This window comes from Osmerus eperlanus, chromosome 17 (genome assembly GCF_963692335.1).
Source record: "Osmerus eperlanus chromosome 17, fOsmEpe2.1, whole genome shotgun sequence".
NCBI lineage: Eukaryota > Metazoa > Chordata > Actinopteri > Osmeriformes > Osmeridae > Osmerus > Osmerus eperlanus.
Window position 1 is genome coordinate 14,999,760 of NC_085034.1, and position 132,560 is coordinate 15,132,319.

The 132,560-nt window shown below is 41.3% G+C and overlaps 1 protein-coding gene across 1 annotated transcript; it reads left to right on the forward strand.

Annotated features, from left to right (window-relative positions):
* Nucleotides 1-44,476: 44,476 nt before the first annotated feature.
* Nucleotides 44,477-115,629, forward strand: arid2 (AT-rich interactive domain 2). The gene is made up of 21 exons (XM_062482835.1): nucleotides 44,477-44,990; nucleotides 45,112-45,205; nucleotides 46,088-46,185; nucleotides 52,733-52,866; nucleotides 56,195-56,413; nucleotides 56,698-56,765; nucleotides 57,920-57,989; nucleotides 58,290-58,540; nucleotides 59,913-60,009; nucleotides 60,363-60,572; nucleotides 78,019-78,186; nucleotides 85,465-85,537; nucleotides 95,856-95,990; nucleotides 96,241-96,431; nucleotides 104,157-106,489; nucleotides 106,650-106,813; nucleotides 106,979-107,117; nucleotides 107,432-107,514; nucleotides 109,228-109,351; nucleotides 109,988-110,079; nucleotides 114,775-115,629. Exons 1-21 carry the CDS (start codon nucleotides 44,899-44,901, stop codon nucleotides 114,884-114,886), a joined length of 4,947 nt encoding a protein of 1,648 aa, XP_062338819.1. The 5' UTR covers nucleotides 44,477-44,898; the 3' UTR covers nucleotides 114,887-115,629.
* The last annotated feature ends 16,931 nt before the right edge of the window (nucleotides 115,630-132,560 follow it).

Sequence of the window (132,560 nt, forward strand, 5' to 3'; positions counted from 1 at the left end):
ACTTTTGACTCTCTCCACAGCTGTGCCCTCGATGTGAATGGGTGCATGTTCTCCCTGCAGCCGCCTGTAGTCCACTATCAACTCCTTGGTTTTTGCTACATTGAGCAACAGGCTGTTATGCTGACACCAGGATGTCATTGTTGCCACCTCTGCTCTGTAGGCAGACTCATCACCATTCTTGATGCAGCCGATAATGGTGGTGTCATCAGCAAACTTAATGATGGTGTTGGAGCTGTTAGTGGCTGCACAATCATAGGTGAACAGAGAGTACAACAGTGGGCTTAACACAACAGTGGGCTTAGACTGGTTGAGGTGATGTTACCTAGCCGTACTGCCTGTGGCCTGTCTGTCAGGAAGTTCAATATCCAGCTGCACATGGAAGGACTGATGTTCAGGTCCTGTAGTTTCAAGATGAGCCTGGATGGTACTATGGGGTTGAAGGCGGAGCTGAAGTCGATGAAGAGCGTCCGCACGTATATGTTGTTCTGATCCAGGTGAAAGAGAGCAGTGTTCAAGGCCAAAGCTACAGCATCATCTGTAGACCTGTTTGGCCTATATGCAAACTGGAGTAGGTCTAATGCAGGTGACAGGCAGGATGTAATGTGGTCTTTGACTAACCTCTCAAAGCATTGACAACAGAAGTGAGTACAACAGGGCGGTAATCATTGAGACAGCTCACTGATGGTTTCTTAGGGACTGGGATGATGGTGGCCCCCTTGAAGCTATTGGGGACGACATACTGCGACAGGGAGAGGTTAAAGATGTCAGTGAACACCCCTGCCAGATCAGGAGCACAGGCCTTGAGAACACAGCCAGGGATGTTGTCAGGTCCTGGAGCTTTATGCACATTCACTGTAAGTGATAAGTTTAAGGTTGTTATAGAGGTTGTTAGCAATCTAAGGAAACCTCTATTCCCTTGTGTACACTACAGCATCCAGCAAACAAAGTATGTTGTTTTGTGTCTGTATTTTACTTTGGTGAACGTTATTTACATGCTGCACATGTCATTGTATGTTCATATTAAGCTAATGTGGTCTTTATTTTCTCATTACAGCGTGAGTTTAGTTTTAACGTTGGATTTGGAGAAGAAGCTTCAAATAAATCTGTAGCAAGTAAGACACTTGTGCCTGCCAGTGCTTCATGGGAATTATAGTACACTACACTTGTGAATTACTTGTGTAATAAATACTGTGTTTTAATTTAAACCAATTAAATAACCGTTTTCTGATTTTTGGGGGGAGGCGTTTAATCGAGGGTGCCATTTATTACATAATGTTCATTTTTGGTGCAGCGTTTATTCCAGGGCAACGTATAATCAAATAAAAACTGTAGTTTTCTTCCCAGCATTGCAAACACTAGCAGGCAAAAGCAGTGGTGCCCAGATATGTTTCATAGGACTGGCAAAAAAAGAGAAGCACAAAGGTACAACATCCTCCCACTACCATTATCTCAAATTCACTCTCCTGAGTTTCCTCTATGTATATCCGTAACTGCTATAGTATGGGCCTATATGAAAGTTTCAAAGAAAAAGTGTAATAATGCAGAATACAGGAAAGGAACAGTGTGCTGGTGTGGAAAGTCCCCACAAACTGCAGAATGGCCAGAAAATATTAGATTTTACATTAGATAGTATCAAGGCCCAATTGCAAAAGAGGTCCAAAGGATATTTACAATTGTAGTAGGCCATTAATATGTTCAGGGGTGTAATTTGTTGGATAAGAAGCCCCACCCCCAACTCCAGAGTTGATGTTATCTTTACATATAGATAGACATTAGCTCTACCGTGGTCCAGTTGCCCGCATGACTCTTGTCAGTTATCGAAGCCCATTACATGGTTTTTTAATTTTCAAAACCCTTTGCCCGGTACAGACAATCAAAATGTGCCGTTAAGCCAGCAAACAGGAAGTTGGGTCGTATCTCAGCAAATCTTTGATGGATTCACACCAAACTTGCTGCGTGTACTCGTTGCTCTCTTCTGAGGATGTCTAAAATGTTTTCTGGGTCATTTGACTGCTTGGCCACCTCATTGCTGCTTGCAGCTATATTTGGATTTGGTCAGATTTGGTATCCCATTGGTAAGTCTGCAGCATGGATTTTTCTATACAGTGACAATTTGTGAAGAATATACATTTTTCAATGGTTCGCAATGTTTTGGAGGAATCCGCTATTGCTGCTTGCAGCTATATTTAGGGTTCCTCCGGTAGGAGAACCCTATTGTTATTGGTGGTATTATTATTATGTTTTACCCATGGGAGTCAATGGCAGCCCCTAGACCAGTACCGTAAAAAGTTGTGAAATTTGGCATGTTGAAACTGCAGACCATTAGTAACTACCATACCAAACATGGGCCATGTGAGACAATAGGTGGCGCTACAGGCCACGCCCCAATATGTCAATTTTCAAATTGATGCCATTTGCAGGCCATAAGTCCCAAAATTCTGAAATTCATTACATATGCCTTATTTCTCATGAGGAATAAAAAAGCCTCAAGAAGCTATAACGGCCGCCATATTGAATTTGTCTGTACAATAAAGATTAAGGAAACGCGTTTTTTCCCTACTCCTCCTACATTTTTGGTCGAATTTTCTTCAAAATTGCCATAGATGATATCCAGACTGAGCCTCACAAAAGTTATCGTAGGGATTTCTGATTTTCAAAACCGTTTGTCCGGTAGAGCCAATCAAAATCTGCAACAAAGCAACCAAACAGGACGTTTGGTCAAATCTCAGCAAATCTTTGAGATATCAACACCAAACTTGGTATGTCACGTGGAAGACACTACAACATGTTACCATGTGCAAAGGCAACTTCATACCTCTAAAAATGATTGATATAAAGCAAATTGAATTTATTGCTAATGCTAAAATAATGCTTTACACATCCGCCGGCCAAAAAACTATACTCTGATTCAATCACTAGTTCATATGAAGACTCTTGAGAATGTTGAGTACACAAATCTGAGAAAAAGTTGACTGTAACATGAAAACTCGATTTTTAGTGAATATTTGAAACATGCATGCTTGGCTAATTTCTAGGGCTGTTTCCCCAAATCCTCTCTCCCTTTGCTCCTGTGCGCGCGTGCTCCACATTCTCTCACACACAAGGGGCCAGAGCCCCTTGACACACGCGCGAGCTTGGTACACGCACAAGAAGACGACCATTTTATTTTATCGTTGGAGAACTCCTGCAGCCCTCAGAGATTTTCATTGTTACATTTGACAGTGAGTAATAAGATCCTACAATGGCAGTACAAAACATGTATTTTAGCGTTTGTATAGGTATGATAACTTGAAGACTTTTATACTGTCGTAAACAGGATAGCAGCTAATCTATCTACTGTAGGCTAGCTGAGCTAAGAATATCTCTTTGTACAGACAGTATTACAGGCTAGCAAGTCGTAAAATCTTTAACATTATACTTGCTTCTGTGAGACGCGTTTGAAATTTGTATACTGTGCGTGACTATGCGGTTGGGTTGTTCTATTTTTACATGTCATTGTTGATGTAATTTAAATTAGTACGGTGAGTTCCAAATGTGTCTTTCGATTAAACACTGCAGCGTGTATTACACAATGATCATTTGTGGTGCGGCTTTTATTCGAAGGCAACGTTTAATTAGTAAGACAGATTCAGTGAATTGTAGTTGCAGTGCGGCCATACACAAACAAATAGACAAGGAGGTCAGATAAATGCCGAGCAAGCTATAACCCTTAAGGCTAGTTTTTGCTTTTGTGGACGGCGTTTCAAATTTATGTACTGTACCTACCTACGGTTGGGTTATTCTATCTTTAGCTACATGTCATTGTTGATGTAATTTTGTTTGTTCGTTCCAAGTTTTTCTGACGGTCTTCACATTGTAAGTTATTCTTTTTGAAACTGTAGCTAGGTAGCCTAGTTTGCTGCACAGTTAGAGCTACCTAGCATAAGCAAGTAGCAATGGTACCATGGTTGTTTTGCTTGCTAGCTTTGTTTGGGTTCATGGTTTGATCGTTTAGGAGTTCCATTGAAAGCCTATAGACCTACAATACGTTTGTAATCGGCATTTTGTACCATGCTGCACGATTTCCTATCTCTTGATAACATTTTATATTTGTATCAATTTTATACACTAAATTGCCAAAGTATTCGCTTGGTTGCCTTTACACGCTCATGAACGTGAGTGACATCTCATTCTTAAACCATAGGATATGATGTCGGACCACCCTTTGTAATAGTTTCAACTCGTCTAGGAAGGCTTTCCACAAGGTTTAAGAGGTTTATGGAAATGTTTTACCATTCTTCCAGAAGTGCATTTGTGAGGTCCAACATTGATGTGGAACAAGAAGGTTTGGCTCGCAGTCCCTGCTCTAATTCATCCCAAAGGTGTTGTATTGGGTTGAGGTCAGGACTGTGTGCAGGCCACTCAAGTTCGTCCACACCAATCTCGCTCATCCATGTGTTTATGGGCCTTGCTTTGTGCACTGTTGCACAGTCATGTTAGAACAGGAAGGGGCCATCTCCAAACTGTTCCCACAAAGTTTGGAGCATGAAATTGTCAAAATGTTGGTGAATTATTGCATTTCAGGAAATTAACTTATGGGTAGGAAATATTTAATGGATTGGGCTCGGCGGGGTATTTTGTCATCCATCCATTCCTACTCCATGCTCTTGATTATGTAATTGACCTACAGGTACATCTTCTAGGCTATGTTTATTTGTTTTAATTTTCTAATGTGAGTCAGTGGCTTGGCAGTATTTTAACAGTAAGGTTTGGTTATTTGTGTTAAACTGTGATGATTCTTTTGGTGAAACATGAATTTAAAGTAAAAACCATTTGCAAGATAAATTGTTCTCAATTGGTCTTAATTTGTATTTATAGTCGAGTCCGTTTCTCTGTTTACATTTTACAGACTTAAATTTGAATGTAGACAGTGTAAATTGAATAAAGGTAAATAATGGATGTCTAAATATTTTTTTTAAGTACAGAGATTGGTGTTTTGAGAATCCTAACCATTTCAATATTTTCTTAAAGGTCTGTATACTAGAACTGTTGAGTATGAAGTTATGATAATGTAAGACTATGAAATTGTTAAGCAGTAGTGTGGTATGTTACATTTCATAGTTTTTGATGGTTTTTCTATGTGTTTTTTAGATGCCATGTTCCAGCAAGAGATCCAGGGACCAAGGATCCACTGTTGAGGTTAGACTTCCTTGTGGGAAAAAATGCTAAACCAGTGTGTTTAAGTGATAAGATTAATTGAGAAAAATGAATGTGAATGAGCATTTTTAACAATGTCTTTGTTACGGACCCATGTTTAAAATGTCCTAATTCAGTCTGTATAGTTGTGGTTGTGTGTTTTTTCTTTTCTCCCTTCTTTCTTTCTATTCGCTGCATGCAGGTATGGTCTAGTCAGCGTTTGTTGGCGGTTGGCTATCAGTCTCCCTATCTCGTGATTGGCAATCAGCTGCGCACTTCCAATCAGCGGTTTAGTTGTCAACATAAAATTACCACACTGGTCAGAGATTGCTTTTTGCTTTGGAAAGTTGCTTGTTTAGAGAGTTGTCAAGTCAGAGAGACTTCTTGTTGAAATCATTGTAAATGTTGTTATTATTTTGTTAGAATGGTTTGCTTCATAGTGAACCCTTTTAATAGAGCAGTTAGTGGGGCAGCGTTTATTCGAGGGTGGCGTTCATTCAAGGGCAACGTTTAATTGGTAAGAGAGATTCAGTGAATTGTAGCTGCAGTGCAGCCATAGACAAATACAGAATAGACAAGGAAGTCAAACAAAAGCCCAGTGTAAAATGTATGCCGCGCGTGTCTCTACTTTGTGTACAAATCTGACGCAGCATGCCGTAACATTCTTACAGCTTTCAAACAGAAACCTGTGCAGAAAGCACTCACCACCAGCAACAGATCTATAGCACGCAAACTTGGTGTTGATGAAAAGCACATTCAGGAATGGTTAAGTCAGCTACCTCGCCATATTGTATACAATATGTATAACTATCTATAGGCCTGAATGCAATTTGTCGCAATTGCAATATAATAATGTATAATTTTTTTTCAAGCAATGTCTTAATTTAGAATTATATAATTGTATTCAGAATTATTACGTGACTTTATTTTGAAGGCCTTTTGGGACGCTCATGAGTGAGAGAGTCGACAACAGCAAGCGAAGCACAGACAATTTAAAGCTCTGATAAAAGTTTCAAGTTCAAGTTTATTATCATATACTCATAAACAGCATTTATAAGTAATGAAATTCTTTGTGCTCAATGTCCGTTCAACTTGCAGAATAAAAAAATTAAATACTAAAGAATGGAGAAAAAGGGTAGACAAAATAAGAAAAATTGTAGTGCAAAAAGATATTTCAAGGACAGTTCAGCATCCTGATGGCATGTGTGAGAAAACTATCCCTGTATCTGCTGGTACAGGACCTTATACTCTTGTATCGCCTTCCAGAAGGCAGGAGGGAGAAAAGACTGTGGCAGGGATGACTAGGGTCAGAAATGATCCACTTGGCCTTTCTCCTGCACCGCTGGCTGTAAAGGTCCTGAATGGATGGTAATGCAGTCCTTGTAATACGCTGTGCAGATTTGACCACTCTTTGTAGTGTCTTCCTGTCCTGGGCAGTGCTGTTGCCAAACCATGTTGTAATGCCACCAGTCAGTATGCTCTCAATGGTGCACCGGTAAAAATTGGTCAGTATAGTGCAGTCCATGCCAAATTTCCACAGTCGCCGCTGAAAAAAGAGCCTCTGTTTCGCTGTCCTTGTAACCACACCAATATGGTGTCCAGCTCAGATCCTCACTGATGTTGATACCAAAAAATCTGAAACTTTTGACTCTCCACAGCTGTGCCCGCGATGTGAATGGGTGCATGTTCTCCCTGCAGCCGCCAGTAGTCCACTATCAACTCCTTGGTTTTTGCTACATTAAGCAACAGGCTGTTATGCTGACACCAGGATGTCATTGTTGTCAACTCTGCTCTGTAGGCAGACTCATCACCATTCTTGATGCAGCCGATAATGGTGGTGTCATCAGCAAACATAATGATAGTGTTGGACCTTTTTGTGGCTGCACAACCATAGGTGAACAGAGAGTACAACAGTGGGCTTAACACACAACTCTGTGGGGCACCAGTGCTGAGTGTTAGACTGGTGGGGTGATGTTACCTAACCGTACTGCCTGTGTCCTGTCCAGCTGCACATGGAAGGACTGATGTTCGGTCCTGTAGTTTTATGATGAGCCTGGATGGTACTATGGTGTTGAAAACGGAGCTGAAGTCGATGAAGAGCATCCGCACGTATATGTTGTTCTGATCCAAGTGAAAGAGAGCAGTGTTCAAGGCCAAAGCTACAACATCATCTGTAGACCTGTTCGGCCTATATGCAAACTGGAGTGGGTCTAATGCAGGTGACAGGCAGGATGTAATGTGGTCTTTGACTAAAGTCTCAAAGCATTTCATCACAACAGGGCAACAGGGCGGTAATCATTGAGACAGCTCACTGATGGTTTCTTAGAGACTGGGATGATGGTGGCCCCCTTGAACCTATTGGGGACGACAGACTGCGACAGGGAGAGGTTAAAGATGTCAGTGAACACCTCTGCCAGTTCAGGAGCACAGGCCTTGAGAACACAGCCAGGGATGTTGTCAGGTCCTGGAGCTTTATGCACATTCACTGTAAGTGATAAGTTTAAGGTTGTTATAGAGGTTGTTAGCAATCTAAGGAAACCTCTATTCCCTTGTGTAGGCTACAGCATGCAGCCAACAAAGTATGTTGTTTTGTGTCTGTATTTGACTTTGGTGAATGTTATTTACATGCTGCGCATGTCATTGCATGTTCATATTAAGCTAATGTGGTCTTTATTTTCTCATTACAGCGTGAGTTTAGTTTTAACGGTGGATTTGGAGAAAAAGCTTCAAATAAATCTGTAGCAAGAAAGACACTTGTGCCTGCCAGTGTTTCATGGGATAATAGTATGCTACACTTGTAAATTACTTGTGTAATAAATACTGTGTTTTAATTTAACCAATTAAATAACCGTTTTCTGATTTTTTGGGGGAGGCGTTTAATCGAAGGTGCCATTTATTACACAATGTTCATTTTTGGTGCAGCGTTTATTCAAGGTCAACGTTTAATCAAAGAAAAACTGTAGTTTTCTTCCCAGCATGGGAAGGCCAAAGGATGTTTACAATTGTAGTAGGCCATTGATATGTTTTAAAAGTTCAGGGATGTAATTTGTTGGATAAGAAGCCCCCATCCCCCACTCCAGAGACAATTGATGACAGAGAGGTGCTGACATTAAGTTAAACATAGTCATGCGTTAAAGAGTAGAGTAAAAAATAGAGACAAAATGTGTACATGGATGTTGAAACTCAGTGCTCTGAGTTTGTGCATGTCAGTTTAGACAAACGTAGCCTTTTCAACCTCTAGGTTTAATTCTCTCTTATACATTTAAAGTTGGATTTGACATTTAACAGACATTTAATCATTTAGCAAGTTGTTTGACTCAAAAACCATAACGAAGTACATATGGTGTAAAAAATCTGCAGTCAAATTTGGCGAAATTGCTACCTTGGATGTTATCTTTACATATAGATGGGTTGGTGGTTACAAACAATGAGGATGCGCACGCAGCTTCAAGGCAGAACAATGCCTACCATTTCACCTCTAGTTTATATGTTCCCACCCCCCCCCCTTCTGAATAAAGTTAGATAGATCTGATTTGTTGATATCTGTTTTTATGAAAACCATTTTAGCCAAGCTAACTAACATTGTTTTTAGCTAGCTGACATTACCATTCAATCACTAACAAAACACGAATAGAAATACTTTGCTAACAGTCCTCACGTGTAATCAAAAGCTTGTAGTGAGATCACATGCATGACCCCCCGAGACAAGCTTTCATGTTTGCATCGCTAGCATCTCGTCATATTACACAGCCGGAAGACAGCTAGATAATAAATATTGTAGCGTCAGCGCCCTTGGGTACCCAGCATGCAGTGCACACCAAAAACGCAAATAGCTGTGGAAAATAGTTTGATTTCAGTTGTTGTGTTCGTTCACTTAAATGTGTGTAATGTTATTGTTTTTTACTTAAGATAATACTGTTGGTCACCCTGATTGTGCATTTTGTGTAGTTTAATGGGATCAGAGAGTCTGACCATGACAAAGTATTGTTAAGCTGCTGTACCATCACAAGGTACACTTGCTAACAGCTGGACATTAGCTATACCTTGGTCCAGTTCCCTACATGACTCTTGACAGTTGTTTGACTGAGACTCTAGAGAGAGCTCAATTCAGGTAGAGTTCTAATAGCCATGGTCTTGTAACCAGTTTCAGTTTTGAAAACAGTGTGACTGTGTATGGTATGTTTTTTGGGCTACTTCTAATACTCATACGGCTGCCGCATTTATGCCTTGGCATGACCTGCGCTGGGATAGAGGGAAACCGCATGGATGGGGAAAGTGTGTGGGCAGAGCAAGCAGTAGTAGTACATAACCTACACACTTCCTTTAGTGAAGTGTATCCTCACTTTCATAAAGTTATTGTTGTAATCAAAGCTTTTAAAGAATGGATCTCTGCATGATGGGCCTGACCAGAGCACAGGTGGCCTGACACAACACGCTTCAAAGTTGTCACTTTCAAAAGGGTGGCATTTTAACCCTGTCAGTCCAACATGTCTAAAAGTTGGTACGCATGCCTTATTGCCAATGGGGAACAAATAAGTCTCAAGAACCCATAATGTCGGCAGCATGGATATTTCTCTACAGTGACAATTTGTGAAGAATTTCAAAAAATGACTTCAAATCAGCCATTGATCCAATTGTCTTGAAATGTTGTGTACATGTATGAAATACATGTCTGTGTCATGTCAATTTTGTAATGGTTTGCAATGCTGAGGAGGAACCCGCCATTGCTGCCTGCAGCTATATTTATTATTATTATTATTATACTTCTTAAGACTGGGTGTCTATGGCAGGCCCTAGAAGCGCTTGGTCGAAAGTTGTGAAATTTGGCACACTCATTGGGGACAGTCCCCTGGTCCAATTCACAAAGTTTCATGTCCCATACTCGGGCACTCTAGCGCCACCAATGGGTCAAAGTTGGACTTGTGTTTACACACGCAACTTTTGAACCGTATGACCAATTTTAAAAAATGAGGTACCATTGGATTCCCTGGACCAAGACGAGTTCAACACACCCTATGGGGTCAATTTCCGGTTATATAGATTTTCCGCTATTTCCGGTTTTATCAAAAACCTTTAAAAGCCTACTCCTCCTACAATCTTTGTCAAATCTTCTTCAAAATTACCAGATATGCTCTTCAGACCAAGCCGCACAAAAGTTAGGGTAGAGCATTTTGATACCCACAACCGTTTGTCCGTGACAGCCAATCAAAATAAGCAGAAAAGCCGCCAAACAGGAAGTGAAGTCATATCTCAGCAGTTGTTTGAGGCAGTGAAACTAAATTTGGTACGCCGCCTCGGAACCTTATTCTGAGGATGTCCTCCAAAAAGTGTGTCATGTGACTAAAAGGGGGCGTGGCCGGAAGCATAAACGCGTTTTGGCTAATAACGGATGAAGTGTTTACCTTAATAAAGTAATTTCTTTGTCTGTTGATGTCTTGTGAGATATAAAGCCTGACTATTAATAACTTTTCATAAAATTCGAATGGACGTGGCCGCCATTTTGGATTTCATGGAAAAGTGTAAAAACCTTTTGCACGCCCCAATTTTTGTCCAATGTTTACCAAATTTGGCAAAGATGATCTTTAGACCCAGTTTCACAAAAGCAATCAGAAGAATTTTCAATTTTCAAAAACGTTTGTTCGGTAGAGACGATCAAAAGCGGTGGCGAAGCCGCCAAACGAGGCGCAAGAGCATATCTCAGCAACCATTTGCGCGATTGTCACCAAACTTGGGTTCCATCGTTCCCATGAGGAGCAGAGGAGGCCTGCAGTGTTATACCAGAAAAATAACTTTGAACTATCAGTACTCTTGAACGCAAACATATATTTCAACCAAACTTGGTGTGTTGCATGAGTGCAACAGGTTGTTTTGACTTAATTGTTGCACAAGTGCTATGGAGGCCATGTCCTGCTCTGGACTGCTTGGCCCCTCCATTGCTGCTTGCAGCTATATTTATTATTATTATACTTCTTAAGACTGGGTGTCTATGGCAGGCCCTAGAAGCGCTTGGTCGAAAGTTGTGAAATTTGGCACACTCATTAGGGACAGTCCCCTGGTCCAATTCACAACGTTTCATGTCCCATACTTGGGCACTCTAGCGCCACCAATGGGTCAAAGTTGCACTTGTGTTTACACACGCAACTTTTGAACCGAATGACCCATTTTCAAAAATGAGGTACCATTGGATTCCCTGGACCAAGACGAGGTCAACGCACCCTATGGGGTCAATTTCCGGTTATATAGATTTTCCGCTATTTCCGGTTTTATCAAAAACCTTTAAAAGCCTACTCCTCCTACAATCTTTGTCAAATCTTCTTCAAAATTACCAGATATGCTCTTCAGACCAAGCCGCACAAAAGTTAGGGTAGAGCATTTTGATACCCACAACCGTTTGTCCGTGACAGCCAATCAAAATAAGCAGAAAAGCCGCCAAACAGGAAGTGAAGTCATATCTCAGCAGTTGTTTGAGGCAGTGAAACTAAATTTGGTACGCCGCCTCGGAACCTTATTCTGAGGATGTCCTCCAAAAAGTGTGTCATGTGACTAAAAGGGGGCGTGGCCGGAAGCATAAACGCGTTTTGGCTAATAACGGATGAAGTGTTTACCTTAATAAAGTAATTTCTTTGTCTGTTGATGTCTTGTGAGATATAAAGCCTGACTATTAACTTTTCATAAAATTCGAATGGACGTGGCCGCCATTTTGGATTTCATGGAAAAGTGTAAAAACCTTTTGCACGCCCCAATTTTTGTCCAATGTTTACCAAATTTGGCAAAGATGATCTTTAGACCCAGTTTCACAAAAGCAATCAGAAGAATTTTCAATTTTCAAAAACGTTTGTTCGGTAGAGACGATCAAAAGCGGTGGCGAAGCCGCCAAACGAGGCGCAAGAGCATATCTCAGCAACCATTTGCGCGATTGTCACCAAACTTGGGTTCCATCGTTCCCATGAGGAGCAGAGGAGGCCTGCAGTGTTATACCAGAAAAATAACTTTGAACTATCAGTACTCTTGAACGCAAACATATATTTCAACCAAACTTGGTGTGTTGCATGAGTGCAACAGGTTGTTTTGACTTAATTGTTGCACAAGTGCTATGGAGGCCATGTCCTGCTCTGGACTGCTTGGCCCCTCCATTGCTGCTTGCAGCTATATTTATTATTATTATACTTCTTAAGACTGGGTGTCTATGGCAGGCCCTAGAAGCGCTTGGTCGAAAGTTGTGAAATTTGGCACACTCATTAGGGACAGTCCCCTGGTCCAATTCACAACGTTTCATGTCCCATACTTGGGCACTCTAGCGCCACCAATGGGTCAAAGTTGCACTTGTGTTTACACACGCAACTTTTGAACCGAATGACCCATTTTCAAAAATGAGGTACCATTGGATTCCCTGGACCAAGACGAGGTCAACGCACCCTATGGGGTCAATTTCCGGTTATATAGATTTTCCGCTATTTCCGGTTTTATCAAAAACCTTTGAAAGCCTACTCCTCCTACAATCTTTGTCAAATCTTCTTCAAAATTACCAGATATGCTCTTCAGACCAAGCCGCACAAAAGTTATGGTAGATCATTTTGATACCCACAACCGTTTGTCCGTGACAGCCAATCAAAATCAGCAGAAAAGCCGCCAAACAGGAAGTGAAGTCATATCTCAGCAGTTGTTTGAGGCAGTGAAACTAAATTTTGTACGCCGCCTCGGAACCTTATTCTGAGGATGTCCTCCAAAAATGGTGTCATGTGACTAAAAGGGGGCGTGGCCGGAAGCATAAACGTGTTTTGGCTAATAACGGTTGAAGTGTTTACCTTAATAAAGTAATTTCTTTGTCTGTTGATGTCTTGTGAGATATCAAGCCAGACTATTAATAACTTTTCATAAAATTCGAACGGACGTGGCCGCCATTTTGGATTTCATGGAAAAGTGTAAAAACCTTTTGCACGCCCCAATTTTTGTCCAATGTTTACCAAATTTGGCAAAGATGATCTTTAGACCCAGTTTCACAAAAGCAATCAGATGAATTTTCAATTTTCAAAAGCGTTTGTTCGGTAGAGACGATCAAAAGCTGTGGCGAAGCCGCCAAACGAGGCGCAAGAGCATATCTCAGCAACCATTTGCGCGATTGTCACCAAACTTGGGTTCCATCGTTCCCATGAGGAGCAGAGGAGGCCTGCAGTGTTATACCAGAAAAATAACTTTGAACTCTCAGTACTCCTGAACGCAAACATAGATTTCAACCAAACTTGGTGTGTTGCATGAGTGCAAAAGGTTGTTGTGACTTAATTGTTGCACAAGTGCTATGGAGGCCATGTCCTGCTCTGGACTGCTTGGCCCCTCCATTGCTGCTTGCAGCTATATTTATTATTGGGTGTGCTCAAGCCTTCGGCGAGAGCACAACCTTTGTTCTCTCACATATATATTATTATTATTTTTATTTTTATTTTTTTATTTCTTTTTGCCCCCCTAAAACTCAGTCAATATTTGGCCTACCTAGACAACCTAGGTGTCAAAAGTTTTGTCTTGGTAGCGATTGAGTTGCTTCTATTGGGATTTACGTTCCGTTGCATGGTTTAGGCTGAAGTTAAGTTTTTGTGGCGAAAAGTGAAGCTAACGGTGGATAATTTGCTAGCCACAGTCACTGACGTTACTAACGTCACTACGTCACTAACGTCACAAAAACACGAGTGACTACCTTTGGCAGAACATTCGTTTTGTATCTGTTAACTTGGGGGATAGCAAGGCTAACTATAGCTTTACTGCAAGGCAGCTAATTTGCTAGTCACAGTCACTGACGTTACTAACGTCACTACGTCACTAACGTCACGAAAACACGCGTGACTACCTTTGGCAGAACATTCGTTTCGCATCTGTTCAGGGATAGCTAGGCTAACTATAGCTTTACTGCAAGGCAGCTGCAGAAACGCCACAAGCAAAGAGGCCAGGGTGATAACTATTTACTCATTTTACTTTGTGATATGACACACAATTGTGATGTGTAATGTACAGTATAAGCTGATATTATTAAGGAAGTACATCTACTTTCGGAAACAGTAGTCTACTATTTCACTGAAGTATTACCATCATGACATTAGCCTGTGTTGCCCGGGCAACACATACTACAGTGGTCTATAATGTATCTGTTTTCAATCGTTAAAGTACACATTCCTCACATATACATTTTCGTTGTAGGATTTATTCTGACATTAGTAAACGATTTGTTGGTGAAATTACCATTACCTGTGGTTTCAAACCAGTGTAGCTAACTGCAACGCTGTAGCTTACGCGAGACACACTACAAAAACATCTACAGTACACAGCTGTTTAGGAAGTCAAACGGCGACAGAACATGTTCGGCACTCTCCTTACTTAAATCAAAAGTCTAACTACTAACCTGAACTTCATTGCCACAGCCTAAACGTTGTCAATCTGTTCATGAAAATAATTAATTTCAGCCTAAACCATACAACGGAACGTTAAATCCAATTCAACCAACGCAATCGCTACCAAGACGAACACAGCAGTAGTCTACTAGTACTGTACCGTAGTAGTACAATTTACCGGGGCAGCTTCTCCACACAGGGCTATATCGCATTTTGCGTTGTTACTGACAATGATCGCTACCAGTGAGCTTTTTATGAATGAGCGATTTTCCACTAAATAAATGTCAAGCTTATTTACGTTTTTGGGGGCATATTTTCATTTAGCAGATGGTACTGTTTGAATTGCGATTCCATCTTCTACTGCCGGTAACGTCGTAGAATAATCTTCAAAGGGGTTAATGAATGAATGCAATATGAGTAGCTAGGCTAAATGCCTGAAAATATCACGAGAAGGGAAAACTTAAAAGGACGTTTAAGTCATAGAGATTAGGTCAATTTTTACACTGGTCTGCCAAATGTATTCGTTTTGATTCAGCTATGAGGCTGCCTCTTGCAGGGAAAATGAGAAGATATCATATTTCATTCTACACTTCACTCGTATTTTGAGTTGTAGGCTAAATGAGCAGCAAAAAAAAGATGCTTTTAAATCTATGTCATCTTTATAAATAATAAGTAGGCCCTATGCATTTTTATATGAAATATACAGAAATATCAGTTGTAAAAATGTCATTAAAAAACGGACCCCTGTGCAACCGACGCAAGCAAGCACACCCTACAATTTCCCCAGAAATTGTACCCTCTCTAGTTACACTTCTTCTGCCATTGGAGTCTATGGCAGCCCCTAGAACCGTATGGTAAAAAGTTGTGAAATTTGGCACACTCATTAAGCACAGTCCCCTCTTTATATTCACCTAGTTTCATGTCTCCCATTGGAGCACTCTAGCGCCACCAACAGGTCAAAGTTGGACTTGTGTTTACACACGTAACTTTTGAACCGTATAACCGATTTTCAAAAATGAGGTACCATTGGATTCCCTGGGTCAAGACGAGTTCAATACACCCTATGTCGTCAATTTCCGGTTATATAGATTTTCCGCCATTTCCGGTTTTATCGAAAACCTTTGAAAGCCTACTCCTCCTACAATTCTTCTTTAATCTTCCCCAGAATTGGCACACATCATCGTCAGAGCAACCCTCACAGAAGTTATCCAAAGATTTTTGATTTTCGAAACCGTTTGTCCGGTACAGCCAATCAAAATCGGCAGCAAAGACACCAAACAGGAAGTTGGGTCATATCTCAGCCAATCCTTGAGAAATCAACACCAAACTTGGTATGATGACTCGGAACCCTCATCTGAGGATGTCCAAACAATTTGGTGTCATGTGATCACTGGGCGTGGCCGCAGGATGTTTTGGCCAATAACTGTTGATTCGTTTGCCTTTATTAAGTGATTCCTTTGTCTCATGATATCTTGGGACATCCCGTGTGTGACACATGATAACTTGTGATAACAGCCGAATTGATGCGGCCGCCATTTTGAATTACTGAAAAAACGTTTTTTCTGTACTCCTCCTACAAATGTTTTCCAATCTTCACCAAATTTGGCAGAGATCATCTTCAGACCAAGCCTCACAAAAGCCATCATATGTTTTTTGGATTTTCAAAACCGTTTGCCCGGTACGGCCAATCAAAATGTGCCGTTAAGCCAGAAAACAGGAAGTTGGGTCGTATCTCAGCAAATCTTTGATGGATTCACACCAAACTTGTTGCATGTACTCGTAACCCTCTTCTGAGGATGTACAGCATGTTTTATGGGTCATTCGACTGCTTGGCCACCTCATTGCTGCTTGCAGCTATATTTGTATTATTGTTATTGTGGATATGAATGCAGTATTTGAATATTAATTTACGATAAGCTACACAAATTTTAGGTGACATTTCGGGTGAAGCGCCACCTTGTGGTTCGGTTTTTCGTAACATAGTATACGAAATCGAGGGACACAGAAAGACATCCAGTGTCTGAGAAGTTGTCATGCGCTATGATTCACCGTAAAGAACAATCGCATGCCAGGGTCATGATGAGATACTAGATTAGCATTCATGAGGTGCTTTGCATTGACTATTTATGGTTAAAAATGGGTGTGTTCAGGGCGGGGTACAATGCTGATTCACGTACGCACACTTGTGGGTAATCTGTGATTTATAAAGGGAACATTGCGTACAGGTGTGCATACGCACGGTTTTATAAATCTGAATTTTTGTGTGCGTACGCCATTTTAGGCTTTTGGGCGTACGTACACTTTTAGTAAGAATCCTACGCACAGTTTTATAAATGAGACCCCAGAGCCCCTTGACACACGCGAGCTTGGTACGATGCACAAGAAGACCATTTTATTTTATTGTTGGAGAAGACTTGAAGACAACGACTGACGAGACTCCTGCAGCCCTCAGAGATTTTCATTGTTACATTTGACAGTGAGTAATACGAGCCTACAACGGCAGTACAAAACATGTATTTTAGCGTTTGCATTCGTATGATAACTTGAAGACTTTAATACTGTTGTAAACAGTATAGCAGCTAATCTAGCTAGGCTAGCTGAGCTAAGGATTTCTCTTTGTACAGACAGTACAGGCTAGCAAGCCGTAAAACCTTTAGCATTATACTTGCTTCTGTGAGACGCATTTAAAATTGGTATACTGTACGTAACTGTGCGGTTGGGTTGTTATATTTTTACATGTCATTGTTGATGTAATTGTTGGAATGCTGCTTCAGCATTCCAAGTATTGTTCTTTGAATCTTTATTCAAGCATCTTCTTCTTCTATATCTTCCAAGACACCTTTCAGCGCCTTCAAATCTTCAGCTATTAAAACCGTTCAGCTATCAAAAAATTCAGCAGTTTCAGGCCATGGGTGCTATGACTTTTCAGCTTTGTACCTCTTATGCTTGAATTAATATAAATCAATATTCATAATATTTTTAACATGGGTTTCCAATGGAGTTTTCTTTCAAATCCTCTCAAACTTCTTTAAACTTCTTCAACTTCCAAATCCTTCTTCCTCAATCTTTCAGCTAGAGCCACCATTTAAACTTTAAAATGTTGACAAAACCCTAAACTATTTTTTAATAATTCAGCTTTTTGATATCTATTCAACTTTTTTCAATATCACTGATTATGTTTCATGACTTTTTCAAGCCGTTTCTGAGATTTACATGGGTGTGTACGTGAAACCCTAGAGTGCAGACTGAAACGCTTAGAGTGGAGGGCAGCTTCGGATGTTGTTGAAAAAATATTTCTAGTTTGCCAGCATTGCCACAATTTTCGCTCTTCATGCTTCATTTTTGGATCAATAGATAGCTAATTTTGTGCTGGCCGTAGACAGTTGTCTGTTGAATCCAACAGACATACACATTTGTTCAGAGCCCCACGAAAGCGAGACAAAGTCCAACTCTCGCCCCATAGAGACCAATGCAAATCTGGTGACAAAATCGTCAGAGAAAGTAAAAAGAACAAGATTTTGAAACTCCAGGTAGAGTTGGATTTTTGACCTCACAGAAATATAAACGACATCTCTGAGTGGTGAAGAACAACCCTAAAACCCTGCCTTATATAAACTTAGAACAAATGGTTCTTCTGATGGTCAATCCATCAATCTGTCGGTCTCTGTGATTGGTCAGCACTGCTCAGTGACAGTTTGACTCCATACCAAGTGTCCCACAGTTCTTTGATGTCACAGCTCCCTCTTTAAATGAGGAGATGGTTAATGATACACGAACAGGACACAGGACACAATCTCCTTGGCCAAAAGGTTAGGTCAGCTCGCTCAACTGAGATAACAATCTCCCCCAACCCCCAGACCTAACTAAGCTCTAAGCCCTCTGGCTCTTAGTTAGGTATCATAAAACAACACCATAAATACCTAAAGACAATCTGAGTGTCCATTCTACAGAGTAAACCACACCACAGAGCCTCAATTTCTTACATTCGTCTGTCTATAACAAACGTATAGGAAAACAAAACAAAGGAACTTACTTTTTACCGCTTAAAGAAACATAAATATTGTAACTATGTCAAAAACTGCCATAACACTATACCTATAGGCCTTAATGTAATTGGGTGTGCAATCCTTCGGCAAGGGCACAACCTTTGTTCTCTCACATATATATTATTATTATTATTCTTTTTGCCCCCCTAAAACTCAGTCAATATTTGGCCTACACAGACAACCTCAACAAAGGCAACTTCATACCTCCAAAAATGATTGATATAAAGCAAATCGAATATATCGCTAACGCTAAAATAATGCTTTACACATCCGCCGGCCAAAAACTGATACTATGATTCAATCACAAGTTCATATGAAGACTCTTGCGAATGTTGAGTACACAAATCTGAGAAAAAGTTTACTGTAACATGAAAAGTCAATTTTTTGTGAATATTTTTTGTGAAACGTCTCCCCTGCTCCTCAGCGCGCACGCTCCACATTCTCACACACTCAGCCTTTCCCTTGACACACGCGCAAGCTTGGCGAGACGCATACACAAAATTGCAGGCAATTGTGGGCTGACCAAGCTCCCACTCATTCCTTGGCTTGAAGTGAAGGCCCTTGTGGATCTTGATGGTAATGCATTACCATGCAGTATAGGCCAGGAGTAACTACCACACCACAAATGACGCACCATTATCCATAGGTGGCGCTACGGCCACGCCCCAATGCCATTTGCATCCCATTTGTCCCAAAATTCTGAAATTCATTAGATATGCCTTATTTCTCATGAGGAACAAAAAAAGCCTCAAGAACCTATAACAGCCGCCATATTGGATTTTTTTGTACGATAAAGATTTAGGAAACACGTTTTTTCGCTACTTCTCCTACAATTTTTGTCCAATCTTCCCCAGAATTGGCAGGTATCATCGTCAGAGCAACCCTCACTGAATTATTCAACAGATTTTTGAATTTCAAAACCGTTTGTTCGGTACAGCCAATCAAAATCGTCAACAAAGCAACCAAACAGGAAGTTGGATCAAATCTCAGCAAATCTTTGAAATATCAACACCAAACTTGGTGTGTCACGTGGAAGACACTACATCATGTTCCCATGTGAGAAGGCAAATTAATATCTTAAAAAATGATTGAAATAAAGGAAATCTAATTTATTTCTAATGCTAAAATAATGCTTTACACATCCGCCAGTCAAAAACTGACACTCTGATTCAATCACAAGTTCATGAAGACTCTTGAGAATGTTTAGTACACAAATCTCAGAAAAAGTTGACTGTAACATGAAAAGTCGATTTTTTGTGAATATTTGAAACATGCATGCTTGGCTAATTGTTAAGGAAATTTCCAATGAAATGTCTCCCCTGCTCCTCAGCGCGCGCGCTCCACATTCTCACACACTAAGCCTTTCCCTTGACACATGCGCAAGCTTGGCGAGACGCATACACAACATGTCAGGCAATTGTGGGCTGACCAAGCCCCCACTCATTGCTTGGTCTTTAGCAAAGGCCCATGTGGATCTTGATGGTATTCCATTTCCGATTTTGTATGCAATGGTAAAAAGTTCTAAAAATCCTGAAACATTGATAGTATAGGCCAAGAGTAACTACCACACCACAAATGGCCCAATATCACCCATAATTGACGCTACAGGCCATGCCCTGATGCACAAAGATACACTGGAATACGCTCTCTGGAATGGGTAGGCTCACCATAGACCCCGAAGCCAACGCCAAGCGCCCCCAAGCAGTGCCATTTGAGTTTCAGCCAAAGCCAGCTAATATTTTGTAAGCCAAATTGAGCCACCATCTGATATTTTTGGGCTGAGCCAGCTGAAATTATTTGCATCAGACAATAATTATATCTATCACATAAACATACACACACGAAAAATAAATGATAAACTAAATCAATTTTGCACACCGGATTCTCCACAGTCTCGTGCTCGTTGCTATGATATACAGGACTCACAGTGAATTGATGACTAATTAAAATTGCGCGTTTTCCGATAGTGATGATCATAGACATAGACACTAAAAGAAGCAATGCATTTTTCTCTCACGCTGAAGGCCAATATATGCTTCTGCGTTTTTCGAAAAACAGACACATCTCCGTGGAACGCCCTCTACGAGCTCTCCGTCAGCCCTCGGACAGCCTCGGACACCTTGACGTGCACCTCCTGAATTTTCTAACTGTCCGTTGTAATTTCGGAGAGCTACGGAGAGCTACGGAGACCCCCTTGGCTGTGATTGGTCAGTATTAAGAACCGCTTGCGTCAGGGGCGGGGGAGGGGTTGCCGTGATAAACAGGACGAACAGAATCCTTTGACCACCATTGCTGTAAGTTTTTAGAATTCATATTTCAGCTAAACAGTACATGTAAATCAGCATCTGAATTAAAATGTGACGAGAAATGGGCAGTGTAGTTGCTGAAAATGTGCTTATTTTATTGATGAAACGGCTAATTTGTAAATTTGCTCTGACTTTTCGATAACCGAGCTAGCATCGCAGTGCAGCGCCACCTACTCTTCTGGCAGTGAATTGTTTTCAGCACCCACAGCCTTCGGAGTACTATAAATTCAACGAATCCGTCCGACTCCGTCCGTCTGTCTGTCCGTAACGGAGTCGGAGTAGTATAATTCGGCCTTTACAGTTCTCAAGGACGCACACATGCAATCTCAACTGCGGTGTGAAGCGTGTGTCCGTGCTATTCTCCGACATGCACTCTAACAATCACTGCTGATAGACGGCCAAAAAATTTGCACAGCCCTATTTCTGATACCGTGGCGGCAGAAATTTAGCAGTGGCGGGCCGCAAAAATCAACATAGAGGAAACACTTGAACCAATATAGTACATTTTGATCAACATAACATAAACAATTTATAACATAGGAAACAGTGGACAAATTAAGGCTACATAATCATTTGCATGTAGGCTGCCACAGCATTAGCAATTTAACTAGAATAGATGTGGAGGTCTCATTCTCATCTCATTCTATTATGACTGTAACTGTTAGCTGCTCCTGGCATTCTCTAATCCCTGCTCTCCTCTCTCTGTCCCCCCCCACACACATCCCTTGTGGTGTGGGGGGTTTGAGTTGTCAGCACCTGCCTGGTCGTCGGTCGGCCAACGCTGGACCTGGTCGCGAGTCTCCCGGTCCTGTCCTACATCTATAAAGTTGAACAATGGATTTTGGTGTTTCAAAACCCATCGACACTGTATGATTATGTTTAGCCTGTGTTCTGCTCCTCTCTCTCACCAACCGTCTCTGGAGGAGGGGATCCCTCTCTGAATTGTTCCTCCCAAGGTTTCTTCCATTTTTTCTCCTGTTGAGAGTTTTTCTGGGAGTTTTTCCTTGTCTTCCTTGAGGGTTTAGGTTGGTTGAGGGGCAGTTCTATGGGCGTATGTGAAGCCCTCTGTGACATGCTTGCGTGTAAAAAGGGCTATACAAATAAATTTGATTTCATTTGAACAAGTAGCCTAGGCATAGCCTACTTCAGAGATGACAGAATTTAAATTGTGATCTGAGATATATAGGCACCAAAACCACTGAGAACTGTCATCACCAGCACTGCACCATCTACATTTCAAATTTAGTAGACGCTCTTATCCAGAGCGACTTACAGTAAGTACAGGGACATTCCCCCGAGGTAAGTAGTGTGAAGTGCCTTGCCCAAGGACACAATGTTATTTTGCACGGCCGGGAATCGAACTGGCAACCTTCAGATTACTAGCCCGATTCCCTAACCGCTCAGCCACCTGACACCCATCTATCCATAATTCAGAAATCTGTGTGTGTCACCGACATCATTGCGGGCACTGTGCCCTGTCCATAGTTCAAGGAATCTGTATGTTTCACTGACATCTGAATCACTGACTGCATCACATAGATTATCTTCTACAACTTCCAACTGTCCTTTCATTTTAAATGTAGTTAACATGATTTGGCCAAAACTATCATAGGCCTATGCTATCAAAAACAAGCTACGTTTTAATAAGTTAAACATATGGCAACCTAAACGTTATTACGTTTTAAATTAACGTCAAAAAGTAACTTTGCCAAGCTGGTTGACTGGCCTACACAACGGGTAGTTCCGAACTCGAAATCAATGGTTTTGAGAGATTTTGAATGGATGTGCCGACAACCTATGGACTCGGCTCGCGACCGCTCTTTGAAACAAATTTGATTCAGTGATGTAGGCACACACAATTCCCTTTACATCATAGTGGTTGTAACTTGTGCAAACGCCGTCTAACTTCGCCCAAGCTCACTTTGCCCCTCCCCTGCTAGGCTGTGAGTTGTTGCCGGCGTGTACGTGCAGTAACATGACTCAGCGGCACACACTAACAGTATTTTTGACAAAACTCTTTGTCCTGTGTTTTATTATGACCATAATCACGAACAAGTAATTAAAGGAAAAATCATTAAATGATTTTAAATCATTTAATGATTTGAATTAAAATTTAAAATTTTAATTCAAATTTTCATATTGATGTTGCATTCACTTCATAAATTATGAGGCATTGCACCCTCGACACGAAGGTAGATAAACTGCTTTTCTAAGTAAAAAGTAATATTGCAAATCAGCAATATTGGTATTGGCAGGGGCGCCGTATGGCCCTGTATTTACTCCTTGGTATCGGATCAATACCACATTTTGCAGTATCGCACACACCTAGCAGCTGCAGAGTGAGGCGATAGAGGATCCCTCTAGATAGAAGAGAGCTTGATCAACTGGTTGAGCCTGCCTGGTGTGTAATACTGTTCATTCACCAATCAGAGGCTTAAACCCGCCCCCTGACTTGGTGACGTAGACGACGGATTTATTTTGCTGCAGCAAGTTACACCGTGGATAAATGTAAGGATAAATAAATAAATGTGAACACATTAAAACGTAAATATATATATATATATACACACAAATACATGTAACATTTATATATTTAGTGTCTCATTTAATTTGTAATTTATATATTTTGTATGTCAATTAGGCATTTCATTATATAATTAGTCATTTATTTAAGCTTTGTGTTATATAATTATTTATTTATCCAAGTATTTATTTATTTAGTTTTGGCCCCTATAATCCTCCATAGTCAACAAGATATTCCTAATGCAATCTTGCATAAGCAAGTTCAATTGGCTAAACCCACTACTCACTAAATACCGCCTACCTTGGCATAAGTGGTGTTTAAGAGGTGGTCAGATATGTTTGAGTCCGAGGACCACAAATTGAACCCCAGTGTAGGATGGAGACTGACGTGTGTGTGACAGTGGTGCCGTAGGCTAACCGATTTGGGCTCAGCTGGTCTGAGTTGGGACTTGGGAGTAAATTTAGGGTGTGAGTGCAAAATAATGAGTTATTTTAGATTGTATTCATTCAGCTTTTATCCGAAGCAATATACAAATAGTGCCAGAGAAATTACAGCAGAAAGTCAAGGACCAGAAGTGCATAGTTACCTCATTCACTTTTGCGTGACTTGGTTTAGTAAGACGTGAATGAAATTTGTTCACAAAATAATTAAAGGTTTTGTTTTTTTCATTTTTTTGTACTTTACTTACAGTTAAGTGCAGTGTAATTGTTTGCCGTGATAATTAAATACTAGAGTGATAATAAATGACCATTTCAAATCACACAACCTGTCATGATGCATTATTTTAATGCGGAATTTTTCTTTTAAAATAGTATCTGCCACACAAATGTGTAGTCTTGGCTGGTTTACATGCACTAACATATATATGAGAATATGATAAATGTTTGCAGTGGACGTATTCAGGCCTTGGAAGTCTAGTAACGGTCTGTGTGTACCAGGCACAAAGAAAAGTAAACTCAGCTACCAGTCTCAGGGAATGCTGCTGACTAACTGCTGTACAGCCATATAACTGGAGATATCATACTGCATACTGGTCAGCTTTAGCATACATCTGTCAAAACAAGCCTTTATTGAGAGTTTCGATGAGCAAAGGTAGTTCTTTTTTTCTCTGCATTTATGCTCTGTTGATAGTGACAATGTAGAGGGACATGAATTGTAGGGGGGAGAGAGAGGACATGCATGAAATGGTCTGGTCTGGAATCAAGCCTGTGTCCCTGTAGTACGTGGTACACATTGTATCCAGTAAACCACTGGAGCAGACCACAAAAGCAGTTCTTACCCTTGAAGTCTAACTTGACCCTCAACAGGCACTGACACACACCAACCAATAGATGGGGGGTACTTTTTTACAGTTGGAAATGACTTCCAGGTTATACAGAAAGTACAAGCACATGCTGATTAAGGAACACCATCACTTTGAAACAATAAAATATGTATCCTATAATTGACAGTGTAAACTGTAAACATTTCTCAGATAATTGAAACTTTAAACAACTAAATAATAGCGTGCAGAATTAATACAATTGTAACACAAGTGTGCCACCTACTGGTATAGATCAATAAGAAACTGAAACTGCTGAAACCAAGACATCAGGTGTTTCAGCTTTAGTATTCCTCAGTTGTTAACCTTGCGAAATCACAACAATGCAATAATCCATCTTATCCAGGTGGATATGTGTAATAAACCCTCTTGCGAGTCAGGTTACTCAGTTGCAACCAAACAGAAGAAAATAATTTACTTAACATTTCATGAAATAGCAAAAAATATATAGTTTGTAGCCAGTTAATTACCTTATGGTTTATTCGCCTTAACATAATCATCATCCACATACCCTTCTTTCCCCACATGTTGCTTTTTTGTGTATGTAGTGAGACATTGTTCTTAGGGAGGGCTCTTAGGAAAGTACCCCCATCTTACCCTATATACAAACCCTTTTCTCTTACAGACTGTCAAAGCAGTGATTTAGATGACTGGTTGTTTTAATTACCTATTTATTTTACCTAATTACCAAGTGCCTATGCAGGGCTCCACACAAACTTTTACCTCTAGAAGCACCAACCAAATGTAGAAGTGCGACACTAGCAACATTCGAGACATGGATATTTGTTTTCCATCTTTATGTTAATTGTGTTTAACAATAAATCATATCGTATGAAGTAAGTTTTTGCTAGATACTTTCTTACTCTTACTCAAGTAATTATTTAGATGATTACTTTTACTTCTACTTGAGTCATTATTATTTGAAAGTATCAATACTTTTACGCGACTACAGTTTTTGGCTACTCTACCCACCTCTGTTGATAGGTGAACCTGTCCTTCACTCTGAGGTCCTGAGCACTCTGAAGCAGGTTTTGATGAAGGATTTGTCTATACATTGTTAATCTTTTCCCTGAACCTGACTAGTCTCTGAGTTTCTGCAAATGAGAAATATTTCCACACCATAATGCTGCCATGCTTCACCTTAGGTCTGACATTGGCCAATAGATGAGCGGTGCCTGGTTTCTCAAAACATGACATTCACGCCGAAGAGTTCAATCTTTGTTTCAACAGACCAGAGAATCTTGTTTCTCAGAGCCTTTGAGGTGCCTCTTGGCATATGCCTTTTTTCTGAAGAATGACTTCCGCCTGGCATTCTACCATAGGTGTGATGGCTGCTCTGAAGCTTTGTAAGAGTGACCATTGGGTTCTTGGTCACCATTCTGATGAAAGTCCTTCTCCCCCAATATCTCAGTTTGCCAGATGGCCAGCTGTAGATGGTTACAACTTCCATTTAAGAAAGATGGAGACCACTGTGGACTTCGGAACCTTCAACCCGGCAGAATATTTTGGTACTCTTCCCAGTTTTGTACCTCTACACAATCCTGTCTCAGAGGTCAACTGACAATTAATTTTACATCCATACATTCATTGATTAATAGAAATAAAAGGCTTAAAATGAACAGAATTGGTAAACTGAGGGAACTGAAGTACTGTCTGGGTGAGTCTATGAGTAGTTCAAGTATATAATCTTTAAAAAGAGACAAAAGTTTAAATTTCAAAGACATTTTGGAGATATCATTTTTGATAAAAAGGAGAAAAGGGAGATAAAGCAGTGCATAACCATGCTTTGTGGTTTAGTCAAATTTAAAGCTAGGATTATGCATTATCTAGCTTCCGTTTGATTTGTTTAAAAGTTTTTATAATCCTAAACAATTGAGATTATTTGCTGGGTTTAGGCATAAGAAAAGAAAATCTAATTGTACTTGGAACACTTTTTATTCCTACATTATTTTGGGGATGAAAAATGAATTGTTAAAAAGAGATCTACACAATAGACTTGCTAGTGTTCAACTGCATTTGAAACTGGAGACTTTTCCATGTGTACTGGGCTTAGCATTTTATAGCGAAAGAGGACCTACCCCATATCCAATTAGTATCCCACTAAGCCCTTTTGTCTTTGTGTGTAAGGCGATCGTGGGCCATTGGCCTCAATTGTACCATATGCTGGAGCTGTCACATTTAATGAAGACCAAAAAGTCATACAATAACTAAACATGTAAATTATACTAAATAGAATGGAGCTGTAAACGATCATGCAAGACAAGTATATACAGTAGATGATCACAACAGTGTGAAGTGATCAGGCGCACAGGCAGATGTTTTAAGTAGGGGAGCCTAAAACCTTACAGATTTTACTAATAAACTGGAGATTGCTCTGTAGGTGATGTGTGCTGTGGGATAAATCAATACTTTCCTATGTTCTCAGACATCCCAAGTCTCCCGGAAGTTCCGGGAGTCTCCCGCATTCTAATAGCGGCTCCCTGACGCCCGCAAATGCTAGACAATCTCCCGGAAATCTGGGATTTTGTATTTAGAGCGAGCGAGAGACTGTGCAATGGTCATTTCGGATAGAGAAAGGTGCATATATATGGAGGATTATAGGGGCCAAAACTAAATAAATAAATTCATAAATAATTGAATGGTTAAATACTTGGATAAATACATAATTATATAACACAAAGCTTAAATAAATGACTAATTATATAATTTAATGCCTAATTGACACACAAAATATATAAATTACAAATTAAACTAGAGAGGGTACAATTTCTGGGGAAATTGTAGGGTGTGCTTGCTTGCGTCGGTTGCACAGGGGTCCGTTTTTGAATGACATTTTTACAAGTGATATTTCTGTATATTTTATATAAAAATGCACCACCAGTCGATCAAGCTCTCTTCGATCTGGAGGGATCCTCTATTGTCTCACTCAGCAGCTGCTAGGGGTGTGCGATACTGCAAAATGTGGTATCGATACGATACCAAGGAGTAAATACAGGGCCGGTATTGCCAATACCGATACTCTTTACTTAGAAAAGCAGTTTATCTACTTTCGTGTCGGGTAAAGCAATGCCTCATAATTTATGAAGTGAATGCATCATCATCAAAAAAAATTTTTTTTATTTTTTATTATCATTGAATGATTTTTCCTTTAATTAATTGTTCATGATTATAATCATAATAAAACACAGAACAAAGAGTTTTGTCAAAAATACTGTTAGTGTGTGCCGCTGAGTCGTGTTACTGCACGCCGGCAACAACTCACAGCCTAGCAGGGGAGGGGCAAAGTGAGTTTGAGGGAAGTTACATTTAGTCATTTAGCAGACGCTCTTATCCAGAGCGAGTTAGTGTTTACACAACCGCTATGATGTAAAGGGAGTTGTGTACTGAATGTAGAGAACAGAAATTGAAACCTAAGTATCGATCTTATCACGCCAGTATCAATCAGGCTACTGATACCAACGTTGGTATCGATACTATCGGTCTTGAGATCGATTCGCCCACCCCTATGCTGTACCATCTCGCCGAGGATAGTGAACACATTTTTCATTGACGTCTGTGTCAGTCAGGTATGATATCATTGCTATAATTTCAGCGAAGCTCTCAATATGATGTAAAAAAAAAAAGTGAATCGGCAGTTGCCTCCATCTCTTCAGCTACCGCCAAAATTTCAACCACTGTAGCATGCAATATTTCATTCATTGAATCCGCACCAGGTGCTGCCATCTTGGATTAGTCAAAAGCAGTCGATTCAAGTTGAACCACCAATCAGAGGCTTTAACCCACCCCCTGACTTGGTGACGGGGGACGACAGATTTATTTTGCTGCAGCAAGTTACACTGTGGATAAATGTAAGTATAAATAAATAATTGTAAGTATAAATAAATAATTTTAAGTATAAATAAATAAATCTTAAGTATAAATAAATAAATGTGAACACATGAAAACGTAAGTCTATATATATATACACACAAATAAATGTAACATTTATATATTTAGTGTCTCATTTAATTTGTAATTTATATATTTTGTATGTCAATTAGGCATTAAATTATATAATTAGGCAGTTACAATTACTGAAATTTAAATGGGCTTAAAGTCGTTACTTTTTTCTTGCATGAATTCCCCAATTTCCTGTTTTTAATCTAAATTAAACGAGTTTACGGCGACGCAATGTATGAATTAATCAATCCGCATTTTAGACTAGCTCACACAATGGCCGACAGTTCGGACCGTGCAAGCTTTTTGTCACGGAAATATAGACGTTATTTTTCCCTTGTCCAGATCAAGGATAAAAATATACTGGTTAGTTGTAGTTTGTGTGCAGGTGCGAGAACTTCATCCACTGCGAAGAATAGTAATTCTAATCTTCACAAGCACCTAGTAAAACAACACGCTTCTATAAAGTTAATCACGAAAGAACCCAGTGCTAGCTCCGCTGATCAAGCAGTCGGAGCCACTCCATCAAAACAGCCCAGGCTTGATTTTAAACAGAAGTATTCCCAGTCTCTAAGCCAGGCAGAACTTAACAGACTGATTGCCAGGTATGTTGTCAAAGACATGCGACCTGTCAACAGTTGAGTGCGTTGCCTTCAGGCAACTAATTAGCAACATACAATGATAAATAACATTTTACAGTTGTCTTGTCCCACACTGTGCCACTGAAACATTGCAACACTGCAATATTATAACTATCTGTGTGCGTTAATTTGATAATAGAAGCAGGAAATTAAAACTAACGCAAAGGTTACTTTCCCTTGTAACTAATTGCTTTTCTATGCAGTAACTAGTAAGGTAATGCAGTTACTTCTGAAATAAGTAACTGTAACTACAAATTTTCGGTAACGCTCCCAACACTGACTATTAGTGTAGTTCATTCTGTCTTATTATTTATTCCTATGTGTCCCTGTTGTAAACCTAGCCTACATTGTGTACTGATGACAGTCATGTCTGCGTGATTGTATAACAACCTCCTGTTGACTATGTTATCTTAGCTTTTTATTTTTATGATAAATTCTGTCCTCTGCTGCAGATGCTATACATCTGTCTAACATCCTCCATCCTAACTTATTTTGATAGGTTGGATTCTTTTGACTTTCAGCACAAGGTTAGACAAGGATATTCACACTAACCCTAACTAATCAACAGTGCCCTAGAGCCCCTAGCAATAGGAATAATGTTACGGGGGTGGTGGTGGACCCAAGTGCACAACACAGACTAACAAAACGATGAGGGATGGTCCAGAAAGGGTTTAATGCCGGGGTTATTGCAGAGTGGAATGGCAGTGACAAAACAGACGGGACAGGCAGGGTAGGCTGTGCAAGGGTTTGGCAGGGTGGCAAGGTTGGCTGGTGATCCTGGAGGCACAGGCAAAAAACAAAGTTAGCAAAACGAATGATGATATCACAAAAACACTTCTACTTGACTACATTCAGTTGGTAACCGAGAGCATGACTACCATGACTACAGTGTGTGTGGGTAATTGGGAACTGTAGACCATGGCCACACCCACCACCGGGAAACACAGAAACAAACAAAAAAACACCGCTAGGAGGCAGAGATAGAAGGCATGACAAATAAGGAGTAACCCCCATTTAACTGGTATCAAAATAATGTAATTTGAGCATAACTGCTGATGACATGTTGGTTTGTCGCTTTTTTTGGAAGCCTCTGTTCCCCTTCTTTTAGCTTCATTGAGTCATTTTGCAAGCTCACTGACTATACAATAATCTGTTGTAACAGCGATTTTCTGCCTTCAACAGAAACATCAACCGTACTTTCTAAGATTGCTACTATTTAAACAAGCAGATGATCACTTACATGACCTAGGACTTAGAATATAGAGAAACCCCACTTTTGTTCAAACTGAATTTTGTAGACAGGGTGGATATTAAATATTGATAAATGGATGACTTTTTCTTCATGATTTTTTCATGGTGGATCACATTAATGCCAAGATTTTTGTATCCCAGAAATCCCAGAAAACGGCTGACCTGGACAGGGCATATACAGTAGTTGGGTGGTGGAAAGAGCACAATTAGGAGCTCCTGAACCCGACCAACACGCCCTTGGTGGAGGAGGCAGAGTCTGAAGACTTGGGGGAAGCCTCACCCATAGCCCTGGCAGGGGTAGTTAAAAAGTTCGCCCTGAGATGCTAAAGGCTCTGGATACTGTTGGGCTGTCTTGGCTGACAAGCCTCTCCATTGTCACGTGGGGAACGGAGGGTATGCTCCAATTATCGGGGTATCACACACAATATTTTACTTTTTAATATTTTACTGTTGATTGTTTTTTCTACAGGTACACTCTTGCACTCTTGTGGGGAGTTTGATGTTGTTCAATTGTAACTTGTTTAACTGCATGCTCTTATGGTTCTTCCCTTTGGCACTTACTGGTTTTCCACAATGTAGTATGCTTCATGTTTTGGCTGCTCGCAATGTTTGGGGCTATCTCGTTGTTATGATCAGTGACCTATGCTCTTTTGTAAAGCTCTCTCTTGGAAGTCGCTTTGGATAAAAGCGTCTGCTAAATGCATAAATGTAAATGTAATCACATTGCTCAGCCTCCCCAGGAAAGTTAAGTCCAGGGTGCTGGAAAGGAGGCTCAAACCGAGAGTTGTGTCTGCATTCTTGGCACAAAGTCAAACATGTTTATGGTGGGGTTCACCAGGGTTGCCCGTTGTCTCCGACCCTGTTTGCGATATTCATGAATGGGATCTCGAGGCGCAGCCGAGTGAAGAGGTTGTCCAGTTTGGGAACCTCAGAATTGCATCTTTGCTTTTTGCAGAAGACACGGTTCTGTTGGCGTCATCCAACCATGACCTTCAGCACACACTGCAGCAGTTTGCAGTGTGAAACGTCTGGGATGAAAGTCAGCACCTCCAAGTCCGAGGCCATGGTTTTCTGACAGAAAATAGTGTATCGCCCCCTCCAGGTTGGGAGTGAGTTGCTGACCCAAGTGAAGGACTTCATGTATCTTCAGGATCTTGTTCACGAGTGACAGCAGAAAGGTGAGTGAGAATGACCGGTATGGACAGTGCAGTGTCAGCAGTGAAGCGGGCATTGTACCGGACCATTGTGGGGAAGAGGGAGCTGAGCTGGAAGGCAAAGCTTTCAATTTACCAGTCGATCTATGTTCCAACCCTCACCTAGGTTATGAGCTTTGGGTAGGGACCGAAAGAACGAGATTACGGATACAAATGGCCAAAACATGTTTCCTCCGTAGGTTGGCTGGGCTTGGCCTCAGAGATAGGGTGAGGAGCTCAGATTTCCAGAGCTCAGAGTAGAGCCTCTGCTCCTTCCAGTGAAAAGGAGCCAATTAAGGGGATTCGGGCATCTGACTAGGATGCCTCCTGGGCACCTCCTTTTGGAGGTTTTCCAGGCACGTCCAACTGGGAGGAGACCTTGGGGTAGACCCAGAACTTGCTGTAGGGATTTAATATTTTACAGTATTGTTTTGAATTCGAACTTTTTCAAGATTTAAAAATGTTCTATATGTATATACAAGATTCTTATATGTTTATCGTATGCATCTGCCTGCCATGGTAAATTCCTTGTTTGTGTACACCTACTTAATAAAACTGAATCTGATTCTGATATCTCATCTGGCCTGCGAACGCCTCAGGAACCCCCAGGTGGAGCTGGAAAATGTTGCTGGGGAAAGGACGTCTGCTTGGTCTGCTGCCACCGCGACCCGACCCCGGAGAAGCGGAAGATGATGGATAGATGAATAACCAGGCAACCAATGCTAAGCTAGCCTATTGGCAGTAGGGATTGATAGGAGAAACCAAATTGTTAATCATAGCTAAAAACTGAGAATTAAATTTAACAAAATGTAACTCCATTACTCTAAGATAGGGGTGTAACGATACACTCAGCTCATGATTCGATACATATCACGATACTGGGTACACGATAGGATATGTATTTAGATATGTTGAACCACCCAAAAAAATCTGAAATTTAACAACTTCAAGAATGTGCAATATTTATTTAAACTTCTGTATGTTAAGTAACTATGTTTGTGTGTTAATTTGTGTGTCACTGAACAACAAAACTGATGTTTTACATGAAATTAGAAGACAGAACTTCAACCTTTAGCTGTGTGAGTTCTAAATATTTCCAAAGGTTCCCACAGCGTAAGTTATTTTTCCGAAACTGTAGCTAGCTAGCTTTAGTTAGCTTCCGGGATATGCCTTCTCATTAGTACATTTTGAAGCCATACTAAAGCGTTTTTGTCGATCGGAAATTATTCAATTGGAATGTTCGAAATCACATATTTGTGATGTAACGCTGTGGGACCCACATTCGAACGATCACATATTTGTGACGCTACTCGGTTAAAGCAGTAAAATTGAAGAAAGAAAAAACTTCTGTTCAAGTAAGTCTGTTCAAGTAAGTTAAACTCAACATAAACGGCTTTCAAGCATTGGGTTTGTTTGTTTGAGTTACTTAGCCTACTGGTGGTAGTCACGTCCATTGTAAGACTTTGTCGTTGTGAACCGTTTAAAATGAGACAAAATGAGTTAGGCTGAAACTGAAATAGAAAATGCCCCGTCCACTTATAAGTCCGACGTCTCGGCAGCATTTCGATTTTCCAATCATTCAAACACGCAGTTCATGTTTTGTCTGTTTATTTTTTACAGTCCTCTAGTCAAGTGACTGGAAAACCAAAATGCTGCCAGACGTTCGACTTATAAGTGGACGGGGCTACTTCTATTTCAGTTTAAGCCAAACTCATTTTGCCCTGCTAGGCTACTGCCCATTTCAAGCTGTGAATGCTCAATGCTGTGCACACGTGACACAGATGCATGAGGTTGAAGTTGGTAGCTCAACCAATAGGATAAAATGGATGGCATATCTAAAAGAAGATCGCCATGATGCTACGATACATATTGTTACAATTTTGCACCGCAATGTATCGTACCACGATATATTGTTACACCCCTACTCTAAGACTAAACTAAGCTGAATCTATCCTACAACTTCTCCTCTGTGTGACAGATGTAAAACACTATTCAAATAATTTTTGCTCTGTTTGGTTGCTCAGAGAACACTTCAGGTCTCACGTGTGCAGAGCTAATGGCTATGTTGCTTGAAAGGGTTTCAGCCAAAAAGAGGCTGTTAGATTTAAGACACTACCAAATCATTTTTGGCTTTGTCCATCCTTTCTGACTTTCTGACATTTGATTGGATCATTAGAATCTACACAAAAAATAATATTACCATCAAACCTTTAGATATATTGGTTTGGTTGGACGTGAAGTTACTTTCGGCAAATATGACAAAAAGTGCTTCTCAGCAACATTGCCTACCCTGCCTTTAAATGGGCGATGGTGGATGAATGAATGTTCTTTGGTCTGTCATCTAAACATGCTGTAGAAATTCAAAGGAAGAGGGCAGTGAAGACACTATGCCAAGATATAATCTTGGAGGAAATACTACTCTTCTATCAGTCAGTCAACAATGAACTATTTGAAGTCAAAGATGAAAATTTATTTTAAAAATTTATTTTAAAGACCCTGTAAAGTGGAATTGAAAACGAGTTTTAAGTTCACCACATCACAGAAGAATGTGTTATTAAATATCCATCCAAATTCGAATGAAAAAAAACACAGACAAGTATGTTAAATTAGGATTTGAAATTGTGAGGAAATCAGCACTCTTCTCTTCTTGAGACTGGGGGGGCGTGTTGCCTGAAGGAGCTGAAGCTCCGCCCCTCGCTGCCTACCTACGACTCAGATAATGGACGCTACGTCAAGCCCAACAAAACAGTATAGAATTAGAATTTATTTGTTCAATGAGTGAAACATACAGATGCATATAAATGAATTGTTCCCCTGAGCTGTAACACAGGAGTAAAAATGGACACCAGAGACAGCAGACAGTGAGCTCTCCAACTACTTCTAGCACATTAGCTACCATTTCACCAAAATACTAGTATAATTATAACAAGCACACAGAACTGAGTGATGAACTGCTGGCGGCGGTGGATGGTCCAGGTGCGACCGGAGGAGGAACTGCCGGGAGGGCGATGCTCGGTACGGCTCTGCGCTGCAAGAGAAGCCGTGTGTCCCTGAATCCCGTCTGTCTCTGGTCCATGTTAAAATTATCCGCCGTGAAATGGTCACTGCAGAGGCGGCTGTTGGAGTTTATCCGAAGCTTTCCATCAGCGTGGCTCTTCACAAAATCAATCCACATATTTTTCCTTTCCTCATCAATAGGGAAATTAAATAGCGTTGCAGCGCAGCTGAAGTTCTTGCATCCAGGGAAGATGCAGTTGCGGGTGGAGGGAGACATCCTGAAGATAGCTAGCTAGCTGATGTAGGCTACAATAACAGTACAGCAGGAGGAGCCATTCAGTGATCTGACGTAGATGGGTCAAAATGACTTAGATAGGTAATTTTTTGGCTCCGCCCATTAAAACCTGATCTGAAAACGGAAGAGAAACTGTTCTACGGTCTAACTCCACATTTCAGTGCGACAAAGTTTTTGCGCTTTGCACATGCTTTCAGGAACTCATTCCACACGTGTATACTGTACTGAGAAGCAAATTATGGAATTTGCTTTACAGGATCTTTAACTTTCATCAGAGTGTAGATGCATATACAGGTGGGAGTAGGTAAAATGCCTTTTGATTTGTGGTGTTCCAAGTTTCGATTAACCTATGGCATAGGCTGTTGGTTTGAAGGCTGCTGCTTTAGAGGTCAAATATATTGTTATTAGTCTGTGCTTTGGAGTGATGTGCCTTCTTGATTGTTCCAAGAGCCTGTGGTGGATAATAGGACTCCTTAAAAAATCTAGGGAATGTATAAAGACACCTCGATGCTGGTAGGTTCTATAAGCATGCTTTGCAACATTTTCAGCTTTTGAACATAACATCCGACATGTGTAACAGGGTTGAAAAGTACATTCTTAGTCTTACTATAAATAATTATCAAATATCTCATTATATGCATTTATAGTTGTAGAGTCGCTTCACGTTTTAAATACCGTAATTTTCAATTTTTCCTTTTTTCCAATTTTTCGACCCTGCGGCTTATATAACGGTACGGCTAATCTATGGATTTTTACAGCTAACGGCCACTAAGATATCAGTAAATTTTCGCTTAAAAAAAATATAAACATTCAAAGATGTGCACACTTTTTCAAGGTTTTTCAAAAATAGCCAAAGTTAAGTGGTTAAATGATTGTGACGCTATTAACTAATTTTGCTGGGGAACCCCTAGCACTCCCTCAAGGGCCACTGGTTGAAAACCACTGCTGTAGATCACTGCCGGTATGTGCGCTGGGAGCGCACCGTTTAAGTTTGAAAGTTGAAAAGTTTGTGTGTCTGAAACGCTATGTGATACAGTACAGTTTACACAGCACAATATATGTTCTGTAGCTACTATTGCACTAAGGCCCCGTCCACACTAGCCCGGGTAAATACAAATACGCGTATTCGAATTGAAAACGATCTCCGTCCACACTAGCATTTTCATATTGTTTTCCAAATGTTTGCCGTCCACACTAACACGGGTATACATGACAATCGTTGTCATGGTTACACCACTCCTGCCCCTCCCGCTACGCTGCTCTGTTTACATACTCCTTGGGCAATACTATTTGGTGTTGTAAAATTGTCCCACCAGCTAGCTGCTCAGCCAGGTCTCACCCAGAATCGCCTCTCTATGTTGTGGTTTAAACCGTCTTCTCTGCCTTGTCCCCCTATCGTTCAGGCACACCGAGTACAACGCTCGCCTTCTGTGTAGGAGTAACGCGTATCTATTAAGTGATAATACTTGTACCTGAAGTACACTAGCTAAACTGGTAAATAAATTATAGAGATGGAGCAGCATATTTCTTTCACCTTCCATGTTCATCTTGACATTCTAGCTATAGAGGGCAAGCTACCCCCAATGCCATGGCAACTGAACGTCATTGTATCTGAAAAGCTCCGTGGACCCCGTCCACAGTACTACGCCAACCCGGCGTTTTCAAATGTCTCCGGCTAGGGGAGCGTATTCGAAAAGCTCAGTTTTCAGTGTCCGAATACGCCGTATTAGTGTGGACGGGGGGTGCAAACGCAGACATATGTATGCGTTTCTAAATTTACCTGGGCTAGCGTGGACGGGGCCTAAATGGTAACACTTGAATACGTTATGCAAATATGCAATGTTTGTTGAAATGTTAATAAATGGGAGCTTCCTCAAGCAGCCATCTCTTTCCCGACAATCCCCTCTGTGCACGAACTCTTACATATGGTACATTTATCACCCCAATAAAAGTACCCCCCCGGAATAAAAGTATCCCCTGGAAAATTGTCAAATCAGCACGCAAACTGTGTCATATGCTATCAAAATGTGTTCCTATCAGTGTAAGTGCGCATCTTTTACTGTCACTTGCAATCAGGAATAGAAATGGACAGCAAATATACCATTGCTAGGAAAAAACGTAAACACTTGTAGTTTGGAAATACATAATCATTGTTAGAAAATTTCAAAAAAGAGGCTGTCTGGTTACAAATATATGGTAGTACTTTTCCTCAAAAACTTACAGTCAACATGACTGCAACGTAACATGAAAACTACTGGAAATACATAGTTATTACAAAGTAAAAAAAAGAGGCTGTCTAGTTACAAACATACATGTACTATAACTTTTCCTAAAACAGCTTACAGTCAACATGACAACCACTACCAAATAAAGCATTGCTAGGAAAATACTTCAATGCTTGTAGCTTGGAAATACATAGTTACAAATCTGTCAAATAACAAACATGCCATGAATACTGGTAACCACGGAGTTGACACTGACACGACAGCAGAAGACTAAAGGTAAATGTATTTTTTACCTTACTTGAGTTCGCAAATTAAAAAAGTAAATACCCTGGGATTTTTATTTGACGATGAGAGGCTCGTTGTCTATAGGTTGTGACTGTCATGCTGGTGCGCTGAATGGGAACCGTTATGTGAGTGTACAGTAGCTAGAGCTAACATCAGAGCCATAATGAGGCTCTGGCTAACATTTACTAGCTTGCACTGACAACCTTCAGTTGGTAGCTAACGTCGTTAGCTAATGTAAGGTACTTGCCAGTAGATAGCTAGCTAAGGTAGCTAACGTTTTCACATCAAAGAGTTCAAATTTATCTTCCCTTCCGAAAAAAATGTGTGGAATTTTCTAAAATTGTCTTGATTTTCCCCCAAAAAATAAACGTTCCGTCCAAAATAAGAACGTACCGGGTGGATTTTTTTTGGGAGATAAGAGTTATTAAACATTAAAACACCTGCGGCTTATAGTCCAGTGCGGCTTATATATGTACACATCATTCAATTTAGCTGCTGCGGCTTACATTCAGGTGCGCCTTATAGTCCGAAAATTACGGTAAATGTAACTGCTTCTCTATATTCGAGGATATACAATTTCCAGCCAAATTTGTGCTGGAGATTCAGTTATCCTCACACAGTGTGGCGAGTCTCTTCAGGCAAAATAAGTAATGTCATTTAGTCTTCCATTGTTTCCTTTCAATTGGGTCTGAATAGAAAGTTATGTGTTTTTTTTGCCGGCACTACTACCCAGTGATTGTCAGGTGACACTGAAAATGAAAAGCCTGAATTTCACCAGGCCTTTGTTTTCTACGTTTTTTACGTCCACATCACAAAACATCAAGTGTGTCTGTTTACATTTACATTTGGTCATTTAGCAGACACTCTTTTTATTTTTATTTTTTTAACAATGTATTTATTGATTTTCAGTTTGCAAATCACATCCAATTGTACATAATTACATCCAATTATACACCTAATAGAGCAATACACAGCAAACATTTTCACCCTATTCTCCCCCTCCCATAATAATAAAGTAACTAAATAATAATTAAGTTCAAAACATAATAAAAAGAAACACAAAAGTATATTTTACAGACTGAATGAAGTGTTTTTTGTTGTGGTTTTTCCTACTAGTCAATGAACATAATCAGATAGGTGTCTTACTCCCCCAGAGCCTGTTTTTGCTGAAGCAAGTTACCAACATTAGTATTATGTCTTAAGAAGTACATAAAAGGTCCCCAGATATTATCGAAAACATTTTGTTTATATCTAAGAATATACGTTATCTTTTCCATTGACATGTTTGAGGCCATTTCTTTAACCCACATACCGATTCTTGGTCCATCAACTCTTTTCCAATTAAGAGCAATTATGAATCTGAACTCTTTACTTTGTAGAAGTGGTATGGTAGGATATAAACCAAGAATAAATAGCTTGGGATTCAGTGGTAATTTCTGTGACAGAATTTGATCAATCATATTAACAACCTCTTGCCAGAAGATTTTCACTTTCGCACATTCCCTTATACAGTGAAACAGTGTCCCCCTTGCCTCGCCACACAGGTATCAGGAATATTACCATTACATTTATGCAATTTCACAGGAGTTATATATGTACGCATCAGCCATTTATACTGTAGGAGTTTTAGGCTGCTGCTAACTGTCTGCCTCTGTGCCTGTTTACATACCTCACCCCATTATTTAAAAGATATTTCCTCTTCTATATCTTCCTTCCATAATCTCAGTTTTGATTCTGATGATTCAATAGATCCAGCCGTAAGCAAGTTATACAGAGTTGAAATTAAACCTCTATCATGACTAGGGATGCGTATTGATAAGATTCCTCCTTATCAATTCCTGCTTATCGATTCGATTCTTTATCGATTCTCTTATCGATTCTCCCCTCTACAGCCAACTAGGTCTGTGTGTCCTGCACCCCCCCACACACACACTCGTTCTAAACAAATTTCTCAAACTGGCTTTGACTGGCTCTGAAATGAGCTAATACCTACCACCTCTAGGCCTCTTCAGGCCTCTGTTTTCAAAACAAAATTTAGTCCGAGATAGAAACTTTCAGTTTCCTTGTGTTCAAGCTTCTATTACTCAACACCAGTAGGACTTACGGGATCTTAACAACAGGGGAAATAACTTCAGTGTCACCTTTCAAAAGAGACCATTTACATGCATGTACTCCAAATGGTTCAAAAACAGCTTTCAATGTACTTTGGGTATGTTGTTTAGGTGTTTTCAGGCACATTTAACAGGACTATTAAAAGGTTAAACAATTAAAATGCTAAGTTTAATAATGGATTAAAAATTGATATGCTCAGTTTAATAATGGGACACGCGAATGTTTGCTGATAACACACGCCGCCCCGATAACGTGAATGATCAATAAGATCAATACTAATGGGAGACGAATGCCGGAGCTAAAATGTATGCTTCAAACGACGGGACAGAAGATAACTAGATCGACTACACACAATAAAGGCAAATTGCTTCACACAGTAACAAGTGGTTGTGATCACTTTTGAGCAGTTTAGCTCTACCTTAGATAGTTAGAGATGAAGAGCGAACGTTAGCTGCGCTGCTGCATGCATCGAACACATGACGTTCCAGTAACTTCATTCCATGCTGTGTGTTCAAATGCTTCTTCATATTTGTAGTATTTCCTCCCTTCGACGAAATAGACTTTTTACACGAGTTTCAAGTGGCGTTGTTGTCATTTTGTTGTGTGAAATACAACCAAACTTTAGAACGCTTCTTCCTAGTTGCCATGTTTGCTGCAGTCTGTCTGAATAAACTATAAAAGTTCGCGCATGCGCAACGGCACAGAGAATCGTTAACAGAATCGTTAAGGAATTTTGCTAACGATTCCAAGGAATCGATTCACTGGGATACCCATCCCTAATCATGACAGTGTCTCGTGACTGCTACTTCTAATGCAGAAATGGTAGGTATATCCAATAAATGGTTTTGATATGAGGATATAAAACTCCCAAGTTGAAGATATCTGAAAAAGTTATTATTCGGAATGTCGTATTTGGTAGATACCTCCGCAAAGGACATAAATACTTCATCCTCCTCCCTGTACATGTGTTGTACTTTCCTTAATCCCTTTTCAGCCCATAACTTAAATCCTCTATCATTTAGCCCTGGTTCAAAATTGGCATTACCCCAAATAGGACTGTAGCGTGAACGAGACATATTTACATTCAAATACTTGCAGGTGTCGAACCAAATATCAATCATATTCAATATAATATGGTTGTCTGTATTTTTTTTCAGATATTTACGGAGCAGACACTCTTATCCAGAGCCTTACAGTAAGTACAGGGAGGGGTGAAGTGCCTTACCCAAGGACACAACGTCATTTTGCTTGGCTGGGAATCAAACCAGCAATCTTCTGATTAATAGCCCGATTCCCTAACCGATCAGCCATCTGACCCCACATTTATTGAACCAATGAAACAAGTTCAATGGTTTACATTGATATTTTTGTCAATCAGTCAAAAGAAGGACACATTTTCCTTTGAGTACTGATTGCGCTGGATAGAGTGGAACTGAGAAACCTAATTGTGGGCCAAAAGCCAGACACCTGGCCACCCTAGGTGGGAGCTGTTTAAGAAGAACCAACTTTGTGACCTGTTCCATAAATGCATTTCCACTTCCAACACATTCCACTGGTCCATCCCAGACAATGTGGTTGTGGTATATTTTATTGGGGAGTGAGTTTTGAACTGCATTGATAGCATAGGCCATGGCAAGGCCGTAGCCAAGGAGTCAACATTGGGGGTGAACAAAAGTTCTGGACGGTCTGGGGTTCCCCCCCAGAATTTATTTTGCATTTGAAAACAAATTTCTTTCTGAAATATTACAAAAATCACTAACACATGGGATGAACTTCAAGGAAAAAATAAGAAGTTATTGTTGTTATACATTTCTGATAATGGATAAGGACAGCAATATATGTGTTGTTATATAAAGACAAGTCCAGATATTGTGGCCAAGGTTTCTAACTATTGTCCAATCCCCCTCTCCTTCCCTTTCTCCTCCTCTCCTCTGGTCCCATCTTCTCAACACCATTGTTGGATAAATGTGTTGCTTTATTCACTTTCCAGGTATCCTAAATTAACGCAAAGCTAGGTGTGGAATATGCTCAGAGACTAGAGAGACTTAGAGATAACGTTCTGACAGGAATTAAGCAAATCACTGCGAGAAGATAACCTTCATAAACACACAATCAACAGTGATTTAGCCTACATAACACTCATTAAAATCTGTTTCATGCCAACTTCAACCCCTCATGATTGCCACCTTTCTGAAACATATTGTGAGATATGTAAGGTGTATCTACTGGCCTGAGACTATTTGCTTTAGCACTTCTAATGAATAGAGTCGGTTGCTGCTTCGGGTAAGATGTAAACCAGACTGCTCCTGCCATAAAGGTCTCATAATATGACACAGGATGTTTGCAATCATATTGGACAGATGATAAATGCATTTTCTGACAAGAAAAAAATCTCCTATAGTCCCTTCAATTAATGTTACATTATATCAATGATAAGTAGTTCTCTCCCTCCCATGAACTTCAATACAAAAACCCCCAATAACTCCTAATGTTGTCACGACCATGGTCATGTCCCAGTTTTCTTAATGTGTCCCTAGGGCAGCCTTTCTCAACCCTGGTCCTCAGGGTCCCCCTACCCTTGGTCCTCAGGGACCCCCTGCCCATCATCCTTCCAACAAGGATTACCACGGGTCTCTGTATCAGGAAAATGGCTAGGCTGGTGGATCACAAACGTCAAGAAGTCAATTCATGCAATAAAGGTCCGGCTTTATACAAAACATGACTACTTTGTAATCAGTGGTGTGAACATGCAATTGAGAAATGTCTATATCATAATACATTAAAAACATGTCATAAACAATTGTTTTCACTTTGTCAATTTAGGGTGTTGTGTGTAAGGTATGGAAACATTTTTTATTTAATGTAATTTTTATTAAGGTTATTTTGTTTGAAAAGGGGTGAATACTTTGACATGGCATTAAGTCAGTTTCATTTACACTATTTCATCTAAACAATCTAGAGCTCAAGACGCACTTGTTACGGGAGTACAACGGCACTTAGGAATGATTGGCTGGACCTGATGTTAGTTTCCTCCAGGATCACAGTGTCTCTTATTGAGAGACTTGTTGGTTTGTTGTAACTGTAATAAATAAAAAATGATTGTACTCGCCGTGAAATATATTATTGTTGCTTGCTTTTTTCCCCACAGGTACACTCTTGCACTTTTGAGGTTCTTTCTGTTTAATTGTAACTTGTCTAACTACATGCTCTTATTGTTCTTCCCTTTTGAACTTATTTGGTTTTCACAATGTATGCATCATGTTTGGCTACCCGCAATGTTTGGGGCTATCTCGTTGTTATGATCAATGACCTATGCACTTTAGTAAAACTCTCTCTTGGAAGTCGCTTTGGATAAAAGCATCTGCTAAATGCGTAAATGTAATGTAACGTAGAGCTAATAGGATTGCAGTGCTTTATTATAGGATATCTTAATCTCAACCAAAACTCCAACGTTTAGTTCAAATCTGAGGCCTGTTTAACTCAGTGGGCACCACGGGTAAACTGTCAGGGTCACCCCTTCTAACAAGCAATTAAATAGACCGGTGAACATACTGCCAGTCAACAGAGGCTGTGGTCGATTACGTTACTCTTGTGGGCCAACTCACTACATGTTTGCTTTAATGCTTTTGCTAGCTTTGTATTGTTACATTTGTCTTTTCAATCACAAAATACTGCCTCTAAACCGATATAGTCTAAACTGAGCTAGTTACAGTACCTTGTCATTTGCTTAAATGTATTAAGCCAGTACCCAGATATAATAAAGGACTGTTAGCTAGCTTCCCCAAGTTTCTCTAGCGTTGCTAGATCCTAGCGTTGGCCAGGACGGAGCATTAGTCTTGTAGTCTAGTAGTTAGCCAGTACTACTAGCAAGCTACTACTGTAGTAGCATACAGTAGGCTACGTACAACAAAATTCGAATCCCGATCAACCGTAGAGCTAATGGCTATAGCTGACTGGTTGATTTAACTGACGCGCGTTTTCACGACAGTTTGGCTAACACGTCTGTGTTTTTACATGTACCCATAACATTCTGTGCTCAGATATTATAACTTGACAATCCTCAGTCCTTATGTTTGGCTAGCTAGCACACGTTTGTCACCGCCATTTTGTGAAAGGCTGTTCTCAAAAGGAAGGGAACGTGTAATGGTCGAACGTAGTATAACACCATCATATAGCCATCCTCGATATCTACTCGACAGTTACAGAAGTAGGGATCATGGGTATCTTCCATCCGGCTCATTGAAATACAAGGCATTCCGTTAAAAAAATCTGCAAAACAAAATGGGTTACTACAGTTGTGTAAATAGTTGCCCCCCACATGCCAAGCGCATTCCAAGCGCATGCCATGTTAGTTATGATGAACTAAAGAGCTGGTCCTTAACATTTCTGTAGCAAACATGTTGCGAAGCACCCACTCTGTAGCCTACACTAATTATATTAATACCATTAGGAAAAAAAATACATTAAGGTCCTTATATAGCTATTGAGGTTTTATTACTATTCTACATTTGTAAAAAGGTATACCTCTGGCATACCTTACCCAATGAATTGACTTATTGTTAAGTTATCACAGACACATGTTGAACTTCTTAAGTTTTGTCGATGTGTGAAAATGTTTACATGGTGTATTTAATAGTCTGAAGTTATTGAAAAGTTCCCCTCCCCCCATGGACATACGAAATTGTGTTCTTTTTCAATGGGAGTTGTAAGTTATAGATGAGCCCTAAAAGAAACTATCTATTGTTCCAATAAAGAGCTCAGGACAGTGCAATGCCGCTGTGCCTAGTAGAGGGCGCTACATGTCAGTACGAGCTCGCGGCCTTTAGATCTTTTTGTCTGAGAACTGGATCCCGCTGCCGCTCTACAGTGTGTGCGATTGCTCGGAGCCGCGTCCGTAACACACTGTCAAACCACTCCAAACCAATACAATTGCTACCAAAATTATTCGCATTACATCCTTTACTATGGCGATTTTGGTTTCCCGTTAGAATCGGTCGTATTTCTCAATGATCGTTAGAACTTAGTGTGGGGGGAATTCGCTTGGATTCTGTGTGCATCGGTCTTTATTAGCGAGCTGGCGCTCTTGCCATTAGATATTTCTTTAACTTTTTAAACACTCAGCTTCGCGAATGACTGAGCGCCGGCGGAGTATGGGATCCTTGGTGTCTTAGGAAGCAACCGAGTGGGGTTTTAACCGTTTTACATGCAAAAACAATGGCAAATTCGACGGGAAAAAATCTACCAGATCAGCGGAGGAAAGGGCTGGCGTTCCTGGATGAGCTGCGGCAATTTCACCAAAGCAGAGGGTGAGAATGGGGCATCTTTATTCTTTTGAAAATGCTAAAAACATAATTTGCATTGGACTTGTAATGGGATATGGCTGTTACCGTAACATTGTTGCACATATTTTATGTTTTGTCTTTTCAGATCGCCGTTTAAAAAGGTACCTATCGTGGGTGGAAAAGAGCTGGACCTCAATGCTCTTTATATCAGAGTCGTTTCTTTAGGTGGATTTGCTAAGGTGAGTGGGGCTAAAAGTGGATTTTTCGCACTCGCGTTTTTTTCTGAATTGTGGAGTAGCCCACCACTTAACTGTCTTGGCACATCAGAGATTAGTCTTGGGGGTAAACGGTTGTAGAATATATAGGATTGGGTATGGCCTTGTGCTAGTTTGCTATCAATGCAATGTGGTGGCTTGTTGTGTATGATTTGAATTGAAAGTCCGTACGTTAGCTACAAGGTTTGAGTCAGCGGCGTTGGAGTAACTCAAAATTAGCGGGCACGTATACTATCGATTACTCGCAGAGTGCACAGGCGAGATAATGAACATACTCGCCGGGAAAAGCTTTGTGTGTACATTTGAACAATACATTGGTAGTTTGTCCGCTCATCGCTCTGGCCATCGTTGGGTTCATGGTTGGAGACAGAATGTAGGCCTCACGCGGGCCTTTACTAAATACTGTAAATGTACAGAATGACCCCAAAGAAGACAGGTCGCAAGCTAGCTCCCTTGGTAGTGCTAGCTGAGACTTCCTACCGGTTCTGTGGTTGCGAATATTGTTGCCTCAAGCGTAGCCCCACTTCAGCTTGTTTGCACGCTAGTCATACCAGAAAAGTAATGTTAGCTATCACTAGCTATATTGCTAATCGTAGCTAGCTACCTAGCTGCTTGCTAAGCCATCGTACAACCCACAGTTGTAGCTAGGTAGCTATTGTTTCTTGCCCTAAAGTAATCAAGCAGTACTGTACTTTTATTTCGATTGCTACTATATATATGACTTGAACGGAATGAGAGGGTTTATTATATATTTTTTAAAGTATCCACATTTTAAAGTCTGTTATTTTTGAAAATTGTAAAACACCAGCGTTAACACTAGGCTAGCTAACAAAGATTTTATTTCAGGTTTCTGACAAGAATCAGTGGTCTGAACTTGGAGAAGACTTCAACTTTCCAAGGAGTTGTTCCAATGCAGCATTTGCTTTAAAACAATACTACCTTCGGTAAGTAGCAGAGGAGCACACTGTCAGCATGTGGCAATGTTTACAACTCGTAAGCGCTAGCAGCACTGCACAGTCCAGTTTGAGTGATTGTTAAGAGCGTGTTACATTTCTGTAAAACTGAAGCCAAAGACAAGATTCATTACATACCCACGCTGAAGACTTATCTGCACTGAAGCCATGTATATAGACGTGTCTATAGATATTTACATTCATTCATGTATTTGTGCATTGTGTATTTTGTAACTTGAAATGTATAGGATTATAATTAGGAACTCACAGAAACTACAAATAAAATCAGTTGAGTTTTCAGTGCAGTTTCGGTAAAATAGGGTCTGCAGGTAGTCATTCTTTTTAGAATCTTACATTTGTTTATTTACTAAATGTTCTGCTTTGTCCCAGTTTTGAAACTGCAATGAACAGGCTTGGTTTAAAGGTTTTAGGCTGCCTTACCCCTTTTTTGTATTGTAGCTCCTAATGTTACTATTTACTTCGTGGGTAGTCACCAATCCATGTTTACTTTATATTAACTATCTTGCATGAATTGACTATACAGATACGGAGCATTAAGTCAACATTAGGGACAGCAGTGTCTTCCTCAGTCTTTGATTTTGTATGGAAGAGATGAACTACTCGTGTAATGTGGACAGAGTTTAGTAAGGCACTTTGATCGGTATTAAACATTGGATACATTAAGATGCACACACTACTGCAAAGAAACAGATTATTGCAATTGTGTGGATAAAATACTTTTTACTTAGCTAAAAGTGCAATTTATCCAAACTAATTGGGACATGCATTCATTTGGTAATCTTGACTATATAGGAGTGGTGCCAAAACGTCCTTCTTTTCTTGGGTTCTTGTGATGTCATATATCCTAACCTAGTTATAATACCAACAAGGATGTCTAACTTGTCAGAGGTAGGTTGTAGTTCACAGAGGTCATAAACAAGTTTGTTGGGACACCTTGAAAGCTGAATAATATGTAAAATGGTAATATGTCCTTATTGAGACGCATATAGCGTTTGACAGTATCTAACGTTGACAAAATGGCCAGAGATCTACCATAAATGCTGTTCCAGACCACCTAAAGGTGTTGGATGGAATTCTGACACATGGTCGGAGAAAACACATTGGATGCAGCATTAAGATGTAGAAATGCCCAAATGATTACATATTTTGACAATGGTAAGGCAGAAGGATTTTCATTGGTCTAATCTGTACTGATTACACTTTACGGACCAAGAACAGCAGAGTAAAGACATGACGAATGCAATGCTTTACCTCCTTGCATAATTGTTTTATATCCACTGTAGCAACTTTACATTATTGAAAGAAAATCAAAGCTTAATGCCTAAACTTAAGGTAAGACCATCATAATGAGACAAGCAATCATTTGATTTCTCCCACCATTTAGAGATCAGTTTTTCCTGTGGTACTTGATATACTTGCAACAATGGATGTTAATATTCAGTGAATGAAATAGAATTATCGTTCTTGCACTTTTATTTTCATTGAACTTATTAGTGGTCCCAGATGATAGTTCAGATGGAATTGTCCCTGTTGTGTCTGATATAAATTGTGAGAACAGATTTGGTACGTGAAAAACAAGGTGATGTAGGGCTTGAAATTATGCTCCCAAAATTGTCTGACCTCAAAATATATTTAAGAACATTTTTCCAAGTGCAAATAATTGTTATGGTGCGACCTGTTTTAATTTCTTTACAAAACGCTCGCTATTTAGCCTACTATACAGTATGTGCCTCCTGTGAGCTGATACAGAGAGCGGTCCACCGTTCTATCCAACGTTCCACAAAAAATTTAACTTCATCTTTACAGATTTAATGCAGAAGGTTAATATTAACCGTCAGTCACTGCGCTCCATTGTCACATGACTAGGAGCTAACTAGTGCGCAAAATAAATCCAGGGCTCGAGTGTCACGCATTCACTGTGTTTTTAGTTACAATTTTTGTTGCGGTGCGCCTTAATATTCAGTGGGTGCTCCTAAATTATTGCTTGTGCTCCTAACTTTTCAAAGTTGGGAGCACCAGTGCCACCAAGTAAAAAAGTTTATTTCAAGCCCTGTGATGCCATTGCTGGGTCCAGCCACCGAGTCCTGGAGAGTAGGACGTTTTGATAGTTTTTGTCACTTTTTGATGTTAAAGTTGAGTAATTCCAAAACTGTGACTCAGTTGAGGATTTACATGGATGATAGATTAGGGTAAATCAGTTTTTCTAAGAATAATACAGAAGACACTCTAAAATCATTGGAAGACATCTCCAAACTAAGTTAAATCACCCATAACAAAAGTCACATGAGTTAATTGAAGTGTAGCTCTTTTCCTAATATAATGATAATCAGCTGTTTGAACTTCACTGCTCTTTACATTGGCAACCTATATACCATGGCATTTTGATAAATATGCCATGTGCTGGCATATTTATTCCCATTCCCATGCAGCCAAACAAGGTGTGGATATTTGCTGTGGAGACACAGTAATAAATGCTATGTATATTGGGGGGGGGGAGTTTGTGCGAAAGACTAAAGCGTTCTGCAGAGAAGGGAGACTGGTGTTGGTCACGGTTTCAATGGAAGGGAGAAAACAGGACAGAGTAATACGGCGGATATCGCTATAAACTACGCTATTGGCGACGTAGTTAAGGCGGCAGGCGGCAGGCATGTGTTGCTTAGGCGGCCGCCTTAACTGAAAAGTGCTGCGGGAAACCCTGTACTTTTGACCATGTATGTATTTTAAAGTTTGTAGAATAACAAATGTAAGAATTTAGATTGTAAGCTTAAAAATAATCAACAATGCTATACCTTATTTGTATTTGGGAACAATTATAATTTTGTTTACAATTAAAATGTAGATTACAATAAAAAGGTGTATCCAGTAGGTGTTACCAAGCTTTTATTCATCTTATTCTTACCAGCCTAGTTACATAATGCAGTCTACACACCCAAATTCTGCTCTTTGTATGCCTCTCCTAATTCATACTTAACAGCTTTCATGACTTCGTCTTGAGAGACTGCTCATTCAACATTTCTTTTTCTTGTTTGTCCAGCAGAGGGCATCCAAACTTAACAAGTAAGCAGGCTGGCCAGTCAAGCGTGGCACTCTTGAACACTTGATCCAGCTGACCTAAAATGACATCAGTTAAATACATATCTTTTAAAAATTAAAGTAGACAATATGTTACATCTACACGGTAATACAATTTCTCACGCAATTGTCCCATAGAGTTAATAGGCCCATATTTGAATAATAATGATAAAAAGAGAATTGACTAAATGTCTGCCAAATGTAAAAGTGAAATAACAACCCAAAATCATTGCATTTGTGGTGCTTTCCTGGTGACCCTGGTTAACAATGATTAAGATGTGCAGAAAGGCTATACACAAGCAGCTGCTACCCCGACCCACTCCTTCCTCTCCGTGCTGCCCATGCCCAGACAGCATTTGATGACGGTGCATAGTGCCTGGCTGGTGCATCTCCAAATGGAGGCTCTGTGTATTTATAGTGCAGTGTGTCACAGTGCAAAATGGGGATTACCCTGGCCACGGTGAACCAATGGGCCTCCATTCAGAAATGGGCTCACTTGGTGACTCACTGCAGCAACTGTTTGGCAATGACTTTCAACACTACTACTGATCAGCTGTCTCTGATATAGCTACCTGTGTGTGTGTACGCTACATAGATCTGTTTTGAAATGTGAATTTCAGATGAAAATTTACATTTTTAGTTTCCTATACTCGACTTACCTGATTTAGGGACTCTTAAAGGCCATATTGCAGGTTGGGTTACCCTAACCCTAACACCACTGTTGATTAATCGGTACAGGAAGCACTGACGATATGTATATCATTAAAAAAAATCTCCAAATGGTGTCTCCAAATGGTGTTAAAGAACAGTTTTTGGTTTTATCATTAGCATATTAGCGCAATTCGGCGATGACGTCAGGTTGGGGAGTCGTGGAGGAGAGTAGCCTCAGCCTAGTACTAGAACTATGGCGACTGACTGGGATGAAGAACAGGTGGCAAAAACCACTAATGTATATGATGGCCCGCAGCCGTATAATTTTGAACCAAGTAGACATGAGAGGGTAAATGAGGAATTGCCGAGACCTGATGGCCGTCAAAGCCAATTAAATGGATGGTCCAAGGAGAATGAGGGGAGAGTTGAAGTGTCCTGGTGAGTTGCTATCATTTAGCAACGCAGCAACGAGCTCTGGAGTTAGTCAGGTGGCTGAGCGGTTAGAGAACTATCTAGTGACAGTGATCATTTAGGGCCTGACATTAACTTTTTGAGGCACTTGTATCTTGGACAAGTAGTCTATTTACGTTTCACTTTTCCATGCACAAAAGTCAGAACGAAGATGAGCTGTAATATTATACAAATGATAACAATTGAGGTGTTATAAATTGTATTTAATTTATTTGTTACATTAAACATGTACACAATTTCTGCAGAATGAAACACTTTCTGTTATGTACTGTATTGCAGCTTCGTCCCAATATCTCTACAGACCGTGCAGCTAATTTAACACTTGCTCAACACTTGAACGGGGGCTTATTACTTGAAAGAGGAATTATTTACTGCTTTTTTTCAGTTACACTATAAGGGCTTGGAAATACTGTGACTTGCTAAAGTAGGCAAACGGCTAGTAGAACATAACATTTCATAATTTCAGTCAATCAAACAGCTGCAAGACCCAGTAAAATGTTATATACAGCTAGCAAACTAACGTTAGCTAGCATCGCTAACGGCAAGTACATTTCTCTTCCACTTGCCCTAAACAAATAAATAAAGAATCATTGCAAAAAGTAGTTACTTTTTCGTATTATATTCCGTTTCGCGACACCCAACAAAATCAAATACAATGGATAACAGTTTAAATGTTTATTACCAACAAGCAAATAGCGCAAATTCGTTGGAAAAATAAACCTGCCATATGGCCTTTAAAGCCCCAGGACACCCAAATCCACAAAATCTTTCTAATTTAGGTTTTTGTGTACATAATTGTAAGCCTTTAAAAGTATTAGACTTTTTAGTTTCAATCCGAAGTCAAAATATTGTCGTTTAAAGTTGTGTAACATTCCTGACAGTGGGTTTGAATTGGGATATTTGGATAGTATAGGATATACTAGGATATCTATGAGTAAATAAATTCTGCGAACCAATCATGAAAAAATACATGTCAGTTGTCCCACCCCAACGGGCGCAACTGGAACAAAACCTCAGCTCAAACTCAAAGATTTATCATAAAATGGCACTAGCTAACCCTACAGAGCCGTAATTTAGCATTGTAGTCATAGTGCTACAGGGCTCTACAGTGCGAGTATTTCGCTCGCATTTGCGCCTAAAAATAGGTATGTGCAAACTTGAAAAATTATTTACGAGCACAGTGCGCGAGTGACGGGCTGTTGTCAATACACGGAACAACAGCGCGATGAAGTGAAGCATACCATTGATTTCATGGAAAGCAAGTGACGGGGTCACGACTGCACGATTTGAACATAGCATGATGCTATGCTTAACATTATGCAAATGAGAAATAAAAAGAGAGTTACGGCACTGTTTGATCTCACCGACACGTGATCACTTGGTTCAAGTAGCTCGCAAAATAAACATGGCTGGCAACCTGTTTGAATGGTTTTCGATGGGACAGACGGCAGCACCATCTCGATTTACTGACTGGCGTGCTTTAATATACATATTCTATAATGTCCCAGTATTTTAAGAAAATATAAACTATATACATGTTTCTTAAAGTATTTGTTCTAGTGCAATCAGAGTGAAAGTCGTTAGTTGTCTACCGGCATTAACTGTTAAGTTATGTTTAATAAACAAATACAATAAAAAAACACTGTGCTCCTAAATTTCTTTTTGTGCTCCTAGATTTTTTCATCTAGGAGCACATGTACTCCGTGGGGAAAACATTAGCGTAGAGCCCTGTGCTAGCTTTGAGAGGGGCATCTCAGCTAACGTTGCATGTGTAACGTTGTGCTATAATACCCGGGAATGTAGATAACTACGTAATCTAGATAGCAAAGCATTTTCTAGCTCAATATTCAGTGACCAATTGAATGGAATTATTTTCAGATGGCAGGGCTTTAGTTTCATCCTCTGATTCTGAATCAGAAGGCTCAAACATAATAATATAATATGACAGCGGAGCTGTCGAGATGTCAATCAAAAAGTGATCATCCACGCCTACACAGTCTTGAGAAATTGTCTAAACAGCTAAATTTGCAGTTTTTGGACTAGGGTTTTCTAATAGTTCGGAATGTTAATTTTCACTCATATTTTTGTGTATGGTTAATGAGAAGCTAAACTTGATAAACATTTTCACTATTTCCAACCAAATTTCCTGTTCCTTTTAATATTAAGTGGGTAATCTCCCTCAATTATTTTATCAATTGAACAACCTCCAATATTGGCAAAACGAGTGGAGTTGTTTGGCTCAGCTCTAATCTTTTGTGACTGACCCGCAGAATTTGCAGACCTCTCGTTTGTTCTCTCTGAGAATACATGTCCTTGTTTTCAGATATTTAGAGAAGTATGAAAAGGTCCATCACTTTGGTGAGGATGATGAAGAAGTGCAGCCAGGAAATCCTAAACCATCTCTTCCAATTGGTGCAATTCCTTGCTCCTACAACTACCAGCAACACACTGTATCGGGTAAGTTTCAATCGCTCTTTCCATTTGCTCTCTTCATATATAAGACTAAATGTTGAAACAATTATATTGGGAGTGTGTAAAACCTATTTAATTGACTTTTGACTGGAATTCATTGACCTTTGACAAGAAATCCGACTTCCCACACGGAAAATAATCTGGCACAAGGCTTAACCGAATTGACATTGTTATGGTAATGTTAAACTGGTATATGGAGGAATGGAATAATGACTTTCTAAATTGACCACAGTGATACTGTACATCTTATAGTCAAGTCATACAATGCAACTATATAAAGCTGTCAATGCATGGACAGTTGGGATGGTAAGATTCACAGATTCACATCGGTGCACCGGCATAAAAGTACACGTTTCTATTGCCCAATGGAAAAAGTATGCTCTGAATACAGTTTGGGATTAACTCGAGATGCATTATTTCTAATATCTTTTGCATTTGTAAAATCAAATGCTTTCATTGTTAATAGAGGACCTATGCTTTTAGTATTTAGAAATGTAACCAATAATTTGCAACACTCAATTTTATATGAAGATTGATTCCTCCTCTTTAAACAGTTTCTCAAGCACGCTCTCTCATTCCCACTGCTGTCAGTGGCTAATCCTCGTAAAATCTCTGGCGAGTTGGAGGCGTGTGTGGGCGAGTCACAGATTGTCATAGTGGTAGAGCCACACGTTCCATTGACTTGGCTATATATGGCTATAAATTAAATGTTTGCAGACACTTCAGATTTTTCAAGGGAGACGGACAATTTGACAAAAAATGCTGATCCGCTATAAAGTACACTGGGAGCACAACTAACATATTTACTCACCAGATTAATTTTTATTGTTCATTTAGAAACGCCACCACTGCTTACTGCTGAGCCTACCTGCTGAAAGTGTATACTACTTCTGCTGGCATTATTTACTGCACATTGCACAATGATTTACTGTTAATTGTGGGAATCCTTAAATTGTTTAACAGGGAAAGAAAGCATGTATTTTAAGGCAAGGTCATTCCTGGTTTTATTTTCTTTAGTCAGAGACTTTTTTTACACTACAAAGGACTTGTGAAACGGCCTGTTTGTTAAATAGTCGTGTTTTTTAGAAGTAAAAACAACATTTAAATGACATGCTTGAGTTGCAGTGCTAGAGAAACAAATGTGAAATAAAAAGCGTATTTAGACAATTTGAGTTGCTGTCTGCTTCAGAACCAAAGTAATATCAAAATATTGTTCTGTACCATATTGAATTGCATAGCATCGTTTTTTATGTATCCGATCATTAGCAATGCATTGCAACTTTTATTGCATTGGCCTCTGATGGAGATGCACATCTCTTAATGGACAGACAACGGCTTAGACACAAAGGTTGTTTTATTGACTAATTGGTCGTCCCATCCAATTTCTTTTTTGCATTTTCCAATTTGTCATTATTCAATTTCCACAAAGGAGTGGGAATTGGATAATGCCAAAAGTTACGACAGATCAACTTCCATATTGACTGTTCCCAAATAATAAAACATGCATTACAAAGTAAGAACGTACCAACAGGAAATAGTAGGATTTCAAAAAGACTACCAATACCTGACAACTGTGCGAATTGACTCATATATACTCAGGACAGCAAGAGCGCATCATATGGACACAATTACATTTACTCATTTAGCAGACGCTCTTATCCAGAGCGACTTACAGTAAGTACAGGGACATTCCGCCCGAGGCAAGTAGGGTCAAGTGCCTTGCCCAAGGACACAACGTCATTTAGCACGGCCTGAAATCGAACCGGCAACCTTCTGATTACCTAACCGCTCAGCCATCTGACCCCCAAATTACCCAATTGTGGTCTGTACTCTATAATTTGAGTTTGTTCAGTTGAATCCACACCCGATTCTAGTTGTACCCAGTTATGTCCAACTTAAGTTACAAACAGAAAATTTGGGATGTGGGTGATTTCAGTTATGCAATGGCCATTAAAGGTGCATGCAAGTACCGTATTTTCCGGACTATACGTCGCTCCGGAGTATAAGTCGCATCAGTCAAAAAATGCGTCATGAAGATAAAAAAAACATATACAAGTCGCACTGGACTATAAATCGCATTTATTTTGAAATGTATTTCACAAAATCCAACACCAAGATCAGACATTTAATCTGGAAAGGCAAGTTATTCAACTATACAATAGCACACAGAACAACAAGCTGAATAGGTGTCCGGTATGTTAACGTCAACACTAACAGTTATTCAGCTACACAGTAGCATAAAGAACATACCTGGGAATCTGAATAGGCCAAATTAACATAACAAGCTAGCGAGTCCAACAAGCAAGTTACCGGTAAGCTAGCTCCCGATCTCATTCCACATCACTGAATCCGTTGAACTCGTTGGGTCATGTCAGTCAGTATAAATTAACATTTAAAAACATGTTCAATAATATATATTTTAGTGCTGTCAGATAAACGCGTTATTAACGGCGTTAACGCAAACCCATTTTAACAGCGTCAATCTTTTTATCGCAAGATTAACGTTCTTTTTGGCCTAGCAAACTTTGTAGTTTTTTTTCACATGCTGTTGCAACAACTACTGACGTTAGAAAAACTACAACACCACACTGGATCTAGCTAGACCGGAAACAAAACAACAGGCACGCCGCACACACTTGTTTGGGCTTGCGAGCCGGCGAAAGAGTAGTAGGCTAACGTTACGTTTTGAGTGGATGGCGAACGCGAGATGCCAAAATGGATGCCAATAAGATTCTGAATGGAAAGTTAACTTTGAAAAAGTTGCCAAATGGTTCCATTGACAAGACCAAAGTGATCTGTGTGTTTTGTCGTTGTGAACTGATCTATCATCGCAGCACGTCCACTCTGAAATACCACTTGATGGACAAGCACACAGCTGATGCAAATTCTCCGCCCCCTAGTCAAAGCCAGGCGATTGCAATGTTGTTTTCAATAAAAAAAAAAAACATTTTCACTAAGCAATCCGATCCACTTTTCCATGTTGATAAGAGCATTAAAATGAGGAAAAATAATGGGACAAAAAAAAATCATTAATTGCGATTAATCACGAGTTAACTATGACATAATGCGATTAATCGCGATTAAATATTTTAATCGTTTGACAGCACTAATATATTTTGATATGTAAGTCGCACCTGACTATAAGTCGCAGGACCAGCCAAACTATGGGGAAAAAAAAGTGTGACTTATAGTCCGGAAAATACCGTAACATGATATTATAGCCCTATAATACCCCATTCTAGACATGTAAACGCTAATCATTGTTTAATGTTTTACATTCTGACAAACATTTGATGTTTTGTCTCGTCAACAGACTATCTCCGCCAAAGCTATGGACTGTCCACAGAGTTTGCACCAACATGTGACTACAACAAACTGGTGCTCTCTCTCCTGTCTGGACTTCCCAATGAAGTGGACTTTGCGGTCAATGTTTGCACTCTTCTCTCCAATGAGAGCAAGCATGCAATGCAACTGGAGAAAGATCCCAAACTCATCACATTGTTGCTGGCACATGCAGGGGTTTTTGATGATTGTAAGTATTCACTATGACCCTTTAATTGCATTATTCAGTTTACTCAAAAACGTTTTTCCTGTTGACAATGAACTTAAATGTTAGGTTCTAATCGTTAACAGGTTTAAAGCTATATTAACAAAATATATAACTGAAAAATATAGCTTCATCATTCTTGTCAAGTCCCATTCTTGTTAATAGTTTTAATGTGATCTAAGTATGGATAACTAAGTGTGTGTCACTGAATCTTTGTATGTATGGCAGGGAGAAATGCTTGCGTCAACGGTTTCTGTATGTCTTTTCAGCATTAGGGACTTTCTCAGCTGTATTTGGGATGGACTGGAAGGAGAAAACTACACGTAACTTTGTGAAGGTAAAGTTGACAATGGCCCTCCTGTGGGGTCCTAATAGTTCAAGCATGTGGCTTGTTTCAGACTGCAGCTTGGTTTGTGATTAAAGTTAGCAACTGGTAATCCGACTAGGGCATCTCCAATCTCCTAGCCTAGGGGTGTTACCAGCTAGAACATCTTGGGGGAGGCTACTTCAGACACAACCCCTCCCTAGGAAGAGTCAGTGTCTCAGAGGTAGATTTGAACCACTAGGGGCAAAAAGACCAGAATGGATGCGTGTGAGTATTTTGGTTTTTAAGAGGTTTTGGTGTTTAGTTACTAGAGGTGGAATGTTACTCTGAAGTCACGGTTCGTTTCTTACCGCGGTTCAGACATCACGGTTCGGGACGAGTTCGGTACAATGGAGGGAAAAGCAAAACAAACCAGGTTCCTCCACGAGTGAATACAGGCGCATTGAAGATGACATGTAAATTCCGATTGTTTCAGTAATTTTTTGGGCCCTATTTGTATGTGTATCTAAAGGCTGGTTAAGCACTGTAGGGAGGAGAAGTTGGACAGTTTTTTTTTTGTCTCGTTCCAGTGATTGTCACGCCTGGGTGATGGCGTCAGATATTTTTAGTCATTTAGCACACGCTCTTATCCAGATGCGTTATATGGGTTAGCATGTTAGATGTATTTCCACTCACATACCCCACAACTGCTGAACAACGCTGACACACAGTGCTTGTCTTATCCACCACTCTCTCGCCAGTACTACTGTAACTGACAGGGAAACCGAAGTTTTCTCAAACTTGCGATCTTAGAGGCCGGCGGGTCCTCTATCATTTGTGGGTCACCACCACTCGCCATACTCGTCCTTAGTGCAGCTAGCTATCTCTGACTCAAGGCGGTGCCAATCAGAGCTTCCGAGCTAAGGAGGGGCTACAGATTAGGTGTCCCTAAAGAACACGAGTATCAATAGAATTGTTGTCCTTGTTGCTAAATGAATAAATGTTGTCACAGGGTAAATATAATTACTAAATATACTTATGAAATATACAGCTTTATTTTACTCAGACTCAAAGAGAATAGGCAAAAATAAATTGCTGCTTTAAAAAAAAAAGAAGTGTGACCTTGTATTTTGATGGTACATTTTTTGTATTAAATTCTACACTAATCCAATACTATATTTCCACAGTTTTGGAAGGATGTTGTGGAGGATGCTGAAGTCAGGGACCTCATTTGGGACAAGGGCAGTCCTGCACAGGGTAAGTTGGTACTGAAAACATAAGTGTCCAAAAAACATGCTTTAATTGATGGTTCGACAGGATACATGTTGGTGATTGTATAACCGGTAAATGGACAACTTGGACCTGAAGATCAACAGCCCAAAAAATGCACGGATGAAACCAGTTAATACTTTTGGAGGAGAGCTTCCATCAAAGATCTGTCAAAAGTTTAAACAACTAGTGTTTCAGAAACTTGATGCTACATTTGTATAAAATATATATAAATTAATAAAAACATAACGACCCTGCTGTTCTTCTCATGCTATTATCTTGACACAGATGGCATGTTATGGGACGAACGTTGCAATGCTCTCTTCCATCCTCTTCGTGACCTTGGCATCAGTGACATGGAGGGGCAGCGCGTCTTGCAGGTGGCAGTCATCCTACGGAACCTCTCATTTGAGGAGGCAAATGTCAAATTGTTGGCAATTAACCGCACCTGCCTGCGCTTCCTCCTGCTATGTGCCCACTGCAACTTCATCTCCCTTCGACAGTTGGGATTGGATACTCTGGGTAACATGGCAGGAGAGGTGAGTGTAAACTCATTTAGACATTCGTAAAAATTATATGGGGGTGTCATCGAAGGGGTTCCTTGTTGGTTTTGTGAAAATGCCTTGCCGGCTGACACGGGACATAAAATTAGTCTTGTTTTATAACCTCTGTTTTGTAAATTATTTCAGTGTGAAATGCTTACCCAAATGATTATTTTGGGCAACTCTAGCCACTAGTGAACAGTAGAAGCTTGAGGCGGTTGGTCAGCCATTAATGTGGTTTGGTCTTTAATATAGCAGAAATAAATATGGCAATATACTGTCACGTTTTCTTTAATCATGAGGTAGGCCTTTACTACTTTGAAAAGGTCAGAAGTGCCAAAAAACTATATTCTTATGGAGTGTTGTGTCAATTTTAAACCTGTAACAGGGCTTGTGGAAGTGGAAGATAAATGTACTTGCCCCATTGGACAAGTTAAAACTCAAACAAAATAAAATGGCATGTTACTTCACGTTATGTGCCACTCATTACGTCTATTTTACCGATTTTATTTTACCAAATTGTGCATTAGCAATGGCTTTGTCCCAAGATCTCTACAGACCGTGCAGCTAATTTAATGCTCAACACTTGAACGGGGGCTTATTACTTGAAATAGGAATTATTTACTGTGTCGTCTCAGTTACACTATCAGGACTAGGAAATACTGTGACTTGCTAAAGTAGGCAAATGGCTAGTAGAACATAACATTTCATAATCATTTCAGTAAATGAAACGGCTGCCTGACCCAGTGAAATTTTAGATACAGCTTAGCATCCCTAACGACATTGGCTAACTCAACTTCGGTAGACTAGGGCTATCCTCAGTATTTGCAAGCTAGCTAAATTTATACTATATCTAAAATAATTCTGTAGACATAAAAATGGATTTTGCCACTAAATTTAAATGTTGGTGTAAACGTTTTATTTTTTCTACAATTTCACTTTCTACCCAGCAGAGGCTGATTTACCAAGGGATCCTTAAAAAGGTGTATACTTTATAGTTGAATATTAGCTCATATTTAACTTCGAACATTTAACTCATACAAATGCTGCTCATGCTTGCTAGGTACACAGCTGCTGACGCTAGCTAGCTAACGTCAACAACATTTGAAATAAAATGATACATCTTTACCCGGAAAAGTTACTTTTGTGCACGGACAAGTGAAATGTTAATGTACTTGTCCAAAGGACAAGTGCCCTAAAATCTTAGTGTTACACAGGGCTCGACATTAAGACAACAACACAAGTCAGATTTTATAGCCTTATTGACTGTATGCAATACCGTGTTAAGTACAAAAAAACGAATGTATTACAAAGAAGTTACAAAAGAGCTTTGAGTGTTTTGACTAATCAGTGTTTTTTCCCCTTACAGCTCCAATTAGATCCAGTTGATTTTCGGACTACCCACTTAATGTTTCACACCATCACCAAATGCTTGATGTCCAGGGACAGGTTCCTCAAAATGAGGGGTGAGTGCCATGTTTGCATGTCTTTCAATCGTTATTTCTACTTAAATGATAATCTAAGTTGCTTTACTCTAATTTACATGTTCAGTTCAGTTGGGCCAAACATGCTTGGTTAGTGGCGACTTGGTTAAACTTGCCAGTTACCAGATAATCATAGAACATGCCAAATGGGTTGATGCATACCACAAAAAAGTGGCTTAAGTGTTTTTCTTAGTCTTGTCTGTTTTAAATTGCTGTGAATATTTCTAGTAAACTGACACCGATTGCTTTCGTTATATCACAAAATAAATCATGCACAAGCCTCCAGTCTGGGTAATGTACCCTCATGACCTTTTGATATTGGTTCTCACCCTTAGCCATGGAGATCTTGGGCAACCTGAGCAAGGTTGAGGATAATGGCATGCTGATCTGCGAGTATGTGGACCATGACTCTTACAAGGAGGTGATTGGCCTGCTCTCCCTGCCAGACCTCATGCTCCTCATGGCTTCCCTTGAGGTACTCTACCTACTGGCGGAGCTGGGAGAAATCCCCTGCAGCAAGATTGCTTCAGTGGATAGGAGTGTAGGTAAGATACCACATGGTGGGCTGGTATGGATCAGCATGGTGGGTTAACTTTGTTTATGGCCTGAACTATCTTGGAGATATTTCCCTGTTATCCTCAATTTAAAATAATCTGCATTGAGATTGGTGACCACAATGACACACATATGATGAGAGTAGTAATAAATCTTATTGTTGGAATGCTGCTTCAGCATCTTCGAATCTTTATTCAACTTCTATTTCGTCCGTCGCACCTTTCAGCTCCTTCAAATTTTCAGCTATTAAAACCATTCGGCTATCAAATAATTCAGGGGTTTCCAGTTATGACTTTTCAGCTTTCTACCTCTTATTCTTGAATTAATATAAATCAATATTCATAATATTTTTAACATGGTTTTCCAATAGAGGTTTTTTTTCCAAATCCTCTTAAACTTCAACTTTCTAATCCTTCTTCCACAATCTTTCTGCTACAGCCACCATTTAAACTTTACAATGTTGACAAAATCCTAAACTATATAAAAAAAAGTCAGCTTTCAGCATTCCAACGCATTTTCTGCAGGAAATGCACTTTCTAGTTCAACTTCTTTATATTCTATTTCTTCCATTGCACCTTTCAGCTCCTTCAAATGTTCAGCTATGTTGACAAAACCTGTATTTTGTTGTTGTTGTTAAATTCAGGTTTTTGACATCTATCTTTTTTCAGTATCACTGATTGTTTCATTAGTTTTTCAGACCGTTTCTGAGATTTACATGGGTGTGTATGTGAGAGCCTAGAGTGCAGACTGAAATGCAAGAGTGGAGAGGAGCTTCAGAATATTGTTCAAAAAATATTTATAGTTTGCCAGCATTGCCACAATTTTTACTCTTCATGCTTCATTTTTGGATCAATAAATAGGAAATGTTGTGCTGGTCGTAGACAGTTGTCTGTGGAATCCAACAGACATACACATTCAGAGCCCCACGAGAGCGAGACAAAGTCTAACACTCGCCCCATAGAGACCAATGCAAATCTAATGAGAAAGCAGAAGGGTACACATTTTTTAAACTGCCGGTAGAAGTCGTATTTCTGACCGCACAGACATATAAAGGATATCAATGGTTCGGCAGAGTCTTGGGTCTCTTATTTTTTGGATTGGACGTATAGTTTTGCGTCTAGGTTAACTTGTTTGAGGTGTGGATTCTAGGTAAATTTCTGTTATTCTCTCTGCCCTTTTATCAGCTCGTTAACCATCACAGCTGTGCCATCACCGTGGCAACCACACACACACACCACTGTCTCTCACACAGGTGATTGGTATTAGCTGATAAGTGGAGTCACATGACGGAGCTATTCAGTCATGACCAGTCAGACCGACATCTTCCACACCCCTCGCTTGTCCCTCCCTCCTCGACACTGACCCCCCCTCCCTTCCTCCTCCACTCTTACTCCCAACCCCCTAATATCTCTAAATAAATTACGCTTTTTTGTCACTCAGGTATTTTAAGAGGGTGTTCTCCTCTAAAACCACAATTTTTAAGCTTTCTGCTTCTGCATACTTCCGACATACTGTCCCCACACACACACACCTACCGGTTTTCATGTCTGACGGGGACCACTTTTTCGAACATCACTTGTGGGGACCACCCTTTCTAAAGATAGTAGAGGTATGAGGAAAAATCTGGTAAACTAACCATAGCCTAGTAAGCCTATACACACGCGTTCAAATCTCTGAATTTTCAAGTAGGTGACTATCTTTGATCTGACCCTGGGTTTATGGGGATTTATATTTTGCATTATTCACACAAATACTCGTTACTAGTTATTAGTGGGGACCCATTACTAAAATGAAATGATACACATTTTAAGAACATGAGTGCAACTGTTGTGTACAGAAGAGAGGTGTGGAGAGAGACTGGTCTATCTTTCAGTATTTATTCTTGAGTTTGGATGAATATGATGAATAAATCACTGGCTTTGATGGATCATGTGTGGATAAATGTACTCCAGTATGAACTATTTGCTCTATCCCCACCATAAACCTTTGAATAACAGTGACGTTCAGTCAGTAGAGAGTTCAGAGCGGGTCATTTTTTATAATTCTTGTGATGTAGCCTGGCTCTGCCCTCCTACGTACTTCCGCTCAATTTTGATTTTGCTTCTGTACTAGGTCTGGGCATGAGGTACGTAAGTCAGATGTTTCTGGTTAATTTTCTACCTGTCCAATCAGCGAACCGAGGGAGTGGCTGAGAACGATGACGATGATGTTGTGCGCTAGTTTGTGTTGTAGTTCCGTAATGGCGGCGGAGAAAGATGCGAGCAAAGCCATTCGGTCCGTTGTGGCAACGCTGCCGAATATCCAGAAGTTAAAGCCGGAGCAAGAACAATCATTGATCCCCACAGGGTTCGTTTGATTTTCCAGCTAGCTCCGTTAGTCGTGAAGGAGTTGGCTAAGGCGAACGCTAGCGATTGGTTATGGCAGATCCAGAGTGTCTCTGGGCAGATCCAATAGTTTTAAACTTCAACAGAGTACCCGCCTTCAAGGAAGTTAACGCTTGTCAATGGACCCAGCCCAGACTCTCTGTACATATGAAATGTACGAGAGTCTGGTTAGGACCAGGCTAGTGATGAGGTGCATCATTTAAAGGGGTGATTGACTGGGTTTTTGGGGTATTTCACACAGTTCCTTAAGGTCTCCGAATAGGGTATGTAACATTGGTTGGGCTTAAAATGGCCCGGGTGCTGTTCTATGCCCCCTGATACATCCTCTGAAATTTTCCCGGGAAAAAACGCTAGGTTTTCTCCTGTTATGGTATGCTCATGAATATATAGATGAGCTGCGCGCTGATTGGTTGGTTTACAACGAGTGAAGCTGTGGAGCAAAGACGCAACACGGCCAACACTTACTGAAACAACGAAGGTGGAGACTTAAATTTTTTTTTTACAAATAAATCTATTGTGTCTACACAACACTGTTTTCAACAGATTGACTAGATATCATTTGAAATGATTACGTTAGTTGTTTCCACTTCTGTTGTCGAAGCAAACTGGATCGACTTAGGTGGGTAGAACGTTACAGCTTAGCAACCAAACTATATCGTGATTCAACTCAGCTTCAGTTAGCTAGATAAAAAATAACCTGCCAAAGATCTGGACAAACATGCAACCTGAATTGTAGATTTACATGTACAGGTTATTTATTCGAATGAAACAGTCAGGAACATGAAATAACGCGTTAGCCCCATTGCCAATAAACTAAATCATCACACAGTACCTATGCTCTTGCATTAGCAAGCTAAACTAGTTTTCATGCCTACTCTAGGTGTTTTCGCTATTTAGCTGTTCTTGCATTCCTTGCAAATCAGCGTTAATAAAAAGCAGATGAGCTACAGTCTAGCTAACATTGACTCGACGGCCAAGCAGATGTTTGTCTATAACGTAGCTCTAGCGTAGAAGATCCCTGTGCAAGCAAACAGGATCGACTTGGGTGGTTAACGTTAGCACTAGCTACAGCTTACCAAACAAACTATCGTGATTCAACTCTACCTATCTTGCTGAAAAATAGATCTGGACAAACATGCATCTTGAATTGGAGATGTCCACATGCCATGTCTCCACATGGCATGTGGAGACATGCCATGTGGAGACATGCCATGTGCCAGCCTGTCTCAAGTCCTCCACCATCATCCCGGTGCCCAAAAAGACAAGGCCAACAGGACTCAATGACTACAGACCCGTCGCCCTGACCTCTGTGGTAATGAAGTCTTTTGAGCGCCTTGTGCTGGCACACCTCAAAGCCATCACAGACCCTTTCCTGGACCCACTGCAGTTTGCCTACAGAGCCAACAGATCTGTGGATGATGCCGTTAACATGGCCCTCCACTTCACCCTACAGCACCTGGACTCCCCAGCATCCTATGCCAGGATCCTGTTTGTGGACTTCAGCTCTGCCTTCAACACCATCATCCCTGCCCTGCTTCAGGACAAGCTCTCCCAGCTGAACGTGCCTGACTCCACCTGCAGGTGGATCACAGACTTCCTGTCTGACAGGAAGCAGTGCGTTAAGCTGGGAACACAAGTCTCTGACTCCCGGTCCATCGGCACCGGATCACCTCAGGGCTGCGTCCTTTCCCCTCTGCTCTTCTCCCTGTACACCAACAGCTGCACCTCCAGTCATCCGTCTGTCAAACTTCTGAAGTTTGTGGACGACACCACCCTCATTGGGCTCATCTCTGACGGGGATGAGTCTGACTATAGGTGGGAAGCTGACAACCTGGTGTAGCCAGAACAACTTGGAGCTCAATGCTCTTAAGACAGTGGAGATGGTTGTGGACTTCAGGAAGAATACAGCCCCACTCACCCCCATCACCCTGTGCGACTCCCCAGTCAACACTGTGGAGTCCTTCCGCTTCCTGGGCACCATCCTCTCCCAGGACCTCAAGTGGGAACTGAACATCAGCTCCCTCACCAAAAAAGCACAACAGAGGATGTACTTCCTACGGCAGCTGAAGAAATGTAACCTGCCAAAGACGATGATGGTGCACTTCTACACAGCCATCATTGAGTCCATCCTCACCTCCTCTATCACCGTCTGGTACGCTGCTGCCACTGCCAAGGAAAAGAGCAGGCTGCAGCGTATCATCCGCACTGCTGAGAAGGTGATCGGCTGCAATCTGTCTACCCTCGAGGACCTGCACACCTCGAGGACCCTGAGGCGTGCGAGGAATATTGTGGCCGACCCCTCCCACCCTGGTCACTCCCTGTTCCAGCTACTCCCCTCTGGCAGAAGGCTGCGGTCCATCAGGACCAAAACCTCACGCCATAAGAACAGTTTCTTTCCATCTGCTACTGGCCTCTTCAACAAGGCCAAGGACTCCCATTGACATTCATTCACTTATTTAACTATTCAACTATTATAAGTCCATCTAATGGCAATTCAGTATGCATAAGCCACTTTCTCAGTATCCGATTGCACTATGTTGACCATTCACGCTGCTCATTCTATTCTTATTTTTATATATATTTTATTTTATATTTAAATTGTTGTATTCTTAGATTGTTTAGTTCTTAGAAATAGTAAAACTTTTGTACTTTTACTTAATTTAAGATTCGTATATGTTTAGTGTTTTGCACCTCCCTGCCACAGTAAATTCCGTGTTTGTATAACATACATGGCGAATAAACCGAATTCTGATCATACAGCTTGCGGTTGTGATTAACCTAAGGTCGGAACAGCACCTCTTTTCAGCAACAGCTTCATAGCAAATCCTGCTTTACATTGTCCCAGGTTTTCAAAACTCTCCTCGGTGACATGGTCCGAGCAAATTAATACTTTAGCGTCGTACTTAATAGGGAGGGCGGGTAAATGTAATTTTTGGGGCGTGTCAAAGTTGATGTTGTGACGTCACAACTTGCACTGTTTAAAAACTAGCGTTTGCAAGTTGCAGTTTCAAAAAGTGACATTTTGATAGGAAAGAGGTTTCAATGGACTTTGAGGTTCACTGTATGTCTATTTTACACACAACTGTCATTTTTCAACTATGACAAGGTAAAATCGGTTTTGCAATCAATCGCCCCTTTAATAACCTTTTAGTCTATATACCAAACATTCTGAATCTGTCTCCTCTCCCCCTAACCCAATCTTGTAATTTCAAGGGAGTATCACCTCCTATATTGGTTATTAGGGCCCTCGCATCCCTGCATTTGCTGAGCGGGGTCAGCGGAGGGGGGATGGATCAAAGCTTTTTTTTTTTTTTTTTTTTTTAGCTTTCAGCATTCCAACGCATTTTCTGCAGGAAATGCACTTTCTAGTTAGAAATGTTCTCAAACTAATTTATGTATAAAAACCGGGCATTGTATTTTGTAATCTCTCTATTAATTCCAGTAATCTGTGTGTGTACACAAATTAGAATGGGTTTAGTTTCCCACAATCAGATAAAGAACTGGGCACTCAGCAAAGTTAATATTTTGCAGGTGCCCTTTTTATAATCCAATGGAGTGCAGTAATGCGATTGAACTAATGCAATTAACAAAGGCATTCGCAATTAAATGAAACAAAGTGTAGTAATTTAGTAATATTTAGAACAGGGTATCTTAAAAAGTATTGAGAAGTCTTAATCCCGATTTTATGAGGTATTAAATGTTGTTCAAGCTTTGTCCAAAGAGTTTGACTCCAAAAAGTATGCATGAATATTTATATTTTCCTCCCCATGACTATTATAAACAACGACGTGCTCGTTCAGCGAGCCACGTATTTTGCGAAATGCACGGTTAGGTGATGTGTCGCCCTCCACGTGTTGAAACAGACTTCGAAATGGGGAAATGTAAATTTGCAGACTGGTTGGAGATGGATGAGTTTATACAATGGCTGAAGCCTGTCGCTGAAAACAACCGTGAGGCTTACCAGTTTTTCCCACAGATTGGAAAGCAATTTGTGGCGCGGGGGGGGGGAGGGTTTCGTTACACAGAACTTAAAAAAAAGTTAAATATATATGTATTATGTTGGATGCTATCCTCATACTCTTTCTTCAATACCTAACAAATCTATCTCTTTCTCTCCCTGACCCTGTCTTTCTGCTTGAGCAGCACTGGTTGAAGCCTGAAAATATTGTAAACAATTTCTGCATATATGCAGGTAGCAACGCTAGTGCTAAATAACTATTTAGCTGGTCAGTTCCATGACGCCGGGTAAGTAGGGCCATGACTGCTCACCAAAAGAATGATGGGGAACCCACTTGTCCAGCAGATTAAGACATGTTCTTAGGTACCTAGCGAAAAGTAACCTCAACTTTCCTAGACTTTTAGCTACGGTACTAATGCTGAAGGATCGCTGATATCGCATAGTGTCGTTGCTAACGTGTGCTGACGTTGTGACTGTGTGTATGTGAGACACGTGAGTGACAGAGTGACAGTCTGTTATGAACTAAATGTTTAGATGTTTGTGCTGGTAAAACAATTTAAAGTAAAAAGTAAAAAATAATATATATATGGAAATTTTGGGGTGATACCAATAACAAATAACTCTTTATATTTGGAAGCCAATAACCGATACGTGCCGATAACTACAAAGCCTGAGTCTTATTACAAAAACAAAAGGCAAACAAATACAGTGGACAACTGCTTTTATTAGAACCTTAACTGCTTAAAACATCTAGATCTTTCTTTTACCAAAATGATCAGATTTCTTAAATTCTACCAAAAAAGTGGATCAACGGGCGGAAAATAATTCATAATTTATCGGCTTTAATTTATCGACCAAAGTTTCTTATCGGACCGATAACAATAACACCAAAAATTCACATTTATCAGCCGATACCGATATGGCCGCCGATATATTGTGCATCCCGTAGTAAATTTTGATCAACATAAGCAATTTATAACGTAGGAAAGAGAAAACAAATGAAGGCTACATAATCATTTGCATTAATGTAGGCTACCACAGCATTGGCAATTTGACTAGAATAGATGTGGAGGTTGAACAAGTACTTAAGAGATGACAGAATTTAAATTGTGATCTGAGAAATGCAGGTACCAAAACCACTGGGAAGAAATTAAATTACCAGCTGTCTATAATTACAGGAATCTATCTGTGTGCCACCAATTTTATCACGGGCACTATGTACTATCTATACTTCAAGGAATCTGTATTTGTGTGTTTCACTGACATCTTAATCACCAACTGCATCATGGCCACTCTGCTCTAGTAAATTTAAATTCAGCATGTGTATTGCTCAGGACCCAAGGACGTTCAGTGTCAAGTTGTTTGTATAAGCAACAAATCAATATCAAGGTCATTCCTGCCCTGTTGATCTACACGAAGCAATGGAGCCATGGATTACTCAGTTATGGTATCTGTCCTTGTGGCATAATATGCTCTCAGACCTGATTTGACCAGATCACAAGTTGTTAAATTAAAACAGGCATTTTTTTTTAAAGCTGAAATATAGCTGCAAGCAGCAATGAGGGGGCCAAGCAGTTCAAATGACCCACTTTAGACATGTAGAAAGTTTGATGTGAATCCATCAAAGATTACATACAACCCAACTTCCTAATTGGCGGCTCTGCTTCCGATTTTAATTGGTTGTACCCCACAAACGGTTTTAAAAATAAAAAAAACATGTGATTAGCTCTGTGAGTCTTGGACTGAAGATCATCTGTGCCAGGAAGAGTAGCATAATCATTTTTTTCTTAAAACATCCCAACAAAAATGGTCTGGTTACATTCCCAAAGGTCCAAACTATCTAACCATGTCAAGTAGTTTGTCCAAAACAATGTATTACCTCCATAATGTATCCATTTCATATTGTCTTGCTGTTAGTTAGCAAGCCAGTATTTCATCCATTATTTCAAACCCTTTGGATAAACATATTGTGCAAACATCTGTCAGCACTGCTCATCTGGCCATATCTGCTTAATAGCGATAAAATAATTAGTTTCTGAGTTTGGCCAAAATGTTTGATGCCTTGCAAAGTGATCAAAATCAAATTCCTGTTATCTACATAGGCCTAAATCCTAAGGGGTTGTTTGTGTAACCTTCACCACAGCAATTGTAAGAGTAGAGAATCAGTTTTGACAATTTGATTCCAGGGGTAATGGAGTCCAGTGGCCTGTTTGCTTGAGGCAATCTTAAGCAGTGTCTGTTTGTCTTCAAGGAGTTTGTTTGCGAAAAATAACTACTCATATTCATGTTGAGCAGCCTTTTGGAGCTGAGACAAAGGAGGATATTTGGTGGGAAGTTTGTGAGGTCAATGGCTATGAAGTCAATGGCTTGGTGCAAAGCAGCCACCTTTTATAACATTTACATCGAGAATCGATACCCATCCCGAGTGAATCGATTCCTTGGAATCGTTAGCAAAATTCCTTAACGATTCTGTTAACGATTCTGTTAACGATTCTCTGTGCCGTTAAACAATTAAAATGCTAAGTTTAATAATGGATTAAAAATCAATATGCTCAGTTTAATAATGGGACACGCGTACGTCTGTCTGAATAAACTATAAAAGTTCGCGCAAATACAGACTGCAGCAAACATGGCAACTAGGAAGAAGCGTTCTAAAGTTTGGTTGTATTTCACACAACAAAATGACAACAATGCCACTTGTAACGCGTGTAAAAAGTCTATTTCGTCGAAGGGAGGAAATACTACAAATATGAAGAAGCATTTGAACACACAGCATGGAATGAAGAACTGGAACGTCATGTGTTCAATGCATGCAGCAGCGCAGCTAACGTTCGCGCTTCATCTCTAACTATCTAAGGTAGAGCTAAACTGCTCAAAAGTGATCACAACCACTTGTTACTGTGTGAAGCAATTTGCCTTTATTGTGTGTAGTCGATCTAGTTATCTTCTGTCCCGTCGTTTGAAGCATACATTTTAGCTCCGGCATTCATCTCCCATTAGTATTGATCTTATTGATCATTTCACGTTATCGGGGCGGCGTGTGTTATCAGCAAACGTTCGCGTGTCGCATTATTAAACTGAGCATATCGATTTTTAATCCATTATTAAACTTAGCATTTTAATTGTTTAACCTTTTAATAGTCCTGTTAAATGTGCTTGAAAACGTCTAAACAACATACCCAAAGTACATTGAAAGCTGTTGTTGAACCATTTGGAGTACATGCATGTAAATGGTCTCTTTTGAAAGGTGACACTGAAGTTAGTTCCCCTGTTGTTAGGACCCCTGTAAGTCCTACTGGTGTTGAGTAATAGAAGCTTGAACACAAGGAAACTGAAAGTTTCTATCTCGGACTAGATTTTGTTTTGAAAACAGAGGCCCGAAGAGGCCTAGAGGTGGTAGGTATTAGCTCATTTCATAGCCAGTCAAAGCCAGTTTGAGAAATTCGTTTAGAACGAGTGTGTGTGTGGGGGGGTGCAGGACGCACAGACCTATGGCTGTAGAGGGGAACATCGATAAGAGAATCGGTAAGGAATCGAATCGATAAGCAGGAATTGATAAGGAGTCAGAATCGTTAAAATCTTATCAATACGCATCCCTACATTTACATTTAGTCATTTAGCAGACGTTCTTATTCAGAGCGACTTACAGTAAGTACAGGGACATTCTCCCCGAGGCAAGTAGGGTGAAGTGCCTTGCCCAAGGACACGTCATTTAGCACGGCCGGGAATCGAACTGGCAACCTTCTGATTAATGGCCCGACTCCCTAACCGCTCAGCCATCTGACCAGACTTTTTATTATTCCCAAAAGTACAAATAGTCAAACATCTCACTTAATTGCATGTTCTTGGGTCCTGATTCATACAAGTAGCTAATTTCAACTTTATTCAGTGCCCAGTTCGTGAGTTAATGCAGTGAGTTGTCGAGCCATAGAAACATAGAGATCCTTGGCATTATAGTATGATGTCCGGGAACATATTACTGAAATATCCAACCCCCAATCAGCTTCAATGTCCTGACTGCCTAGAACGGGTTGGTAACGCATGTGGCTCCCACGCAATTTTTGGATTAGACAATTTATAATAAGAAGCCTTAAACATAAAATGTTTTGGAAAACAGCCAAAACGTGTCAGATTGCCATCATGGACCTTATATAAATGTGCAGGTTTTTTTCAGTAGGGAAGATGGGTAAGAAGACTGTACGAACATATTGCTTTCAAAACCAACCGTTCATTTTGTCAGTGCCATCCATTGGAGATTATAGCCCAACCTTGGCTAGTTTGCGTTGAGGTAAACAATGAAGAAAAAGTGTGGTATGATGAAATGTTTAAATGGCCAAAACAAGAGTAAAAACAGTAAAAACCATTTCAACGAGGAATGGACCGACTCATAGCTAATACGACAGGGTTGTCGGCATGTTGGATCTGCAGCAGAGAGAAGTTTTCCAGAATTTTAAGTCTTGTTGTGAAAAATGCTGTACTGGTGAGGCCAGGAAAAAAAGGGTGGCCCTTGGACAAATTTCCTTTATTTATTTACAAACAAGCTGAAAAAAAGACCTAGAAAATATTTGTGGGTGTTAAAAAAAATATATATATATATATATATATATATATGTATGTTTAGTCTGGGTGTTATCGATGACTGGAAAAAAAATCACTTTTGATAAGCAATAAGATGTCTTTCATCTCTTTCATGAAACTAAAATCAAGATTTTCATTGATTGTTACTCCCAATGCACTGTATTTTAGTTGAAAAATGTAAGAATGTCTCTTGACATCAAAAAGGTTGCTGACCCCTGGCCTAGAACTTTATATATACACACACAAACCCAATTACAAAAAAGTTGGGACTGTTAATAAACAATACAATGATTTACAAATCTCATAAACCCATTATGTTATTCACAATAGAACATATAAAACATGTCAAATCTTTAAACTGATGAAATGTACAATTTTAAAGTAATTTTGAATTTGATGGCAGAAACACGTCTCAAAAGTTGTGACAAGGCCATGTTCACCACTGTGTAGCATCCCCTCTTCTTTTAAAGATCCTGTAAAGTGGAATTAAAAACGAGTTTCAAGTTCACCACACCATAGAATAATGTGTTATTAACTACCCATCCAAATTCGAATGAAAAAAAAAAACACTGACAAGTATGTTAACTTAGGCTTTGAAATCATAAGAAAATCAGCAGTCTTCTCTGTTCGAGACTGGGGGGGTGTGTCGCCTGAAGGAGCTGAAGCTCGGTCCCCTCGCTGGAAGGCGCCGCCTCTCTCAAGTAGCCTAAGCTACCTACGACCCAGATAATGGACGCTACGTCAAGCCGAACAAAACAGTATAGAATTCGAATGTATTTGTTCAATGAGTGAAACATACAGATGCATATAAATGAAATATTCCCCTGAGCTGTAACACAGAAGTAAACATTTACAGCAGAGACAGCAGACAGTGAGCTCTCCAACTACATCTAGCACATTAGCTACCATTTCACCAAAATACCATCATTCTACACCGAGTAGCCTAATATCAAGTTAGCGGTTTGCACTAATTATAGCAGACATACCTCTGGAAAAGTTATCTAGTATAATTGGTGGGAGACATCCTGAAGCTAGCTAGCTGATGTAAGCTACAATAACAGTACAGCAGGAGGAGCCATTCAGTGATCTGACGTAGATGGGGCGAAATGACGTAGATAGGGCATTTTTTGGCTCCGCCCATTAAAACCTGATCTGAAAACGGAAGAGAAACTGTTCTTCGGTCTAACTCCACATTTCAGTGCGACAAAGTTTTAGCGCTTTGCACATGCTTTCAGGAACTAATTTCACGCGTATATAATGTACTTATATAACAAAAAAGCAAAACATGGAATTTACTTTACAGGATCTTTAACAACAGTCTGTATCTGTCTGGGAACTGAGGAGACCAGTAGTTGGAGTTGTGGGAGAGGAATGTTGTCCCTTTTGTGTCTGATACAGGATTCTTAATGCTCAACGGTCCTGGGTCTTCTTTGTCATATTTTTCCTTTCATGATCCACCAAATGTTTTTAACTGGTGAAAGGTCTGGGCTGCAGGCAGGCAAGGTTCAGCACCTGGACTCTTCTATTACGAAGCCATGCAGTTGTAACAGATGCAGGATGTGGTTTAACATTGTTTTCCTAAAATATGCAAGGCCTTCCCTGAAAAAGATGTTGCCTGGATGCAAGCAAATGTTGCTTTAAAACCTGTATATACCTTTCAGCATTGATGGTGAAACAATAATAAATATAGCTGCAAGCAGCGATGCGGGTTCCTCCGCAAGATGGGAAAATATTATAAAAATGTACATTGTAGAAGATCGAGAGTTGGACAACAAGAGAGCAAAACTACTTTGTTTGGCCAACAACAATAGACTGAATGGGGATTTGAACTAATGAGCATGATGTCAGTTTAGGCAAACTACCTTTGCCTAAACTGACATGCACCAACTCAGAGAACTGAGTTTCAACATCCATTTACACATTTAGTCTCTACTTTTTACTCTACTCTTAAGGCATGACTATGTTTAACTTAATATCTGCACCTCTCTGTCACCAACTGTCTCTGGAGTGGGGGGTGGGGGCTTCACAGGGTGTCTACAGGTATAAAAAGTTAAATTTAAGACCTTTTAATACCACTTCCAAATGAAATTAAAGACCAAACTTACGATGGAAATACAAATCAAAAGTGGAAATATACAGTCATCTTTCCAAGTAAACACTGATGTCTGTTCAATATGAACAGTATGGTAAAATGACAATAATCGGTTGAGTTTAAGAACATTGACTAAATGTGTGTAATGGGAAAGGATGACACAAAAATGTAATTGCTGTCCTAAATTGTATTTATTATTACACTATGGTGGAAATGGTGGAGCAGAAATGAGCAATTCCATGAATCCCATGGAAACAAAGGCAAATGTGTGAGATGTACTGATGTGGAGCACAAATCGTCCAAGAAGCAGTAATTCTCTAGTGTTTTTTATTCAGATGAATAATCATTGGATTCAGGTCAAAAGTCTATCACTTGAACTGGTTTCATCACTTAAGACACTCAAAGTCAGCAGCTTGGCATGCTGGGACATGGAAAGGATTAAACATTTAGACTTTTATCAAGGTAAAAAATGTTGGTTTGTCCTTTTTTATCAATGTTCAAAAAAGCAGTCTGCAGAGCTACTGTGTCTGTGGGGTGACTGTCTGTCTCTGGAGGGCTGGCAGGCAGGGGCAAGCAGGGCCTGCAGGCAGGCAGGCAGGCAGGGCAGGCCAGCTGAATGAAGCTGTCCAGCTAGAGAGGGATAGTCCAGCAAGGGGTCTGTGATGTTCAGCATTCTCTGTTGTTGCTCTCAGCATCCTCTATTGAACTCTGTTGAACAGGCCTTTGCATGACCCTCCAGACCTGTCAAAGTGAAGAAAGGATCCATGTCAGTTCAGTTGTGAAAAACGAAGCTTTTTCCATCTTCACTTGACATAAACTACAGTTTTGACTGTGAAATGCAGTGGCATTACTTGAATCCAAATGTGTACTTGAATCCAAATATGTTGACCTGATGGAGACCCATGCAAAGTCACTCAAAACATGGGTTCGATTCCAGGCTCTGGCAAGAGTATTTAGCTCTAAACTGGTCAATATATACACATCTGACAAAAGACCAGCTCGACCTTTGCCTGTAAACGGTGATTCTGACTGTCAGAGACCTTTTTAAATAGCCTGACTTACTGAAATTGGCAAAACTAGCCTGGCTAACGTAGGTTGCTTTCTCAGGGCATATGACGAATGAAACAGTCTTGCCTTGAAAAATCTGATATACTGGCTATCTTTCGCAGGCCCTTGTCTACAAAAAGCAGTCCTCCGTGACGTTTTTGGAGGAGAATTGAGTGAAATACAAAATTGTTTACACACTGCCAGTGGGCGAGCCTAGTCTGACTGAGGCTAACGTCAAAACAATGTACCCCCGGGACGCAATATCACTCCAATTGCAAGTCCACAAAACACAAAAATAATTGGAGAATCTGCTAAAAGCACAATTTTCACATCTCCTAAAGGTTTCCCTCCTCAACCTTTTTCGTGTAGACCTAACTGTAAAATGGTGAACTTATGAACATGACGCGACCAAAACATGGCTGCCGCCTAAGCCTATGCGGTCTCCCTGGTGCATAGTCTTATTACAAAGACTTTCACGCCCCAAATCAAAATTCTGAGCCGACAGGTCTGTGGGGAATTGCTTTTTCTCCTATAGGCTGCCCTCCTCGACCTTTTTGATGGACAATTCGCCGAGATGCAAAATGATTCATTAATTAAAAACACAGAGGAAAAAAGCTAGAGCTACACTACTTTTCGAGTTCGGTTTTCCGTCACTTCAGACTCACGATCTAAATGTCTAAAAGTGCTAAAACCTTCACAATTCAAGAGTAGTGTACTTTCACGAACCCAATCATTGATTCTAGCTTAAAATGTGTACAAATAGGACTTACCGAACGTGACTGCCTCCAACACGGCTATCAGGCGATTCCAGTTGAAAACAACAATGGCCGCCGAAAAAGAATTTATATTCGTAACGGCGAGCTGCGATTGGAAGTGAAATGAAACGGGCTAAAAACCGAGGGTGGGGGCTTGATCAGCACATAATTTCCAGAAAGTATGTGTGTGCGTCTCGCCAAACTCGCTTGTGTGTCAATGGGCAGGATGAGTGTGCGCGCGCTGTGGAGCCATTCAATTGAATTCAATCATATATTGACATATCAAGGTGAAATTGCATATGGTACTTCAGAATTATGTAAAGTTGAAGGCACTAACGTTTGAAAAACCATCAGTCAAAATTATATCAGATTTATTAACACAAAGATATTGTTGCAATGTGGACATTTACATAAATTTCCACATTTCAGCCATTTTGTATTGCATTACTTATTCAATTAGACCCTATAGAAAGACATGTATTCTACAAATCTGTAACAAATTTCAAGTCGATTGCATCTATGCTTCATGAAGAGAAGGGTTTTGAAGGTTTTACCAAATTAGGACAGTACAAGACAATTCATAAGTCTGACAATATGGTTCCTTGAGGCTTTTTTGTTCCCCATGAGAAATAAGGCATGTGTACCAATTTTCAGGCATTTTTTAACCCCTTTTGTCAGCCTGTTTCGCCCGCGAGACAAAAATGCTGCCTCCCCCTCCCTCAGTTACGACGCACTAAATTCTAACAAATATATTTTTTAGACGCTACACATGTTATACATCATTGGAAAGCTACGATTCTTGTGCTTCCATTGAAATAAACCAATTCAAGATCAAGTCGCAATAGCAAGCAAAGTCAACGTCTTTTTCCGGTGAACATTCCTTCAACAATGCCAAAGAAAAAAGTTTTACTCACCCTAAGTGGTTCAAATAGGTCCAGGTGTGCAAATCATGCCATCAAAACTTGATCTGCTTACAGTCCCAAGGGTTCAAAGTATCTAACCATGTAAAGTAATTCGTCCAAATACAATGTTTTACGTTCATGAATAGCCATTATCCTTTGTTTCATTATGCAAGTTAGCCGACGGAAGAAACAACTTGTTCACATAAAAGTGTTCTTTTCTCCGGTTAGCAACGGAGTATTTACAATATGAAGGCATCAAAATGTCCGTTGAACCCTCCCCTTTTGATTGACACCTTGTTTGACCCAATAGGAGCTTCCATGCCCCGTTGACAGCCCTCTAAAGCCAACTAGGTCTGTGCGTCCTGCCCCGCCCCCCCCCCCCCCCCCCCACACTCGTTCTAAACAAATTTCTCGAACTGGCTTCGACTGGCTCTGAAATTAGCTTGTTAGCCTTGTAGCTGACAGCTACCTGAAAATGCCAATACCTCATTTGTATGCGTCTGTGGAGCCTTCAAAATAACAGTCGATTGCGCAATATGGTTGACAGAATCAGTGTTTTTTGTGCCAATCCTTGGAATCAGATAAAGCACTCCAATGTGTTCATCCTTCAGTTTTTGTGTTTCAGTAATACTAATTAGGGATTTAGCTATTATATATGATAGTTCTAAGTACCACCTTTCATTAGAGATAACAATTATGAATTAAATTATTATTAAATATAATAAAATAAATAATAACAAAAAATATATATTAAATAATACCTTTTTATCCTGAGTATTTGACCTTGGTTACAAAGGGTCATTTTGGAGTCTCCAAAAGGCCCTTTTAGAAAATGCCTGGATGTACTCTTATAAAAACATGTGTCAAATATGAATATATTGTGGTATTATGTTTGACTTTTGATTTGAATTGGGTAAGGCTTCAACCTGTGGTCCAATTTAGTCTTCCAGCTAATACCTACCACCTCTAGGCCTCTTCAGGCCTCTGTTTTCAAAACAAAATCTAGGCGGAAATAGAAATTTTCACTTTCCTTGTGTTCAAGCTTATGCAAGGGGGACATAACTTCAGAGTGTCAGCTTTCAAAAGAGATCATTTACATGCATGTACTCCAAATGGTTCAAGAACAGCTTCCAATTTACTTTGGGTATGCTGTTTAGGCGTTTTTAGGCACATTTAACAGGAGGCTTAAGAGGTTAATAATGGGGCGCTGGGGAAATCACGTAGACTTTGGGCGTGGCTTATAGCGCCACCTATGGGCGTACATGGGCCAGTAGCGGTCTGGGAGTAGTGAGTGACCTGGTGTATCATTGGGCCAAATTTGAAAAAATCGGGTCAAGGACTTTTTGAGCTATTGAGCCACTTAGCGGAGAAGAGGAAAAATAATAAGAATACTAACGAAAACAATAGGTTTCCTCCTACCGGAGGAACCCTAATAATAATAATAAGAATACTAACAAAAACAATAGGTATCCTCCTACCGGAGGAACCCTAATAATAAATATGTATGAGAGAGAACAATGGTTGTGCTCTCGCCGAAGGCTTGAGCACACCCAATAATAAGCTCTATATGTAGTTTTTTGTCTAAAACAGTGCAGGAGTACTGCTAGTTAATCAAGATGTAACAAGACTTCGCAACCTGATGGCTGGCTTCCTACTTTTAACTTAATCTCAAGGATTGTGTTTTGAGTACATTTGTATATCCCCTTCTCTTCCTTGGCAGACCTTCTGGTGCGATTAGTATCAGTAGACCTGCACACATTTGGACCGGATGCCCTGACGGCAGTGAGGATAATGGAGCACCAGAGTGCTGGCAGCAGCCAGACGGCAGAGGTGCGGCCACAGCTGGTGGAGCAGGTGCCTGCACCAATGCAGGGGGCTCCCATGCCTGGTAAGTTGCATGGCCTTTATCTTCAAACAAATAATACAGTTTGACTGAAGTCACAGTTTTGCACAATGCCATTTGAAATGTTTGCCAAATGTGATGACAATGATTCAATACTACAAGATCACATTGCAAATGTTTAAATCATTGTATGTGGTATTGCTTAAGTTATTTACTTTTACATTTAGTCATTTAGCAGACGCTCTTATCATTCCCCCGAGACAAGTAGGGTGAAGTGCCTTGCCCAAGGACACAACGTAATTACGCATGGCGGGGAATCAAACCGGCAACCTGATTACTAGCCCGATTCCCTAACCACTCAGCCACCTGACTCCCCAATTTAAATTTAAAGAGCTTTCTTGCTTGGTCTAGTTATATATGACTGCCCATTGGTATGAGTTTGTGCGGAGCTGGGTGACCCTGGTATGAGTTTAGATGGAGCCGGGGGCCCTTAGCAGGGCAAACTTTCCCCCCCAAGGAGTATATGTGCTCCTAAATGAGAATTTAAGAGCACACAAAATAATTTAGGAGCACAGTGAAAGATTTAACAGAGTTTTACAAACAATTCATTTCATACATATTTATACTGCGTGTGAGTGTGTATGCATGTTCTAAGGGACACGTCTGTGGAATATGGAAAGATAAGACGCCAACCAATTGGAAGCATAGATGGTCCAAACGTCTTCAAGTATAATTATAATTATTATAATTATCTTCACGTCTCAGTTCAAAACAGATGTGTTTAGACAGCAATTTCTGTCACCTTAAAATGTGCCAAATGTGTCGTCTTAACACAAATGCTAAATTACAGTAGTGTTTCCCCTACCATTATATTAGGGTGGCGCCCTGCCCCCCCAACGACCCCCCCCCCTGGAAAGTCAAGTTTTAATTTGAATTTAATATGGTTCCAGATCACAAAATAAGTCATTTAAGGTTACCTTTCCTATAAAACAGGTCTATAGCTTGCTTAACAAACTAAATGGTCTTATGTTATTTATCTTATTTCCACCACGGCATGTCATTTCTGTCTCTACATGGTCGGGCTACATTTCTCTTGTGACGAACACGGCGTATGGCCTACCGCATTTTAGAATTTTAAATTAAACCTAAGCTCTGCTTCAAAATAACGAGGAACGGGAACCTTTTATAGAAGTGTAGTGGAATCAAAAGTACACCATCTTTCAAATGTAGTAAGTACCACCCCTGGTAACTTGCAATGTTTGCAATTTTATTTTCTTATTGGGGTAGCATAATTAAGCTAGAGCTTTCCAACCACCTCAGCGAGAGAAGGCCCCCCCCCCCCCCAATGTCCCCATACTCTGCCTCCACGTCGGAAAGCGTGTTGGTGGGATTAAGGAGGTCTTCAAAGTATTCCTTCCACCGGTCCAAGACGTCCCCCATCGAGGTCAGCAGCGCACCATCCCCCAGCGGCTGGGATGGGAATCAGCACCTCCAAATCTGAGGCCATGGTTATCGACCGGAAAAGGGTGGAGTGCAATCTCCGGGTTGGGGAGGAGATCTTGTCCCAAGCGGAGGAGTTCAAGTATCTCGGGGTCTTGTTCACGAGTGAGGGAAGAATGGAGCGTGAGATCGACAGGCGGATCGGTGCGGCGTCCGCAGTGATGCGGGCTTTGCATCGGTCCGTTGTGGTGAAGAAGGAGCTATTTACCAGTCGATCTACGTTCCTACCCTCACCTATGGTCACGAACTGTGGGTAGTGACCGAAAGAACGAGATCGCGAATACAAGCGGCCGAAATGAGTTTTCTCCGCAGGGTGTCCGGGCTCTCCCTTAGAGATAGGGTGAGAAGCTCGGTCATCCGGGAGGGGCACAGAGTAGAACCGCTGCTCCTCCGTGTCGAGAGGGGCCAGTTGAGGTGGCTCGGGCATCTGATAAGGATGCCTCCTGGACGCCTCCCTGGTGAGGTGTTCTGGGCACGTCCCACTGGGAAGAGGCCCCGGGGAAGACCCAGGACACGCTGGAGGGACTATGTCTCTCGGCTGGCCTGGGAACGCCTCGGGGTCCCCCAGGAAGAGTTGGTGGAAGTGGCCGGGGAGAGGGAAGTCTGGGCCTCCCTGCTTAGGTTGCTGCCCCCGCGACCCGTACCCTGGAAAAGCGGCAGATGATGGATGGATGGATGGATAAATACTCTGCGTATATACCATATATACAGTATATGTATATCATATTATTGTATCATCAATAATACATATAATTGTACAGTGAGTAGTTCTGACCTCAAAGTGTAATTGGTTGACAGCAGTAAAATATTAGTTTTAATGTTATGTTGGGTAAAACCTGTCAAGTGCTGGTATTACTTTGCCACTCGTTTGTTAGCTTTGGTCACCAGGGGTCAGTTGCATAAACTTAGTTTAAGACTAGTCTTAGACTGTCTTAAATTGTCAGGTTCGACTAGTCTAATTAAGCCTGTCTGTTAGCAAAGTTAGCCACCTCTCCCCCTGGCTAAGCCTTGCGGTAAGGGCTTAGTTGCTATGCCAACCACCTGTTAGTACGTCATTATCTTAGTATAATTTATTACAAAAGGAGTTAAGTTTGTTAATTTTAACTGCAGAACATTTTAACTGCGGTCTGATTTTCTGCTAAAATGTCATTTTATGAAACGAGTGAGTAGATGACGACAACAACTCACTTTATTTATGCTAGCCATCTGCATTGGAGTTGTTGGTAAATGGAACTAGCGTTGGAGTTAGGTTAATAAGCTTAAAAACACATACACAATTTTTCAATTACAGCTTTTTCAATATTGTATTCCTCCAACAGATATAGGTTTTCATCAGGTTTAAATGTATCAATCTTTCGTCATTGTGTCGCCTTTTGTCCGCCATCTTTTTTTCTTATTTTACCCATAATGCAAAGCGCAACAGGCTATCTTAGTCAGTTTTACTTTAGTCACTCATAGTGCATCTTTATGCAACAGGTAAATTGAAGTGTCTATGGCAAGTCGGACTTAAAGTTACATTTAAGTCTAAGACTAGGTCTATTTTTGTGCAACTGGCCCCAAGGATAGTTGTGTCATGCTATGGCATAACTACCTGGGTAGTTGTTGAGAGGATGGGAGAGATCACAGCCCTTACCAACACAGTGAAGATATGTTGCAATTGGAACAGTGTAGGATGAACTCCAATAGCTTCATATTTAACATGCCTTAAAAATTTGACAGCCAGCCTTACCAATGCACTTGACATACCTGAAGAGATTGAGGGATAACCTACTTTTTGAATGGTGCCACAGATGGATATATTGCACAAGTGTTTGTCAGAAAATAGTCTTTGGGGACATTCTCTAACCTTTTAACCTCTTAACTTTCCCTTTCATCACACACAGAAACGTTCTTATGTATTCTATTATTCAACATTAATAATCATTATTACAATATCAAGAGAAATGATCAACAACAATTTAATTTGTCACCCTCTGTAGAATGCTATCATGTTTTTAATAACACTATAACATCTGATTTAATGTGATGAAGTATGTATGAAAACTAGTAGTGGGCGCGCTGCGTTAACGTGAGACTCTTATCGGGCGATAAAAAAAATATTGCCGTTAATCTATTCTCAAAGTTGGGTTGGGAGCTGGGTCTATACTACGCAAGCTATGAAGACTTTCACCTTGATATTTTAGCGCGGATGTATACCTAGCCGAATTGCACTGTAGGGGGCGAGAACGAGTCTTCGAACCTGTGTGTATGCCTTGTGTATGAAATTATCACATCAAACGTGACGTGCTAACATGGATGCAGCTATGAAGCCACCTGGTTTGCTTCAGGGAAAATTTATTTTTAAGAAGCTTCCCAATGGAAACCTCGACAAGACTAAGGTTGTTTGCACCTTGTGCTATGCGGAATTAGTTTACTGTAGGAGTTCTTCGAGTCTCAAATACCACCTAAACGCAAAGCATCCCTTAGCTAATGCGGAAGATGCCGGGCCAAGCACTGATGTAGCACAGTGGAAGAGTCGTCGTCAAACTACAATGTTTGAGTGCAACCGAGGCAAGCCCGTCAGCACAGCTCTATCAGCCAAGCTAACTAATCTAATAAACAGTTAATAAACACAAGTACATATTATTGAACATAATTTATTTTCATCACCAATTATCATAGTAGAACAGCTTTCTCAAGCAGTTTGTGATGCATTTTGGAAACAGGAGATGAGCTCCTGGTCTAATGCGCCACCTGGCTTGAGAAACCCGTTCTCAAAGACTTACTTTTAGTCATTATTTGGGTAGCACACATATTCTGAATGCCTTCGGCGGAATTCAAATGAGCCATTTCAATCAAGATTAATCTAGATTAACGCCAAGATTACAGTGAGATTAATCAACAACAAAAAAATCTATGCCCACCACAAATGAAAACATGTAATTTGCCACGGTTGTAAGGTGCTGAAAAAGGTTTTTAAAAAATGCACTTTGAAAATGCTTGAATTTGACTTTGGAAAAGGTGTAAGAACCCTGCTTTCGTTAGAGCCAACAATTATGAAAAGTAATACCTTTTTATCCTAGTATGGATAAAGTATTTGATAACCATGATCTGAGTAGATATGTCATGCTATGCCAGGTTGCCTTGCGTTGTCATGTCCTAAGAATTTCAGTGCTCGGTCTGACCCTGTGTTGTTTTGTGCATCTGACAATAAAAGACTTGAACTTGAAAGTTTGGAACGCCCTATAAATAGCTGGTAAGTTTCAGTTACTAGTAACTTTCAAGTTGTGTGAAACATGATCACTGGTTGAGTTGATAACCTGTTCGCTAGGTTAAACATAACATACTACAGTGTAGGAAACGTTACGGAGCTAGCTTTGTGTGTTATTCGGCTACAATCTGTGAATTAAGGAGCTAGAGCTAGCTATGTCAAAAAACGCCAGTGTGTGTATGTAACATAAGCGTATTTAAGAGGTTTAAAAATGTAATTCACTTCTGTAAAGTGATCACTGCAAACTCTGAATCCGGGGGCAACTGGTGGGCTTTGGCACATTATAACTACAAGCCATTTTCGTAAAACCGGTTGCTGCTTGGGTAGGACATGGTAGTGAATGACTTCTGTCCTGTAAAATGTGTTTGTACAACCTGGGGCTATACAATAAGATCCTACTTTGAACCTTGTTTTAGCTGGTTCGTTTGAAGCCGTTTCTACCTCTGTTCTCCCTGACAATCTGTCAATGTCAATCTTGATGACTGCTAGCAGCTGTCAGTCACAGTACCTAACCATTCTCGTGACGTCACAGACATGACGATTCAAAGATGGCCGCGCCCTGTGGTAAAGTTTAAAACGTTTTTAATAACAAATGGAACATTTTGCTCTTTTAGTTGTCAGATAAAGTTTTGTGATCTTATTGGGTGTGCTTTGCCTTCGGCAAGGGCACAACCTTTGTTTTCTCACATATATATTATTATTGTTTTTTTATTTTATTTTTTTTGCCCCCCTAAAACTCAGTCAATATTTGACCTACATAGACAACCTAGGTGTCAAAAGTTTCGTCTTGGTAGCGATTGAGTTGCTTCTATTGGGATTTACGTTCCGTTGCATGGTTTAAGTGGAAATTAAGTTTTTGTGGCGAAAAGTGAAGCTAACGGTGGCTAACTTGCTAGCCACAGTCAAAAACGCTACTTACGTCACTAACGTCACGTAAACTCGCGTGACTACCTCTAGCAGAATATTAGTTTAGCAGCTCGTTAACTTCTGGGAGATAGCTAAGCTAACTACTAATTTTACTTTGTGATATGACACACAATTGTGACGTGTAATGTACAATATAAGCTGATTTTATTAAGGAAGTACATCTACTTTCGGAAACAGTAGTCTACTATGTCACTGAAGTATTATCATCATGACATTAGCCTCTGTTGCCCGGGCAACACATACTACAGTGGTCTAGTATGATGCATCTGTTTTCAATCGTTAAAATAAACATTCCTCACAAATACATTTTCGTTGTAGGATTTATTATGACATTACATTACAAGTAAACGATTTGTTGGTGAAATTATCATTACCTGTGGTTTCAAACCAGTGTTGCTCACTGCAACGCTGTAGCCTACGCGAGACACTACAAAAACATCTACACAGCTGTAGGAAGTCAAACGGCGACAGAACATGTTCGGCACTCCCCTTACTTAAATCAAAAGTCTATCTAACTACTAACCTTAACTTCATTGCCACAGCCTAAACTTTGTCAATCTGTTCATGAAAATAATTAATTTCAGCCTAAACCGTACAACGGAACGTTAAATCCAATTCAACCAACGCAATCGCTACCAAGACGAACACAGCAGTAGTCTAGTACTGTACCGTGGTAGTACAATTTACCGGGGCAGCTCTCCACACAGGGCTATATCGCACTTGGCGTTGTTACTGACAACGATCGCTACCAGTGAGCTTTTTATGAAAGCGATTTTCCACTAAATAAATGTCAAGCTTATTTACGTTTTTGGGGGCATATTTTCAGTTAGCAGATGGTACTGTTTGAATCGCGATTCCATCTTCTACTGCCGGTAACGTCGTAGAATAATCTTCAAAGGAGGTTCTTTATTCATGAATGAATGCAATATGAGTAGGCTAAATGCCTTAAAATATCACGAGAAGGGAAAAACTTAAAAGGACGTTTAAGTCATAGAGATTAGGTCAATTTTTGCACCGGTCTGCCAAATGTATTCGTTTTGATTCAGCTATGAGGCTGCCTCTTGCAGGGGAAATGAGAAGACATCTATTTCATTCTACACTTCACTCGTATTTTCAGTTGTAAATGAGCAGCAAAAAAAATGTTTTTAAATCTATGTAATCTTTATGAATAATAAGTATGCATTTTTATATAAAATATACAGAAATATCAGTTGTAAAAATGTCATCCAAAAACGGACCCCTGTGCAACCGACGCAAGCAAGCACACCCTACAATTTCCCCAGAAACTGTACCCTCTCTAGTTTTAATAATAATATGAGCCGTACTTCATAAATCAGTTCAGTTCCACTTTAAGGATGGATTTTGAATATTCAATGATATTACATTACATTTGCATTTTATTCATTTAGCAGACACTTTTATGCAAAGCGACGTAAAAATTGTGCACATAAAGTCCAGTAGAAAATCAAGGTTCAGAAGTGCGTAGTTCTACAGTAACAGTCTGAACAGTTTGTATTTACTAGCAACATCGCTTTTGAGCATTTAATATGAACATTCCAGCATTTATCTGAATCTTTGGAGAAAAAAAAACTTTGGTTTAATCCATGTGTTGATCAATTCACTTCTCAAAACTTCTCTCTCTACAGCAGCAAGAGTTCCTGTTCAGTCCACTCCACCCGGTATTATGGAACTTGATGGAGAAAAGTTTACAATACAATGGTGAGTTGTAAGACAAAAATTTACATTCTATGAATCAAATATTAGGGATGGCGCATTCAAACATTTTAAAATGGTTTATCCAGTTGTCATAATTGTAGGCCTGTTTTGCCATACAGCGCTGCATGTACAGTTCTGCTGTGTGTTTGCTATGTTTACATTAAAGGTCACATGACATGCTGTTTTTGGATGCTTTTATATAGGCCTTAGTGGTCCCCTAATACTGTATCTGAAGTCTCTTTCCCAAAATTCAGCCTTGGTGCAGAATTACAGCCACTACGAGCAGTCCCACAATGAGCTTTCCTCAGAACAAGCTGTTTCGGTGTCTGTTGCTTTAAATGCTATTGAGGAGGAGAGAGGCGGCACCATGCACTAATGTTTACAGTGGATGTATCGCAATGGCTCGTAGCCCAGTTGCTGTAAGATGCCTCGAATTTGCCCATTCTCATCTGATCACCCTGGTTTGCAGAGGTGCACACTAATAGTCATTTCAGTGGGGGGAAAGGCGGATATCTCGCGCGCCATAACACCAACAGCAGAACGGTTATCCAAATAACAAAAGTGTACAACACTCGCATTACAGTGTGTGTATTCACACACATACTTGATGCTATTTACCTTTACATTAGCGACAGTAACTGAGCTGTTAGCTGCAGAGCTAATTTTACAGCCACATTCTGAAGGTGACATTCTGACATGATGAAAGGTAGCAAGCTAGGTAACCATATACAGTAAAGCAACAAAATGAGCGTTAGTTGACTTACTTATCTCGTTTGTAGCCGGACCAAGGAGTTGGTACTGATCCAGAATGTAATTTTAGACGGTCAGCAAGGCCCGCTTTGTATTGGCCCAAGTTGAGGAAACACTCGTGACTGAAATGTTTGGCGCAGACATACAAAACTTTGGGAAGTTGTGTCTGCACATCAGAAAATAAAATTAAGACACTGGTTCTTCAGAGGCTCGGATGAAGGAATTGTAAAAAGACTTTTGTTTTCATTTGTACATCCAAACACTGAGCAACTGTTATGCTTCGTTCGTTTGCAAGCCATGATGTCTCTTGAGGAAAAAAACGATATTGCACTGGCATGGTCGTAGCTCAGATTCTCATGGGCGGGCCAGAGAAAGGGGAGGTAACCTTCCTCCTTGTGACATCACAAGGAGAGGATTTTCTAAACCGAGCGTTTGAGCTTTCATTTTCTCAAAGGCGGAGAAGAATACCCAATGCTTGGTTTATACCTATCAAAATTTCTAGCCACTGGGGGACCAAAGGCAGACTAGGAGAACTCATATTATTGTTAAATAACCTCCTAAAGTGAAGTTTTCATGTCATGGGACCTTTAACGTTAGTATTTTTTCCTTTGTGCTATGCAATGCTGTAAAATTGTCTTGTATATTCTGTATCACGTTCACGTAAGACACCGACAACTGACCGAGGTGGCTAAATTCATAAGAACATTGTTCCTGTTGTATGCCATTTGAGGGTTGCTATATCCATGCCCCAAGAAATCAACTGAGGAGGCTAAAGTGGTAGAAATAATGTTCTTATCCTATGCTTGCTGAGGCTCGTTTCAACAACCGACCGAGGAGTAGGCTTGAGTCATCGAGTTACAGTTGATTACCGTATTTTTTGGAAATAAAACCGAGTTTTTTTTGCCGTGGCGGGCCACCACGGCAATAAGAATTGCGTTACATGACATAAGAATTGCGTTACCTGTCAACACACAAACGCCCATGTGAAGCTAATAATGCGGAATTAAACCAAAACACAAGCAAAATCAAAAACTTTAATTAGCTTTCCCCGGTGTGATTTTGAAAGTAAAAAAAAATACTGGGTGATAAAACGCATATCTAGGAAAAGTCAAGAAACCAGGTCAAATTGTTTCTCTTCAATGGACCCAAATGACCCCCGCTCGGTGCTTCTAGTGTTTGTTTGTATTTTTCATGCTCAAAAATGTACCCTCAAAAATGTGTAAATTGGGTTGTATTACCGTTTCATCCATTTTAGGTGTAAATAACCAGAACCATTTTTAAGGAAAAATGCTTGGTTTTCATTGTTTTTTTGGAATAACAAAATAGCCTAATGGTTTTACAAAACACGAGACAACGAATCATTAATCGACCTACACGGACCCTTATCTTTCGCATTAAGTGTGGCTACCACATCTTAAATGTGCTTAGCATTTGTGTTAAATTGTGTGAAATATGCTTTAAAATTATCTAGCAAATTAATCATTCTAAGTCTCTGACTCAGTGGTGCGCTTCAGGCTAAAGACGCTTACAACTCCCGCTGTCACTCCTTTAACAGTCTGGGTACAACACATACATTGCTACATCACGGGTGTAGCCTAGACTGTGATCGACATTTGTGGAACCCGTTTCACATTAATGGAACTTGACTTACATTTGTGGAAAGTCATTTACATTTGTGGAAATGGTTTTACATTTGCGGAACGTGTTTCACATTTCCGGAGCCCGTTTTACAATAGCAAACCCTGTGGCTTGATTTTGAGCCGAGAGTCAAATCTCTGCCAAAAGTGTTGTGCATCAAATGCCTGCCAAAGTCTCACATGATCCAAGTTCAGCTTTGTTTGGTTGCCCTATTTGCAAATCTTTGTCAGTAATTTTGTTGAATCTCTGATTAGATGTGGCTGCGAGGCAAGCCATATATTTTAGTATAATGTTGTGCCATGGACAGTCAATGGATTGTTTACACATTTAGCTTGCTTACAGTTACAATAATTTACGGCTATTTTTAATTACTTACCCTACAACTTTGAGAAATGTTGAGACCTAAAGAACAGCACATTGATGCTTTATAATTGTGTGTTGTCAAGCCTTCGGCGAGCACTCCCAGTTCTCTCACATATTATTTATTATTATTATTTTCCCAGCGCTAAGGATCCCTCAATATTTGGACTACATAGACAACGTCAGTGTCAAAATGTTTGTCTTGGTCCCGATTCTATTGGGATTTACGTACCATTGCACAATTTAGGCTGAAATTAAGTTTTTGTGGCAAAAAGTGCCTTGTGTGCACAAAGGGAACTCAGTGCTAGCCTAACGTCCCAACGTTACATTACATGACATTTAGCAGACGCTCTTATCCAGAGCGACTTACAGTAAGTACCGGGACATTCCCCCGAGGCAAGTAGGGTGAAGTGCCTTGCCCAAGGACGCAACGTAATTTTCCACTGCCTGGAATCGAACCAGCAACCTTCTGATTAATAGCCAGATTCCCTAACCGCTCAGCCATCTGACTCCCAATGTTAGCAACGACGCATAGATACGACGTGCATAGATCAGGGTTCGTCCAAAGTCCTTAAAGTGCTTAAAGTACTTGAATTTGACTTTTTAAAATTTAAGTCCTGGAAAACCCTTAAACAGTCATATTAATGACGAGCAGTGTTGGGTGTAAGTGTCGGGTACAGTAGTCAGACTACTTTTGTTAGGTAACGAGTAACTTAACGCGTTACTTATTTAATTGAATGAATCCATTACTAGTTCCTTGTTCAAACAAGTAACGCGTTACTTAATTTAGTCTTTTGGTCGCGAGCCCTCAGCATGTAGCTAAAAGTCTAGGAAAGTTGAGGCTACTTTTCGCTAGGTACCTACGAAAATGTCTTAATCTGCTAGACAGGTGGGTTCCCCTTCGTTCTTTTGGTGAGCAGTCTCACAAGCCCAATTTACCCAGCGTCATGGAGCCGACCAGCTAAATAGTTATTTAAGACTTGCATGTACAGGCCTACGTAATGTCACATCAAATAATGTATTGAACTCAAGCTTGTGTGATGTGTTGCTGTATCGTTCAGTGGTTTAGGTTTAGAATTATATTACAGTAAGTAAAATAGTCTGGTTCAGTACATAAGTGAACACCATTTTGCTACCATATACCTAGCTATAGCTTAGCTTCGTTTTGTGCCTAGATTCAAACCTAGCCCTGGTAAATTGTAGAGCTAGCTAACTACTAGACTTCTGCCTTTTTTACAACATTATTTATTGATTAAAGAGTTTCTTGATTCAAGAACTTAATGCAAATATTGCTTTTCGTTATGGTGGATTATTACCTTGATCCGTATTGCTGTATAATGAGGATTGATCATGTTATATGCGAGTGACACTGAATATTCAGTACAATATGTGCTATTGCTGAGGTCAACCCATTAAATGTGCCTTCTGGGCATAAGAGTGACCAAGGTGAATTGTCTTAGAAATAAAAGACTTTTCTTAATGTAACGCAAAAGTAACTTAATGCCTTAAGGCCGATTCATACTTCTCCGTTTTTACGGAGACGGACACAGGGAACGCCCTCTCCGACGAGGAACTTCCTCTCCGTGCCCTCTCCGAGCCCCTCGAAGAGCTCTACGTGCACCTCCTGATTTTCCTGACTGTCCGTCCGTCATTTTACGGATACCCCTTGGCTGTGATTGGTCCGTATTAAGAACCTCTTGCGTCAGGGACGGGGGCGGGATTGCCGTGACCAACAAGACGGAACAGAATCCTTTGACCGCCATTGCTGTAAGTTTACAATTCATATTTCAGCTAAACAGTACATGTAAATCAGCATCTGAATTAAAATGTGACGAGAAATGGGCAGTGTAGTTGCTGAAAATGTGCTTATTTTATTGATAAAATAAGCACATTTGTAAATTTGCTCCGACTTTTCGATAACCTAGCTAGCATCGCAGTGCAGCGCCACCTACTCTTCTGGCAGTGAAGTGTTTTCAACACCCACAGCCTTCGGAGTACTATAAATTCAACCAATCCGTCCGACTCCGTCCGTCTGTCTGTAACGGAGTCGGAGAAGTATAATTCAGCCTTTACTCTCCACAGCAAGTAACTAAGTAACGTAACTAGTTACTTTACAAGGAATGTAACTAGTAACTGTAATTAGTTACTTTAAAAAGTAACGTTACCCAACACTAATGACGAGGTACTTGAAAGGTGCTTGAATTATTCAAAGACAATATATATTAATTTACCAAGTAATTTTGAAGTGTTCATTCTTTTTCTATAAAACATAAATACAGTCTTTTTGCTCAAAATTAACACCTCAGCACATCACCCCCCCTCCTGCTAATTTAATTAAAGCACCATCTTTTTTTCTGGCATTCTTTGGTTTGCGTTATAGCATATGATCATGCTCTCAATTCATTTGTGTTTTTCAAGCACAATAAGAGCCAAGTAGAATTCAATTCGGTTCTGAAGAAGCGCTGTCTGAAGCGGAATTCTTTGCACACACACACACCGAGAGAAAAAGCCGCTTCTTCTCAGACAGTGCATGCCAGTACCGTATTGATTAGGCCTACTTGAGGACGAAACAGAAAATTGTCAAAATGACCATTTCTGGCATGTATCCTCGTAAGCACAGTCTTAAATGAGTTTCAAAGTCTTAAATGAAGGTGAAGCGCTGGAAGAAAAACGGATTTGTGTCAGATCCGTGACATGTGCGTCAGGCGGGGGAGTCAGGTGGCTGAGCGGTGAGGGAATCGGGCTAGTAATCCGAAGGTTGCCAGTTCGATTCCCGGTCATGCCAACTGACGTTGTGTCCTTGGGCAAGGCACTTCACCCTACTTGCCTCGGGGGAATGTCCCTGTACTTACTGTAAGTCGCTCTGGATAAGAGCGTCTGCTAAATGACTAAATGTAAATGTCTTAAAGAAACTGCCGTCTAATGAACCCACTGCTGTCCGTCTCATTAATGTTAATCAAAGAATAGCATTTGTATCTTTAATAAGAATTAATTTAAAGTAAATAAAGTGTATGTTTGATAAATGAGATCTCTGATTGTAGTCCTTGAAACCCCCCAAAATAGTGCTTGAAAAGTCCTTGAAAGTCCTGGAATTTCATTATGCAGTATCTGTACGAACCATGATGGATGTGCTGGTAAGACTGTTGTACAGCAAGTATCGTATCATGCCGTGGTGTAATAGCAGCATCATACATTTAAGCATTTCAAGACTTGCATGTACAGTAAGTAATGTCACATTAAATAGGGTGACCAGATGTCCTCTTTTTCCCGGACATGTCCTCTTTTCGAGACCTAAAAAATGCGTCCGGCAGGGATTCCAAAATCGTCCGGGATTTTGCCTCGTCGGATATTTGTGTTTCTCTGGGTCTTTCACAAACTAGTTATTACGCCCTTACAAGTTTTGGAAAGGGTATCTCCCTTCTTGCGCGAGTGATGACTGTAGAGAGAACTGTCATTGGTCGACCGCCTTCTCAGTGTTGCCAGATGCATGATAAATCCTCCAAATACGATCATTTTGAGCCTTTGGTACGATACTTTGCCATATCCAACCAGGAAACACTGAGCACCTTGCCACCTTATCATTATTGCTTTAATATGAGGAAGACTGAAAAGTGTCTAAAGTGTTTTAATATGTGGCCATATAAAGAATGTACTATTTAGATTTTTTTAATTTGATATAATTATTGCTTTAATACATAGACAAGACCAAATGCCACAAAAAAAGATTTGTTTTACATTTGCACTTTTGTTAAAGGTGACATGACATTAAAACTTCACTTTAGGAGGTTATTTAACATTAATATGAGTTCCCCTAGCCTGCCTTTGGTCCCCCAGTGGCTAGAATTTTCGATCGGTGTAAACCAAGCCCTGGGTGTTCTTCTCCGCCTTTCAGAAAATGAAAGCTCAATTGCTCTGTTTGAAAATCTCCTCTTTGTTACGTCACAAGGAGGAAGGTTACCTCCCCTCTCTCTGCTTTGCCCGCCCAGAGAATCTGGCCCGCCCATAAGAAACTGAGCTACGACCGTGCAAGTGTTTTTATCCTCGAGACAGCATGGCTTGCAAACGAACGAAGCATTACATTTGCTCAGTTTGGATGTACAAAGGAAAACAAAAATCTTTTTACAGTTCTTTCATCCGAGCCTCTGAAGACCCAGTATCTTAATTTTATTTTCTCTGGAAATGCGCCTACACAACTTCTGTTGTAGGCGCATTTGTTTTGTATGTCTGCGCCAAACACTTCAGCCACGACTGTTTCCTCAACTTGAGCTAATACAAAACTGGCCTTGCTGAAATTTAATTCTGGATCAGTACTAACTCTCCTTCGTCCAGCTACTAACCTCGGACAAGTAAGTTAACTAACGCTACATCATTTTGTAGCTTTACTGTATATGGTTACCTAGCTTGCTACCCTTAGAATGTGGCTGTAACATTAGCTCTGCAGCTAACAGCTGAGTTACTGTCGCTAATGGAAAGGTAGATAGCATCAAGTATGTGTGTGAATACACATGCTGTAACGTGAGTGTTGTACATTTCTTTGTTATTTGGATAACCGTTCTGCTGTTGGTGTTATGGCGCGCGCGATATCCGCCTTTCCCCTCATTGAAATGACTGAGTGTTTACCTCTGCAAACCAGGGTTATCAGATGAGAATGGGCAAATTCGAGGCATCTTACAGCAACGGGGCTACAGCCATCGCGATACATCCATTGTAAACATTAGCGCATGGTGCCGCCCCTCCGCTCCTCATTAGCATTTAAAGCTACAGACACCAAAACAGCGCGTTCTGAGGAAAGCTCCTTGTGGGACTGCTAGTAGTGGCTGTAATTCTGCACCAAGGCTGAATTTCGGGAAAGAGACTTCTGATACAGTATTAGGGGACCACTAAGGCCTATATAAAAGCATCCAAAAACAGCATGTCATGTCTCCTTTAAGGTGACCCCCCCCCCCCCACACACACACACACACACACACACACTGCGACAGTGTCCTCCTTTTCACAAACTCAAATCTGGTCACCCTACATTAAATAATGTATTTAAACTCAAGCTTGTGTGGTGCGTCACTGTCTTCAATGCCACAGCCTAAACTTCATGTCAAAATAAATGTTTTTCGTTTCCGGCACATTCAAACAATCCCGTCAGTGAAGTTTGGCTAGCAACAGCAGCTAGGCTAGCTTGCTCGTAGCACAATTTACCGGGGTCAGCTTCTCCACGCAGGACTCTAGGCTAAATGGTCGCATTTGGCATTGTTACTGACAATGATAGCTTCCAACAAACTTCTTTTGAATTAGTCATTTCCCCCTAAATAAATATCAAGCTTATTTACGTTTTTGCATATTTTCAGTTAGCAGATGGTACTGTTTGAATCGTGATTCCATCTGAAATACTGCCGGTGACAACATTGTTAGAATAGTTTGTTTCAAAGGGGGTTCAGCTTGTTACGAAGGGGATTCTTAATGAATGAATACAATATGAGTAGGCTAAATGCTTGAAAATATCAGTAGAAGGGAAAAACTTAAGGGACGTTTAAGTCATAGAGGTTAGGACCATTTTTACACCGGATTGCCCAATATCTTTGTTAGATCCAACTTTTCAACTGAGGCTGCTATAGCTTATCACTATTCCCTCTTGGGGAAATAGTGATAACACTTCACTTTTAGTATTTTGAATTGTAAATGAGCAGCAACAAATGTATGCTTTTGAATCTATTTAATTGGCATAAATAATAATTACGCATTTTTATCTATAATATACAGAAATAACAGTTGTCAAAATTACAGTTAAATATAGCTGCAAGCAGCGATGCGGGTTCCTCCGCAAAATATTATAAACATGTACACTATAGAAGATCGAGAGTTGGACAACAAGAGAGCAAAACTACTTCATGTTCAGTTACTGTATAAAAGTTACTGTATAAAAAAGTAAGCTTTTTCTCCTGTGGTAAGCGTTGTTAGATTCAGCTAGCGTTGAAACTGCTCTAATTCAATAATATTTTGACATACCAAGGTGAAATTGTTGTGGTACTTGATGATGTCATCCTGTTGAACTGAACAGATAATCAAAATTATGACAGGCCAAAAGACTATGGCTGGATTCCAACCTACGACCTTATACTTTACAGGTCACCATCCCAGCCCATTGAGCTATTCTCAGTGTTGAATATTGTCATGTTCAGTTACTGTATAAAAAAGTAAGCTGTTTCTCCTGTGGTAAGCGTTGTTAGATTCAGCCTAAGTTGAAACTGCTTGTACATTTCCTATAAAAACAGGATGACTGGGTTGCTGCTGTAAAGAATAACTTACTCATAGTTTTTTAAAAAGGTTGTTTGGAGTGCCATAACTTGTCATGGAAGGGAATTTCAAATCATGCCAAGCATCAGTGGGGATGTGTCCTGGCTTAGGTTACTGAAATGAATTTGTGCAACAGGCAAGGGATCCACCTGAACAATCAATTTACTTCATTAGAGATAACCATTAGAGTTATCTCTACCATGCGTAGACTACAAGTAGCTAGCTACTGTGGTGAACCTGGCTTGTTTTGCAGTGGTTTACACAGTCTCGCTAAACAGATGATCGGAGTGTTGTGATGGGCTCAAATAAACACACATTGCTATGTTTTTACAACCGGAGGATTGATCGGAAGACTAGAAACTGTTTTGTCAGAATAAAAAAATAAAAACTATGCCTCTGACTGGTTTTGGTTTAAAAAAAAAGCTGTTTCTCCAATGGCGAGCATTGTCAGATTTGGTCCAAGTTCAAACAGCTGTAATTCAGTCATAATTTGACATATCAAGGTGAAACTTTGCATGGTACTTCAGAGGCATGTCACCTTAAAGCTTATTAGGTTTGAACCATCCTTCAAAAATACATTTGATTTAGTGACACAAACATATTGAGGCAATGTGGACATTTACATAAATACACCCATTTCAGCCATTTTGTACTTGATTCAATTGCCTTAAGTAACGTTTTTAAATACGTCAATGATACATATCTGTACCAAATTTCAAGTCAATTTCACCTTTGGTTCAAGAGAAGAGGAATTTTGAAGGTTTTCCCAAATTATCACAGTACAGGAAAATCCATCATGGCGGACCTTATGGGTCCTTGAGGCTTTTTTGTTCCTCATGAAAAATGAGGCATGCACACCAAGTTTCAGAAGAATTGGAGCAATGGGGTGGAAATGCCATCACTTTGAAAATCGGACTTTTGGGCGTGGCCTGTGGCGCCCCCTATGGTCCGATGTGGCCCATATTTGGTGTGGGGGTACCCACTTGGATGTAGTATCAATGTGCCAAATTAGAAAATTTATGATGAGGGAATTTTTGAGATATTGGGGCGCAAGGAGAAGAAAAATAATAATAAGAATACCAACAATAACAATAGGTTCCCTCCTACCGGAGGAACCCTAATAATAAGAATACTAACAAAAACAATAGGTTTCCTCCTGCCGGAGGAACCCTAATAAACGGACCCATCTGAAGCGACGCAAGCAAGCATACCCTACAATTTCCCCAGAAATTGTACCCTCTCTAGTTTGCTAGTGTCTTTTACTTTTGCTTCTGTTTTTGGACAGGATGAATGCACACTTTGAGGCCAACCCGGACAGCTCTGTGTCTCGATCAGACATGTACTCTGAGTACTTGGCCATCTGTAGTAAGATGGGACGTGGTGGCATCCTGACTTCTTCTAGCTTCCTCAAATGTCTACGGTAAGTTTGTTTAGAATAATGTCAATACCCTCATAAAATATTTTTTATGCTACAAATGGCATTGTTGGATATCGCATCCCTTTGTTGTACTTCCTTTCTGGCTTTAATGCATACTGTCTAAGCTTCAGTAGTGCATTCTAAAATCTGTATTTGTTTTGATTATGAACAGTTTTTGTGTTTGACTGGATTAAGATAAATTGTACCAATGTTTTCATCACACTTTTAATTCTCCCTTAAATTGACATCCTAGGACCATCTTCCCAAACCACACAGTAAAGAGGCAAGATGACCCTAAGCCAAACTCACCGGTCCATATACTGGTCATGGGGGTGAGGCGGCGGGCAATCCCACTGCCCATCCAGTTGTATTACCAGCAGCAACCCAATAATGCACCACCACTGGGACATCGACATGAGGGCCCTGTCGAACAGCCCCCCTCGGGTAGGAATTAAATATGACTCATACTTGGTTTGATTACTACAGTCTTCGCTTGATAATGCTTAATAAGTAATCTCAGAATTCATACTATGTACTAACTATTGGAGGTTGACCGATATTGGATTTTTTACTCTTATTCGGAGGCACAGCCAATAACCGATTATTGACAATTTCAAATTACAGGCAAATGTATTTATACTTGGACAATACATAGCATATATTAACTAATATAGGATGTATACTTGAAAACTTACTCTTCAGGACTAATGTATGGACGATTACTCATTCTAAACTTTTTTTTTTTAACCAAAGCATGAAATACTTGTAGACTTCAATGGTTTACAAGAAGCAGACTAGATTACATTTTCTTGCCTTATACTTTTTGAGTGGCATGCTAACTGGTCAAGTAAATAAAAGACAACCAATTACAGTTGCCACACAACGTCTATGTCAGTAATACCATCATTGGCAGGTACAGACGAGTCCATTCCGGAATGAACACACATTAGACACTTGTTGTGTCTTTGTGGACAATATTTTGGATTCTTCTGTCAGGAGTAAGCCTATTGTTATTGTTAGTAATAATAGGATTCCACTGTCAGGGAAGAATCCTACTAATAGGGACTCCTATAGGGAGAGACAGGGTGATAATGGATAAGGAATCAAATACAAAACGGCAGAAATATTTATATATTGTTAACTGTTGCACATACTTCATGTGTCCATAAATCAATGCCCCGTTGACCTATGGACTTGATATGGGCCACACACGAAGAGGACACTACAGTATGTGGTGAGAAACCATGGCAACTTCATATAAAAACATAGCGGCAAGCAGCAATGAGGGGGCCAAGCAGGTTAAATGCCGAAAAACATTTTAGACATCCACGGAACAGGGTTCCGAGTACACGTAGCAAGTTTGGTGTGAATTCATTAAAGATTTTCTGAGATACGACCTAACTTCCTGTTTGGCGGCACTGCAGGCAAACGGTTTCGAAAATCAAAAAAACGTGTGATAACATTTGTGAGGGTTGGTCTGAAGATGACCCATGCCAAATCTTTGTTTTTTGCACTGCCGCCTAGAGGTCAAATTGCACAAACCTTTTGGGAAATCTTTAGAACGGGGTCCCAAGTCCATGTACCAAGGATGGGGTCAATGCAGCAAAGGTCTGCTGGGAAAAGGACCTTGCTTCCATTTTGGAGGCTTCATTGCCAACTTTGATTTTTGGCTGGTTGAACTTTGGCTGTACAGTACAATCCTTTGCTAATTTGACGGAGGAATCCTAATAATATAAAACTAACAATAACAACAGGTTTCCTCCTGACGGAGGAATCTTACTATATATAACTGCAGGCAGTAATGGTGGGTTCCTCCTCAACATTGCAAACTTTTCCAAAATTGACATGATACAGACAACATTTCAAGACATTTGGAGCAATGGCTGATTTTTAAGTTTTTTTTTAATTCTTCACAAATTGTCACGGTTGTGTGGTGCACACAACCTTCGTTGGCACAAGGCACTTTTTGCCACAAAAACTTAATTCAAACATAAACCGTGCAACGGAACGTAAATCCCAACAGAAGCAACGCAATCGTGACCAAGACGAACATTTTGACACCAACGTTGTCTATGTAGTCCAAATATTGAGGGATCCTTAGGGGGGCAAAAATAATAATAATAAATAATATATATGTGAAAGAACAAAGATTGTGCATATTTCAAATATGCACATATGCACAATAAGTCTACTTTTCATCTTGCATTCAACCTTTCTCAGATTTGTGTACTAAAAATTGTCAAGAGTCTTCATATGAACTTGTGATTGAATCAGAGTATCAGTTCTTGACCGTCGGATGCTTAAAGCATTATTTTAACATTAGCGATAAATCAGATTTCCTTTATTTCAATCATATTTGGAGATGTTAAGTTGCCTTTGTACATGGTAACATGTTGTTGTGTCTTCCTCGTGACATACCAAGTTTGATGTTGATATCTCAAAGATTTGCTGAGATATGACCCAACTTTCTGTTTGGTTGCTTTGCTGCCAATTTTGATTGGCTGTACCGGACAAACAGTTTTGAAAATAAAAATTCCAGTGATGATTTGAGTGAGGGTGGCTCTGATGATGATACACTGCCATTGACTCCCTTGGAACAACCGTGATACTAACAATAACAATAGTCTCTCTCCTAACGGAGGAACCCTAATAATAAGGAAAGATAGAAACACTTAAGGTTGCTTTGCAGCTTCGCTGCTTGGCCCCTGAAGGATTTAATTTAGTTGTCTATTCCAATATGTAATGATGGTATTCAATGACACAAGTCTGTATTCTAGAAAGAGTGGTCTGGAGTCGCAGAGGTACGATAATATCAGCTTTAATGCAGCAGTTGGAAATCAACAAGTACAGAGCTCTGGGGTTGTTTACGTTTTCCTACCCACAAAAGAGTTTGGGTTCACAAAGTCCAACTAACTATATGTCCCTGCCCCAGCATATATTATACAGTGCAATAAAACAAAAAACACAAGAAGAGGGTTGAGCTTGTTCTCCTGTGCAGCAGGGAGTTGTTCTTGCCTACGCGTCCCACCTGCTCGGGTGCCGTCTCCACCCGGTTTCAAGGTTGTTTCTGAAAATGAAGAGATAGACACAAAATACAGCCTTTTTCCCCACACTCTGTGGTCGAAACTCGTCTGGATTGTTCCTCTTTCTCCGCCCGCACCCCTAACTCCCCCCGCCCTGTGTGAGACACAATGCTTAAGCCTGAGCACACTTCTAAGTTCATAAGACAGAACTTTAATAAGCACAATGCATAACTTTAATAAGCACAATATATTCTTTACCCCCAAAAATAGAGATTTAAACAGAAATATGATTTCAGTCAGTATTGTCAAGGCCAGATATTTTAGGGGAAATATATAAAATAAAATAAATTAATGGAGGGTCCAAATGTATTGGAAGCAGTGAGGAAATCACTGATAACATGGTTTGGTGGATGATGCGCCATTTCTGTATCTGATCACCTAAACGCATGCTCGCCGACCAGATTCTGAGTGTGGAGCGAGCAAACCCGGATTCCCTTGTTATCGTACTCGGCGACTTTAACAAAGGTAATCTCAGCCACAAACTCCCTAAATACAGACAATTCATCAAATACCCAACCAGAGAAGAGAACACTCTGGATCACTGCTACACTACAGTCAGTAGAGCCTACCACGCCGTCCCTCGTGCAGCACTGGGTCACTCTGACCATACCATGGTCCATCTGATTCTTGCATACAGGCAGAAATTAAAGCTCTGTAAACCTGTTGTGAGGACATCAAAACAGTGGACCAGTGAGGCTATGGAGGATCTGTGGGCATGCTTGGACTGTACTGACTGGGATACACTACCGTTCAAAAGTTTGGGGTCACTTAAAAATGTCCTTATTTTTCAAAGAAAAGCACTGTTTTTTCCAATCCAATAACGTTAAATTAATCAGAAATACACTATACATTGTTAATGTGGTAAACGAATATTCTAGGTGGAAACGTCTGGTTTTTAATAAAATATCTGCATAGGCGTATAGAGGCCCATTTCCAGCAACTATTACTGTATGTGTTCGAATGGTACATTGTGTTGGCTAATTGCCTTAGAAGACTAATGGATGATTAGAAGGATTAGAATTAGAATGCCAAAGGTCTGCAATGTTGTAATTGCTGCAAATGGAGCACTATTTGACGAAAGCAAAGTTTGAAGAACAAAATGTATATTTCAAATAAAAATAATTATTTCTAATAATAATAATTAACCTTGTAAATGTCTTGACTATATTTTCTATTCATTTTGAAAGTTATTTGATAAATAAAAGTGTGAGTTTTCATGGAAAACACAATTGTCTGGGTGACCCCAAACTTTTGAACGGTAGTGTATGTTCATGACTGCTTCCAATAGTCTGGATGAACTCACAGAGGCTTTGACATCATACATCAGCTTCTGTGAGGACTGCTGTATTCCAACACTGGCGGCAGGTGGCAGGTGAGTCTCTCCTGCCACCCTCAAGCACTGCGCTGACCAGCTGTCTCCGGTGTTCACCTACATCTTTAACACCTCCGTGGAGACATGCCATGTGCCAGCCTGTCTCAAGTCCTCCACCATCATCCCTGTGCCCAAAAAGACAAGGCCAACAGGACTCTGACTACAGACCCGTCGCCCTGACCTCTGTGGTAATGAAGTCTTTTGAGCGCCTTGTGCTGGCACACCTCAAAGCCATCACAGACCCTTTCCTGGACCCACTGCAGTTTGTCTACAGAGCCAACAGATCTGTGGATGATGCCGTTAACATCGCCCTCCACTTCACCCTACAGCACCTGGATTCCCCAGCATCCTATGCCAGATCCTGTTTGTGGACTTCAGCTCTGCCTTCAACACCATCATCCCCGCCTCCTGCACCTGCAGGTGGATCACAGACTTCCTGTCTGACAGGAAGCAGTGCGTTAAGCTGGGAACACAAGTCTCTGACTCCCGGTCCATCAGCACCGGATCTCCTCAGGGCTGCGTCCTTTCCCCTCTGCTCTTCTCCCTGTACACCAACAGCTGCACCTCCAGCCATCCGTCCGTCAAACTTCTGAAGTTTGTGGACGACACCACCCTCATTGGGCTCATCTCTGACGGGGATGAGTCTGACTATAGGTGGGAAGCTGACAACCTGATGACCTGGTGTAGCCAGAACAACTTAGAGCTCAATGGTCTTAAGACAGTGGAGATGGTTGTGGACTTCAGGAAGAATACAGCCCCACTCACCCCCATAACCCTGTGCGACTCCCCAGTCAACACTGTGGAGTCCTTCCGCTTTCTGGGCACCATCCTCTCCCAGGACCTCAAGTGGGAACTGAACATCAGCTCCCTCACCAAAAAAGCACAACAGAGGATGTACTTCCTACGGCAGCTGAAGAAATGTAACCTGCCAAAGACGATGATGGTGCACTTCTACACAGCCATCATTGAGTCCATCCTCACCTCCTCTATCACCGTCTGGTACGCTGCTGCCACTGCCAAGGAAAAGAGCAGGCTGCAGCGTATCATCCGCACTGCTGAGAAGGTGATCGGCTGCAATCTGTCTACCCTCGAGGACCTGCACACCTCGAGGACCCTGAGGCGTGCGAGGAATATTGTGGCCGACCCCTCCCACCCTGGTCACTCCCTGTTCCAGCTACTCCCCTCTGGCAGAAGGCTGCGGTCCATCAGGACCAAAACCTCACGCCATAAGAACAGTTTCTTTCCATCTGCTACTGGCCTCTTCAACAAGGCCAAGGACTCCCATTGACATTCATTCACTTATTTAACTATTATAAGTCCATCTAATGGCAATTACAGTATGCACAAGCCACCTTACCTCAGTATCCGATTGCACTATGTTGACCACTCACGCTGCTCATTCTTATTCTTATTTTTATATATATTTTATTTTATATTTAAATTGTTGTATTCTTAGATTTTTTAGTTATTAGAAATAGTTAAACTTTTGTACTTTTACTTAATTTAAGATTCGTATATGTTTAGTGTTTTGCACCTCCCTCCCGCCACAGTAAATTCCGTGTTTGTATAACATACATGGCGAATAAACCGAATTCTGATTCTAACACTTGGGATGAAAGATTTAATCCCAAGATTTTTAATTAATTTGCACTTGGCCATTAATTGAGTGTAGATTAATGAATACATAAAAAACGAAACCATATTAAAATGTTGAAAGTGACGTTCAAAAGCCACAGATAAGTAGTTGTCACAGAGAATACCAAAATACCATACATCACGTTTTCCACCACTGAACATGGATTAAACAGTCAATCCAAATTCCTTTAGCGTTCCGTTTAATACATTTTTCCTATGGTTCTGCATTGTACTGTATATTTCTGATGTATGATGAAACGAGTAGTCCTGCATACTGATTTACCTAAAATAAGAGATGCCTCAATGAAGTATTTGATCACGATGTAAGTAAATTATTATTGAGTCGACCTGTACCGTGTTATGATCCAAAATGTAAATTTCCCTTTTTTTAATATACGGCAATATTTTTGGGATAGTTCCGTAAATTGCTGATATAAACAATCATCTTTCGTCATAATTTAATTTCAACGCTGTCTTTGCAATCTCATCTGCTTTCTTATTACCCTCCACACCAACATGAGCAGAAACCCAACAAAATCATACATGTTTTTGTACATGTAGATGTCTGTGTGATGCGTGCTGGGCTTAAGTTTATGCTCATTAAAACTATTCCTTCATTCCATTGCATTTCTTTACAAAGTTAGACAGATGGTTAACAACTTGTCCTTAAATTTCCTGGGTGTAGTTTTTCTTAAATACATTTTCTGTAGATGTCAGGGTATTTCAGTTTAAACAATGCTTGCAGCAACCTATCTAACAAATACAAAAGCAAAAGTAAAAAATGCCTTGACCCCGATCTTGGAGATCAGATCGAGACATCCCAACCACAAGCAATGTAGTTGGGATTACAAGTATATTGGAATACATGCAGTTTAACCCTCTAAAACAGAGGGTTTTTCTGTCTTAAAATTAGGTGGTAACATCCTGATTATGTGAACACATACATGTGTACCATGCCTTCAACTGGCTCAAGCAAACACTTTACAAGTAGAAATTATTCATTCTAATAATTATGATAACATGACAATTGTCAAGTTGAAGCGTATTTTATTTAATATAAATAAACTTTAGTTTACACATTTCATAACCTGCAATATGTTGCTCTGTTACAGGATAGTTGAACATGGCATTGTTTTCCCCTACGCTGTTCAGAAGCAAAACATTTCAGCCTCTATTTTTATTTTATAAAACCTCTTCATGAACTCCTTGTAGTCCAAGGCCTCCTGGTCCATCGTAGGCCACCTTGCAACAATGTCTTTAACAAATATCTGTTGCGCACAAGTTTATTAACCTTTTATTTGTATAAATGTTTTTACATACTGTGTATTCTTATACATACTGTACATGAATTGTGATAGTGTTCTCAATCGTTTGAGTGTCTAAATATTATATATATATGATCAGAAGATGTTAAAGAAACTTGTGAGCATCTCTCAATCAACTGACTGTTTTTCAATTTATGCCGCTAGCTAAACAAAGCAAAACTCTCTCAAACATTACACTGATGGGATGTAATGTTAATTTAGGAAACCTTGTTATGAAATCAGACTAGCTTGGATGCAGAAGACACAATATTCACCTGTATGAACAACCATGAAATATCAGGGCGGCACCTGAAACATTCTAGGAGAAAAAAATACGCTATTCTTTTCCTCTGGCAGTTTTGGCAGCGCTTTTCCCAGTGTACTGTGCTTATTACGATACAGCTCCACCACATCGGCGTAATGCCGCAATTGTAGTTATAAATAAAATAAATCCACCAATAGCAACGCTTGTTAGAAAATACTGTTTTCACCCGTCTGAGTTTTGTAGAGAGCTGGAGGCAGCACAAACTTTGACGGAGGCGGGCTTAATTCTCTAGGCAGGAAAAACCCTGGTACATGTGCACTGTTGTAGGTTTTACTTAAACTGAAAACTATGCACGTGTTAATGCTTTTACAAATAAGCTTCAGAAAGACAGACCTTTATTACTGCATTCTTAGGATATGGGTAAATGCTGTCAATGTATCATTAAGTATGTTGTGAGAGTTGAAACTGAAATCGAATGTTTTATTGTATCTCTTTCTTTCCTTGAATTAGGCTTACCTCCTGGACTCCAGTTTGCACAGCCCCCTATCCCCAGCCTTAATGCCAGTGGGGCTTCTCCACAGGTGGCCTCTCCCACTCCAGAAGTACCACACATGGCTCAGACAACTGTTCCCAGGCTCCCTCAGCAGCAGCTACATCACAACTCTCTCATCATGGTCCAGCAGCAGGCCCACTCTAGGGATATCCTTAAATCAGCAATGATGCAAAGTTCTATCCCGTCTTCACCTGTCATTCAAAACCACTTCCCCTCTCCACAACCGCAGCAGCCGCATTTAGGCCACCAATCCGGCCCCGTCCTCCCTCCTGGTACCCCGGTGACGCTGATTCAGCAAGTACCACAGGGCCACATCCTCTCAGCGAGGGTGCAGGGCTCATGTCCTCCCATGGCCCAGCGCCCACCTGCACCTCATACACCTCCCCTGACAGTTCAATCAGGACTTCAGCAGGACACAACTGGACACTCAGCAACTCCTCACTATGGCCCAGGTGTGTCAGTTCCCTCTTCGACGCTACAAAACTTCCAGATGGGAGGAGGTCAGGTGTTTACCATTGCAGGTGTACCCAATACCCAGGGTTCCCGGGTCACTTTTCAAAATATAGCCCCCAAACCAGCTCCATCACAGGATGGCGGATCCATGTCTACAACAGCCACTCCTGGCCAGCCCCAGCAGTCCAGTGTTGTCATCATTAACCCCAATGCGCAACACAGCCCAACATACAACCCAGCTATCCACCAGATCGTGCTTGGCAATCCCTCTGTAATGCCTGGTGCCCAGACTATCCAGCTAGCAGGGCAGCCCGGAACTAGTTCCAACCCCTCATCCTTCCCTCCTCCCACACCCATCGCCCAGGTCCAGAGTCATCTTCCTGTCAGCCAGATGTCATCAGTTAAACATCAGCAGCAGCAGATACACCCTCAACCCCTTCCTCTGTCTCCTCAGCCACCTCCTGCCCAGCCTACCTCCACTGAGTCCAGTTTGATCAAACAGTTACTGCTTCCAAAGCGAGGGCCCTCCACACCGGGAGGGAAGCTTATTCTCCCCGCACCGCAAGTACCCCCTCCCACCAGCACTCGAGCATCAAGTCCCCAGGTGCTGTACCAGCAACCTCAGCAGCTCAATGTTCAATTGGTGCCTGGCTCGATCCAGGCCCAGGGTGCCCTCCAGACAGTCCAGCTTCTACCAGGACAACTCCTCTCTACCAGCAGCTCAGCCACAATCATCCAGGCCCCAGCACCTGGGGGCCAGGTCACTTTTACTGTGGTGCCCAACACGAGCTTCACCACCTCTGCGGCAGCCGCCACGGTCAGCCAGGGTGCTGTCACTCCCGGCATGCTTCTACCGCACCAAACGGGGAGTGTAACAGGGGGACCACCACCACCCCTCAGGGGTGACAAGATCATATGCCAGAAAGAGGAGGAGGCCAAAGACGCCACAGGGCTGCACATCCATGAGCGCAAAATTGAAGTGATGGAGAATTCATCACTGGCAGAAGGGGGAGCTCCAGCTGGAAAAACGAGCAACGGGGACCTGGCAGGGACCAAGCTGCTAAATGGAAGGAAGTGTGTAGATTCTAGTTTACCTCCGTACTACTCAGGGAACAGCCAGGGGGTGGTTAACGGGCCAGCTAGCGAGGTCTTCCCCACCAATGGGAGGCAGCAGGACTTGCAGGAGGGACATACTGACCCCAAAAAGACTCTTGTCAATGGGGTTTGTGACCTTGATCGGGGGGATGCCTCTAATGCTGGAACCCACTTTAACAGAATCATTCCAAATCACATCGCTTCCAAACACTTCGGAAACGGGGAGGTGCCCTCTCCCCAGAAGCTGCAGGATACTGTCCAGCAGCCCCCACCTCCCCAGCAGGACACTGCCAAAGCTGAGCCAGTAGAACGCCTGGCCAATGGGCCCCAAATGGTGTGCAACAAAAGTTCAGTTGAACTGTCCAATGGGCCATTGGGGCTCAACTCTGCTGCTGTGCCCACGCTAAGGCAACAGCTGGTTCCCAATGCTGCACCTACCAACATCACTGTCAACTCTCATAATCCTGCTGGGCTACGGACTGTGCCGGCTAATGGAGGCAGTGCTGAAGGACGGGCACCTAAGAGGCCGGCAGAGGATGATGACCGGGACAATACAACCTCAGGTATCCCCAGCAAGGTGGGGGTACGTATTATTACCATCAGTGACCCTAACAATGCCGGAAGCAGCTCCACCATGGTGGCTGTGCCTGCTGGAGCAGACCCAAGCACAGTAGCCAAAGTAGCATTAGAGAGCGCCACACATCAGAGAAACTGCTCTCCCCCACAGGCAGCCAGCACCATGGTGAGTACTATATTTGTTGTAAAGCAGTATGAGCCCAGTATTCTTGTCAGAAGTCTATGCAAAGTCTCTACTCAGAAATAAATCTAAATACATGTAGCTTTTATCTTTAACAGTGTATTTGTATAACTTGGTCTTCTAATGCTTACATGTTTTCCTTTAGCCTGGCATGACGCCATCTTCACCCCCTGCTATACAGCAGACTGATCAGACAGGCAGCCCCACATTGAACTCTTCTATATTGCCACGACATGCCTCACCAGGTCCCTCAGAGCAGATCAGAAAATCAGGACAAAACTTCAAGTGTCTGTGGCAATCATGTAAACGGTGAGTTTAATGCTGGTCATACAGTGGAAAAGAAACATAAACATACAAACCTGACATACAGTGCATGTTTCACATTGTCTTGCATAGCAATCATGGCTTTTGTTCAGTCCCTTGACACATTGTATAATCATCGCTAAACGTGTGTGCGTTTTATTCTCCCTCCAGGTGGTTTGAGACTCCATCACAAGTTTTCTACCATGCAGCTACCCAGCATGGCGGTAAGGACATGTATGGTGGCCAGTGCCTATGGGAAGGATGTGAACCCTTTCCACGGCAGAGACTGTCTTTCATAACCCACTTGCAGGCAAGTCCAAACTCCCACCCATTTATGGGTTGTTAAGAAATATAGACTCAGTTCAATTAGCATTTTAGTGGAGACATGCAAAACATATTAACATACTGTAAGAATTTAACGAGCATGGCCAAATAAATTGTCGAAAGAAAAAGTTAAATTTGAAGTTGAAAATGGTCCTATTAGTTGTCTGTTTTTCATATAAAGGGTGTGGGCAATTACCTAATTTCAACTTTTTTAAATTGGGGGGGAGGGGGGCGGATGTTTTGTCTTGTCTTGTGCATCTGCATAATGCTGCTTAATGTTTCACCTCAATCCACCTGTAGGATAAGCACTGTTCTCGGGATGCCTTGTTAGCAGCAATGAAAATGGAGGAACAGAAACAGGGCATCAATCAGACAACTTCCAAGTATGTACTTGTACATTTTTGTGCATTTATTTGAACAAAATAGAAAAGGATCAAAGAAAGTACAAGCACTTACACAAAAGACAAAGAATCAGCAGTGTTTCCGCTATATGCATTCTGTAGCGGTGTGCCACTGCTTCAGAGATAAAAACTTTTATTCATAAAGTTGCAATTACTTTGAAGCTGTCCGCTCCACGGAACTCAAATGAACGGTCATTTGCGTCCCCACTTACACTCTCCACTTTGAGGATGAGCAACTGGATCTGGATCTTCACTCGCGAAGTCATGGCAACCAAATTAACAGCAGCGCGAATACAGTTTTCTCCTCAGATGGTTACTATAGTCTAGCTCTACAAATTTGAGGATTTTTAGAGTACTACTGTAGGATTAAGTCACAACTAGCCTAGATGATCGGATTAAGTTAAGTAGCTACCCGAGAACAAGAAAAAAGGTACATACATTTTACAGTTTAAATAAACATTACCTATTGATGTTCATATATAGCTCTAACAGTGACGTTAGCAGTCAATGAATCATAAAATAATACAGGTAAAATATAGCCAGTCTAATTGTCAACCATGTATATATTCCTGATCGCATTTTTTTACTGAGGTAATGTTACCTGAATTCAGGCTACAGTACTTGTACCGTAGCCGCAAAGTTTTTAAGGAAACGCCTTCTAGTTATGTAATGTTACTGGTGGCTACAATATTTTAATGTTCGTACTGGTTTTGTGATAAAATATTTGACGTGGGAGAATTTCCTGACGTTACGCATTCTCAAATGTAACATTATTAGAAAGTAGATAGGCAGGAGTACTAGAGTATTAGTACTACTGACCATCAACGGGCCACCTCTGGAGGAGTTTCCGTATGATAGAGCCTTGGAGCTCTTTTTTGAAAAATCTAAGTGCTCTGTCAAGCTGCAAACGTTGGTTCTAAATACAGATACATTCAATAGATATAGTCAATAAATATGTTAAAAAGTAAGTGTGTGTCGTCGTCTCCCCCCCCCCCTCCTGCACTTAACCCCCTGCTGCTGAAAAAAATCCTAGAGGGAAACACTGATCATCAAATCATTATCCCTCCAGAGATGGCACCTCTCTTGTGAGGAGAAGATGACCATGGAGGATAAGGCTTCTATTTTCCTTTTTTATTTATTTATATATACCTGTTTATAAGTATTTTTGGTTACTATGTTTTTGTTCTTCCACAGCTTTTGACTGGTCTTCTAACACATTCAATCATATACAAGCTAAGATGTCTTCATGAGATCTTGATCATCAACTTACCATACCACGTGTATCTATATCTAAGAAGGGTTCACAAATTAAAAAGCTTGCTAAAGGGCTGATGTTGTTCAACATGTATAGATTAATGTTATATTAACATTCTTTTGGGAACAAAACTATCCACTGCTCTTTTACCAAATCCACTTATGCTATGCAAAACCAACATTGTTGCTACAACATTGTAGTAACCCATTGTACTTGCATAGTAATTATGTGCACTTATTGTAGTATTGTTGTATAATAATGTTGCCAATATTTATATTCTAGATCCAAATAATAAAACACCTTTGAATGTATTCATCTGAATGCTTCTCACTGGTTCTTAAATATTTAGCTGCAATAATTGCAAAGTGTCTTATTGATCATTTAATGTACTTTATTCACTGTCTAACATGATTTTGTGGACGTGTTGTGTTGCTGTGCAGGCCTCAGTCAGTAGCATGCAGCACTCCAACACCGCGAGCTCAGAAAGCTATAGTCAATCATCCGAGTGCAGCTCTTATGGCCCTGCGCAGGGGTTCTAGAAACCTGGTGTTCAGAGACTTCACTGTAAGTTGTACTCTTTTCATAAAGCTTTTATCATAAAAGCGCTCTCATGTACAGCCTACATGGATAACAGTAGTTCACAGCATTGTAATTACCTTCAAAATTACATCCCGTTACATAGTTTTTTGTGTGTTTTTTTAAATAAGCTATGATAGTTAATAGTAATTTTAAAAAAATCACTGAACCAGAGTCAAGTTTATTCAGGTACCATTGTCAGTCTAAATATTAAATGTATTGTTCAATCAATTGGTATACACTTGTACGGTGTTGTACTCCATAGTATGGAGTATTCACATCAAACAAAATTTTCCATGAATATATAGGGGAAAGTAAGTCAGGGGAAGCTTCTGACATAGTGATTCATACCTACTGTACCTCCAAGCACAGTAGCAATGGTTAGATGCTGATGTGCTATCTCAGAGACTTGGGGACTGGCTGTCTTTTAATCCACTAAATATTCCCCACTGTCCCAGAGTAATTAAGAGCACCGTATTGAAGACACTGTAAATGCCAAGAGATGGGTGACAGACCTTGCCAAATCTATCAATTGTTTTGTTGTCATAGTTCTTACAGATTGGTCATTAATTGTTCTTGGGAATATTTCTTGTGAATATGAACTATGTTTTTTTCTTTTCTTAGGATGAAAAAGAGGGACCAATGACAAAACACATAAGACTAACTGCTGCCTTAACTCTAAAGAACATCGCAAAGTATTCAGATTGTGGTCGGAAGTAAGTTGACACTCTCAAAGTTGCTATTCAAATCTTTGCTATACTGTTGATGTCTAGTTAAGTTATTGGTGCTCACAAGTCTCACAAGTGCCATGGAAAGTATGCGTACACTATCGTTCCACAAAGTCGAGTAAATACAGTTTACATTTACATTTATGCATTTAGCAGACGCTTTTATCCAAAGCGACTTCCAAGAGAGAGCTTTACAAAAGAGCATAGGTCACTGATCATAACAACGAGATAGCCCCAAACATTGCGAGCAGCCAAAACGTGAAGCATACATGGTGGAAAAGCAAATAAGTGCCAAAGGGAAGAACCATAAGAGCACCAGACAGTTGTCAGAAGAAGACCGTAGGTGGCGGGGGGGGGGGGGGGGGTGTAAGGCTGGAGGAGAGACTTGATGTAGTCGGGTGCAGTCCCGTTCACCGCTCGGAAGGTCAGTACCAGAGTCTTGAATCTGATACGGGCCGTGATGGGAAGCCAGTGGAGGGAGATGAGGAGCGGGGTAACATGGGAGCGTCTGGGTAGATTGAAGACCAGACGGGCCGCCGCGTTCTGAATCCTCTGGATAGGGCGGGTTGCGCATGCTGGGAGACCGGCGAGCAGCGAGTTGCAGTAGTCCAACTTTGAGAGGACAAGTGCTTGGACTAGCAGCTGGGTGGAATGCTCAGACAGGTATCTCCTGATCTTCCGGATGTTGTAGAGGGTGAATCTACACGACCGGGAGACCGCAGCAATGTGGGCTGTGAGGGAGAGCTCGTCATCCATGGTCACCCCGAGGTTCCTGGCAGAGGATGAAGGGGTCATCGTAGCCGATCCCAGGGTGATTGAGAGATCGTGGGAGATGGAGGGTTTGGCCGGGATGATGAGTTCTGTTTTGGCGAGGTTCAGCTGGAGGTGGTGCTCAGTCATCCAGGCGGAGATGTCTGTGAGAAAGGCCTAGATCCTAGCTGAGATCCCCGGATCAGTCGGGGGGAACGACAGGTACAGCTGCGTGTCGTCAGCATAGCAGTGGTAGGAGAAGCCATGGGAGGTGATGATTGGTCCAAGCGAGGTGGTGTAGAGGGAGAAGAGGAGGGGTCCAAGGACGGAGCCCTGTGGGACACCAGTGGAAAGCTGGCGGGGGCCTGACACTTTACCTCCCCAGGAGACCTGGTAGGATCTTCCCGACAGGTAGGATGAGATACACTGAAGTGCAGTGCCAGTGATGCCCATCTCAGAAAGTCTGGCCAGCAGGATTTGATGGTTAACCGTATCAAACGCTGCAGAAAGGTCCAGCAGAATGATGACGGATGACCTCGAAGCCGCTCTGGCAGACTGGAGGGCAGTGGTGACTGACAGGAGGGCAGTTTCTGTGGAGTGGCCAGTCTTGAAGCCCGATTGGTTGGGGTCAAGCAGGTTGTTCTGAGAGAGGAAGTTTGACAGTTGGTTAGATACAGCGCGTTCAATTGTTTTAGAAAAGAAGGGTAGCAGTGATACTGGTCTGTAGTTCTGGAGGACGGCTGGGTTAAGGGAGGGTTTTTTGGGTAGAGGGCTAACTCTGGCCTGTTTGAAGGCAGAGGGGAAAGTGCCGGAAGTAAGAGAAGAGTTAAGGACATGGAGAAGAAAAGTTATGATGGAGGGAGAGATGGTTTGAAAGAGAGGGGAGGGGAGTGGATCAAGGGGACAGGAGGTGGGGCGATGAGAGAGAATGAGGTCAGAGATCTCTGCCTCGGACAGGGGAGAGAAAGAGTTTAGACATTTAGTTGGGTCAGTCATAGAGGGTGATTGGGTAGGAAAGGTGGGTTCAGGGAACCGACTGCTAATGTCAGCAACTTTTTTCTCAAAGAAGGAGGAGAAGTTGTCTGCTGTCAGGGTGGAGGGGGAGGGTGGGGGAAGTGGGTTAAGAAGGGTGGAGAAGGTAGAGAAAGGTTTGTGAGGGTTTGAGGCAGAGTTAATTTTGTTCAGGAAGTAGTGGGTTTTAGCATCAGTTATGCGGGCAGAGAAGGATTTGAGGAGGGAGTGATACTTATCGAGGTACTGACCGTCTTTGGACTTGCGCCATCTCCTATCAGCTGCCCGAAGGATGGACCGTTCTTCACGAATCACATCCGTGAGCCCCGGGCAGGAGGGAGAAGATCGCGTAGGCCTGGTTGACAGGGGACAGAGAGTGTCGAGTGATGCAGTTAGTGTGGATAACAGGGTGTTGGTGGCAGTGTCAGTGGGGTGGCACATAAACTCGTTAATGGGAGGGAGGGAGGATGTTACAATGGAGGAGAAATGGGAGGGGGATAGGGAGCGGAGGTTGCGGCGGAAAGTTACGTGGGGAGGTAGGAAGAGTTGGAGGGAGAGACACAGAGAATTGGATGAAGGAGTGATCAGAAGTTTATTATTAATTTTAACAGAACTCAAACTAATTTCACAAATGTTTCAAACGGCTGTGATTTGACAGCAAATTACATTTTATTCACTTAGAAGATGCGTTTTAATGTGACATACAAATAGCGCCTGCAGGAAGTCAATCAGAAAGGATCAGAAGTGCGTAGTTCTATTACCATTTCGGTGGTCAGAGTCGAGGAACGATCTGTATTTACCTAAAACTACCAGGTACGATGTGTCAACCACAGTGTAGCGATAACATCTCAACAACTATTACATAGTACAGTTCAGAAAAAACAAGGGCAACATCAAACAGTGATGCAGCGAGATCTCAAAAACAATATGCTGGTGTCTCTTGAAGTAATCAAATCAAATCAAATTTATTTGTATAGCCCTTTTTACATGCAAGCATGTCACAGAGGGCTTCACATATGCCCATAGAACTGCCCCTCAACCAACCTAAACCCTCAAGGAAGACAAGGAAAAACTCCCAAAAAACTCTCAACAGGAGAAAAAAATGGAAGAAACCTTGGGAGGAGCAATTCAGAGAGGGATCCCCTCCTCCAGAGACGGTTGGTGAGAGAGAGGAGCAGAACACAGGCTAAACATAGTCATACAGTGTTGATGGGTTTTTAAAACACCAAAATCCATTGTTCAACTTTATAGATGTAGGACAGGACCGGGAGACTCGCGACCAGGTCCAGTGTTGGCTGACCGACGACCAGGCAGGTGCTGACAACTCAAACCCCCCACACCACAAGGGATGTGTGTGGGGGGGGACAGAGAGAGGAGAGCAGGGATTAGAGAATGCCAGGAGCAGCTAACAGTTACAGTCATAATAGAATGAGATCCCCACCGGTCAAGTGTGGACTGGTGCAGCAATTTAACAGAGCAAAAAGGGGGAATTTGATGCAACCCCACACACCAAGACAGCGACAGCCCCCCTCATTTGGAACATGAAATCTGTTCCAGGGGAAGAGAACTCTAAAATAAGTTATACTTATAGAATAAGGATGGAAACAACCCGTCCCCCGTTGCCTCCAACTAGTAACATACTTACCTTTAACAGTCGTAGAATTGACTAAACAATAACGTTTTTTAACCTAATTTTAAATGTCGAAACAGTATCAGACTCCTTAATTGAGACGGGTAATTTGTTCCAGAGAAGAGGTGCTCTATATGAGAACGCCCTACCTCCAGCTGTTTTTTTCTTAATTTTGGGAACCACCAGATAGCCGGCATCTTGAGATCTAAGTGTCCTTGCGGGGCAATAGGGTGCAAGGAGACCGGAGAGGTACAGTGGTGCCAATCCATGCAGAGATTTGTAGGTTAGTAGTAGAACTTTGAAGTCAGCTCTGGCTTGGATAGGGAGCCAGTGTAGAGAGACAAGAGTAGATGTTATGTGATCAAACTTTCTTGTTCTGGTCAATAGTCTAGCAGCAGCATTTTGCACCCGCTGTAAATTTTTTAGGTGGGTAATTGGGAGGCCAGTGAACAACACATTGCAATAGTCCAATCGGGACGTAACAAATGCATGTATTAGTTTTTCGGCATCATCCTTTGAGAGAAATTTTCGTATTTTGGCAATATTACGTAGATGGAAAAATGCAGTTCTGGTAATTTGCTTAATATGGTACTCAAACGAAAGGTCTGGGTCCATTGTGACTCCTAAATTTTTTACTAGCTGGCTTTGAGAGACTTTGACGCCATCTAGGTCTAAGGTCAGATTGGAAAAATTATTTCTATATTTTTTAGGACCGAAAATTTGAACCTCGGTTTTATCCGAATTTAGAAGAAGGAAATTTGCAGTCATCCAAGCTCTCAACCTAGAAACACATTTTTTCATAGCATGTGGAAATTCTCCAGACTTTATAGACAAGTAATGTACTGCTAAGTGCTACTTCCGGTGCCCTTTGGCCAAGCAAAGCATAGTTACAAAGTGAAAAGTAGTTAAACATGTGTAAATTGTGCAAATAAATGGTTATATGTCCAAGACGTGCGTGCAGGATTGTCAAATAGCAGATACATCAAAACTAAAGGTTAGAGAATGACTGACGATGGTGATGAAGGGATTCAGATCGTTTATTATTGCTTGAGTTAAGAAAATGACAAATTTGCTAATTGTTAATTCTCTCAATTGCATCTTTAATGATACAGTTGAAACAGCAAATGTATGATTAATCTACAATTAAACAATGTTTTAATATTTTATTCTTAATTCAAAGAAAAGTAATGGCCTAAACCTGGATGTTTTTTCCGCTTGTGATGTCATGCCTTAAATATCGAGAGACAAGTTTGTTTTGATCCATGTCCACTTTCCTTCATTTGGCCTTCCAGGTTAGTAAAGAGGCATGAGAATCACCTCTCTGTGCTGGCACTCAGTAACATGGAGGTCTCCACCACGCTCGCCAAATGCCTTTACGAACTGACGCGCTCGCTGCAGGCTTGAGGCTAAAGGGACAACTCCTCAACCCATCATCAGAGAAGAGGGAAAATGCTCACCGCAAAATGAGCACACGATAGGGCAGCAGCTGTCTCCTGGAACTAAACCGCTCTGCTACCCCTCCCTAACACCCACCTTGTGTGCGCGAATCCTATTCTGCCCCACTCCACACAACAAACTGCCATGGGGTCTTCCACCAGCCTCCCAAAAGGGGGAGCTTTATAGACAGCTGCCATGAGGGACGACAAAAAAAACTAAATACGAGCACATTTTTTGTAAACCTGGGACTGTTTGCAAGGAATTGGTGTGAGTTGGCAGAAAGATATGGGTTTATGGGGAGTTGGGTGAGAGAAGGAGATGGGTCACATCTTGGAGGAGCATCAGCAGGTGACTGGCGCTGTTGTTTTTGTTTAGAACTTGGTAGCTTGGTTTTTCTTACTTGAGTCGATATATTTTCACTTATTTATTATTGAAATGAATACCCTTACAATTAATGAAAATAATTGTGTAAATATTTGTGAATATATATAAAGAAAATCCTCTTTCAAGCCGATACAGCCACTGGAGAACTTGCTCTGTGGAGTAATAGATGCATTACTTTGGTAGAATTTAACAGTATGGTTTTTCTTTGTTTGCTTTTTTATGATCCCTGGTTACTTGTATCTAATGTGATTCTATACTCAGCAGTGAATGAATGTACTTAAAACCTGTAAATACTTCTGCAAAGGTACTGATGCTGTAAAGTGTATGGAAGGGTAAAGCAGTTTTTTGTGGAACTGTGACTTTTTTTGTATAAAAATACCTTGTAGAACTCATTTTGCTGGCTGAAAGAGTATGGAATAATATATCTGTTCATTTTGTAAAAGAAATATTGAAGGTATCCTTACACACACATATACACACACACACAGACACACAAAACCTAACATGTATCCACTGTAAACGTTTGTCATGTACGAGCACAGTGCGCGTACCAAATTTTTTTGTATTTGTAAATTGGTTTAAATACATGGAGTTTTATACAGGTTTTCTCCTGTGTTCTTTTCTTTATGTGCAGGTATAATATTTTCTTCACTACTTTTTTCTATCTTAATATAGTGTGGAGTTTTATTGTACTATTTTTTCATTCTTAATACCATGTCACATTCCGGCTCACGTCCTCAGACTGTCCTCTCTACGATGTAATGTGTAACATTTATGACTGCTTGTTGTGTTAGCATCCGAGCGGGGAAACCCACCCATCCTCATTTCTGCGGTGTCAGTAGGATGTGCGATATACATAGACATAACAATCTGTTAGAGATTGGCTTTATTTACTTTGGTGACTGTTTATAGTTTTTAAATAAAAAAAAAATTGAATATTTTTTTCTGTTTTGTGGCAAGTTTTTCAATTTCTGTTCAATTGATGTGCTACTGTTACATCAAGTGTTTATTAGGAAATCTGCATGGGCTACATGTTTTGCAAGTCATTGGTCCCAGTCTGGATCACTCAGCCACTTGGATATGTTACCAGGATACTCCCTAGCACAAACCTGTTGTGACACATTTTGTTGGATAAAAGTAATTTCAGAGATCAGTGTTAAATTGTCTAGCTACCAAAATTGTCTGGTAGCGCAGATTTACAGTGCACACAATAGTTGGGATTGAAAACTGTGTAGTTGTGCTGTCGAATTATGTAGGACCACAAACTTTAATTTGTATACAGTATATCGAGACTGTACTGAGAGTGTACTGGACAGTCAAAAAGGATACTGGGGCAGAAAGCTATCGATTTATCTTCACTTAGAAGTGTGTTGCTGTATTTATCTCTGGGTCAAGCAAGCTATATTGAGTGCAATTTAAATACAGAACCCGTATAATGTATTTCTCAACAGTTGTCCATTTACCATAACATCATAGTTTGGTTTATTGCTTGATGTGAAGTACACTATCCAATGAGATGAGACGGTATTGCAAATACAGTGAGGGAATTTTTGTTTGGATCCCCTGCTGATTTTGTACGTTTGCCCACTGACAAAGAAATGATCAGTCTTTTATTTTAATGGTAGGTTTATTTGAACATTGAGAGACAGAATAACAAAAACAAAATCCAGAAAAACGCATGTCAACATTTCACTTAATGAGTTAAATAAGTATTTGACCCCCTCTCAATCAGAAGGATTTCTGGGTCCCAGGTGTCTAATACAGGTAACGAGCTGAGATTAGGAGCACACTCTTAACCCTCGTGCTGCCTTCGGGTCACATGACCCAAAGGTTCATAACGAACCATCATTGTGTTTACCCAATTTTACCCAATACAAAAACAAATAAAAATACTTTTCTTTTAACCTTCGCAATGTGGGGGGTCTGAGACAGCCCGACGGTTAAAAGAAAATGCTTCACTTTGTTTTTGTATGCGGTAAAGTTGTCGCAATACGACGGTGGGTCACAATGACTGATGGGTCAGAACGACCCGAGGAGAACACAAGGGTTAAAGGGAGTTGTTCTTGGAGCAGCAAGAAATACTGGCTTCCTGTTCTAATAGGACTAGATCTCATGGTAGACATTCTGAGGGCAGCAGTAGTAACATGCCATGTTCTTTAATCGTCAATACAATTTCATTCCGTCAATATCCATCCTTTACAATATAGTGTTTTGGCTTTTTTGGAAAAAGGAGAAATACTGGCTCTATTTGGAATCGAGAAAAAAATCAAGATAACAGATACCAAGGTCAGTCGGGAGGTGGTGTTAGAAATATTTGTGCAAGCTGAAAATAATGCTGTTGTGGACGATATTTTAAATAATTTTATGTAGAAAGGGAAATTCTGTGCACCATATTTCGGTGTTGATGAAGAAAGTGTTTTGTCCGTGTCTTCATAAACGGAGTGATTAAGTTCAGTTGAGTCGTGGATTTTAATAAATTATCAATCTACTGTGGCAGACATGTGCAAACGCGCTGCAAATTAAGAAAACAACTGCAAATAGACAAAACACAAGCAAATTAAGAAAACATCTTCATGAATTTGACAACACATGCGCAGCATTCAGCAAACGCGCTGCAAATACAACACAACCAAATACATAAACGCGCTGCAAATACATAAACGCGTTGCAAAAACGAAAGCACGCAAACCAAGAACACTGCAAATACATAAACGCGTTGCAAAAACGAAAGCACGCAAACCGTATCAATCTGCAGATTGGGAGAGAAAACCAGACCCCTGACAATAAAATGACAACACGACACCAGGCTTAGGTCTCAATCATGTCTCTCAGCTCTGAAAGCCGGAGGACCATATTTTATAGGGCACAAGAATGTAAACATAGATCGTGACAGTCAGGCAGTAATATTACAACAGTCTCAGAGAAAGAGATTCACTGCTCCCAACACATGAAAACTCTCAGACTAGAGTTCATAGTTAAAGCTCTCCTTGTAGTCATGACAAGGAACGTTTAGCCAGTACTTTCTCCTGACCCCGAACATCTATTAACCCTGACACATAGACACAATATACTCTTATTAATAGCAAGCTTACATGAGAACGTACTAACTAGTATCCAATGACTAGTTCTATTGATTAGTGAATAATGTAAGCACACAGGAAATCCCAATTTCTTCCACAGTGTGCAGAGGCGAAATGCGCCAGACGTTCTTTACAGTTGTTATTACAAACTTTGACTAAGACTGACAGGTGACTTTCAAAGGTGAAAAGCTTCTTACTCCATATATGGGAAACAGATTTCACCTCCCTCATGTAAATTGAACTTGTTCAGAACATGTATAAAAGGACTACTTTTTACTATGAAGAGTTAGACAACTCTTGACCGAGTTCCTTGCGGCAAAAATAAACAATACAACTTTCCTTAAACCCGACGACTCTGTGCACTTCTTGAGAAATATTTATTTTCTGAGTAGTCTTCAATGCAGCATCCCATGCAAATCATCCCACCCGAATTATGTGAAGAGTCGTCCCCAGATTGGGTAATAGCCTACTCGCTGCCATTGTTGGTTTGATCATTTTTTTTCAGGTTCACGTCCAGATACCCCCCGCGTAATAAGAAGTACACTTATAAAAGGAAGTAGGCTTGAAATGCTTCAATACTGCACACTACTACTTCTGGTCCACTGATGTTAAAAGCCTTTTTTGTGGTCTCACTGTCAAACTTTGTTGGCCTATATGGTTATTATCGTCATAGCTGTGTATTCAGTTACGACGACATGACCGCTTGAGTTGTAGAGAGACGCGCTGTTCACACTGATTTCAATAAAATATCTTCAAATATCTTTTTATATGGTCCATGTATCAATCTTAGTATTTTTATGAAAACATGTTTTAAATTGTGATTTGCCACCACTGCTTATTATTCTTTATTTTCCCACCCCTAAGGATCCCTCAATATTTGGACTACATAGACAACGTCGGTGTCAAAAGGTTTGTCTTGTTAGCGTTACATGAATTGAATTTTTATTTACGTGCCGTTGCACGGTTTAAGAGGTTACAACGTTTTTGTGGCAAAAAGTGCCTTGTGTGCACCAAGGGACCTCAGTGCTAGCCTAACGTCACAACGTCAGCACACTTTAGCAACGACGCAGTTCTAGTAAGACAGACAGCGATATCAGCGAGCCCTCAGCATTAGTACCGTAGCTAAAAGTCTAGGAAAGTTGAGGCTACTTGGTTCTAGTGATGGGAAGTTCGGATCATTTTACTGATTCGGTTTTTTTAATCTCGTTCAGCAAAATGAACGAATCTTTTTTCGAGTCATTCGTTCATTTCAACTGGGGGGGGGGGGGGGGGGGGGGGGGGTTGCTCAACATTTTGTAGCCAATTCCCTGGCCTAAATACGTCCACTGCAAACACGTATCATATTCTCATGTTAGTGCATGTAAACCAGCATATACTATTTTAAAAGAAATTCTTGCATTAAAATAATGTATCATGACAGTTTGTATGATTTGAAATGGTCATTTATTATCACACTAGCATTTAATTATCACAGAAAACAATTATGCTGCACTGAACTATAAGTAAAGTACAAAAAAAGTGAAAATAACTAAACCTGTAATTATTACTTGTGAACGAATATCATTCACGTCTTACTAAACCTAGTCACGCGAAAGTGAACGAGGTAAACAAATCCTTTCTGTTTCCTCTTCTGAGACTATGCAGGTCACGTGAAAAACGATCCAAAGATCCGTATCCGAAGACCCAGTCAAAATGAACGAATCGTTTCTGTTTTTGCTAGCTACCAGTACTGAGCCTATGCAGGTCACGTGAAAAACGTTCACGTGACCTGAGACTCGTTCCAAAGACTGAACGGCAGATGAACGAATCGTTCCTCCCAACCGTGTCTTCGGATCAATGTTTCGTTCTTTTGACAACCGGGTCTTCGGATCAATGATTCGTTAATCTGCCTGGTATTTGGATCATTTTTCACGTGACCTGCATAGGCTCAGTACTGGTAACTAGAGGAAACAGAAACGATTCGTTCATTTTGACTGGGTCTTCGGATACGGATCTTTGGATCATTTTTCACGTGACCTGCATAGGCTCAGAAGAGGAAACAGAAAGGATTTACCTCGTTCACTTTTGCGTGACTAGGTTTAGTAAGACGTGAATGATATTCGTTTACAAGTGATAATTATAGGTTTAGTTATTTAAACTTTTTTTTTTGTCTCGGCCACGAGAAAATGAACAAATTGCTCTCTGAGACTACTCGTTACTCCGGAGTCATACTAATGATTAGTTCAAAATGAACGAATCGTTCACGAACGACACATCACTACTTGGTTCCCCTTCGTTCTTTTGGTGAGCGATCTCACGAGCCCTACTTACCCAGCGTCATGGAGCCGACCAGCTAAATAGTTAGCACTAGCGTTGCTACCTTCATATCTAGCTCTACAGCTGGCAGCTGTGCTCCATTTTGCTCCTAGATTCAGACCTAGCCCCGATACATTTTAGAGCTTGCCAACTAGTCGGCGTACAAAAATACAGGGTGTTCATATTCACAGCCTGGAAACCCATCTGCAACCGACGCAAGCACACCCCCACAATTTCCCTCTCTAGTTTTTTTTATTTCTTCTATAGGTCTGTGATGATCCACCGTAACGTTATGGAACTCCGTGCCATCAAATGTTCTTTTCCAGAGGCTGTTCTGATTCTCTGTTGGTTTCATGTGCTACAGGGATGTTTTTTATGTTGATCAATAAACACATTTTAATAATTGATGTTCTCACCAGATGATTCACCACATATACAAAAGGGAGTCAGGTGGCTAAGCGGTTAGGGAATCGGGCTAGTAATCTGAAGGTTGCCAGTTTGATTCCTGGCCGTGCCAAATGACGTAGTGTCCTTGGGCAAGGCACTTCACCCTACTTGCCTCGGGGGGGAATGTCCTTGTACTTACTGTAAGTCGCTCTAAGAGCGTCTGCTAAATGTAAATGTAATATACTTTGTATTATTTTAAAGACATTTGAATAATAACAATGACATTTTCAAGAAATCTACAGTTGGGCTTAACTACCTAATTCTATGCTATATTTTCCATGCTCTCATGCCACATGGATGATCTTGCAGAGGCTGAAAAAATTAAAAGGTGTCCACTGATGCATGCAGTGCTGTTGCTACAACTATGTTCGATAAAGGACTGGAGGCTCAGTTTAGTATTAATAAACATGGAAATTGTACTGTACCATCTGAATTGGGTGCCAACTCTCACATTGTAGATTTAGTAACTAGTTACATGTGATTGCCCAACATATAAAATGGGTAGTATGTGCAAGCCCCTTTTTTTCTCTAAGACAGTGACAAAACTTAAAGGTCCCATGACATGAAATGTTCACTTTAGGAGGTTATGTAACATTGATATGAGTTCCCCTAGACTGCCTTTGGTCCCCCAGTGGCTAGAAATGTCAAGAGGTGTAAAACAAGCCCTGGGTATTCTTCTCCACCTTTGAGAAAATGAAAGCTGAAACGCTCGGTTTTGAAAATGTTCCTATTGTGACGTCACAATAGGGAAGGTTACCTCCCCTTTCTCTGCTTTGCCCGCAGAGAATTTGGCCCACCATTGAGAAAATGAGCTACGACCGTGCAAGCGTGATATTGGGTTTTCCTCGAGACATCATGGCTTGCAAAGACCGAAGCATGGCAGTTAGCCCTGCCTCTTTCTTCCTCATAGCATTTAAAGCTTGACACAGAAACGGCACGTCCTGAGGAAAGCTCATTGTGGGACTGCTCGTCGTGGCTGTAACCTTCTGCACCAAGGCTGAATTTTGGGAAAGAGACGTCAGATACAGTTTAAGGGGACCACTAAGGCCTATATAAAAGCATCCAAAAACAGCATGTTATGGGATCAGGGGCGCCGTATAGGGGGGAAAAGTTAGGACGATTCTAAAAAGTAGGTAAAAACTAATATGAAATTACATTATATTAAATATAATATAAACCATCATCATTGAGTATATATATATTTCAAATATAACTAGAGAGGGTACAATTTCTGGGGAAATTGTAGGGTGTGCTTGCTTGTGTCGGTTGCACAGGGGTCCGTTTTTGAATGACATTTTTACAACTGATATTTCTGTATATTTTATATAAAAATGCATACTTATTATTTATAAAGATTACATAGATTTAAAAGCATTTTTTTTTGCTGCTCATTTACAACTGAAAATACGAGTGAAGTGTAGAATGAAATTAGATGTCTTCTCATTTCCCCTGCAAGAGGCAGCCTCATCGTTGAATCAAAACGAATAAATTTGGCAGACCGGTGTAAAAATTGACTTAATCTCTATGACTTAAACGTCCTTTTAAGTTTTTCCCTTCTCGTGATATTTTAAGGAATTTAGCCTACTCATATTGCATTCATTCATGAATAAAGAACCCCCTTTGAAGATTATTCTACGACGTTACCGGCAGTAGAAGATGGAATCGCGATTCAAACAGTACCATCTGCTAACTGAAAATATGCCCCCAAAAACGTAAATAAGCTTGACATTTATTTAGTGGAAAATCGCTTTCATAAAAAAGCTCACTGGTAGCGATCATTGTCAGTAACAACAAGTGCGATATAGCCCTGTGTGGAGAAGCTGCCCCGGTAAATTGTACTACTACGGTACAGTACTAGACTACTGCTGTGTTCGTTCGTCTTGGTAGCGATTGCGTTGGTTGAATTGGATTTAACGTTCCGTTGTACGGTTTAGGCTGAAATTAATTTTTTTCATGAACAGATTGACAAAGTTTAGGCTGTGGCAATGAAGTTAAGGTTAGTAGTTAGATAGACTTTTGGTTTAAGTAACATGCCGAACATGTTCTGTCGCCGTTTGACTTCCTACAGCTGTGTAGATGTTTTTGTAGTGTCTCGCGTAGGCTACAGCGTTGCAGTGAGCAACACTGGTTTGAAACCACAGGTAATGATAATTTCACCAAAAAATCGTTTACTTGTAATGTAATGTCATAATAAATCCTACAACGAAAATGTATTTGTGAGGAATGTTTATTTTAACAATTGAAAACAGATGCATCATAGACCACTGTAGTATGTGTTGCCCGGGCAACAGAGGCTAATGTCATGATGCTAATACTTCAGTGACATAGTAGACTACTGTTTCCGAAAGTAGATGTACTTCCTTAATAAAATCAGCTTATATTGTACATTACACGTCACAATTGTGTGTCATATCACAAAGTAAAATTAGTAAATAGTTATCACCCTGGCCTCTTTGCTTGTGGCGTTTCTGCAGCTGCCTTGCAGTAAAGCAGTTAGCTTAGCTATCTCCCAGAAGTTAACGAGCTGCTAAACTAATGTTCTTCTAGAGGTAGTCACGCGAGTTTTCGTGACGTTAGTGACGTAAGTAGCGTCATTGACTGTGGCTAGCTAGTTAGCCACCGTTAGCTTCACTTTTCGCCACAAAAACTTAATTTCCACTTAAACCATGCAACGGAACGTAAATCCCAATAGAAGCAACTCAATCGCTACCAAGACGAAACTTTTGACACCTAGGTTGTCTATGTAGGCCAAATATTGACTGAGTTTTAGGGGGGCAAAAAGAATAAAAATAATAATAATATATATGTGAGAGAACAAAGGTTGTGCCCTTGCCGAAGGCAAAGCACACCCAATAATATATAACATCCAATTGGTGCTGTATTGGCATGAAATGGTTTGTCCCTGCCTTAGCGCACTTATCACTGACGGTGTTTAGGTGCAGTCAGTAGACGCGCTAGTCGCCAGAAATAGTGATCACAATGTCGCCTAGTAAATATAAATCAGGTTTTCAAAAAAGGTCAGAGAAAAAAGAGAGAGAGGAAAGACAAAGGAAAGGTTTTCAATCTGTAACCCAGTTTTTCACCAAAAAAGGTGGGTAGCCAGTAGTCTGTGGTATTAACCTGTTGGCTTAATGTCCATAGTGAAATAAGATCGCTAGCTAAGACTCGTGTTAGCCTACATTTCATCAACATTTAATCAGTACGGGGAAACGTTTAGCAAGATATTCATATTAAATCATTGTCCCGACTCCCTGCCCCTTTTAGCAGACTTAACAACAGATGAGTCATAACTGTACCCCTCCCTGTCCCAGTGAAGAAGGTGAACAACATTGTGTTAACGACATGCCATTTAGCTCAGCCTGCATGTAAGTTACAGACAATATTAAAATAATCCAGTTTGATACGTGGCCGTTAAATGACATCTATAGATACAGACTTTATTATTCCCATCATGAAGGGCAATTTATTTGAGAAGCTTGCACACACACACCAAAAAATCTATTGGATCTAATGTATGTAATGAAGTGGTGGTGATACAGAACTGTACGGAATTTGGGTCAATGCTCTGTAGTGTTAGTGTCATTTATTGGTATATGGCATATTTTTATATATTTACATTTATGCATTTAGCAGACGCTTTTATCCAAAGCGACTTCCAAGAGAGAGCTTTACAAAAGAGCATAGGTCACTGATCATAACAACAAGATAGCCCCAAACATTGCGAGCAGCCAAAACATGAAGCATACATTGTGGAAAACCAAATAAGTGCCAAAGGGAAGAACCATAAGAGCATGCAGTTAAACAAGTTACAATTGAACAACATGAAACTCTCCACAAGAGTGCAAGAGTGTACCTGTAGAAAAAACAATCAACAGTAAAATATTTCACAGCGAGTACAAGAATTTGAAACCGTTACAACTAACCAACAAGAGCAACAAGTCTGTCAATACGAGTCATTGTGATCCTGGAGGAAACTAACATCAGGTCCAGCCAAGCATTCCTAAGTGCCGTTGTACTCCCGGAACAAGTGCGTCTTGAGCCTTTTCTTGAAAGTGGGGAGACAGTCAGTGTCCCTGATGGAGGTGGGGAGTTGATTCCACCATTGGGGGGCCAGACAGGAGAAGAGCTTGTGTTGGGACCGGGCGCTCTTGAGCGGTGGGACCACCAGACAGTTGTCAGAAGAAGACCGTAGGTGGCGGGGGGGGGGGGGTGTAAGGCTGGAGGAGAGACTTGATGTAGTCGGGTGCAGTCCCGTTCACCTCTCGGAAGGTCGGTACCAGAGTCTTGAATCTGATACGGGCCGTGATGGGAAGCCAGTGGAGGGAGATGAGGAGCGGGGTAACATGGGAGCGTCTGGGTAGATTGAAGACCAGACGGGCCGCCGCGTTCTGAATCCTCTGGAGAGGGCGGGTTGCGCATGCTGGGAGACCGGCGAGCAGCGAGTTGCAGTAGTCCAACTTTGAGAGGACAAGTGCTTGGACTAGCAGCTGGGTGGAATGCTCAGATAGGTATCTCCTGATCTTCCGGATGTTGTAGAGGGTGAATCTACACGACCGGGAGACCGCAGCAATGTGGGCCGTGAGGGAGAGCTCGTCATCCATGGTCACCTCGAGGTTCCTGGCAGAGGATGAAGGGGTCATCGTAGCCGATCCCAGGGTGATTGAGAGATCGTGGGAGATGGAGGGTTTGGCCGGGATGATGAGGAGTTCTGTTTTGGCAAGGTTCAGCTGGAGGTGGTGCTCGGTCATCCAGGCGGAGATGTCTGTGAGGCAGTCCTCGATCCTAGCTGAGATCCCCGGATCAGTCGGGGGGAACGACAGGTACAGCTGCGTGTAGTCAGCATAGCAGTGGTAGGAGAAGCCATGGGAGGTGATGATTGGTCCAAGCGAGGTGGTGTAGAGGGAGAAGAGGAGGGGTCCAAGGACGGATCCCTGTGGGACACCAGTGGAGAGCTGGCGGGGGCCTGACACTTTGCCTCCCCAGGAGACCTGGTAGGATCTTCCCGACAGGTAGGATGAGATCCACTGAAGTGCAGTGCCAGTGATGCCCATCTCAGAAAGTCTGGCCAGCAGGATTTGATGGTTAACCGTATCAAACGCTGCAGAAATGTCCAGCAGAATGATGACGGATGACCTCGAAGCCGCTCTGGCAGACTGGAGGGCCATGGTGACTGACAGGAGGGCAGTTTCTGTGGAGTGGCCAGTCTTGAAGCCCGATTGGTTGGGGTCAAGCAGGTTGTTCTGAGAGAGGAAGTTTGACAGTTGGTTAGATACAGCGCGTTCAATTGTTTTAGAAAAGAAGGGTAGTAGTGATACCGGTCTGTAGTTCTGGAGGACAGCTGGGTTACTGGAGGGTTTTTTGAGTAGAGGGCTAACTCTGGCCTGTTTGAAGGCAGACGGGAAAGTGCCGGAAGTAAGAGAAGAGTGACAACTGTAGGGGAAATGAGAAGACATCTATTTCATTCTACACTTCACTCGTATTTTCAGTTGTAAAAGAGCAGCAAAAAAAAATGCTTTTAAATCTATGTAATCTTTATAAATAATAAGTATGCATTTTTATATAAAATATAGAGAAATATCAGTTGTTAAAATGTAATTCAAAAACAGACCCCTGTGCAACCAACGCAAGCAAGCACACCCTACAATTTCACCAGAAATTGTACCCTCCTCTCTAGTGTACATTACATTTACATTTAGTCGACGCTCTTATCCAGAGCGACTTACAGTAAGTACAGGGCCTTGCCCAAGGACACAACGTCAGTTGGCACGGCTGGGAGTCTCAACTGGCAACCTTCAGATTACTAGCCCGACTCCCTCACCGCTCAGCCATCTGACTCCCTAGTTATGTTGAAAGTTATGTTGAAATACTGAAAATGCATAACGTTACATCAAAGTTTAGCGTCTCACAAATCACCCGAAAAAAAATCTGTGAAAATAAACGTTCAGAACTGTTACAAAAAACCTTGTCCCAAAATAGTTTATTTAGCCCTGAATTTTCAAAGACTGTGGAGCTAACGCGTGCTGATCACGTTTTGATCACAGTCGGTCATGGCATGCACAGCAATGGTGTCTATAAAAGTATCATGTCACTAATTCTTCCAATTTGTAGATGACATCTGTTTTTGGATAAGTTTATTCGTTTTAACCTTTAGATGCCCCCTCCTTGAGTCACCACCTTACCGCGGTGGATGGGTTTGCGTGTCCTAATGATCCTGGAAGCTATGTTGTCGGGGGCTTTATGCCCCTGGTAGGGTCACCCAAGGCAAACAGGTTCCAGGTGAAGGATCAGACAAAGCGTGGCTCAAAAAACTACCATGAAGAAAACTAACAATGGTTCTCAGTTTCCCCTGCCCAGAAGCGGGTCACCGGGGCCCCCCCCTGGAGCCAGGCCCGGGGGTGGGGCTCGATGGCGAGCACCTGGTGGCCGGGCCTTTTCCCATGGGGCCCGGTCGGGCACAGCCCGAAGAGACAACGTGGGACCCCCTTCCAGTGGGCTCACCATCCGCAGGAGGGGTCATGGGGGTCGGGTGCAGTGCGAGACGGGCGGCGGCCTTGGCGGGGGCCTTGGCGGTCCGATCCTCGGCTGCAGAAGCTAGCTCTAGGGACGTGGAACGTCACCTCGCTGGCGGGAAAGGAGCCGGAGCTGGTGCGCGAGGTAGAGAAGTTCCGGCTAGATATAGTCGGCCTCGCCTCGACGCACAGCATCGGCTCCGGAACCAGTCTCCTTGAGAGGGGCTGGACTCTCTTCCACTCTGGAGTTGCCCTCGGTGAGAGGCGTCGAGCTTGGGTGGGAATACTTGTTTCCCCTCGGTTCGGCGCCTGTACGTTGGGGTTCACCCCGGTGGACGAGAGGGTAGCCTCCCTCCGCCTTCGGGTGGGGGGACGGGTCCTCACTGTTGTTTGTGCTTATGCACCAAATGGCAGTGCAGAGTACCCACCCTTTTTGGAGTCTCTGGGAGGGGTGCTGGAAAGCGCTCCTCCCGGAGATTCCCTCGTCCTCCCAATGCTCATGTGGGCAATGACAGTGAGACCTGGAGGGGCGTGATTGGGAGGAACGGCCCCCCCAATCTGAACCCGAGCGGTGTTTTGTTGTTGGACTTCTGTGCTAGACACGGCTTGTCCATAACGAACACCATGTTTAAGCATAAGGGTGTCCATATGTGCACTTGGCACCAGGACACCCGAGGTCTCAGTTCGATGATAGACTTTGTAGTCGTGTCGTTGGATCTGAGGCCGAATGTCTTGGACACTCGGGTGAGGAGAGGGGCGGAGCTGTCAACTGATCACCACCTGGTGGTGAGTTGGCTACGATGGTGGGGGAAGACGCCGGTCAGGCCTGGCAGGCCCAAACGTAATGTGAGGGTCTGCTGGGAACGGCTGGCAGAATCCCCTGTCAGAAGGAGCTTCAACTCCCACCTCCGGGAGAGCTTCGATCATGTCTCGGGGGAGGCCGGGGACATTGAGTCCGAATGGGCCATGTTCCGGGCCTCCATTGTTGAGGCGGCTGACCGGAGCTGCGGACGCAAGGCGGTCGGTGCATGTCGCGGCGGCAACCCCCGGACCCGGTGGTGGACGCCGGAGGTGAGGGAAGCCGTCAAGCTGAAGAAGGAGGCCTATCGGACTTTGTTGGCTGGTAGGACTCCAGAGGCAGCTGATGTCTACCGGCAGGCCAAGCGGAATGCGGCTTTGGCGGTCGCGGAGGCAAAAACCCGGGCGTGGGAGGAGTTTGGCGAGGCCATGGAGAATGACTTCTGAATGGCTTTGAAAAGGTTCTGGACCACCATCCGGCGACTCAGGAGGGGGAAGCAGTGCACTGTCAACGCTGTATATGGTGGGGATGGTGCGCTGCTGACCTCGATGGGGGACGTCCTGGATCGGTGGAAGGAATACTTTGAAGACCTCCTTAATCCCACCAACACGCGTTCCGACGTGGAGGCAGAGTCTGGGGACATTGGGGGGGGCCCTTCTATCTCTGGGGCTGAGGTCGCCGAGGTGGTTGAAAAGCTCTGCGGTGGCAAAGCCCCTGGGGTGGATGAGGTCCGCCCGGAGTTCCTTAAGGCTCTGGATGTTGTAGGGCTCTCTTGGTTGACACTACTCTGCAACATCGCGTGGACATCGGGGACAGTGCCTCTGGACTGGCAGACCGGGGTGGTGGTTCCCCTCTTTAAAAAGGGGGACCGGAGGGTGTGCTCCAACTTTAGGGGGATCACACTCCTCAGCCTCCCTGGGAAAGTCCATTCAGGGGTGCTGGAGAAGAGGGTCCGTCGGATTGTCGAACCTCGGATTCAGGAGGAGCAATGTGGTTTTCGTCCAGGCCGTGGAACTGTGGACCAGCTCTATACCCTCGGCAGGGTTCTGGAGGGTGCATGGGAGTTCGCCCAACCAGTCTACACATGTTTTGTGGATTTGGAAAAGGCGTTCAACCGTGTCCCTCGGGGGCTCATGTGGGGGGTGCTCCGGGAGTACGGGGTACCGGACTCCCTGATCGGGGATGTTCGGTCCCTGTACGACCGGTGCCAGAGTTTGGTCCGCATTGCCGGTAGTAAGTCGAACTTGCTCCCGGTGAGGGTTGGACTCCGCCAGGGCTGCCCTTTGTCACCGATTCTGTTCATAACTTATATGGACAGAATTTCTAGGCGCAGCCAGGGCGTTGAGGGGGTCTGGTTTGGTGACCTCAGGATCGGGTCGCTGCTTTTTGCGGATGATGTGGTCCTGTTGGCTTCATCGGGCCGTGACCTCCAGCTCTCACTGGAGCGGTTCGCAACCGAATGCGAAGCGGCTGGGATGGGAATCAGCACCTCCAAATCTGAGGCCATGGTTATCGACCGGAAAAAGGTGGAGTGCAATCTCCGGGTCGGGGAGGAGATCTTGTCCCAAGCGGAGGAGTTCAAGTATCTCGGGGTCTTGTTCACGAGTGAGGGAAGGATGGAGCGCGAGATCGACAGGCGGATCGGTGCGGCGTCCGCAGTGATGCGGGCTCTGCATCGGTCCGTCGTGGTGAAGAAGGAGCTGAGTCGAAAGGCGAAGCTCTCTATTTACCAGTCGATCTACGTTCCTACCCTCACCTATGGTCACGAACTGTGGGTAGTGACCGAAAGAACGAGATCGCGAATACAAGCGGCCGAAATGAGTTTTCTCCGCAGGGTGTCCGGGCTCTCCCTTAGAGATAGGGTGAGAAGCTCGGTCATCCGGGAGGGGCACAGAGTAGAACCGCTGCTCCTCCGTGTCGAGAGGGGCCAGTTGAGGTGGCTCGGGCATCTGATAAGGATGCCTCCTGGACGCCTCCCTGGTGAGGTGTTCTGGGCAAGTCCAACCGGGGAAAGTCCAACCGGGGAAGACCCAGGACACGCTGGAGGGACTATGTCTCTCGGCTGGCCTGGGAACGCCTCGGGGTCCCCCAGGAAGAGCTGGTGGAAGTGGCCGGGGAGAGGAAAGTCTGGGCCTCCCTGCTTAGGTTGCTGCCCCCGCGACCCGACCCCCGGACAAGCGGAAGATGATGGATGGATGGATGGACCTTTAGATGCGTGAGTTCTAAATATTTCCGACGCTTCCACCAGAGTGAGTTATTTTTCCAAAACGGCAGCTAGGTAGCTTTAATTAGCTTCCGTTACCTAGCAACCTAGCATAATACTCGTAGCAATGCTACTACCTGCTAGTGTTACTTGTTAGCCTACTAATTGTAAATTTTGAAGCCATACTATAGCGTTTGTCATATAGTTTTTGTCTATCGGAAAATAGTCGGTTGGAATGTTCAGAATCACACATGTGCGACGCTACGCTGTGGGGCCCTGCTTTCGAACGATCACATATGTGCGATGCTACTCCTTTAATATCAATATCAATATGCTAATACTATGTACATAAACTACATTCCACTTTCATTTCTGTACAGATTATCCTACCACCGTCACACGGCCTAGCACTGTGTCCCTGGGAAATGATGGTAAAGTAATGAATGACCGTTTATAACAGTGACAATAATTGTATGAGCCATGTCAACGCTATGTTTTGAAGCAAAAGCATGACTTAAAACTTTTGCATCACCAGATGCCATACCCCTAGGTGTCAACTCTGGTCTGGTGGAGGAGAACCCATTGGGGGCCCAGGAAAACAGCTGGCCAGGCAAGTGCAAATATAAGACGCTCAAAAAAATACTCAAAGCTTCTCAATAGCATTGCCAACTCATTGTAAGGCATACGTAAGTTGTTCTGATCGTGGCGGAGGGGATACATATTTGTCAAAACAACAAATGTTGTCATACTAATGCTTTGTATACAACCATTCAAGGTAACATTTGTTATTTACATCAATGTTACAGCTAATCTAGAAGAACCACAGTGTATGCCAATCATGCTAACTCTTGTAAACTTGTTTTACTTGTCTTTAATGACAGACACATTACAGGTTATGCTCCGGAAGATGGAGACATTGGAGGAGAACCAGCAAGAGGCTCTCCTATTCAGGCGACTACAGGGTAGACACACTGAAGAGGGGCCAGTGATGGACCTACAGGTGGCCCAAACACAGGCTGAACTCCAAGACCTTGAGGAGCGCCTTAAGGTGCTGGAGTTCCGAAAGAGAGTGGTAGGTGTTTTGAGATGCCATGAACTATGGCTTACACGCAGCGTTCAATGTTCAAATTGGTGCTAACAATAAGTTCATGACTTCTAATTGCAGATGCTGTGATGAAGTGGAAGACGGGACTGGGAGAGAATGCTGTGGAGCTCCTCATAGCGGAGACACTCAAACACGCCCCGGCAGCCCATTCAAAACAAGCCAGGTGAATGAATCATGATTGCAGCTTCCATATCCAACCTTTCACATGGCTATGTGACAAAAAACTAGAATCCCATAATATTTTTTGGATGATGTATATTATTCTAGATGTGATTTTTTAATGACTTGTATAGCCCCTTTCACACGTGCAATTACGTTGATAAGGACACTAACTTATTTTGTGCTTCATTGTCAGGGCCAACAGACAGGACCTGTAGCGGGGACTGGCAGAAGATTTTAATTCACTGTTTGGCACTTTGTTTGAAATAAAATGACTGAATGTTACATGGAAATGCTGCCTTGTTTATGATTAGCTTGAGTTAGGCTACACACCACACAAACATACACAAACATCCTCCTAAAGTTGGCTACCATGTAGCCTATTATACAAGAACAAGTAGCATTTGGGGCAAATGAGGTCTGCATATGAACTGCCCCAATATAAGCAGTAGAAATGAGAAATATAGGTTACTTAATTAACGTTGCAGTTACGGACTGGCAATGTCACAAAATTACGTTGCTAGGAGGTCGCGGTTACGGACTGGCAACGTCACAATTTACATTGCTAGGAGGTCGCGGTTACGGATTGGCAACGTCAGAAAATTACGTTGCTAGGAGGTTGCGGTTACGGACTGGCAATGTCACAAAAAATAACGTCAC

Excerpts from the sequence above, each read along its gene's own strand:
- arid2 (XM_062482835.1), top strand. The coding sequence starts at position 44,899 with ATGGCAAATTCGACGGGAAAAAATCTACCAGATCAGCGGAGGAAAGGG. Across the intron at positions 45,206-46,087 it reads CTTTAGGTGGATTTGCTAAG|GTTTCTGACAAGAATCAGTG; the intron begins GTGAGTGGGGCT and ends ATTTTATTTCAG. Across the intron at positions 110,080-114,774 it reads TATTCAGATTGTGGTCGGAA|GTTAGTAAAGAGGCATGAGA; the intron begins GTAAGTTGACAC and ends TTGGCCTTCCAG.